Source organism: Mixophyes fleayi, chromosome 2 (genome assembly GCF_038048845.1).
Source record: "Mixophyes fleayi isolate aMixFle1 chromosome 2, aMixFle1.hap1, whole genome shotgun sequence".
Classification (NCBI taxonomy): Eukaryota; Metazoa; Chordata; class Amphibia; order Anura; family Limnodynastidae; genus Mixophyes; species Mixophyes fleayi.
Window position 1 is genome coordinate 319,589,771 of NC_134403.1, and position 144,179 is coordinate 319,733,949.

General features: G+C 40.2%; 1 protein-coding gene across 4 annotated transcripts; it reads left to right on the forward strand.

The window, feature by feature from the left end:
- Positions 1–11,997: 11,997 nt before the first annotated feature.
- Positions 11,998–109,774, forward strand: MYO1C (myosin IC). 4 transcript variants are annotated; one of them, XM_075196722.1, is made up of 32 exons: positions 11,998–12,018; positions 60,318–60,473; positions 68,490–68,605; positions 74,058–74,256; positions 74,551–74,631; positions 75,432–75,611; positions 76,009–76,107; positions 76,254–76,367; positions 76,743–76,814; positions 78,448–78,567; positions 78,851–78,933; positions 80,115–80,220; positions 81,920–82,000; positions 82,137–82,228; positions 83,010–83,104; positions 84,136–84,182; positions 84,328–84,408; positions 86,710–86,815; positions 87,594–87,711; positions 87,819–87,932; positions 88,041–88,117; positions 88,339–88,407; positions 89,316–89,400; positions 91,659–91,818; positions 92,599–92,682; positions 97,343–97,436; positions 98,581–98,636; positions 99,202–99,337; positions 100,952–101,022; positions 102,434–102,531; positions 103,232–103,331; positions 107,562–109,774. In XM_075196722.1, exons 1-32 carry the CDS (start codon positions 11,998–12,000, stop codon positions 107,586–107,588), a joined length of 3,138 nt encoding a protein of 1,045 aa, XP_075052823.1. In that variant the 3' UTR covers positions 107,589–109,774. The 4 variants fall into 4 exon arrangements, with proteins under 4 accessions (XP_075052823.1, XP_075052825.1, XP_075052822.1 ...); XM_075196724.1 differs by lacking the exon at positions 11,998–12,018 and adding an exon at positions 27,022–27,108; XM_075196721.1 differs by lacking the exon at positions 11,998–12,018 and adding an exon at positions 27,058–27,158.
- Positions 109,775–144,179: the final 34,405 nt, after the last annotated feature.

The following is a 144,179-nucleotide window of genomic DNA, read 5'->3' on the forward strand; positions in this document are numbered from 1 at the left end:
GGTCAGGTGAGTATGCAAACCCAGAAGCAGCACATTTTCTCTTTTTTTTCACCATTTCTCATTTTGTTTTTAAGTTCATACTACTGTTAATGATCTATAATTCTGTACAGTGACCTGTGACTTCCATGCAACCACAGTCACATGGCACATGATATAGTAAGCAGACACCTCCTCCTCCTCCTCCCCTCTCTGCCATCACATCACAGAGGGGGGAGAACCTAAGAGCTGTGAGCATGTGGCAGCCATACTTGTCTGCTCTCCAGAAAGACTTCTAAATGGAGATAATGATTTGAGGAAGAACAGATAAGAAAAATGACAGATGCGTGCTTAATAGGTAATTAATTTGCAATTTAAAGAAAAAAATTCTATGTGGGATTGCTGCGATCAATATAATTTCATTGAACCCTAGAGACATACACGTCTAAAAGCTTAAACTCCAAATAAACAAATATGGTATTCCTATCTGATAGATGTGAACAACAGGCATATCATATAGATGTTGTAAAAAGTCCTGGGATAAATGACAGCTAACAATTCCCATCCATGTAGGCTATGCTTCCAACTTTGTTGCAACAGTTTGGGGAAAGGCCTTTTCTATTCCAACATGACTGTGCCCCAGTGCACAAAGCAAGGACTACAAAGACATGGTTTGATGAGTTTGGTGTGGCCCTGACCTCAGCCCCATGGAACACCTTTGGGATGAACTGGAACGGAGATTGCGAACCAAGTCTTCTCGCCCATCATCAGTGCCTGACCTCATAAATCCTCTACAAAATGAATGGGCGCAAGTTCCCACAGAAATACTTGGAAAGCCTTCCAAGAAGAGTGGAAGCTTTCATCACTGCACGGTGTCAGATTATAGAATAGACCTCAAACCCTGCTCAGGTGATGACTGACCTCCAATAGGTGTGGAGTGTAACGGAAAGAGAGACATTCACCAGGGATCCCCGCAAGGGTGTTACGGTGCTGGTAGTTACAGGTCTGATAGTCAGAGCAGGCAGATGAACCACAGGTCTTGATCATGGAACAGGTAACACAAATACAATGGAGAGGTAGAAGCTGCATGAAACTGAAGCCCTGACGTCCTGACAGGCGGTATAGCCTGGAATCAGGATTGATGATGATGTGCAATGTTCTGCAGATGAACCACAGGTCTTGATCATGGAACAGGTAACACAAATACAATGGAGAGGTAGAAGCTGCATGAAACTGAAGCCCTGACGTCCTGACAGGCGGTATAGCCTGGAATCAGGATTGATGATGATGTGCAATGTTCTGCAGATGAACCACAGGTCTTGATCATGGAACAGGTAACATGAATACAATGGAGAGGTGGAAGCTGCAGGAAACTGAAGCCCTGACGTCCTGACAGGCGGTATAGCCTGGAATCAGGATTGATGATGATGTGCAATGTTCTGCAGATGAGTCACAGGTCTTGGTCGAGGAACAGGTAACACAAATACAATGGAGAGGTGGAAGCTGCAGTTAACTGAAGCCCTGACGTCCTGAGAGGCGGTATAGCCTGGAAGCAGGATCGATGATGATGTGCAATGTTCTGCAGATGAACCACAGGTCTTCATTGTGGAACACGTAACTTGAGTACAAACGATACCAATAGAAGATGACGGGAGTCAGAGAGAACGACGTCCTCACAGGAGGTGAGACATAAATATCTGACAACGGAAAGTAGGAGGAGTTGCCTTAAATAGTGAACTGACCTACGGTCAGCCAATATGAATCCAGGAGAAGTTTGAAAGTGCTGGGTTTGCACATGTGCAGCAACCACCGTCCAAATATCCTCAGAAAGGAATGCCGAGTAAGCCAAGCGGTAGCGGGAGTCAAGGTAAACCACAATATCGGTAATCCCCGACAGAATAGCAGATGAGATGTGTAATACAACTCCATATTATAGTATATGTATTTAAATACAATATCATTACAGTCCCTGTTGGTGTAATGGTCAAGGGTACGAATACCTTTGGCCATATAGTATATCTTCTGGTTCCTGTCAGAAACAAAAATGTTATATATAAGACTTCTAGAGATGAATGTGCTTATGGGTGAATGCTATAAAATTTTATTCATGAACACGATTCATACCATGTTTCTGAATTATGTCCCATATGATACTTACCTGTTCTCTGTAATTAATAAAGTATGTCCTAAAAATTATTTGAATATGTCATACCAGGTTCTGGATGGAGTAAGAAAAATGAGTTTTGTGGCTGCAGAGACAGTAAGGTTGTCAGTGATTATGGTGAAATCACCTGCAGTAAAGTTGTCAAAGAATTGGGACACTGGATCTGGTGGAGGATAAATAACAACAACACAAAGGTGGAGCTGAGAGAATAGGCAGATTGTGTGGACTTCTGTGAAGATACTGGGTTTTCTGGCCGAATGCTACCCACTTCACGATGGCTGGCCACCCACGGGTGCCTTCCTATGCCAGGGAAGTCTACCCAGTACCTTCTCGGATTTGTATAGTCCCTCAGGCACATGCAGTTAGAAAAATACATTTATTGTCATACAAACAACACTAGAATATTATGTACACACAGTAAATAAATGCCAGGCAGGTTTACCACATCATCTGTCCCTTACCCCACTGGTTTAAGGAGTTACATTCACCTGGTTGTTCAGACTTCACGACCCATGGATCTCTCTCAGCTGCATATATAGACTCTAGTAGAGAACGACAACTCAAAACCAGATCTTGCACTCTTCATGAATGAAATCCCAGAACGAACCCCCCCTTCCCTGGAGTGGCTCCATATATCTCGGGTCTAATCTCCACAGTCTTTCCTCTCCCTGGGCAAACCCCTGAGTCTATTCTTCTTAACCATTGGTCAGTGCTGGACTAGGGGGGGGGTGGAGAGGGGAGTGAAGATGAGCTGTCCTTCCACAGAACCTCCCCTGTTAGATGGCCTGTCTGGACTAGCCTGGTGAGAACAATGGACACTAATTAGTTTTCCCACTTCATCATGTTGCAACCTGATCCCTACCCATAATCCCCCTGGCTTTACTTTAAATACAATGAATAACCTTACTGCAAGTCATCAATATACAATACACAATATACATATTTACACTGAGCTACAATGTCCCCTTAGCCACATGTAATTAAACAATGCAATTGTAGTCTGGTGAACTGGGGAACAAAAGCAAGGGCTATAAAAAGTACTTGCTGTAATCCACACTATGTGAAAAATGAGAAACAGAATGGTTAGTGTTATCACACTCATTTCGTCACAACTTCAAAGGAAGACAGCTAAGGTAAGGTGAGTGAGGGTCAGGTAGGAAAGGTTTCCCTATCTAGAACCCCGAATGCTGCCAGGATAATACTAGTTGCGCCAAAATTGGGGGGGGGAAATGAGTAGGGTTCCCCTGATTCCACTGCAATCAGCACTAGGTCCACCAGCCGGGATGGGTGACACTATAGAAGGGGGATACACGACAGGGCTCCCTCTGCCATAATGACAAACCAACCTGAGGCTGTTCACCACTGGGCTGAATTTCCTAGGAAGTGGGGTTCACTCAAAAATTGTGTGGATCCCCTATCTAGGAAGAAAGAGCCCAGTGCTAAAAGCACTAGGACCTATCCTACACCCTTGGGGTGGTGGGTGTAGGGTAATAAAATGTGTGAAAAAGTTTAAAACGCCATTTTAGTTTGTGAAAATACTAGTCTCAACCAGTCCAGGATTCCATTAACAGTCCGGGCATGCTGGTGCTTGTAGAACTACAAGCACCAGCATACTCATGGCAGCCAGGTCATGTTGCCAACCGTGCTTGGACTTGATGAGCAATATAGTGCCACAAACTAAAATGTAAATAAATCACAACACCCTCATTATTACCACATTACTTTAATAAAAATTTTAAAAAAACTAAAATAAAACACAACTTGTTCATTATAACAACATCTCTTTATTAAAAATAATAAAACCCCAAATACTTACCATTAGATGTCTTCATCTGCATAATGTTGCATGATCTGCCGGCTCAGCAAGCGCTGACAGGTACATACGTAACTGCAACGTCTGTACAGCAGGGGAGGGACAGAGCAGCCCTGCACCAGAATTCAACAGGCCACAGATCTTGTGATCCGTGGCTTGATGAATTCAGGCGCATGCAAAGTCGAAATACGGGTTACACTCAGAATACGTGCCCTAATGAATCTGGCCAGTATACTGTACTATTGTGATTTTTATACCTGTTTAATTTGGATTTGACTGTCATGGACAAATTTGCATTAACAACTGGACGTTAAACTAAAATATGTTAAACTGTAAAGGGCTGCCTTTTCAAGCTTAAATGGCCACATTCATAGGTTTTTTCATAGTAACTTAAACATTTTTTTCATTCAAACAGCAGAAATTACTGTGTTTTAGTTCGATGTTCACATGGAAAACCGTTAAAAGTACTATACAGTGTAACCATTTAAGCTGGAACATGCTTAAATCAGTTCGGACATGGTTGAATCGGTTCACTTGTTTAAATTTAGCTAATTTTCTTTAGGCGTGTAGAATCTAAAGTTAGAGAATTTATCACATATTTTCAATCCTTGGAACTGATTCGACGAACAAAGTTGGAGAATAAAGTTAAGCTGCCCACTAGTTAACATTTACTGCATAAAATGAATATGGCACATAACTAGCAGCACAATCAACATATATGGGGACACTTTTGAATTTATGCTTCACATTGTATGCTGTAGTGAAACAGAGCACCCTCTTGTGCAATTTACTGGCTGTAGTGAATTTATGTTCCTTTAAGACATGTTAGGGACTATTTATCTTTATTTAAGATTTATGTGGGTTTTTATGGTAAAACTAACAAAGCAAACAGGAAATAAACACTATCATGAACATCTAATGTCACTAGACACTGGAATGCAGCAGCTTATGTATTCTATACCCAAGAAAGATTTAATTACAGCTAAGATAAAGGGTTGCAGATAAATTTCCAGAGCTTCAGAATGGAACAAAAAAAGGTCATTGCTTTAAATATAATTTTTGTTTCATAACCATTTCACAATACTTTATCCCACAGCTATGAATGAGAAGGACATATCTGATTTGGTGAATGTGAGGAAAGGCTTGTACTGGATATGTTAGCAGAGAAAAAATGAACAAGGTTCCAAAGTTCCAAGAAACTCACTGCAACTCCTGGTTAGAGATGTTCAAATAGTTTTTAAACGGTTTGAAATTTGATTGAATTTGGCAAGTTTATAGCTGGTCCCATTTGGTTTTGAAGTTCAATATTGTAGCTTTAAACAAAAGACATTAAAGCAAATGATAAATTGTTAAATAGTATTTTTTAAAGGTTATTTTTTATTTGAACAGCAAGCATTACTGTGTTCATATCCACCATTTGCATGGAAAACTGTTGGATAATGCTATATATTGTAGCTACTTAAGTGATATCATGATGAAACCGACTTGAACATGCTTTAACCCAGTAGTGGTCCACAAGCGCCCCAGCGAAGACATCATCTGCAGCCACCAGAACCAAGCCTAGCTCTGACTTATTCTCTGCTTTCTTATAAAGCAGAGAATGAGACTGGACAGGAGCAGATGGCTTTGTGTCATCTGCTCTGATCATTGCAAGGAAGTCACTTGCACAACCAATTAGAGGAGGAAAAGGGGGTGCAAATTATTCTGCTTCAAACCCTCTCTCTCCTTCCTCTGCGGGCTCCAGCTGTGCAGGTAAGTGATTGTAGATTTTAGATTAGCCAGTGGGTGGGGGCATGTGGAGAGGTCTGAGTGGTATGTGAAGGGGTCTGAGTAGCATGTGGAGAGGTCTGTGGGAAGGTGGAAGTGGCATGTGTGGAGATGTAAGTGTCATGTGGGTAGGACTGAATGTCATGTGGAGATGTCAGTGGTATGTGAGGAGGTGTGAGTGACATGTTGAAAGGCATGTGGGGAGGTGTAAGTGGCATGAGAGTGATGTGAGTGGATTGGGTGGGGCATGTAGGGAGGGCAAATGGGGATCTGTTGGCATCTTTATGAAGCAAGTGGGTGGTCTAAGTCGCATTTGGTCAATTTTGGAGCAAGTGTGGGGCAAGCATTATCTTGAAATATGTCAGGTTGCCCATCGCTGGTCTAATATGTTCATCTTGCTCAAATTTAGATCGAATGCTTTGAGGTTCAAGGACATATTGCAAATTTTCAAACTTTAATTGTAGATTCGACAAACCACTTTGAAACAAATTTAAGGTTTTCCGCTTCTGGAAAGACATTGGGCAAACAAATCCTTCAAGCTGAGTTTGACCCACACAATTTTGGGATTAATACTGTAGAGGCAGTGGATTTATAACATCAAGCAAACAACTTATTTGAGGTGACCTCTCATCTAGGTATGTTTTGATTAAGTGCATTATTGATAGCTATGCTTAGTCTGTAATACCACAAGATCAGATTTATGTCTTTTCTACCCTGTGCCACCATCTATAATATAAATGCTTAGTGGCGTGTGTTAGTCTGTCTGTGTGTGTGTGGAAAAAATAAAACCAAGCTGCAGCGCCACCTGCTGGGCGGAGTTATACACTGACCTACTAAATTCTTAGTGTGTGTGGAAAAAAAAATTCAGAAAGGGCTGAAATTTGGTATACTAAGATGTTTTTAATTTGTTAATTTAATTTGTTAATTGTTAAAAGTGTTTATAAAGATTTAAAATATATATATATATATTTCTTGAAGGAGAAGTGACAGTTGGGAGTGGTTGGTGGTTGCCGGGGGTGACAGTGGGGAGTGGTTGGTGGTTGAGGCCTGGGCTATGGCCCAAATGCATGACAAGAACCTTTTTAACACCTTAAGTAGCTTGATTTGACTAGAATGCATGAGTATCATGCATGGGTTAACTTGTGTACTATATGTGACAAGTGCCTCACCATAACTCTGCCCTCTACTATTTTAAAAACTGAATTTTGTGGAATTGAATAGCGGTGGGCAGGGCTTAATGATGCGGTTGCATCATTAAGCCCCGCCTCCACAAGTGTCCGGTGCCTACTCTTCCGGGAGTCCAGGAGGACTCCCTGAAATTTTAAAAAACCTCCTGGAAATTTTGGGAGTGTAGGCAAGTATGTCCTAATGTACTCTAAAAAATTAATTCAAAAATAAATGTGACATTTTTACTTGTGCACATACGATTAGGGACCCAAAGTGTCTGTGAGGATGAACAAGGGTGTACACCTGTGCCATGGTGGAACTGGGGTTTTAGTGTGCATGCTCAGAAGAGGTCCTTGCTCAGCTCTTCTAAGACAGAAGTGCAGGCTTGAGCAGTGTCGTCGGATCCTCCCCCAAATTGTACTAGTGGGCCTGTCACGAACACCCCAGCCTGTCCCAGATACAGCAATCTGAACAGCTGGCCGTAACTGGCGTCACCTTAGTCACTTACCAATGAATACCACTTTTCTGCCACCACTAAGGATTTATTATGGTGTCCTTACTTTCACCAGAACCACTAATTAATGTTTCACACTTAAATCACATACAGATGTACCATGAGCCTCCCTGGGCTTTGTAATTTCACAAAGAATGACGGAGAATATGCTAGATTAAAATATATTTAAACTGAAAAATATTTCCAAGGTTTTAATTTACAAAAAGGTAATAAACAGACATACAATAAATTGCACAAATTAGTTTCGGAAAATAAAATAGCAAAAATAATGAATAATTTCAGGAATTGGTGTGTGAGGAGTACACATTAAGAAGAATGGCACATTTCAGTCGTGTTAGACCCCCTCAAAGAAATGGACACTGTACTACTGATACAAGGGATTTTTAAACCATTTCTTGTTGGCTCTTCACCCCCCACCTTAGAAATTTAAATTTCACCTAAGTTAGATGGATGCCCAAAATGACACAGGGCTTTAGAAGTTAATTATGGATGTCCTGAGACCTGGCATTTCACAAGACCTGAGTTCTCACCTCTGCTTGTTTGGCCTGGCTAAGTCTAACTCCTCTGTATACACAAACTACTCATAGATTTTATCTGTCTTTGGGCCTGTCTACTTTTACAAGACCATTGACACTTGCCTAGATCAGTTTCAGGTCAGTTAACAAAATAACTTTTAAAGGTTACATGAAATATCATCATCATCACAATTTATTTCTATAGCGCCACTGATTCTGCAGCGCTGTACAGAGAACTCATTCACATCATTACCTGCCCCATTGGAGCTTACAGTCTAAATTCCCATACACACACACAGATACAGACACAGAGAGAGAGAGAAATATTCACAGTGTTATACATAAATCCAACAGAAAATAACAATCAGTCATTAGATATACTACATTTCGGCACAGAGCCTGACAGTGCCGTGTTGGTATTCAAATAGATGCATTTGTGCAAAATAGAAAGTGTCTAAATGCTGCATTGTTTGTTTTTAATAAATTACTTTTGGCCTCTATGTTGTTATGATATTTGCCTGACTGCAGACTACTCATATATACTGTATATCAGTGACTCTCCCTTTCACCTGTTAACGCAGCAGCAGTGCAGCAAACAAGTTTATCTACATCTTATTTTACTGAATCAGCCAGACAGGCTCCTTTCAGCTTCAGAATGCCTCTAATCTCCAGCAGTGCTTAAGAATGACAGCATCACAATCTGATAATGATCTCCTCTCCAATTCTCCTGGTCTGGTAATAAAACCTGGGCTTTATCATTATGTATTGCCAGTCTGTTCCACACACACATTTATAAAGTGCGGAGAGAAACCGAAAAATCACTCTCTAAAGAAATCTGTTGGCAATATTTTTAATTATGTATTTTTATTTCTTCACAATCCTTACACTGAAGTGCTCCTAGTAGTGGGTGTGGCTTTAAATGTGTGCTAAAGCTCATGGCTTCTGCACTTTAAATTTGTTCAGAAAACTCAAACAAAAATACCTTGATGCAGAGACTTGTAGCAGCAAAGGCAGGCTCAGCTGTGATGCAGGGGGGCATCTGCCCCACAGGCCAGTCCCATAGTGGGCTACCTTGGGCTGGGTCACTAGGCCACTTGCATGTGTTTTCCTTTAAAATGTTCCTAATAGGTTGTTGAGTCAAGTCTTGCCCCCCAGGCTAAAATTTGCCAGCCCTCCCTTGTGTAGCAGCTACACAAAGTTCCTGTGGTGTAAAGAAGCCGTTATTGAAAAAATCTAGACGATGGGGGAACAGTGTGAAGAAGAGGCACAGTGTGATTATTGGTGTATTATTTTCTTTAAAAAGGTCATTGAAATGTTAAAATTACTTTATTTTAAGAACATAATTGAATATATTTGGGGCAAGAACAGGGAGTTGGCCATCATAAAAATAAAGGTTAATGCCACTTGACATCCCCTCTCGCCAGTGCTAATGTTGCATGAAATTTAAAGAATCCTGTGTACTAGATATTTTAATATTATACTTTCACAGTTCTTAAATTTTGCAATGTGGGTCCTCTGTGCACAGCTAGATAGATTACCATGTCCCTTAAAGGTGCTACTATTAGTTGTGGTTACCCAGGGACCCAGCCGAGCGGAGGCACCCTGAGCAGTTGCTCAGACCACTGGCCTAAAATTTGCGTGACTTCCTCCACTAACATTTAACCATGTTGTATAGGATGTGCCAGGTTATGCAGAGTAGAAAAAAATCCAAAAAGGACTACATAGAGCAAAGGCTTAGGGGTGGAATTAGGTAGTACAGGGGTTAATAGGATTTATGCTTCCTTTGATGATTGTGCTGGCACTGTGGCCTCATCTTCCTGGCCAGCTAGATTGCCTGGAGCTGCTCACTGCAGAATGCCCACGATTAGCTGAGGACTAGGTGAAGGTTGGGGTTAAGCACCTATGTTAAGCAGGTACCAATCTCGGACAGGAGAGTTATCCTACTGAAGCCACATCATCATGGGAAATTAGCAGGGCATAAAAGACATTATCACATCACCAATGAAGTCTCTTGTTTGGACAGTTCTGACTAAGGGTTACGATTCCTGTTGGACTGGTCAGTGGTTTGTTCAAGTTTTACGCCAGTGGAAGCCGCTGCGGACACTATATCTTTGTGGGCCTGCAAAAAGCGGGGTGACATTGGATTGGGTCTCTACTGAGCTAGTAGATGAGTGGAACATTGTGTCTCAGCACCATCAGTAAGTGGCGATGAGGGAACAGTGTGAAGAAGGGGCACAGTGTGATGCATGAGGAAGAGTATGATGAAGGGACACTGTGTGATGAAGGGACACAGTGTGATGAAGGGGGAACAGTATGATGATGGAGCACAGTGTGATGAAGGGGGAACTGCGTGATGAAGGGGGAACAGTGTGATGATGGAGAACAGTGTGATGAAGGAGGTACTGCATGATGAAGGGGCACAGTGTGATAAATGGGAAACAGTGGGTGAACAGTGTGATGATGTAGCACAGTGTGATGAAGGGGGAACAGTTTGATGAAGAAAGCACAGTGTGATGAAGGGGGAGCAGTGTGATGATGGGACAGACATATCTGTTATTTGTTTGTTGTGATTTTATAGTTATAGAGTGTTTTACTTTAAATAAAGCAAAGAACAAACCGTTGACTGACTTGTTTCCTAAAATACATTAATTTGTGAGACGAATATGATGTAGGGCACAGGGCCTTAAGAAGTCGGGACTGCAGAGGGGGAGGGGTTGGGATTTGAGAGTGGGAGGATTTGGCATTACTAGATAAACCATTCCCTCCCTTCCCTAATAGAAAATTCTAGATCTGCCCCTGTTAGTACTTGGAACACTTGTTATCAAGTTAGTCACATTGGGCCTTTCTCATTTTCTGTGATATCGTTGCAAGCTGCCCTTCCCTCAATAGAACTGCAAGGCCTCAGTCACACATTTGCACCCAAAACTGGGCAAACCGCTTGAGAGCAAATGTGCCGTCACATTTTAGTAATGCGTTTTTCTTTCTTTATGCTTTCACTGGTGCATAGTACTTGTAGCATGTGTTAATGTATGAGAAATTGGACATGATACATTATAAAATTTTAAACGCAGTATTAAAATGTTAGTTAGTGGCTGAGAAACGCATTAACAGCGAATAGGTGTGAACAATCTCTAAAAAATATACAGCCAGACAACTGGTACTGGGATTCACACAATATAACATTGGCATCACAATATTTAAATAACAAATTCATATACATTACTTGGGCCAATAACAGCTTGATTACAGATATTTTTTATTGAATTAGCATTTAGCATAAAAACATTTAGCAAATACTGAAAGTTGCTAAGAGAAGCCACTATACACAGAATATTAACATGAAGGTCATAAAGGGATGTATGCTGTAGGGACTTGTTTATCAGGAAACTCTATCATAATCAAATCACAGTTTTGTACTGCACATCCAATAGAATTGTGTAACTTAAAATAATCTATATATATATATATATATACGTAGCTGGTAAAATCTACAAGCACCTTTTTCCTGGCCTGAAAATCTGAACTTTTCAACTTTATGTTACAAACTATTAATGTGGAATGGATGTGTATTAGGTTTAGTGATTAATATCTATGGACATATGCCAAAAGTCATACTTGTGTCTAATGCTTTTTGACCTCCAGAGCTGCCCCTAAGGAGACTGTTGACCTTTCATTATAGCTTTGGAATAAATTAGTGGCTTCTCAAAGCATTGACACTCTTAGGAACCAACTGTGACCTCCTGGAAGGCGCTCGTGAACTTTCATTGTCAGCATTCTCACCTTGACTTTGTATAAACATATAATTCCGGATTATCCACTTAAAATAACCTTCTCAGAGCAATGAGGTTTCCAGTCCTTCCTTAACTTCCCTACAACCAGTTAGCTGTAGTCTAGACGCCGCAGATGGTTTGTGGATTGACAGGAGTACAGTACATGCTAAAAGTGGTCTTGGTTATTACACAGCAGTCCACTTTCTGGATAGCGCAAAGTTCTCCTCTGTGCTCATGAAAAGATGGAGCTCAAAATTGAATGTATACCCACTGGGGAGATTATCAGATTAGCCAACCATGATGGAGAATTTATGTGCACCAACTGCAAAAACGTAAGCGTGTCTTCCTATATTTCCTAAATTATTTCTAGCCTTGTCTAGCAATGTCAATGCTGGTTTAATGTGATATATTTTGATTAACTGTCTGTTGTTTCACCAGTTTGTAAGATCTTTGGAGAAACTTTACTTTTGCTTCTCTCTCTTACCAGGATTTGTATTATCATATATTTTAAATAAAAATAGGGAGGAATGTTTGGCAATTAGTAATTCTCGCAATCTTTTATATGGCGGGCGTGTCAAGACTTGCTCCGATTCTTGCTTAATGTAACCTTCTGCTTATTGATGCTGTCTGATTATGACGATAATGAAATAACGCTGTAATAGTCAAATATAACAAAGGTCACAACAAAAATAAGAAGTTATGGGATGGGTGAATACAGGGAGCGATAGAGGTTAAAAATATGTACACACTGTAAAAGTTCAACCTCTGTGCCCAATGCCTTTGTCTTGTCTTCACTTCAGTCGTCTCCCTTCTTCCTACATTGACAATTCCCTGGTCTCCCCCCTCCTCGCCCCTGTCCCTCAGATTGAATCTCTCTCCATATTTTCAAAGTTTACTTGTTTATTGATTACGTATGCACTGTAAAGTTTACTTGCTTGTTGATTATTGAAGTACTGTTAAGTTTACTTGCTTGTTGATTATTGAAGTACTGTAAAGTTTACTTGCTTGTTGATTATTGAAGTACTGTTAAGTTTACTTGCTTGTTGATTATTGAAGTACTGTTAAGTTTATTTGCTTGTTGAATATTCATGTACTGTTAAGTTTACTTGCTGTACAGCTTATATCGCCTCAAGTAAAATGTACTTATTGTTCAATTGGAGATGGTATCCCCACCCATTTCTCTTTTGTACCCCTAATCCCCACCAACTTATTATTAGCAAAAAATCGAATAAGATTCAAAAAACAGGGAAAAAAATATGTACACACATACATGCTTTGTTGTAGATAAGTGCATGAAAACTAATAGACAGATGTTACAATATTGATGGACATAATTTAAGGTGCACAGTGAATGCGCTACGCAAAATACAATGTGTTTACACTGGTGCGTCTGCCCAGCACTTATTATGGTGCACGTCTCCTCTTTCATGCGACACGCCACATACTAGTTGTGCTGAGAGGGAGAAAAGATCCGAAGATACGCACTGGGTGAAAGTGTAAACATCACATCAAAAGTTCAACCTCAAAGAAAATTTCTAAGCACCCTTTTCATTAAATAAAACATCTCCATTTTTCTCCTAAAATACTTCTCGGCTCAGCCTTATTTATGGCTTAAATAAATCATAAGAATGTGGAGAGTTCTTTTATTATATGTGGAAATTTTGTGTGGGTTTATTACATTGCTCGGCGTGTGCCTGAAAATGTGCTGCTTCACTCAAGTGCAACTGGCAGAAGCAGAAGGCATCAATTTGAAATTATAGGATGAGACCCGTTTTCTGACAGCTCAGAGATGGTACAAAAAAAGAAGTCTTTTTGCAGAGTGGAAATGGCCATGTGCCGCTCTGCACTGCAAGGAACACCTCTCTAAACCCTTCTATCTCATTTCAAGAATTATTTTGCACTATTCCATGAATCAAGCCATATGTTACAATTCGGAAATTACCTTAGTCGGTATTTGTGCCGGCCTTCCCAGGGACGGAGTCTAACGGCCCTCCCGGTCTTCTCCAAGAACCGCTGCAAGGCAGGTTGGGTTTTGCTGCCGGAGAACCGCAGGTCACGGCCCCCAGGTTAACCTACCAACGTAAGGATAAGGTTCTATGAGATGGACAGCAGGGTAACAGTAGCACACAAGATGTAAATAGTGACACACTAACTGTAGTATCCAGAGAGGTATCACCGGGTTGATATGCAGGGATCTCTCCGCGTCACGGCACCAGGGGTATAACAAGAGAGCAGTCGGGAAACAGGCCGGGTCGGTACACAGTAATCAGTCCAGCAGCGGTACCCGAGGAGACACTTAAGAATAGCCAGGTACACAGTATAATCCAATAGAGGTGCCAGGAGAGAAGCTGCAGAGTAATCAGGAGACAAGCCGGGTCGGTACATAGTAAACCAAACAGTAATGCCAGGGGACAACCAGAAGAGTAGTCAGGAGACAAGCCGGGTCGGTACACTGTAATAAATCCAGGTCCAGGAGACGCTAGGAACTCACAGGGAAAAGCACACGAGAGAGAAAGCCAGGCGCTGAAAACTCACAGATAGTGTGGCAGAGCAGAGGGAAATAGGATTTGAAATCCCCGCCCCTAGGTCAGGTGATCGCCGCCGGGACTACCAGGAAGTGCGGCGCGCCGAGCGGGTGAGTCTAACACCATACAACTCATTCCATCAGGAGGTGCAAACTCACTATCTTGCTCCACAAACAGCAAGATATCTAGGCACACAACACCAAGGCCATTTTGTGCTTCATAGATGAGGCCCACTGTATCTGTACAATTGTGCTGTACAGTTTAAGGGGTAAATGTATGAACTTGCGAGTTTCCGGCGGGTTTGAAAAGTAGTGATGTTGCCTATGGCAACCAATCAGATTATAGCTATCATTTAATTAGTACATTTTACAAAATGATAGTTAGAATTTGATTGGTTGCTATAGGCAACATTTCCACTTTGCAAACCCGCCAGAAACTAGTAGCTTGATAAATTTACCCCTAAGTACACTATATGGACAAAATGCATTTGGCCACACCGGTTAATTAATGAATTGAGGTGTTTCAATCAGACCTGTTGTCAGAGGTGTCTAAAATCAAGCACCTAGCCTTGCAGTCTCCATTTGCAAACATTTGTGATACAAAAAGGGTCATTCTGAAGAGCTCAGTGACTTCAAGTGTGGTACTGTGATATGATGCCACCTTTGCAATAAGACAGTTCGTGGAATTTCATCCCTGCTGGATATTCCACGGTCAACTGTAAGTGATATTATTAGAAAGTGGAAGCGTTTAGGAACAACAGCAACTCAGCCACGAAGCGTAAGACCACATAAAATCACAGAACGGGTTCAATGTCTGCTAAGGCGCATGGTGTGTAAAAGTCGCCAACGCTCTGATGATTCCATAGGTGAAGAGTTCCGAACTTCCACTGGCATTAATGTAAGCACAAAAACTTCAAAGGACCACTAAGCATAAAGTACAAGTTTTTATGCTTCCAATCACATTTACAAATATATATGCAACGTATTTGACTGTATTTATACTTGTTATGCAAATGAGTGCAAACTATAGGGCAGTATGGTGGCGTAGTGGTTAGTTCTTCTGCCTTACAGCACTGGGGTCATGAGTTCGATTCCTGACCATGGTCTTATCTGTGAGGAGTTTGTATGTTCTCCCTGTGTTTGCGTGGGTTTCCTCTGTGTCAGACGCCGTCCCCGCGCCTCCACGCTAAGCAGGGACGGACGTCTGTCTCTCTCTGAGCGCCCTGTTGCTAAGCAACGGAGACGCTTCTTCCGGCGGCGTGGTGCGCATGCGTGCCCGTCGCCATAACAACGGGACGCGCTGCTGAGCTTCCTGACGGCGGTCAGCGTGTCTGACCGCCAAATCACTGTCCACCAATGAGAGATAAGTACTTCCTATATATATCCTGCTCTGACACCACTAGGATGCCAGAGCAACTAGTTATCTAGCCTCCAGCGTCCCTGTGATATATATTACATTCTACCTGTTTGATTCCTGTTACTGACCCGGCTTCCTGACCTCGCCTTTGGATTCTCCTTTTGTCTTGTCTTGTTTACTCCAGTTTGACCTCGGCCTGCTGACTATTCTCTGCCTCCTGATTCGGTACCTTATCTGCCCGCTTGGTTCCTGACTCTGCCTGTACGACTACGGATTTGCCTGTCACCTCGCAAGTAGCTACCTGGGAGGGCCGCGACCTGCACGTCGCTCGCCGCGAAGTCCAAACTTCCTTGTGGGGTCCCTGGTGAATATCGGCGGCGTGTTAGACTCCGCGCCTCCTTACGTAGTAGTGCTAATACTTGCAGGTACCGAAGCCACCTTTGTGACACTCTGGGTGCTCCGGTTTCCTCCCACACTCCAAAAACATACTGGTAGGTTAATTGGCTGCTAACAAATTGACCCTAGTCTGTCTGTCTGTCTCTGTCTGTGTGTGTGTTAGGGAATTTAGACTGTAAGCCCCAATGGGGCAGGACTGATGTGAGTGAGTTCTCTGTACAGCGCTGCGGAATAAGTGGCGCTATATAAATAAATAATGATGTTGATGATGAAACTATGTTTCTCTACCTGCCATTTCAGACAAAAGATTACTGTTTGCAGTGTCCGTCAATAGAATTAAAGACAGGAAGTCTGCTAGGAAAAAGTCTTCCTATTTCATGTTGGGTAGGTTTGTGTAGTGTCCTAAGTATTCACAGAGTTTATCATACCCACCCGGATCCTGCCCAACTTCCTTGCAAAGTGGGCAGGGTCATGAGGGCACAATTTGCTGTATCGAGCCCCACCCTTCGCTGACACAAATCATGGCATTGGACAGTTGGCAGCAGGACAGTGATGATGCAGAATGAATTGTCACACCCCCAGCACTTGCCCTTTGGACCTCTGCTCTGGGATTTCCCAAACGGTAGACATGTATGGTATCATGAACGTGTCCAATGGACAGTGTAGTATCTAATGGACGGTGTAGTATCCTAGCTTTGTATAGTCTACTACAATTTTAGCACAAGTATGTCCAGTGTTCAGGTCATGTTAGCTATGTGTTGCATATTATATTATTGCATTATAATCATGTCATGTTGGGTAGTTGTGTTGTCTTATGCTGGTATTCACATTATGTTATTATAATGTGCAGTTATCATGTAATGTTAGGCAGGGTCCAATGTCTGTCTACTGTCTGACTCCCTTGTACATCCTGTCATGTAATTTGCTGTACTCTGTGTGAGTCCCCATAGCATTACTCACACTCATCTGTGCTATTTATGAGTATTACCTTATCTATTTGTTACTTGCTACTGTATCAGGCGCTACGGAATCTGTGGTGCCTTATAAATAAATAATAATAATACTGAGAATGTGTAGTGTTGTCTGTAAAGAGTGTAACAGAATTATGTTATGATCATGTTCATTGGCTATGTCAGGCTCAATGTGCTAATTTGTTCTTACTATTTTTTTCTCCATCCTCTCTTCAACTGCAGTCATAGAAGAGGCACCAAATATATGTTTAGTCTATATGTAGTGCAAGTGTAATCTGCTGTGCATATCTACTGTCAATATACATATTGACTGCCAAGTATAATACACCAATCCATATGATCCATTTCTGTTACCAAATAAATAATAATAGTAATTATTATTATTATTATCTTAACAATATCTAGTGGCAAACATAGAAATTGAAGCCATATGTGGTGCTATATACAATATCCTTGTCACGGTGTTGGCTGCTCCCAGGAGAGGACCACTTGGCTGAGACAAAACATGACCGGCCAAGTCACTTAGGGCCTGATTCATTAAGGATCTTAAATGAAGAGGATTCTTATTTCAGTCTCCTGGACAAAACCATGTTACAATGCAAGGGGTGCAAATGAGTGTTCTGTTTTGCACATAAGTGAAATACTGACTGTTTTTTCATGTAGCACACAAATACTTGATAGCTTATTTGTACACTGAAATTTAAAGTTAATAGAGTGAGCGTCAGCTCTGCAGGCCACTATGTGGCGGAGAGTTCCGTAGAGTGAGCGTCAGCTCTGCAGGCCACTATGTGGCGGAGAGTTTGGTAGAGCGAGCGTCAGCTCTGCAGACCACTATGTGGTAAAAGTTCAGGAGAATGAGCGTCAGCTCTGAAGACAAATGTAGTGGAGATGTCTGGAGATGAGCGTAAGCTATGCAGGCCACTATGTGGCGGAGAGTCCCGTAGAGTGAGCGTCAGCTCTGCAGGCCACTATGTGGCGGAGAGTTTGGTAGATTGAGCGTCAGCTCTGCAGACCACTATGTGGTAAAAGTTCAGGAGAATGAGCGTCAGCTCTGAAGATAATGTAGTGGAGATGTCCGAAGATGAGCGTCAGCTCTGCAGTCCAGAATGGAGGTGAATCACTGGAAAGTAACAGGAAGCCACTTCAATCACCAGGAGGTAACACGAAGAACAGGCACTGAAGATAGAGAGGAGGTGCCTTTTAAACTTGCCGCCAGGGAGAAGGACCAATCAGCAGAGAGCAGGGAAATTAGAATAATGCGCAGACCCGAATCCAAGATGGCGGCGCCCAGCGGGAAGTGGAGCACCGATGAGAGGTGAGTCTGCCGGGTGTCAGGTGCGCTGCCTGAACACCCGGCGCGTGATAATATCTCACCTTCTGATCCAATCTGCAGCTCCCATGCTACCTTGACCTTAGTGTATACCTGACATAGTATATCTCACCTTCTGATCCAGCCTCCTGCTGCAGCTACCTGGACCCTCGTGTATACCTGCTACAGTATATCTCAGCTTCTGATTCAGTCTCCAGCTCCCATGCTACCTGGAACTTAGTGTATACCTGCCACATAGTATCTACCTGCCAATCTAGCTCCTCCTTCCTAGCCACCAGGATTCCCTGAACTTCTCTTACAGACCATTGTCTCCGCCGTATCCTCCTCCATTCAGCACTAGGGTGTCGCTGGGTGCCTACGTCGAGCACTACGACTGGTGGGGCAGAAGCCACTAAACCCAAACTCCCTTGCAGGGGTTACTGATGAAAACCTTCTGTCCCGTTAGACTCCGCTCCTCCCTGTAGGTGGCGCTAAACCTAGCAGGCTAAGGATCCAAAAGATACCCGTTGAAGGACATTTCCCATAGATTACAAGACGAATTCCCTTGCATTATACATTTTTGCCTTTGGATTACATGAATATCACCTTGGAATACAATAAGGTTTCTTTTTAACTTAATACATTGATGAATAATAAATTTGGGAGTTTTAGTTCAATAAAAGTTATTTCAAAAATGTGTCTGTATTTTATTGACATTTTGTGACTATTTTATTATATTGGTTTGGTATTTTATAGCCGCATGCTTAACATCAATGGAGACATCCAACTATTGTTTAATTTATACTAGACTTTGCTATGTAATAACACATCTACTTTTTTTTAAATAAGATTCTTTTCCTCTGTATATATCTTTGCACATTATTATCATTTAAACATAAGCAGAACATTTATTGCAGTCAGACCCTTAAGGCAGACAAAATCAAGATGAAAAAATCCTGATTTTAAGTTATCCATTTTAGATCAAAATAAACTTTGGAAATGACACAATTAATAGCCTACCAATATTTCACTCTCCGCTGTAAAAATTCCCAATTTTCTGGTCCATACCACTGGCCTGCATATATATTATATAATGAGGGGGGATAAAAATAGCAAGATTATATAGAGATATCAAAGGGGGGACGGGGCCAGCCAGATAATATAGAAGGATCATGAGTAGGGGGGCTGAAAACAGCCAAACACAGACAAGACATAAGGAGGTGGGGATGAAAATAACTAGAAAATACAGAGGAACCATAATTAGCCCCTCACTCGTGCCCTCTTTCACTAGCCACGCCCTTTGCAAACTTTATCCTGCACTTCCTCCCTGGGCTCTTATCCACTGGCTTCCATACATAACATGTCTCCTAACTCCACCAGCAACTCTGTCCCTGTTTGCTATGCCAATGATCCTGGGCACAGGCTCATTGATCTGCTCCATCTCTATCCCCTGCTTGTTTGTTCAAGCTACAGGGAAGCTCAATGCCCTGCCCTCCAACTCATGATGGTTGTTTGGATATCTGTAGCTGTATTGTGATGTGTTCTAAGATGCTCTATAATGTTCTGTCTCAATTTGATGTTTAATGTATTGTACTGTCTTGTTATGTAATGTACTGGACTTGTTAGGTTTTCATCTGCCTTGCATTCTGCTGGTTATTCAAATCTGTCATGCAGTCCAGGTGTGTCATCCTCTGAGTGCTGATTGGAAGACTGCACTTTATAAGCTCTCACCTGGCCTGCACTCATTGCCAGTGATAGCATTACATCCTAGCTTCCTGGTACCTGAATCTGTGTTCTATGTGCTTCTGACATTGCATCACTAGCTCCTAGCTCTCCATGTGTTTGTCTCCTGGTTCCTGATACCTGACTTTGCATCTTTCAAGTCTACAGGTTCCTGGTTCTGATTTAATTTGTCTCCTGATATCTAGCTTTGCATCTGTATACTTTTTATATAGCTCAACACAGTATCCCCAGGCACAGACTGTTGTAATTATCTATTGCGAGCTCTGGGGACTTCACATTGATTGCTGAACTCTGTGTTATATTCTTACAGTACCTTAAAGACAGTGTAAATCTGCACCAGCTGTGCCTAAAATATACTGTTTATATTCTAGCATTGCCTTAAAGATTGTGTATATCTGCAAGAGCATGATCTCAGAGACAGTGTTTAGATATCTGGATTGCAACAAAGACTATGTATATATCTGTTTTGAAGACTGTTATATTCCTGCATTTATTCCTACATTGTCTTTTGACTGATTATTCATGCCTGCATTACCTCGGAGCCTATGTATTTCCTATCTGCTCTTACTGCAATATCCAGAGTGCTTGTATTTGAATAATTATTAAATGAGAACTACAATAAACTCCATGTTGTTTTTAATACAACATCACTTTGTAATTCCTGTGATTTCCTAACAGTACTGTACTGTTTTACGCTCTGTTTATGGCGATGCTGACCCTGTGTGCCACCTATTAGGACCTATTTTGAACTCAAGCAGGATTAGACCCCGTTGCTGATTACCTCTAACTCCACCAGGTAGCACAATACCAAGACAACACAGATTTAGAATGATAAGAGTTCAATCTTTAATTTGAATAGCAATTCATCTCCAATACTACTTTAATAATATAGAACAGGACTTCAAATAGGCCTGAAATGTAGTGGATTCATAATGCATAGATAATAATTTGACACTTAGAAGAAGTCGAAATATACAGAGATATACATACACAGTTAATATTCTTCATAGGCAGCAGATAATTTGCATATTCTGTTACTATCAGCACATAAGAAAGACAAGTTGATGCTGGTCAACACATAAGCTCATGTTAATACTGAATAAAACAGAAGGCACTCACAGACCCTGAATGGTAATCATCAGTCCCAATGCAGATGAAACTGACAGGCTGCCGGAAGGTACAGCACAGTAACTTGCAATAGAAGATATCCATGACCTGAATAAGAAATCACTGACCATGAAATGGACAAGCTGCAACGAAACTCAGCACCATCGCTTGCAGGAAGATATACTCACAATCGGATCAGTAATTAACTGGCAATGAAGTGAACAAGCTGGAAGAAGTTCAGCATTGACACTTGTAGTGAGATGAACTAGTAGCTAGTGACCGACTGCACACAGACAACAGGCAAAGAAATAAAATGTTGTCAAACAATGCATGGCCAGAATGGCAGGCAGCTGGCAGCAATAGTCAGCAGAGAGTAGGATCAGTATACAGGTAACAGGATTGCTGGAAACTAGTCTGAAAGACTCATCTGATAAGAGATCCGTGCATTGACTGGACACCTGTAGTGAGCTGGACTCAAGGACCCGGAATGGTAAACACAAAAGAACAAGGTGATAAGATGATATAGTGTCAGCTATGCAGTACATCGCCAACACAGCCAATGCAGGAATGGAGCACAACAATAGTTCAGTGACAGATAACAGCAGGTGGAACTGATCACAGCCAATGCAGGAACGGAGCACAGTAATAGTTCTGTACTAGATAGCAGCAGATGGAACATGACATAGCCAATGCAGGAACGGAGCACAGTAATAGTTCTGTACTAGATAGCAGCAGATGGAACATGACACAGCCAATGCAGGAACGGAGCACAGTAATAGTTCTGTACTAGATAGCAGCAGGTGGAACCGAACACAGCCAATGCAGGAACGGAGCACAGTAATAGTTCTGTACTAGATAGCAGCAGATGGAACATGACACAGCCAATGCAGGAACAGAGCACAGTAGTAGTTCAGAGATAGATAACAGATGGAACCTGACATAGCCAATGCAGGAACGGAGCACAGTAATAGTTCTGTAATAGATAGCAGCAGATGGAACCTGACACAGCCAATGCAGGAACGGAGCACAGTAATAGTTCAGAGATAGATAACAGATGGAACCAATGGGCTTCAGCCTTAGATAGCACACAGAGGTACAAGGTTGGCTCGGTGGCATGTAGTAATGTAGTAGCAAGATTACAGAGTGCACGCAGACTACAGGCAAAGCTTCAATGTTCATCAATACATAATTAGATTAACCCTTGTGTGTTTAATCAGGCCCAAACCAGCCGCCATTGTGGAAAACGTTTGTGATTCATAAGTCTTTTGTACTGCACTTTCTTTGAAAATACCAAGATGATAATAATAATAATAATAATAATAATAATAATAAGAATAATAATAATTTTATTAATATAGCTCAGACGAAGAGTAAGAAAGGATAATGAAAAGAGTCCACTATTACAGAGGAAACATAGTCTCAGCTTTTACAGTAAAGTGACAGATTAAAGTGGGGTGATTGAAATTAAGCTGGAAAAGCTTCATGCAAAATTTTAAGAAGTAAAGCACACATGTGGCACAGTGCCCCCATGTTTCCCATTGTCCAATCAGAACCACTACTGAAACTGAGGTGAAAATGCAGTCTTCAAAACTGATCCTCTGACATCATCCTAACTGAAACATCAATCTCCTCACATATGACATCATCATGCTGTGACTCTCTCTGTCCACCAAAATTCAGCTCAAGATTCTCTACAGAACTGAACCAATAAACAGATACTTATGCATACTTCCAAACATTTTATTCGAAATATATAGGTGACAAAACTGGCTCCACCTCTGATTCACCTAGACAGCCCCTTTATCTACCAGAGCTTTGCTTTAGTCCAACAAGCCATGTCCCAAATATAGGCTAAACAGCTGGTGACAGCTGAAAATCAGACTGTTCCACCAAAAATGGACTGTGTATATATGTATATGTATATATATATATATATATATATATATGTATATATATATATATATATATATATATATATATATATAAATCCTAACCCCCTAAATGTGCCCTTTAGCCACCTGCATAGTTGATATCACTGATTTGCAATTGCAAGTACAGTCCAGATTTTGAAGACGTGTCCTAGCATTTTTTTTTGTGTCTCTGCTTTTTTTCCTTGCCCAATTTGCACAACGCCTATGTTATTATGTATATTGGATACTCTGTATCTATGCTCATGCTGTATTCTGTATAAATATCCACATTGCCTAGAAACCCATCGTTGGAACAAAAAGGTAGTATTCTGCCATATTGACCCTTTTTTCGCTGCAAGTTAGTTCTCAGACACAGGGGCATGTGATGTATGTATATGGACAGTTAATCTTTGGGGCATTTTTAGTGAATGTGCATGGATTTTGTTGCGTGTGTAAGCATTATTGCTCCCTGTGGAATATTCACGATCCAGTGCATGAAAGCTAATGAGCATAACAGAAAATGGAACAAAATGGAGTGGAATAAAGAAAGTACAATATATTTGCAGTCTGCATTTGGAATAATGAATACAAGCAAATAGAGCATAGATGTTTTTTTATTTTGTTAATGTTGAAAAGGCAGGACAATGCCAAATACATGTTAGAAAGAATTCAGCAAGGGGTGATAGTCTAGCAGGGTAGACTACCCAGCACCAATTTACAAACATGCCCAAAACAGCATTGAAAGTCATCTTCCTCTCTCACTGCTCCACATCTACTGCACCACTTTCATAGCCGGATTAAGGGGGGGGGCACAGGGGGCACGTGCCCCGGGCCCCCCTCTCTCCGAGGGCCCCCCGCCGGCCGCGCTCCTAACCTGATTTTTTTTTTTATTCTTTTTTTTTTCTTTTTCCAATTGCGCCCCCCCCCCCCCCGGCGCCTGGGGGGAGGGGGGCTTGCGGGCTGGCGTGTTCGGGGCTCCCTTCGTTGGTGGGGGGAGCAGGGTAGTAAAAGAAAGAAAAAACAAAAAAAAGATATACTCACCTCACCGCGGCGCTGGCGTCCCTCCTCCTCCCTCTCTGCACTGTTAACACTGAATGACAGGCGTGACGTCATCAAGTCACACCTGTCATTCAGTGAGGAGAAGCGCGGAGAGGACCAGGAAAGAAACAAGAAGACAGAAGAGAAGAAAGAAGCTAAAAGAAAGGTAAGTAAAAAAAAAAAGGGGGAGAAGAGAGGCACAGTATGGAGGAAAAAGGGGGAGAAGAGAGGCACAGTAAGGAAAAAAGAGCGAGAAGAGAGGCACAGTAAGGAAAAAAAAGGGAGAAGAGAGGCACAGTAAGGGAAAAAGGGGGAGAAGAGAGGCACAGTAAGGGAAAAGGAGAAGAGAGGCACAGTAAGGAAAAGGGGAGAAGAGAGGCACAATAAGGAAAAAAGGGGGAGAAGAGAGGCACAGTATGGAGAAAAAAGGGGGAGAAGAGAGGCACAGTATGGAGGAAAAAGGGGGAGAAGAGAGGCACAGTATGGAGGAAAAAGGGGGAGAAGAGAGGCACAGTAAGGAAAAAGGGGGAGAAGAGAGGCACAGTAAGGAAAAAGGGGGAGAAGAGAGGCACAGTAAGGAAAAAGGGGGAGAGACACAGCATGAGGAAAAATGGGGGGGAGAGAGGCACAATAGTGGGGACAATTAATTTAAGATGGGGTGGTTTGGGCGCTACCGAATGTGGGGGTGAGTTTGGGAAGAATGAGGTCCCTTTATTAAATGTGCCTATGAATTATTTAATGGTAGTGACGGTTGCGGGAAATAGGTATATTTCTGATATGTAAATACTATTAATTTATTGCTGGGGCTGTTTGTAGGGAGGGAAATAGGTTTATTTATTAAATGTGAATACTATTATTTTAACGTTGGGGCTGGAGGAAGGCCTAATTATTAATCATGGGTGGTACTGATTTAACGCTGGGGGTGGCTGTAATTTTCTAAATGTACCCATTTTTTTTTTCCAAATAGGGCCCCTAACATTCCAGGATCCAGACAAGTAGCAACTAAAGAAACCTGCAGCACAGGTGGTGAAAGTGAGAAGAACAGGTAGGAGAGAGCAGCAAAGTCTGTGAAATATTGTTATTCTAGTGGGACAATCCCAATTTTGGGTGACCGTTCAATGGTGTACACAACAATGCAGGTTTTTTGTCTGTAGGAGGGTGGCCTGGCCATGCCCAATGATGCATTATCAATGGTATTTTAATTTGCGGTATCATTGCTAGTTTTAGCGTGCGGTATCATTGCTAGTTTTAGTGTACGTTATCAATGGTATTTTTAATGTGTGATATCATTGCTAGTTTTAATGTGTGGTGTCAATACCCATTTTAATGTGGTGTTTTGATGATTGTTTTAATGTACAGTATTTTAGTTTGTGGAAGCAATGATTTTTCTTATGCAGACAGCCTAAGCGAGCCCTCTGGGAGAGCTGTAAGTGTCATACTGTGGTCTGTAGGTGATGTAATGCAGGATGTGTTACTATGCCCTTAATTTTAGATCTTAGGGGCACCCCTGTCTTAAGTGCCCCGGGCCCCCCGAAGCCTTAATCCAGCTCTGACCACTTTGCAAATCCCTACACTGAATCCCTACACTGGCTCCCTGTGTCCTCCAGAATCCAATTCAAATTACTCACCCTTACCTACAAAGCCCTCAACAACACCACCCCTTCATACATCTCAAATCTCATATCAAAATACTCTCCCTTCCACCCTCTTAGATCTACCTCTGACCTGCACCTTGTCTCGTCTCTGGTAACCATTTTTCACTCCCGCCTACAAGACATGTTCCGTGCTGCTCCCCACTTATGGAATTCCCTACCACGCTCAATCAGACTTTCTCACAGTCTTTCCTTAACTGCTCTCTGAAAACCTATCTCTTTTTTAAAGCTTATCTTTATCCCTGATGATACTATTCACACTAACACACCATCACAACTGTCCCATTCTCCACTCTAAGCCACACTTGCTCCTCTTGTTACAGCTGCGCCCTCTTCCACTTAGAATGTAAGCTCTCTAATGAGCAGCCTTCATACCCTGTGTTTTCATGTCTACATTTTGTCTGATTGTATGACCTTGTTTTATGTATGTACTTGTTTTATGTATGTACTGTTTTCCCTACTGTACGGCGCTGCAGAGCACTGTGGCGCCTTACAAATCTACAATAATAATAGTAACGTTTTCCTGATAATTGCAAAGACATACAGTGCCTAGCCAAAACCCATCCCCAAAGATTTTGCCTAAAAAAATAATTTTATTTCCTAATTAAAAACAGGCAACTATCCCTATTAGACAACAGGAAGGCTGATGCAAGACGTGCATGCAGGGAAAAGGACAGTCTGATGGTGTCAAGACCTGAAACCCTGCCAGTGAAACAGCAGGAAAAGATTATTAAATAACAATGGGACGCGGAGGAATCAGCTTTAGAACACATGGTTCAATAATTCTTAATTAAAAATCTATTTCATTTTAACTACTGTTGGTTTCAAGTCAAACTACCTCGTTTAAAAATATATAATTATTAATAAATTAAATAGTTTTTTTTGTCTCCAAAAATGCTTTTGGATAAGCACAATTAAGTCATATTAAATGTATACATAAATTGTTAGGGTGTAAACTGCATTCTACTTTGAAGCTATTATAATTGTTGATTGCTGAACAGTGTATAGGAGAGCATGAGCCTAGTGTTATGAACACCAAGATATTTATCCTGTCAGTACTTTGACATAATAATGAGTTTGTGTGAATGACAACTATTCTCCAGCCTGCAGTATGGTGCAGGAGCAAGGGTGAGATGCAGCATGGGTGAGATGCAGTATGGTGCAGGAGCCAGGGTGAGATCCAGCAATGTATGATGTGCTGGGCATACACACAGACCCGCCCCCCCGGCTTCCCACAGGCAGAGTACTGTCACTGCTTCATACCAGGGTCAAGAAGGGAGGAGCTACACATGTGACCCTGCCCCGTCCACTCCTGGACACGCCCAGAGCGCGCATGCGCGGTTTTGAGAGGCCGGGACTGTCCCAGGGAAAGAGTTTGGAACTCCCGGCGGAGCCACACGCTGACCTGCACTCAGGTGAGATGCCGGGGAACTGGGGGCACAGTGGCCGGGTCCCGGGACCTATGGTGAGCAGCCACCTTTATAACAGCGCTTGTGCTTGAGAGAGTGGGTGAATGAGACGCAGGAGGAGATGGGAATCCTGTGTGACTGCAGAGTCCTGTGTAACAGAATAGGACGCTATAGTCTATTGCAGGAGGTATTAGGACTGATCATACAGCAAGGTTAGGTTGCATGTGGCTGGACATCAGATAAACATCACATACAGTAATGCTGGCTGGGCATGTGCAACGTGTATTTCCACATCTGGAGAGCTACAGGTGACACCTCTAACATAGGGTGTGTATACCTGCAACGAATACATTCCCTTCTTTCAGTGTGGGTGGTTTCCACTCTGCATGTAGTGAGATGACACTTACATACCTACATGTGTTTGACAGGTACAGATAGATAAAGTTACTGGAGTCTGGATATCTCATACTGATACATTATCTGTTGCTGTATTTATAAACTTTTTATGCCAGATTTCTGATCTATATAAATATCTTTCTGTAGCCTGGTAGGTTTGTTTCCCCCCCCCCCCCCCTAAACTTTGAGAAAGGTGTGTCCAACAAGTTTTTATTATACTATATCTAAGAAAGCAGACATTGAAATTGCAGTCAGGTTGAATGTTTACCTTTTGTTTTAAAAACATGCATTTATTACTGGTGGAGTTGGGATAAAGTAATTTTATGTGGAATATAGCTCCAATATAACAATGAATTTTGTAACAAGATACTTATAAAGCAGGTGGTACAGTTTGTAACTACTTTGTTTTTTGCAAGTTGATTGAATGTGGCATTCAGCAAGAAGACTGGCATGCATCTGTGATGCTTTCATTTTGCCCACTTCCTACACTGGTACAGTGTTTGATAGTGGTATGCAGTCAGGCCTGTGTGGGCCCGGCTGTTATTTTGATATCCAGAAATAGTCCTGCAGCTGTGCTTGTCCCCGGCTGTTCTGTCATGAATGGGGGGGCAACCTACGTACAGAGGCTGTACTTAGCAGGTCATCTTGTTTTCGCTTCCCACTGTGTTTGTATATTATGTCCTACTTGCTCTTTTGTCTAACACAGAATGCATTATGTAAGCTCATGCAACGCAATCTCTTGCAGTATATGTCGCACTTAAGGTGAAATAGATTTAGAATTGAAGACACTTTTTCCTTCATTGGCAAATGATGAAGCAGCCTTTTCATTTGCTGACAGAGCTTTTGTGATAGCAGAGTTGTCACACACAGTCAAATGTGCAAATTATGCAACATTTTTGATTCCCCAAAAGCATGCACAAATAACATTTATGTGAACATCATGTGGGAAGAGGAATACTCTTCTGATTAAAACTTCCATCCCCACCAATTCTTCTCTTAGTCTCAATGAAGATATTCCAAAAAGCTTTTGTAATTACCTGTTAATAGTGTTTTGGTATGTAGTGGATATGCTCGCAAATATGCCAACATTTCTCTGTCAGAGCGACATGTCCCATGATTGTTAAACCACTTCAGTAGTGCTGCTAGTAGAAATTAGAATGATCCTGTCTTATGTGACAGGTGCATGTTAAACCACTATTTTGGGCAGTATAGCGTCTTAGTGGAGTTCATAAAAAAGCACAAACAAACCCTGACATTGTTGCTTTCCCATAAATCATTTTAGGACGGTTTCTATTTGGTTTGATATGTGTTTTGGCCTGTTGCTGCAATGCCAAATCATGCAAAATTGTTATTGCGTCAGACCTATTTTCGTATGACAGGCACATCAATATTCTATTCTTCTTAAGCAAATGACTTGGTTTTAAGCTATACACATTTCCCTTAAGTTAATTATTACCTAAAATCAGTTGTACTTAATAATGTGTAATTGATTTGCTTACAACAGGAACCCGTTTTTGTAATCTGCTTATTTTAAGAATTAAATTCTAACTATATTATGTAATCTGTGTCTGTACTGCTTGTCATGCAAAATGATCATTAGCAATAGCTAATATATTAATTATATGCTGCTCATGAGTGTAATTGCAGCATGGAACTCCTTGTTGCTTTTCATCCCAGAGCAAATTATGTGTGTCATCTGTTCTATCAAATGTCATTATAAATGAATGAAATTGTTTGTGTCCTTCAGCCCTTGTATGTGTCCCCTAATCATAGAAGATAGATGAGTCCCATCCAGCAACTTTCTGTTTTACTTAATGATTGAGCAGTAGTTGATTAGATAGTGGGGAACTGCTGCAGCAGAAATAGGTGGTGCCATAGCAGTCAGATCAGTGGCGGAACTGGTTGGAGTGGCAATGCCAATAAACTAAAAATGTTGAGCTGCTGAATAAATGCATGCCCCAATGTTTCACCTGTCGCTTCATTGTTTTAAACATCTGTTTACCTGCTTGTGTGATGAAACAGAAATTAATTGGTGTAATAAAACATCCACACTGTACAGCTTGCAGTGATGGTGGCTATCATTCTTTTACAACTACTAGAATACCTACTGTATTGTATCAAAATAAGCATTTCTGGATGAAACCACATGAGAAATTCAATTGTATTATTTTGTGATAAAACTATCAGTCTGTCAGAAGTCCTATTTGGGTGTTTACCTTTTGTCTTAATCAGCTGATCTATAAGGGGGTCATTGTAAATGGACCATTCTCATACACGGGGTGTAGGTATGGAAAGATTGATTGAATATGTGCATTTGTATGTGTTCTGTTCAGTTAGTGGTATACTTGACATCATAATATTCAGCAAAGTATATAGTATCAGCTTCTAACTAATCAGAGGGTCGGATGTTGGTGTGACAGGGAGATCTGGACTGGAAACAAGTAGTGTGATGGAAGTGGAGAAGTTTGCATAGTTAGGCGGATCAATAGGGTGGATAAGTCTGAATCCATCACCATATGTTGTAGATACGTGCCATGATATCCACTTAACAATAGGGGAGGAAGGTGACATAGAGTATGGAGTGTCCAAAGTCTCCATACGAAAGCTAAAATGGATTTTCGCAATTATCTTATGGAGTGTAGGAGGTGACGATTGTTTCCAAAGTTGTGCTATCTCCGCCTTTGTAGCTTTTAAAATGTGACCCCATACATATCTGTGATGCTTATTCAGTTGATCGGGGTATAGGTGTAAAAGGGCTGAGTGGGGTTGGAGTTAATGATATGGATGTGACTCCCTGGGCTAATAGTATACTCTTTTTGGGCACATTGATAAATTTAGCTTCCAGTGGGATCATTTGATAATTGCACTCTTTAGGCTTGTCACAAAAAGTATCTTTGTGGCAGAGAATAAATAATAGAATGGGGTCTTTGCTGCTTTCATTTACTATTTGTCTCCAAGTGTGATGGTTTTGTAGACTGGACGGAAATGCTTTTAAATCTCCCATCAGAAACTTCTCCCCCATCTTATTTTATTTTCCTAAAAACTATTCAGTTCAAGTAAGATGTTTTTGTGTGTATCCTGTTGCATGTTTATATTGGTTTTGTGGTATGTTAGTTAGTCTGCCAGATTTGTTTAGTATTGATTCTATGCTAAGTTTTTTCATCAGTGACTAAAAAAATACTTTCTAGATTATTTTATGGCCTGTGGTCATAAAGATTCATGATCTACTTTTGATTCCTTGAAAATCCAAATATAATATGTTAACAAGCAGTTGTGTTGTATGGTGAACTGTACACGGTCAAACTTTCACTCTCTGTAATCTCTCCCATTGATCTGGGCTTTCTTCCAGGAAGTGTGGCTACCACTCCTAGATCCTTCCTACCTGAGCACTGAGTCATTATCATCAGCAAACTTCCTTAAAAATACAATAAAAACATGTGGAAAGCCGTTCATGAACAGAGTATTCCACTGAAGAACATATTATACATGTCTGAACCAGACAAATCCCTTGCACCAAGTACCCTAATAATACCACCTAATTGGAACATTAGTGCAAGTTTACATTATGATGGTGGTAAATAATGTTGGTAATTGTATTTATTTTCCTTTGAATATGCTGCAAAATGTGTGCTGTTCTTGAGGTTGCAGGACTCTCCATGTTTGAAAGTGCTGCCCATCTTTAGAGTGATTGTAGGAAATCCTACTCTAAAACACTTCAGAGCAAACACTTGATTGATGCTATGAAAGTGCAGCCACAAATACTGTGCTTACTACTTGGCTGCAATGTTATGCGCGTTTGGTAGTGACATGTTTATTTTTATTATTTTTCAAGGTGAACATGTAAACACAAAGTTATATTTTCTAGTTTATTTCTTATTGCTGAGATTTTCCCTTCCAAGATTATGCTGTTATAGTGATCATATCTGTTCACTCTTAAAAGTTATTTTCTGCTGTCTAATTATGTCACCAGGATGTGGTGTCTGGTCTTTCTCACACAGGATTAACTTAAACAAAATCTTTGAGTTCTTAGAATACCATTTGAACAGTTATACAAACAAATGAGGTAGAGGAGAGCTGTTGGTTAAATGGGGGAATGGTCTGAGGTTGGTGCATACCACGTTTCATCCATACCACGTTTCATCCATGCCACTGACACTTAAGGAAAGAACGTGCATTTTTCCAGTGCACAATGAGCTGCAAATACTGATTATAGTGCCCTGCGTTTCGCTCACCTGATTGGACACTGTCATTGTAATGGTAACCATTCAAATTCTGTCACTTTGCCTATGTCAGGGAAGAACACAAACCAAATATGTTCCTTTTTTTTTTTTTTTTTTTTTTTTTTGTTTACCAACTTGTGACCAAATACACCTTGTGTAGAGCATCCAACCTTTTTTGAACATTGGGACTCATTTACACAAGTAGATTTATTTATTTTTTTATCTGATTTTGTTATGTGTTTTTAAACACTTTCCACTTACCGAAAGTGTGCTTAAAGGCTCGTAGAAGTGTTTAACGCTTTTGACTTCTTATGGAGTTGTCCACATAGGCAGTTCAATAAATGTATAATTTTGTTTCTTATTGATGGTTTTTGTCAAAAGATCCGGTGTCTTATGCTAGGTATTTAAACCTAACGGAGGGGAAAAAAAATAATAATGCGTTTTCAAAGGAGCCTGCCAAGTAGTTCATCTCTGTTGGAAACATTAGAGACACTTTAATATAAAATTACCTATAAAAACACACAAAGATTTGATTAAATGAACCAAAACTTACAGCACAGTACAATTTGCATACAACATACAGGTTACCCTTCTTGATACGATGATATCAAAGTTGCTTTTTGTTTGATCTAGCTATTGTTTGTACTGATAACTTTTAAAAGCCTGTTCCTGGGAGGTGTTATATTTATCATGCAGGGTCTTCTGGAAGATTTTAGTTGCTGGAAGATGAATGGTACCAGGTACATGGGAGCATTGACATGACATGGGGAGTATATGCATGTTGTCCAGAGACATTCGTTCTTTGCTCTAAGGGTTATTTTACTTTGGACTCATTAAGAGACAGGAAAGGAGGTTTGTGGATTGTGCTACTACATTCTGCTCTGTTGGGATAATGAACATGAGATGGTAAATCTGCATTTGGGATGGGGTTGACCTTGTCGTTCTGCTGCCTAAGGTAGTAACTGAAACTGTATCCTGTGCGTACATTATAAAAGGCTGGTTGGTAGAGCTACCAATTAAGCAGAATCTTAGAACTTTACAGCTAGCAATTCAGCATGTTCTTTGTCAACCCATAAATCCCCTTCCCCTTAAAGGCAGTCAGCTCAGTTTGTCTTATTCTATATCCACCCTCTCAACATGGTGGCACAGAAAGCAAGGTAAACTGGGGAATGATTGCATTTATATATGTGTATATTAAATATTTCTTCAGGTGCTTGTAGGTAACTGTATTTTTTTAAAAACAAATTTATTCTAATTTATTTTTCCACTTGGTGCAATTTGCAAATATACCACACATCCCAATCAACATTTGCTCAGATATTTCAAATGTTAACTAGTACGGCTGTAAAATCTGATTGCACTTAATTGTGTCCCCATTCAGCCTGAGTACCGAACAGCTGTATCCTTCAGCCAAATGGCAGCTAGGTCATTCTGTTTATGGGCACTTTAAGTGCTGGAGTGTGAATACAGGCTTACTATTCTATATGGGTGTGGGGAACACTTTAGAGGTGCGCATATAGCATCTGTAAAAACTAATGCAGAGAATATGGCTTTTACTTCCGGTTGTACCCACCAATTTCTATGGCCTGTTAATGGCTATATATTAGGAAATTAAACCCAATGTGGTTTTGGTGGTGGTAACCAAAACAAAAAAAAGTAAATCGTCCTTGGAAGACACGATCATGGCTTCCTGAACATCTACCCATGTCTACGGCAGGGTCCTTTATCTGTTACATGGAACCAGCTAGCGCTGAATCGCTTTCATTTCTTTTCTTTTTTTTTTGTCCATCTTCCCATGGCAAAAAGGTAAGACAAGTGTTTTATACTGTGTCCATGGCTTGACCGTAGAGCTTGTGTGTAAATAGGTGGACTGAGTACACCAGTGCCAAACACCACAGGGCGGTTTCCTTTATTTGCAGTATGTGGGGGTTATATTTGATTAAGAAAAGCATGTAAGAGGTGTTGCACACTTTAGATGAGTGTCCCACAATTAATCATACTTGACCTAAAATGGTTAACATGATGGAAGGTAGTATGAATTGAAATTCTTGAAAGCTGGTTAATGGTAACAAAAATATGGTAGATAATTGGAAAAGGAACTAGAAACAAGTCCTAAAAAAAAAATATCTCTTACCCTAGTACAGTGTTGGCTTACTTGTGACACTCCAGGTGTTGTGAAACTACAAGTCCCAGCATGCTTTGCCAATATATAGCATCTTATTGCTGGAAGGGTATGCTGGGACTTGTAGTTTCACAACACCTGGAGTGTCACAGGTTAGCCATCACTGCCCTAGTATGACAGACATTTATTTTTACATTCCAGTCTTGGTACAAATAATTTAAAGGGGCATTCTGCTGAAACCATTACTTGATTTATATCAGTGTGCACACATCATGTAGATAAAACATTATTAAGAACCAATCTGTGTATTTTAGTACCTTCTATTTGTCCAGTTTGGCTTACCATAGCGGAATGCTAGATGACGTAGGCGCTTTTTTATTTTTTATGAACCTACAGTTTTACTAAATGTAGGAAGATGGCGTGAAAATAAATCTGTATAGATACACTATATATCTCTGTTCAAAATGAAGGGCTAAGAAGAAAGTGTCAGAGTTGTTAACATTTGTGTCTCTCTCATCGCTCCAGGTATCTAGGCAGCGTGTGGAAGGTATATGCAATAATTGCATGGAGCTACTTGATGTAACTAAGGCAGCAGCTGCCCTGGGCTGAACATTGTGTGCCCTGCATGTGACAAAGCCTGTCTTGTGTTGTTTTTTTAAAAATTTAGTTTCTCTTTATTATACTTACTATGCATTATTTATAAGACACCTATAACTGATTTGCTAATTGTTCACATTGTACCAAATATTATTCTTGGTTATTCAATTGTACAGAATATTCAAGCGGTATTTGTATTTTCCACGTCATAATATTTATAAACCTTTCCAGTTTATTGGCTGCATTACCAGAGAGTGAATTTATACTGTTATATGGGGAAAAAAGAGTCAGCGGTTATGTTTTATGTCTGCATGGGCAGATTAATCGTGCTTTAGAGAAGAAGTTACTCTTGCAAAGTACCTGTACTGTACCACTATGTTTTGGAGGCCACTGATCTGCCATAAACATAGTATTTGCACCTGTCTTTGAAACGGTAAGTGCCATTGTTTAAATGTAATAAAAGGTACTCTGCCATTACTCTGCTCCTAGAGCTGGACCTTTATATTTACGGTATCTCAATGCAGTTGATGTAGTTTACAGCCCAGGACTGCACGCCTGTTTTCTCTATAGAGTCACGCAGGGTCCTGCTCTGTCAGCTGCATTTAGGTAAATTACGCTGAATGCGTCCAGTGTTCAAACACACAGCAAACTCCAAAATGGATTAGCTCCAGTTATCTGCATGGCCACAAATAACTCTGCACTGCAGATGTTTAAATGCTATGTCCCTAAACTATAACCTTGTTCTGCTATATATTGCACTTTGTTCTCTGCAAAAGATAACGTAACACTTTCTGTTCTTGACAGAGTAGGACTGCGGGCATTATGTGGAGACAGTAAAATATTATTCAAATGAAAATATACCACTTTACACAAATCTTTTTACATATAAAAGGTACACACACAATGCATATATATATAGTCCTCATAAAAATTCCTATCTTACGCGCCAGTACTATCATCATCGTTTATTTGTAAGGCGCCATAAAACTAAACAGCGGATAGTCTATAGAACACGTAAGAACAAGTGAGTGACTGCGATGGTGCAGACATAGGGTAGAGAGGGTCCTGTGCCTAAACCCATTAGTCACTAATGCATTTTCTAGGGGTGTCGGACTCCTTCAAAAATATGTGAGGGTGACACAGAGAATGTCACCCAAACCCATAAAAAGAGCAAATGTCTCTTCTGTCCACTCACCAACGGTTCAATCCCTGGTCTCATCATAATAACGTTTGTACATAGGTGCTCCGTGCACTCTTGGGCAGTCAAAGCATATCATTATTAAGAGTTCCAAATTAAACCAAGTGTACATATTATGTTTCCCTGTACTGGGCAGAGCATATAAATATAACTAATCTGCTCTTTGCTATACAGGGTGCAATCTAGTGTGATTCATATACAAATATTATATTTTAAAGTTGGAAGAAATGATTAAAGCTTTGCACAAGTGCTGGGCTCCTTGCTGTGGCTTCCTGCTTTGTGCAGGGAAGAGCCACGTTCCAGCATGGCTAGCTTGCACAGTCCTTTTTAATAACCACACAGATGTGTGGTTGGGGAGACTCTGCAGAGGTTGTATTTAATACTATTGTGCTGATGTTAATGGGTATCTGTTGTATGACACAAACACTGACACAGTGAGGTCAGTCGTTACTTGAGATCTTATAGGTGGCATTCTCATGGGTTTTATAGTTCAAAAGAATGCTGGGGCTGTGTATGCACTGGGTACACTCTAAGCAGGTCAGTGTATAGAATTGAAGTTGTAAAGGGATGCAAAATTTTCCAGACAAAGAAGTAGACCTTCTTAATGTGATAGTTTGTACTCTCGCCACCATAAACTATTGGTAGTCTGGGATTCTAGTTTAAGAGAAGGTTTTTTTTTTTTGCATTTGAACATAAGATGTTTCCTCAAGCTGTCTTCCCTGATTACAATCTTTGGGCGTGGGTGCCTGTACAGTATGTGTACTGTGACCACTAGCTGCACCGAGGTCACACAGGTCAGCAGTGCACTGAGGGTGTACGTCAGTGCTGTCCAAGTTCATGAGGTGAGTACTATGTGCTGCTCACATGCTCAATGCTGGGGATGTTCTTGTAGAAAACCATTTAGCAGACTGACGGCTAGATTGTTCCTCTCGTCAGGTGACTTCAGAATGTAGTTACAGCAGTCCACATTCTATATGTAAAGGTCAGTGGAATGTGACAGTTATAACGTATACCCCTCTGATTTATAACTGCATACTTTACTGTCACATCTACGTGTGAATATGATAAAATGTCTACAGACGGTTAATTAATTTCCCTCTAACTGGGTCCTGTTCACACATGGCAGATGTTGTGAATCCCACATTTTTCCCTTATCTATGAGTATAGGGAGGGAGAGATTACGAAGTGGCAGATACTTATGGGTGAATGTTGCCTCTTATCATTGGTTGCAGTGAGTTTGTGGCCTTGTTGTAGGTACAGTGTGGTGGGTTTTCTCCTTTGACCTGTTGACGTTCCTCCGGCTGGAATTTGCATTTTGCTATCTCGCACCCAGGCTCAGTCTGAGGGCTATACGCTACCAGTGTGTCAGGAATGCTTGCAATGCCAAGAGTCCTCTCTGCAGCGTGTCTGTGATTAGCACCCTGATGGTATTTTTGGAGGAGGCTCCCCTGTGAGCAGATGGATTACTCCTTTAATAAAGCATTCTTTTCCATCACAAATATTCAGGGAGTGGAAGTTTCCTAACCCTGCAATAAGTTATTGGGCAACCTTTAGCTCATCTCTGCCCTTCCCCATGTTAGTGGAATTTCTGATGTTTGAAAAAGGGCACAGTCTATCACACACATTTCTGGCACTCATTCCTTCCTAAGGGACTAGAGCTGTCTTGTTTCCAAAATAAAGCTTCTCGGCGGCTACAATTGCCGGGAGATGCCTCATTGTATTGCAATTCTTAAACCGGACAGATGTTAATGTTTATCATAAAATGCATAGTTTAAGTACAATACAAATTAGGCAGTTACAATTAACTATTTATCATACAAATAGAGAGATGTGATTGTGCTCATGGGCTTCTTCTTTCATTTGTATATGGCTTTTTTTTTCCTGAGTGTATATGGACCCCAGCAAAGTCTTATTGTAGGGTGGGTGTTTTTTTTGCACAATATTTAAAGTTGGAAAACCCTGTTTAGTTGACTGTTCTCTACAAAATTAGAACTCGACCGCTCAAGTTTCTCCAGCTACGCTCCAAACAGTCAACGGCTGGACAAATCGAGAGAAATAGAGATGGATGATTAAAAAGCGGTTATATTTGTGGCTTGGAGACGTCCGTGTAATGAACTATCTTGCAATTACCTCCTAGCAACAAGCGTCGCTGTTATCGGTGTGGTCAGTGTGGATAGCAGCGACGCTGCAGCTTAAAGATCAATTCATTCAATTGTAGCGCAACTCAAGATACCGCTTGTGTCAGACCTTAGACATTCCATTATTAATAGCCAGTAAATTGAGGGTCAACTGGATGAAAAAGTGTAAGTAGTGTGAGTATCCTGAGATGGCCCAACATGAATTATTAAATCCTCCTTCTTTGTATAAAAGCTGCAAACTAAAAAGCTAAAACAATTTTTGCTAGTAGGGGAGGTCAAAACTTAGTGTTACGGTGGCAACAGAAGGAAGATTTTAGATGATTTGCAAGATGACACAAACTGGTACTAGCATTGTTATATGAGGAGTAAAACGAGGTCTTGTTTTAAGTATGATGTTTGGTATAGGATGATTTGCTGAAAGCCTTCTAGTACATTTGTTTTGCTGATTTTCACCACACACATTGTGACATGATTGTAACCCCTTGTGTATGTGAAATGTGCATTGCCATGCGAGGGGTGATCTATCTATGTATTTCTTTTATAGCCATATCGGTCAGCCTTTTGGTTTAGTGCAGTTGTGGCAGAGCTGCACTTGGTCCATGGGCCGGGCAGCGGTGTTGAAAGCTTGGGACAAATGTGTCTCCAGAGTGGAGACCTGGGGGTGCCGATAATCACGGGTCATGCACGTTAATAATGTGATTATGTTGGCACCTGGCTCTTTTGACCACTTTCTTTTATGCACCACCCTTATTCTTTGCCCTGGCCTTTTGGCTGCGCGAGAATGTTTATAAGCAGCCCAGCCATTAGGCTGCAGCCGTAGCCACTTGGCACGGTTTAATTTTCTCTGTTTTGTTACGTTTATGGGTTTTTTTTTCTCACAGATTATGGGGGTGTGGGTATGCCCTTACGGGCTCCGTTCCAAAAGATCTATGGGAGGCTGTGTGGCCCTTAGGCTCCGGGCCTCATGAATCCATTGTTTTCCCTCCCTTCTGTGGGTTGGGCTGTTGTCGTTCCTGGGTGAAGCTTCGGCAAAAGGGAACCCCCTAGCCTTGCCCCCTAAGAGACCTTTTGCTTCCGGGGGTTTGAGGATTAGGGCCCTTCCTTTCTAGAGCACTTTTTTGGATCTTGCACCTTTTTTTCACACTATAGGGCACGAAAGCACATCTCCAGGCTATCAATTAAAAACAAAAAACAAAACTCTTATTGTGTCTTCTATTGTGGGCAGTCATGATGTTTTTAGTAGGAGTTACTGTAATCTCTATATAGACCATACACAAAAAAGATAAATCAATATCTCATCTATACGCTTATGCAAGCAAAAACAATTTGATTTGTCAGGGATGTGTGATATACTTTCACAAATATATGGCAGCATGTAGTGAGAATAACTGAGTAAAAGGCATTGATCTGACATATAGTTTACCCTCCTATATAATATACTTTAGGTAATATTTGTTTCCTTTATTTCACTCATTATGTTAACATTTTATTTGGTTTTTTTTTTTACCCTTTTTTAAAAATAGAAAAAAATGTTTATCTGGAGCAATGAGTATTGCACAGACGGCATGCATGTCAGACTATGGCTGGCTGAACAAGCAGCAGGGAGAGAGCCTATTACATAAGTCATTATATACAATTCCCAAGTGTCTCTTTAATAATTAATTTGGTTTTCCCTAAGTATTAATGTTAACTACAAGGTGAGAGGCTCCATTACTTATTCAGAAGCTGTTACTGTTCATGTATATTTATGTATGCTTTCTATTTTTATTTCCGTATGTTGCTAGGTCAGTCTTGATCTAAACCTTAAAATGATTATTGGAAACCACTACGGTAATATAAAAGATTGAAGTGATTTTGAAAGCTGGAGTTGTAAAAATAAATTGGTAAGCCTTGCGGGGACTTGCATATTTTATTTTATATAATTTATTTTTTTTTATATTTTTTTTGGGTGGCATTGATCCACGGGTAAGGATAATCATAATGAAAGATAAAGAAAAAAAATAGTCCTAGGGCTAGATTTACTAAACTGTGGGTTTGAAAAAGTGAAGATGTTGCCTATAGCAACCAATCAGATTCTAGCTTTCATTTATTTAGTGCATGCTACAAAATGACAGCTAGAATCTGATTGGTTGCTATAGGCAACATCTTCACTTTTTCAAACCCACAGTTTAGTACATATACCCCCTAGACTTAAATAAGAACTTTTAAAAACAATGAACAAAATTGCTCAGTCTTTTTATATACTGTTCCTCTGTATTAGATGACACATATTTCAGAAGTTGGGGAAATATTGCCCCTAAAGATAATGCTGGCATTTAAAATTTGGGATGATATCATGTGATTTTTTTATTTTTTTTCTTAATGTGAGTGGCTACAGCATTCTTAGACCACTGTTCATTTTCTACATTGTTTTGTCCACCTCTGCCTTTATGATTAAAAGATCACACATAAGGGATTGTTGAGTTTGACTTGTATTAAACGGTTCCATTTGACTGTCCCCAGAAGGATAAATTGAAAGTTACACAACAATGCTTTTGTTCCATGTAAACTGCCCTCAGACATATTTTGTATGTACTATCCACACATTCTATAAAGCTTTATGTTCCCTATTTAGATCTCATGGTAAGGACCGTGAGCTTCCAGAGATCAGGTCTGAATGAGTGGGTACATAATGGTGGGAATTTATGTAAACTGGTAAGTGTACAAAGGTTCTGTAAGCCACAGCAGCCAATCGGATTACGTCATTTTTGTAGGTTAGAGAAAGCCAGCATATATATAATTTGGTTGGTCTAGGATCTCGTGTACACTGGTATCTCTAAAGCAACAGATTCCTCAAACACGAAATGCCTTGTTAAGGATACCATTCTAGCATTCTAGACCCTTTATCATTCTGCCCTCCAAACTCCTACATATACAACATGTATGTATTTGCAGCACCCGAAATGTCGATGTCCATGGAATTCTGTACACTCTTAAGCTCTTGCCAACTAATGCAAATACCATCATTTTATTCAAGAACTTTTGATATGTTGCCTTTAGATCTCTCATCCGTAACACGTGCACCAATTATCATACTTTCCCCAATGTAGATACTGCTGTAGATTGTACCACTGGGGAGTTCCTTGGCCATGTGTGTTTGGTGTTTCATGACTTGGCCAACATTTGAACAAATGGAAATATTTGCGGTAACAGGTGAAAAATGGCCACATACTGTCAGTGTGAAGACACGTCTAGTACTATATAAATCATTGCATGAAATTAGCACAGATGTCAGTGTGTCCAACGATTACAAGGACGTAGCTGGATAACAGTGTTGAGAAATTGTTCATTCCTGTAATAGTGTAAGAAAATTCATGAAATGGTTTACATTTTTTTTTAGATAAGAATTTCAGGGAGAAGGACAAATGGGAATTGAAAAGTAAACATTTCTAACTGAGATTATATGTAGGTACCGTCGAGTAACAAAGTATTTGCTCGTGAGATTCCATACATGTTGTCACAATCAGTAAATCTGGGGATAGGCAGCCCTTTGGCACTTCATGTTATTTAATCTCTTTATAGTGTCAGTAATAACCCTTAATCTCAGTGATAAATTAAAACAATGCATTTAATCAAAGAAACGCCTATCTGTAATGGCATATCAGCAGGTAATTTAGTGTAAGATAAATAAGTGTTACAAGCCATAAGAAAACAAATCTTACATGGAAGAAAGAAGGTGCTGGGGCCGCAGGTGAAGGCTCGGAGCTAGGGCCACTGCTTACCCATCATTGGTCTAAGTGTTCCGATTGGAAAGAAGGTGTAAGCGTCACTCTTGTCAATATCTTCTGCAGTAATAACACTTATAGAGTCCCCTCCCCCATATTATTTATGGAAGGTTTAAGATCTATGACATTAACATAACATCCCATTAGAGAGTCTCTCTGGACCTCCTACATAACAACTACATGTGGAATGCAGCACGCTGACTTCTGCTGCTGTGGATTGTGCGTTTGTACCAACTTGCCTTTTTATACACAAGGGTCCTCTTATTGGCCTCCTCTCTGTTCATTGTTCGCAATCTGGAGACTGTTGTTTTTCTCAAATTAATTATCTGTCATATTTTAAGAGCCCTAGACGGTATCAGCCTGCAAGATAGCTAGCCAGAAGACGACACTAACTTTGCAACGGTTTGCTGATATTGTATCAATAGATTTTCGGAACTTAGGGGCTAGATCTGTGGTGGAACTTTAATATTAAAATGCGAATGTGCAGTAACAGATCTCCTTTCTCTGTAAAAGTGGACCGGTCACACACAACACCCCCCCCCCCCAAAAGTACTTGAGTTTTGTTACCCATCTGCATAGGCTATGATGAAACTAGGGGGTTGTATCTAGCGCCTCTTTGCAAACAGTCATAATTTCAGTCCTTTTTGAGGATTATCAACTCCCTCCACATAGATCATTGTTGCACATCTCTTGCCACTAGTCCATGACCCCAACATGTTGTATATCAAGAGAAATTATTCAACCTCCATAAGATTGACAGGAGATTTTTGGGAGAAAATAACTGGATTGTAGGGAACTGAACAGAAGGTCTGGGCTTTGTAGCACCATCATCATTGAAAAGTCCTATAACAAGATATTTTATACCGTAACTTTCTACCTTAATATCACAAAAAGACAACCCCAAAGGGCGATTCAGTTCTGTGCGAGTTGCCTCACACATCATTTTTCAGGGTGTAATGTACCAGTGATCAATTCAATTACAAGTTTCTCAGTACTCGCAACTGAAAATATGTCTTGAATTTGCTCCTATTCACCCGTATCTCCTCTTGAGACACTGCACATCTCTCTAACGTAACGCAACACTGCTTGCAAACGGCAGGTACAGTATGTGTTAAGGGAAACACTTTTTTTAGTTTTTGTTAGAAAACACATGTGTATAAAGTCTTTGGTTAATGACTGCATTGTGTGCTTTATTTTAGCCTGTCTAATCATTTCCATTGTTAGCCATATATTTTTTGTGGGAAGTACAAATATTTTCCATATTCTGTGCAGATGAAAGAGTAATGTTACAATCCCAGGGCCCCTTCTCCCCCTTCCCCTTATACCTAGAAGGGAGAAAAGCCTCTTATTCTTAAAGCAAGGTTTTGTTGTTGCAGCTGAGAGCTCTAGAAATTCCAGTTACCCCAGCCAGCCAGGAAAGCAGCAAGTGTATGCCAAACATTTGGAGCTGAGCTGATAGCTCTTAAAGGAAGTACACTGCAAGTTTCCTGTTGGCTTACACATTCTGTGGCATGAAATACGTAATCATGGAATAGTTGAACAGGTTGTAACCCATCTCCACACCCCCCCCCCCCCCCCCCCATTATTGAGTGTTTGTAATTTGTCATAGCAATTTGCAACTAATTAGCATCTATAATTTCATCTTCCTAATCGACACTCTGGGTCTGCAGGTTACCATTAGCTTATGAATAATTATAGAGATAAAATGATATAGTTGATTAACCAGTCTACCTGAGGTTACATATGAAACAATATCTTAAAGGGCAGGAAGGAGGTGTCAGAGGATTTTGAAAATGGAAATAAGGATCTGTAATTTTATATCTCTAGCTATTTTGTTCCTGATCTTATCCCAGTTATACATAACCATTGCACCTCTCCGTAAAAGTGTGTACATAAGTAGGACAACATTAGTTATGGTTGTTTATAAGTTGTGATTTAGTTGACGTGCCCAATCCTATACAATAGGAAATTTGTGATCATGTCAGGGAGTCTGTGTAAATTGAGTACAAACTAAATTGGCCAATAAATTAGTTACACGTGTAAACCACGGGTCTTTTTTTTTTTTTTTTTTTTTTGCCAAACTTTTCCAGACATTGCATAGTGTGTGGAGAACCAAGCGATCCATATCCAGTTGAGCTTGACTGGACAAGACGGAACATCTGTGAGATGATGTGGTCGACCCAGGAAAGAGGCGTAAACGCTATATGATCCAGTCATTGGACTTTCCCCCAGACGGACTAATCTGTCCAATTTGACCCTATGGGGGAGATTCAATTGCTGGCAATTTACGCTAGGACTCTCTGCTCATTTTTCCTCGCACCTCTATGGGGCGCAAGGATTTCAGCCATAACATTGGTGTGAGGTGTCTGGATTTTCCAGAGACGCCTTGTGCCGAATTGTATTTCCCCCTAAATGTTTGGCCAAACTGGCTGAAAATCTGGTCATTTTTGCGTTCAAGGGGAGTGGCAAGTTTGAGTACTGTGGCTAGTATTTTAATATATTTCTATAAAGCAGAATATATTTTGTTATATTCTGTCAATGTTTCGAGCCATGACATGCAATTAAAGCAGCAATCCCACATAGGAGTTTGTCTTCTACAAATCTTTATCTCCTTTTCTAAAGCTTTCTGGTTGGCTGACAAAAATGGTTGTCAGATAGTCTGCGTGCTGCACAGGCTTACAGCTCTCTGCATATCATGTGATGGGAGAAGAGGGATGTCACAGTACAGACAGGCTGTGGTACATCCTGAGCTCTCTGCTCACTACATCATGCGTCATGTAATTGTGGTTGCCATGGTAGTCCAGAATCCTATATCATCTGCAGCTTGAATAAAATAAAAGAGAAAATTATAAATTCCAACATTCTTCTTGTAGCCCCAAGAGTGGTACCCTCTCTCATAGTGTTTTTAATTTTGTGATTTTTGTGGGTTGCAATTATGTAAATTTGTTGTATTTACAGTATTTTGTCACCCTTGTGGCGCCTTAAAAAATATAATTGCAATTGCTTGCCATAGTAATGTATGTATAAAAAAGACTTTTTTTTTTTTTTTTTTTTTTAAATGGGACTGCTGCTTTAAAGTGAAAACCAAAATACTTAATGTGCATGAAGTAATAAATTGAGTGCTTTTACTACTCCTCATTTGTATAGTCTTGGCATTTGCTCACTGGAATTGTAATATTCCATCGGATAGTTTTGTGCTTTCAGGAAACTCCTATGGTAACTACAATTCTTTGCTCCTATTTTATTTATTTTCAATGTAAGATGAGAACAGGTAATTTAACTAAATTCTATTATATCATCGGTGTTCGCATCCAGTATTCTGTGGAGCATATTCAATTGGCCGCGTTACTGTCAAAACTACTTACTACAGCAATAGTGCGCATAATTACTGTTCGTACGGTAATTTCATCGCTGGCTTTTTGCTCACGGCCCCCTGAGCTGCAAGCAGAAATCAGTGTTAACTACCGTATTAATGGTAATATGCCTAATGCTGGGGTGGCAGGGGTAATTGAATTCCCCTGAGAGACAGGCTCGGCGAGGCAGGTTCAATTGGCTGCGTCACTGTAAAAGTAACGCGGGCTGTGCACTATTATTGACGTTACGGTAATAGTACACATAATTACCGTTAATACTGTAATTTCAATGCCGGCTTTTTGCTCGCGCCAGAAAGCTTAAAGTTCCCTATTAACTTTAACGCTGCGTTAGTCGCGGATGAATCAAATCTGCCCCAGCACATTTGTTCTGTTAGAAATTTTTAAAACTGCTTGTAAAAGCTTGCTCTGGTTTCTTGGTATTCATTAGTGTAGTATTGTTAAGCAATATTGTTTTTTTTTGGGGGGGGGGGGTGTTTGTGGGTGACTAAATAAAAATTTAGATTTTAAAGAAATGTATTTTTATTTTTTTTTGGTTATTCAGGACCAGATTGCAAACAGTTTATGCTTGACCTGGCCTTATATAGTAATTTCTCATGATAAGATACCATCCCCTGGAATTGTGTTCATGGAGGAGGGAGGAAATCCTGTTTCCTCCAACTTTGGAGCAGGAACTTAGCAGCATTCACCATAAGGGCATCTGTCGTAACCCTTTTGATGCCAGAAGAGCCTGCCTTGCATTTGGACATGGGCAGTGACATCCTTCAAGGTCACAGTCGGTGTATTCGAGAGCAATGCAAAACTGTAGTGTATATCTCTTCTGCAGCTTCCACTTCCCTAACAACATCCACATAATCTGCATACAAATAGTGTTTACATGTTGTCATATCTGCTGTACTATTTAAAATGTTCGTGCATATTTTTCTTCTCTTTATTCTTCTATATTCTCTATATTTAGGCATTGTGAGCATTACACCGTGCAATAGGGCACTCTCACTGGCAGCAAGCTGTAGTTGAACTATAATTTCCCTGCCCCTCTGTAGATGCTTTGGACTTGACTGCTGCCAGGGGTGTATAAAAGGGGTACTTGTTACTATATGGGTGCTATTTGTAAAGGAGCATGCAAGCAATGCAATCCACCTGTCTTTCCAAGAAAGATTTATACCATATGCTTAAGACGATAACTGCCATTTAATTCCCCTAAAAGCATGAAGTCCACCAACCTGAGAAACTAAGAGCCCCTGGCAGTGAATCGTAGCTACACAGGGATGTGTTACCTGCAGGCCCCAGTGATCCAGCGACACCCTTACCCACAGCTAGGGCATAGGCCCCAATGAGAGTCCCCTCTCTCAGCCAGCAATGACATATCAAAGATGTAGTAAATGCATCTTGAATCAAGATAACCGTATAATAGAAATCCTACCCTGGAATTATGGGTATGCAGAATCCACATAAAATGTACCCATAAAAGTGCTGATTTACTCTGGCTTTTTGGGTACGGGATGCAGGTCCTCCTTTTTCACTGTATACTGTAATTGTGAATATAGAGAAACATTTTTGTTAAAGTTTCTATGGAGTAACACTGAAATGTCACCATTGTTTTAGGAGTTTGGTTCTCTTTAAGATATGTATCTGTCACTTCTACGTGTTTCAAATCCACCATAAGGATAGTGCAGAAATGATCCTATTAAAAGAATCAATGCAGACTGTTGGACTCTGACATTTCCATCTGGTCTGCCATTGGGGTCCTTGGTCATGTCTGTGGCCTGCAGATAATCAGATCTGTTTGAAAAAATTGTCATAACTTGACAATCAAATTTTATGTTGAGCTGATGAGTGTTTGTCTGGCCTCTTTATGACCTAATACGCAACATCTTTGATTTGCTGTTTGTGATCAATTCATTCTAAAAAAATTCCCCAAATACAAACATAAGTGACCAAATTGGATGTGATCCGACCTGTGAGCTCTTGGACGAGTACGTAGATTCATTTCGGCTTCACTGGGGCCTGTTGGTGAGGTTCCAAGAGGTCTGTGTAGCGCCTGTGACCCTAGCAGGCCACACATGCGCTTTAGGTAGGTCCCCTGCTGGCAGAGAACTACATCTCCCAGCATGCAGTGGGGACGGGGAGCGTGGGAAGGAGCAATTTCAAACAGCAGTTGGGGATTCCGAGAGGCACTCGGGGAGGCAGACATCCTGAGGGAGTCCTCTGCAGCCTGTTAGATGTGACAGCACGCCTGGCAATCTAATTTTATTGGATTATTATTGTGCATTCTGCTATTATTGGTGTCACAATCTCTGCCGTATTAACTGCCTGACATTGGTGAAGATTTCTGCGTATAGAACCAGTTTTAACCACTATTTGGATTGTTCATTGTATTGAAAAAAAAAATAGAAAATATTATTGATAGGTTGCCATAATGCTCTGCTGTGCTGGACATTGAGGAAAACAGGATATACATAAACCAGGGACATACAAGGTAGGCAAAATAAATGCAGACATGAAAACAAAGGATAGGGAGGACCCTGCTCATAAGAGCCTACACTCTAAGTGGAAGGTGGCACAGCTGGAAGAAGGAGGAAGTGTGTAGAGTAGAGATGGAGACGGTAGTGAGGGTGTATTGGTGTGTGTAGTATGGGGTGGGGGGGTAGGGTAAGCGCTAATAAAGAGGTGGGCTTTCAGAGAGCGTATAAAGATTAAAAGCTGGTTGGAGAGTTTGAGGCATGGTAGGTAATCCCATAAGTGGGTAGCGGCGTGTGAGACGTCTTGTAGTAGATGCTGAGTGGTGGTTACCAGCGGAGATCAGAGGTAGGTCTAGAGTGATATGAGATGTATGAAGGGTCGTGTTATTGAGGGCTTTGTATGTAAGGATGAGGAATTGGATTCTGGAGAACACATGAAGCCAGGGTAGGGATTAGCAAAGTGCAGTGGCAGATGTAGACTGGCATGGGAGGAGATCAGTCTTGCTGCTGCATTTAAAATTAATTGAATTTGTTATATTCTGTCAATGTTTTCAAGCCAATGACATGCATTTGAAGCAGCAATCCCACATAGAAGTTTGTTTTTTCTACAAATCCTTATCTCCTTATCTCTGGTTGGCTGACAAAAATGGTTGTCAGATACTGTCTGCCTGCTACATTTAAGATGAATTGAAGCGGGGATAGATGGGTGAAGGGAATGTCCAATAGGAGGTGGTTGCAGTAGTCATGGCGGGAGATGATGAGAGTCGAAAACATGGTAGCATCTTGGGTAAGAAAAGGCCACATTGTTGCAATATTTCTAAAGTGGTGACGGAGAGACTGAATGAGGAATACAGATACTGTGCAGTCAGCTTGTTAGGGTGTGAAATGATTGGTAAAAGCTGCATAGCAAGTGAAACATTTTGCATATATATGTGGGTTATTACAGAATGTCTTTCATATTGGCTCAACCTGTAGTTTGAGTTTAGTTATACATTTTATGTCTTACACTCATCTTAAAGGTTAGTAATATATTTTCTCGGGTGGGTGCATTGAGTTCCACAAGAAAACTCAGGATCTATGTGAACTTATAGACAGTTTAGATGAATTTATAGATCTTGAAGCAGATCTCTCCACGCCTGGCTCTCTGATATAGCCACAGACTCGTTTGCATTCACTTTTTCCAGTGCAAACATATTTTCCCCATAAAAGGAAGTGAAGGTGCCGAGGAGAGCTAGGCACTGAGAGGGAGAAAGTTACTGCTTCCAGAGTGACTGTTCAGCTGGGTTTGTACTGCTAGCCTGCATGAATATTCATGAACATAAACGCTCTTCCCTCAGTGTTATCAAACATCTATGATGGAATATGATAAAGTTCCATATGTCCGGATGTAGCACACCCTATCAGTGCGGATTGCAGTTCCTACTGTGCTTGCCAATAGGATTTTATTTTATTCTGTCAGCTAGTAGCATGTTTAAAATGTCCCTGTAGCATTTGGCTACTGCTGTACCACATAAAGTCAGTCTGCCTAGCTTGTATATAATATAGTAAACGCATGACAACATGGTGTGACTTTGATCAGTCCTATATGTACATTGAGTGGGCACTTTATTAGATGCATCTGTCGGCTGTTCACGGACTGTAACCTGTCTGTTCCTACTTAGCAGTCGTGCATCACCTTCTGCTAGACCAGTGTTGGCTAACCTGTGACCCTTCAGGTGTTGTAGTTTCACAAGTCCCAGCATACCCTTCCTGTAATAAGCTGCTATATATTGGCAAAGCATGCTGGGACTAGTAGTTTCGCAACACCTGGAGTGTCACAGGTTAGCCAACACTGTGCTAGACCCATGAATCAATGATTTGTTTTTTATGCGCTCGTATTTACACTGTATTTATTACTAAATAAAAGGTATTGGGCACAATGTTATTGGAGCATGTAATACAGTCCATGTTTTGAATGTGTTCTGGACTCTAAAAACCCTCAATTTGCACAGTAAGGATTGCAGTAATGAAGTATATTACATGATTGCTTGGTGCCACGTAGTGATAGGTGAGTATTGAATATTGGCATGGTATCATAATATAACTGTGTAATGTTGATTGCATACTATAACGAGTAAAAGAGATGTGCTGAAAACTAGTGAAATGATACAATGTCTCCCTCCTTGTTGTGTAAACAGGTACACTTTAATAATATTATATCACTAATTTATCAGTCTTGTATAGTATTGTCATAGTTTTGCAAAATATCATAGGGGCCCACCATGCTTCCCTTGTCTCCTAGAGTAAATACTGCAGTCTCCTGCTCTTTGTCATACGCTTTCTGGGCAGGTACCAACTGTAGGGTGTATCCTGGTTGGACCTGTTATCACTGCCTTAATATTGTTTAACCCTTAAGACACCAAGACATTGGTTTATTTTAAGGGTTAAAATACGATTTGTCTAATTCTCTTTAAAGTAAACAATTTATTTGTTTTCTAGGCCACAATGGTTTGTTTTCAAACCAATTGCCTGAAAACTAGATCTCATTCACCCTCATTCTCATGGAATGCCACTATTTTTTTTATTTTATTTTTGTCAGGGGTTCCCTACATTGGAGTGGTTTTTCAGATAAAGAATAATTACACTGAATTCTTTTGAAGGTAATGACCATGATATTATTTGTGCAATTAGCCCTATTTTTTGCAGTCATTATATGGACATATCTAATTGCTGCCTACTGCAAGTATTTGCTGTCCAGCACAAGAGATCCTTGTAAATCATTCAAAATTATAATGCGCTTCTTTAATAATATGTCCAAACAAGGAAATATTTTCCAATGAGATGCCTTTGGTAGTGGAGCCCCCCTCTGACACCCTGACTACTACTTCTAGTCATTGCAGCTGATAACTCTCTGGATAATGGCTCCCATCTAATCCTTTTAACACATAGATATGACACCTGACTCAGAGAAATGTATACAAAAGCTAAAAGCCAGCAATTTTATTACCCAGGTAATGTCCATCAAAATAATGCAAGAAAAGTTAACTGTATCGCATCTAGGATTGCTCAACCGCCGATCACTAAAATTGCTATAATGTGGTATATTGTGCGTGTGTGAAATTTTCATATATATATATATATATATATATATATATATATATATATATATATATATATATATATATATATATATATATATATATATGTGTATATATATATATGTGTGTATATATATATATGTGTGTATATATATATATATGTGTATATATATATGTGTGTGTGTGTATATATATATATATATATATATATATATATATATATATATATATCAGTATACTATGTTTAATTAAACAAACCATAACAATTTTAAAAACTGCTTAATGAATGCTAGTGTATTTAATACTGGCTGACACCACACAGTGGCTTCCTGCACTATAAGTATGCTTCAAGTTCTGAAGGAATAAGTGGTTTTGAATTATCTGCGTTAGTGACATGACATAAGCAGCTTGTGTTTTCCATTATTTGAATGATTTCCCGATATACGTGTTCAAACTAGGGGGCTGTAGTAGTTTAACAATTTAGGAATATGTGAGCAAAAAAATGTGTTGGCTGCTTTCTCTCTGACTTCTTCACCTGCAGGAATCTTTTGGGATGTGGGTTAGCTCAGGCGATTTACAGCAAAGAGAAATGTGCAGCAACTTGCAGGAACTGGAGGAGTGTGGGGCCGGCCAATCACAAGCTCCAATTCCCCGTCTTGTGTGTTTATTAGGTTTGGGCTCCAGCCCAAGATTCCCAGCCCTTTTTTATTCCTTCTTTTCATTCCTGTCTTTCTCTGCCAGTGACGCCTGAAGTCGGTCTGGAAGCAGATTTTAGTTATTTTTTTTTTCCACTCTGGGAATGAGCCTGTAATGCTGCTCCTTTCTGCTAAGTTCATATTCACATAAGCTCCAGGCAGGTCTGCAGTGCTACTGGAGCTGTTTCTACTGTGGATATGCATTACACTTTTTCCCCCCTTCCCATGAAGCTGGATTAATACAAGATGTGCTTCTACCTGGCTCTTTAAGTCTGGACCTTTTTCTACTGGTTTTACAAATGCTGTCTCTCAGGATTTGACAAAGGGGAAGTTTACCTGGAAACGAGCTGCTAGCTACAGTCGCTCACAAAGTCTTTCAATTTAGATTCGTGTCATTTGACAGTGGGAATGAAGTACAGAGCAGCGGTGAGCTTTAACTAGCTGGTTTCAGGGGTGTCTGCTGGGGTTTGGGACGATCATTGTAGAACATTGTGTGGATGTGGCCTTCAACATATTGTAGAGGAGAACATTTGTTCCGCTCTCTGTATAAGAAAAGCGGTGATGTATTCTGATGTGTATGAAGTTTGGAAAACTGATCAGCCTAAATAATTTGTAGCTGCTGTTTCTATAAGGGGGAGCTTGTATGTAACAGCAGAAGGAACAAAACTGGTGCAGTGGAAAAAATGTCAGAGCTGCTTTCTCCTGTCCATAATAGATGTGGAAATATTGTACATGTATCACAAGATACGCTGCACAAAAGAAGTGTTCAATTCATTATATGTTGCCCTCTTTCTGTTATCCTTCCTATACACACACATATACTGTATGTATAAATTCCAGTAGAAACTATATATGCATAAACCGTGAGCGTTCATGTCATCACTTAACGTGGTTTCCCATGTGTGCTTATTACTGCTCTATATAGCATCCTGTGATCTCTTTAGTATTTAGTCATCTGTATGCTGTGTGGGTGTGTTTTTATGTTGTCTCGCTCTGCCTGTGTCTTTGTCCTAATCAGTACTTTCCCCTATAATGCATTTTGCAAACTTCTTTGGACTTGTTCCTATTATTTTATGCAGCTTTCTTCAGGGGCTTTTTTGTCCCATAAAACTGTGGACATCTTTCTGACCTAGTCCTGTTTTACACTCCTGTTTCTTGCCATCTTTCATTGACAGTCTTCCTAGATTAACCTTGTGTGCCATTCTCTCTCTATCTAATGTGCATTCCAGCCATCTCCTCTTATTTCAGCCTATGAATGTTTGGAGTTGGGAGTTTTGTCCAGGCTTCTTGATTATGGTGCCAAATTTTAAGTTTCTTTTCTAAGTATACCATACTCCGACAATAGGCTGGTACTCTGATAAATAGGATATGGCTGCTGGGTAATCTGGCTATGTGGATTTTGGACAAGGTACATTTGATTGTTTTACCACCTGGTACTTTTGGCTATATGACCGATTCAAGGCCTGATTCTGAAACTGCATCTGTCTTTTTTTCCATGGTTGAGTCCCTTAGGTTTTTTTTAAAAAAAATATTTGTGGTGCATGTTACATATGAAAGAGCTGCTTCTGTGTTCTCATAAATTGCATGGTTTGTTGCAGGAGTGTTTTCAGGTTATGTGTAAGATTCACGAGAAGAGGGGTAGTTGGACAAACCACTGCATATTGATCTCTGTACTTAAAAATACAAAACAAAAAAAAAAAAATACTCATTCTCATTTCATTATCACCCCCCCCAAGAAAATACTGCATTTGTTAAACCAGGATATACTGTGTGTTTGTAGATTTTACTTTTGAAAGTGGGTGTGTCATCTCCTCATAGAGCTGAATGGGTCTTCAACAACTCAAATAAGGATCCTGGCATAAGAGAATACATTGTTCAAAATACAGATTAAAACAATAAACAGTTTTGTGGGAACAATAACCAGCACAACCTAGGTACCTTGAAAAAATATACTTGACATGTGGTTTGGCAAAAAAGAATGTGTGTAGTTTGACTTGTAAACGTGAATACTAGTGCTATGGTGTGCGGCTACGCTTGGCGTGTAAACAGTGTTCATATTTAACGTGCGTGGTATGACAGAGTAAATACAATATAACCTAATATCCAGCACGTAATGCCCATACTGTAAACAAACTCTCAATGCCCACCATCTAAAGTTATATAGTCAGTATAGGAGCCACATCGCACCACTCTACATAAACCTCCTAATAGCAACACAGCCTCTCTCCAGGACTGTAATTACCCCACTCAATGCTGCCGTTATTCTCAGATGCTGTTCCTAATTTCTACGCTGCGATTGGCTTCATCATTAAGGCAGCATTTCTTGTGGCAAATTCCAACCAATCCTACGCTCGATTGCAGCTTCTTTTGTGATTACCCATAGTGAGTGCAGCTTTATTGCTAAAACCAATTGCAATGCCAGGGCTGTATTTCCTATTACCAGCAGTGCCACACCCCCTCACTTTAATACATCCTGTTAGGTGATGCGTTCCACAGAACATCATGTAAAAATGGAGGACGTACAGTGTGGTCCGAGAAAGCTGCTGGAGCTAGATGTCACTTCTGTGGTCCAGGAGATCAGATCTGCATTGAGGTTGCATAAAGAAGGCCTGGCCTTGCTGCTCGCTATGGGTGTTACCCCAGGCCATCAAAACATTCGCTGTTCTCAACTGACTTATTTGTTGTCCACCCCTAATCCTATCTAAAGTGAGTACTTTGTTATTGTGCCCCATAGCTTAGTCAGACATGACAGTGTTTTTTTTTTTTATTATTGTTTTTGTTATTTATACTAACCTTCCCTCGGTAATGCTCAGAAAATAATAGATTTGTTCAAATTTACTACAAAAATAAAAGACCCATTTGTCCAAGAAAAGCCCCCAAAATAATATAGAGCTTATCTGTGTAGACTAAGAAATATGTTCTTTCCATTTAAAATGACTCATACCAGAAAGTGAAATTTTGGTAAGGTCAATAAGGGGTGAAAACTGTTCAAAGGAAAGTTTGAAATCACTTATTTTAAAAACTGAATGTATGACTCCTCAATTTCTGTGCTTAAAGCTATACTGCCACTGAACCCATCAATGCTCTAACCTGGCGAGTCCCAACCCACAATGTCTGTATACAAGCAATACAGAGCTATTATTTTTTTTGCCACTTCATAGTGGCTGCAGAGGGGTGATATGAGTGGGAGCACCAGTCGGAAGCCTCTGTTGATTTGTGAATTCTATAAAAATCTAGAGGGATAACCAGGTACCGTCTATTGCAGATCTTATGAGTTATCAAAGAGTTGAATCTGAGAATTAAGCTATATTTTCCCTGATTAGTCTAGTAGGCTCCCCAGGTTGGTCTAACAGTTGTGTGCTAATTATGCATCAGATATATATATTTTTTTTTTTACCTGCTGTAAGTAGAAGGTTGAAAATTGTGGCTACCGTAACTTTGCTTTAAGGCTCTGTGGTAGCAGATCTGCGTATTCTTGGCACAAATTCAATGCCGGTGGGCAACTGCCTCTATACTGACTTGTAGTAGTTTCAGAACTCAGCCTTTGTTAAAGATGAAATGTATGTAAATGTTCTTTCTAAAGACTGGTTTACCTACTCTACAAGGATCTTTGTAGTGTATATGACTTTTGACAGGGCAGTTATTTATTGATGCAGCCAATATGGTATTTTGGTGCCATCTTGAAGTCTTCGAAATTAACATATGAACAGCAAGCAGTGTTTCTGTTGTCTGATGAAAGAGCCCTGTGTCCTTGGGGATGGTGGCGATCACACTTGTTGGGTATAATGGTCTCCTGGGGCAACATAACCAGCTTTTTGGAAGTGTTGCTCTGCTTATTGTGTTATAGACTACATAAGGCACAGAAGGAAAGGTTAGTTTCTAAGGTATGGATACCAAAGGATTTTGGTCACTGGTGCAGGAAAAACGAGCTTCCTTGATTCCAAAAGGTTACCATCTATCTCAGCATGAAGATGTGTCCTCCTCACCTGCTTCTGAAGAGGAGAATGAAACTGCAGGTTCCTCATCTGTGACCAAGATAGAAGTGATTGTCACTATGGAGCCAGAGGTAAAAGCCTAACATTTCAGATGGTTCCAGCCTCGACGATTGAGCAGATATTAGATATATTTATATTGTTTAGCCAGGTCCTATTTAATTATGAAAATGTGACCCAAAGTTACACGTTGCAGCAAATCTATCTAGGTTTGACTTTGGATAGAAGCAGGGATTGCCCCTTCCCTGCATCTTTCTTGTAGTAATCCATTACATGTATGCAGTGTGATGTACTTGCTGTTTTTCTTGCTGCTCTAAACATTGTAACCTTCGGTGATGTTGACATCACCTGCCTGGTTTAATTAACTGGGGTCTTGAAAATATGTTTAGGTAACAGCTGCTTCTCCTGACATAAAAGCAAACTGGGAATAGAATGTTTAAGTCACTACTTACCATGCAGCAGATAAATATTATTTGGTCCCAGCAAGGAAAAGACTGTCTTGATATAGTTACATAGTCTGATGTGTCTTTCAACTTTACCAACTAAGCTCAACCTTTCAAAAATACTTGTGTTTGTACTATAGTTTCTTCCCAAAAATATGTTAGTAATAAACTAAAGTAAAAGCAATTTAGATGTTGCCTTTTAATACCTTTTTATGATCAAGTGTATCGATCGTATGTAGTGCTGTAGTTCTCTCAGAGCATGGTAGCTGGGTATGGACATTATCTGGTTTATACATGGCAGGACAGCCAGATGAGGCTTTCTATAATGTGTAGTTTTAGGGGGCGGGGGTGATAAACCATGGTGTCTAAGGCTGGCCAGCCAATTAGACGATAAATGTCTGACTGGGCCGATATCACAGTAGTGAGTACCCTGTAGCGATTATCGCTCCAAAGCCCATATCTTTGTACTAGATTGTTTAACTGACCTAACTATCTAGTTCAACAATGGCAAGATATCGTTCCAGTTCTGAAGTGTGTATGCGCGCTAAGGGATTTGCTTTCTTGTAATTACCTGAGCAGCGAGATGTCATCGTATAGCACTCCTAAATCACACCATAAAACGCTGCCCCTCAGCGCCATCACTCTTCAACTTAGTGACAATCTGTCTAACTTCACATCCAAACTATAATTCTTCCTCTCGTCGGTAAGACTGCTGCAGCCCTTACTCATGACTGCACTTACCTGTAACTATTTAAAAGCCGATCACTTAAGCCTTCACTTGTTTCTTGCTCTTTGATTCTTCGCCTATTTAGATTGTAAACTCTTTGGATCAGGGTCCTCTTTCTTATTTTATTTAATCTCCTTGTACTTGTGACTGAAGATCCCCATGAATGGAACATTAGTGGAAAGTGATGAGAGGAGAAACTGCATTTGTTGCAGCACGACATGGCCAGCATGTAGCATGTCCTATGATCTGTAAGAGCCGCCATGAAGGTTTACTTGTTGAATGAGCCAGGTATAAAGCTGGGTACACTACACAGGTTTTTCAACCAATTATGCCAATCAAACGATAATAAACTGTGTGGTCAGATTATCACATTAGTGTGTACACTTCCACGATCATGTTTTATCGTACCAAAGCGCATCATATTGTTTCATTTTATAAACTGACTAAAAATGTCTATCGATGATAGAACGTTGTCTGACAAATGTGATAGTCTATACGCACTCACGACTAGCAGTGTAGACAGATCTCTAGAGTTTTTAGAGTCAAACATTTCAGCTGATGGCTATGAGAGATGCGTAGTACAGATCTAAAGATAAATTGTGTAGGTGTGTACACATAAATCTGCATGACCATCAGCACTTACAGACCTTGATAAATTAGTTACAGAAAGTGCATCTGTAGTAATGTTATGTGGTTTGTACCCAGCTTAAGGCATTGTATACCCAGGTTGCTTTCTTCAACCAAATGTCTTTCTGAGCTATTGTTTGAGTCTTGTGCCTTTTCCCCGGGATGTCTTAATGTGCCAGATCTTTAGACATTTAGATGGTTATGAGATATTGGAACAAGATATTGGCACCAGTTGGATATCATTTGTTGTGTTTCTGTGGACCAAGTAGAAGGGAACAAAATGAATACATAGAATTTCCAAAGCAAGAGCTAAAGGTTTTGCAAGTCAAATATTTGAGCTAAAATAGTATGTTACCACATCCCCCATTTGTTGGTCTTTTTTTCTCTCCTTAAATAATATTGTATTATGATTTGATTAATCTTCGTTACTTTCTCCAGATATTAAACAATCACATAGCTTTCATCACGTTTATGCTGCTGCTGTTGTGTTTTGTATTTATTGTAAGCAATGTATTGTTTTACATGAGCTTTTTTTTTTTTTTTTCATGTGAGGCTGTCCTCGTCTTTGTTTTGTCTCCAAATATATTTGCTTTGAGCTTAGAAATTATGTAAGCGCTATCACTTACAGAATTGTTTTTACAGGTTAGCATAATGGACAAAGTAACTTGACGAGCATTTATAAAAGACCTTTCCCTAATTATTTTTGTGGCAACTAAATTTTAAACCACTTGTTTTTTGGAAGGAATAGTCAGTCTACTGTCACAAATGTAATGACCTGTAATTAAGAACCATGCCATCAGCTGCAGGAGACATAATTGAACCAAAGTGATTACTAGGCAATGGAGGTTCGTGGTCACAATGTGATTGTGTTCACAGCAAAAATATAGCATGCAGCTATTTTACCTACAGAATATCCCTTTTAAACTAGTATTAAAAAGTGTGCAGCAATGTTTCTAAATGAAGCTGTGCATATATATCCAAATGAGACTCTCAGGCAACAGATTCGATGGTGGCACAATGTGAAATAAGTACCAAATGTAAAAATTTTAATTTATTTTACACTATTCCATAGTCTGTATTCCATGACTTCTATAGCGGTCTATGACATCTGTATGAGATTGTTGTTCATGCAAGCCAGATCTCTGTATATTCATGTACTTTTAAGGGAAACGTATTCTGGTTGGTGATCTCCCATCTTAATACAGTTTTGGATTTGTTTATTTTTAACTGCTTTCTGAACAGGCCTCCGATGTATTTAAGCATGCATTGTTCATTCTCAAAGCCGTTTAAACGTCAATGCTGAGAGTGCAAAAAAAAAAAAAAAAAATGTGAGCGAATGTACCTTTTGTATACACATGCGCTCACACACTAGCTAGCAATCATTTTGGTTCATACCAAAGTTCCCTACAATATTCAGAAGCATGAACGCTAGATAAAAATACAGTGGAAGTTCTATGAGGATGGTCAGTAATTACATAGAACACTGTTCTGCACAGAAGCTTTGAGACATGTTAATGAACACACTTCTAGCAGGATAATTAACAGCGTTTTGCTTTAAGCTGTTTTCTAATTTATTGCATCATCACCATTTATTTATATAGCGCCACTAATTCCGCAGCGCTGTACAGAGAACTCATTCACATCAGTCCCTGCCCCATTGGAGCTTACAGACAGACAGACAGACAGCCACAAGTATGTTTTTGGAGTGTGGGAGGAAACCGGAGCACCCGGAGGAAACCCACGCAAACACGGGGAGAACATACAAACTCCTCACAGATAAGGCCATGGTCGGGAATTGAACTCATGACCCCAGTGCTGTAAGGCAGAAGTGCTAACCACTTAGCCACCGTGCTGCCCTCCATGTATGTCAAAAGGGAAGGGAGAACCTTTAATACTAGAAATACTAGCCTTTAAAGGGGTTTGCGCACATTAGCTACTCTCGCTCCAGTGATGATATCTGTATTTCAGGTCTCAAAGGTGTTCTTTGTTTTTCATTGAAGTTCACTGCAGATGTATGCTTTGTTATATATATTAGGCATTCAGTCTCTTCCAGCTTTTATTTAACATTGGGGAGGAGTGAATTGTGCTTGTGAACATCTGAGTTTATCTACATTCCGGAGTGTTAACACTTCCGTTTCTTCCGTACTGAAAGAGTTACATGCTGCACCTTCACTGTGCATGGCTGTGTTATGTCATCTGCTTTACATACAATAATCTTGGTCACTGACAAATTTTTTTTGTCTCTATTTGCTAGTTAATTTGGATGACTTTGCTGTTGCTTCAGGCACGTAGGTTGTGTACTGAAATAATTGAGCAATCTGAAAGAAACCGCAATTCATGTTCAATCATGTTAATTGTCCTCGCTGCCATGAAAGGATCACATGAGCTGTAACATTTACAAGCAGTTGTGTTGCTGTGACACTATGCAAGTAAACAAACTAAACACACTTGATTCTTTCTGAATCTGTGTAGAGCAGTGGTGGGCAATAAGCAGCCCTAGGACAGCATGTGTCCATCTGAGCCATCGCCTGCGGCCCCAGCTACTTCCTGTTTTGTTATGAGATGTCTGTTATAGCTTGTCACATTGGTTCTAAATGCATCATCATCTAGCGCCACTAATTCTGAAGTGCTGTACAGAGAACTCGATCACATCAGTCCCTGCCCCATTGGAGCTTACAATCTAAATCCCCTAACGTGTGCACACACACACGCTGAGAGAGACTAAGGGCAATTTAATAGCAGCCAATTAACCTACCAGTATGTTTTTGGAGTGTGGGAGGAAACTGGAGCACCCGGAGGAAACCCACGCAAACACAGGGAGAACATACAAACTCCTCACAGATAAGGCCATGGTTGGGAATCAAACTCATGACTCCAGTGCTGTGAGGTAGAAGTGCTAACCACTAGGCCACCGTGTTGATCTGTTTTCACAGATGGGTGTCTCTTGATTATATGCATTATTTGTACTTCTTGCGGAGATTAAGGGTAATGTGAATCCCTTTTGAAGATTGGATGGCTGCACCATAAGGTCCCTGAAGTGCATCAAGTTGTCCATCACTGGTGTAGAAGATTACTATTGATTAAACAATATGGGGCCTGCATGAACATAGCCTCCTGCTGACCAACACTTACAATATATACCATGTGAAATGTAATCCTATTACTTTGGTTATGATCATGTTTGTTTTTTTTTTTTTTGGGGGGGGGGGGAATTAATTTCAGGTCAAATGATGGTACCACGTATTTGGATGTGGTGGGTTGCTATAAAATGAATTACAACATGTGTAGCTACCACTAGAACCAATTTATTCAGAGTGAAACAGTATTTGCATCAACACTGTGTTCTTTGGTCTTGTTTTAAAAGCTATTCTATGTGTATTTTTTAGGCTCCGGCAATCGACGGGATCCGGATAACCATGGAGAGTGCCTTAACAGCTCGAGATCGGGTTGGTGTCCAGGACTTTGTCCTATTGGAGAACTATACAAGTGAAGCGGCCTTCATTGAAAACCTGCGGAAGCGGTTTAAAGAGAATCTTATTTATGTAAGTTAACTTTATGGATGAGGATCAGGCATGAATTAATCTGGAACATGCCAACTTTCCCTGTTACAGTGAAGGCCTTGAAGATATTTACTTGTAATTAAACTGCACAGTGACACCCAGACTAAAACAGTCATTAGGGACTGATGGCTGCGTAATTATATTAAGACTATGTTTCGGAAAGGGTGTAACTAGGCTTTAAACACACTAATCACTTGCATTTTAATATGGCATTTACTATAAAATGCTAATAAAAACTACAATCTAAGTTAGAATGTTGAATGTCTTCTATAGAGAAATGTTTATAGTAGGACATATTGCACTGGATTACCATATGAAGGATATGCAAAATTGAAACTTGTGGGCACTTGAGGGTCAGAAAATATTATATCAATGATGCGTATGAATTTTTACCTTGTAAATATCAGAAATATTGTGTTGTACATGAAAATGGTGGTTTAGTTTCAATTTTACAGTGATGCAAAGAATCCCCACTCCAGACATGACTCTTGACTCCATGTCAGACATACATTATGCAGCACGCCATGCATTTCAAGTATGTGGTGTGCCGCTTAATCTACGCTGTACGTGTAGTAAAGACTTGTGTGGTCCTGCCACATGCACCTCTTGGTCCTGAGTCACATAATGCCCCATTTTCTCATCACCCCCCACATTCCCTCCCATTGTCTCAAAATCAGGACAGTTTTACCAGACGTCGGCAGACTGCTGCTCTCTCCTAGCTGCTGTTGCAGATTTGACCACCTGCTGCTGATGGTATCATAAGCTCCATTGCAGCTTGTTTAGAACCTGGAATGTTAGGGCCCTGTTTGGAAAAGGGATAGCCTCTGTTCACCTCCTGGAAAGCTGAGCAACGTATGAACACGCCCCCATATTAAAATAACATCCACATCTAATAGGCTACAACCTTTTCTGGTATTAAATTGTTAACATGTAATACAGAGACCCCACATTACATTATCAGCACCTACAATATATTAATAGCTTCCACCAACCTCACATTACATTAATAGCTTTGACATTTAATAGAGACCCAATATTAAGTAATAGCCCCCATGAGTCACATTAATACCCCCACAAGCCCTCTCATTACATTAATAATAGCCAACACCACCATACCTGTCTGCATGTTTTGAGAGACAGACTTCACTTTCTGCCAGCTACACTGCCTCTGTACACACGAGAAGCTGACACCAGCCCCATTGATGCGGAGTAGGTCAATGTAGAGGGAATGGGAGGAACAGAGGGGAAAAGTAGTGTTGTGATGGGCAGAAAATGACAGGTGTGAGTCAGCTGTACAATGAGGGAGTAGGAACAGATGAGCTCCCTACCCTGACCCTGTCTGTCAGCTTAGGTAGACATATTGCCCCCCTTCTATCTGTAGAAGGTGGCAATATCATTTGGGATGAATTGGAATTTTGACTGTGAGCCAGGCCTCATCTCCCAACATCCGTCCCCACCTTCACTAATGTTCTAGTGGCTCAATGGATGCGAATCCCTGCAGCCATCTTCCACAATGTAGTGGAAAGCCTTCCCAGAAGAGTGGGGGCTTTTGTAACAGCAAAGGGGGAACCAACTCCATATTAATGCCCATGGTTTTGGAATGAGATGTTCAACGAGCACATAAAGTTGTGATGTTCGGCTGTCCACTTACTTTTGGCCATGTGCTATGCTTTTGAAAATTCAACTAAGGTTATGTCTGAGGGTCCATTTCAGGCTCCTAAATTCAACATCCTAAACTAATTGTATTGCTTTGCACTATTTGTCTGGATAAGTAAAGTGTATTTTATGTTGATTTTTGGCTTAACATTTCAGTAGGTATGTGATTGTGTATGTTTATACACCTAGATTGCTGTGTGCCGTGATATGAGCAGTTTCATTTGGTATGTCGGGAGGGGGGGTTATAACAATAGGAATTGTGCACCTGTAGACAATTTAGATAAAATATCAGATGTTAAGCTTCGGTATCTCGTACATTTCCCTGCAAATGTCGCTGCAGTGTGTACGAAATTGAAATTATTGCTCACGATAACATGGCTGTAAAAAGTCGCTTAAGGAACGTCCGCTCTTCCCTTTATCTTCCTAAACAAGGCTAGTGTGTATGCAGTCCATGGACCGAGCGAACGGACCATCGATCGCATGTAAAATCGCTCGGCATAAAAAGTTGGTCGAAATTTCTGTAGTGTGTACCCAGCTTTAGACTGAAAGGAAAAGTGTATGTGTTACAATTCATTTTGTTTAAAATTGTATTTAAAGCTCTGACACCTCCTAGTTTTCTCCCTCTCCCCACTTAGCTACCATACCCTTGCATATATATCACCATAGTTATTGAAAGCAGCAGTTTTACTCTTCATTTGGGAGAGCATCTGTACGCTTCATGTTTTCCATTAGCATGGGTGCGTCCTCTGCCAGCAAGTTGCTTGGGAGGAGCAGGGCAAGCAGGATGCAGACTAGGCTGAAAATTGGAGCAGGCAGTTGCAAAAAATAAAGTTATGCAGAAGACCCTAGTACATGATGTCAGTGTAGTGCCTTGCCAAATAGAAAAAACATGGGGAATGTTTCACACAGGCTCTAAGAAGCACCATTTAATAAACAGTGCATTAAACCTCCTCCATTTATCTTGCTTAGTTCTGACTTGACTCTCTTCTGTTGAAACAAGGAATCTGTGCTGGTATAGTGGCTGTATGGCTAATGTGTTCTGCTTTAAACTTAAGTAGTGATTCAAGGTTAGTGAATGGTTTCAAGTCTAGCCAGAGTGTATTTATTTTTAGACATACTAGAATCATTTTATACATTATTTAATGTCAATTGCATGTTTATATAGAACATAGATATAAAACTGGGTAATTTGTCTTTCTGACCAAGTAAATTGAAAAATAAGAATTAATGTGTGCATGTAGCAATCAACCCATTTCATTCTGAGTGCCTGATTCATTGAGGAACGTAAATCCTGATATGTGCCATATTTTGTGTAAAATTGCTCTGCTTGTGCTCAGAAACTGACTATACGCGAGTTAACTTAGTGCATGAAACTGCTCTTTAAAGCTAAGGCTATCTGAAGTGTCCTTTGCATTCGAAGGACTGAAAGGGGGAGCGAAGTGACGTATACATATAGGTAATGACCAGTAAGGAGGTGTCAAAGTCGAGCACATGTACAATCGTTCGATTCCAGCTCTGGGCATCCTTTAGGTACATGATTTGACCTATCTCTCTTGCACCAATTACAGGTCAGGTGCCAAGCGATGGTATGCATGCTACAACATGCACTCAAGCAGTTGTAAAAAATGCATTTTATGTACAAGAAGTGTTAATAACTTCCTGATGTATTTCATGGAAGTGCCATATAGGCAGACCGTGCTTAGACGTGCTTTCAACTATAGGTGTTTTTGCAGTTCCTCTTATTGTTGAATACGGGGGTACCTGCCTGCATTTTATGTCCGTTTAAAAAAAAAATAAAAAAAAAAAATTGCATTTTTAACTTCACTTTTTTATTATTTTTGTAGATTTGTAAGGCGGCGCAGTGCAGTGGGAAAAAACAGTACATACACAGAACAGGGTAGACAAAATAAACTCGGACATGAAAACAAAGGCTATGGAGGACCCTGCTCATGAGAGCTTACATTCTAAGTGGAAGAGCTGAAGCAGGAGGAGCATATGTGGTTCAGATTGGAGATTGGGACAGCTGTGAGGGTGTATCAGTGTAAATAGTGTTATCGGTAATAAGGTCACCTCTATTTTTTTATCTTCATTTTTTTTTTTTTTTTTTAAATAAAAAATTTAATATTAAATTAGAATAAAAATTTTATTTTTCACATTTATTTTCTATTTATAATTTGAGTTTCTTAATGTATCAGGCCCTGGATGTCACCAGTAGTTGATATAGTCTTGTGTGGGTAGTTTCAGAGGACAGTGGCTTTTACTTATCTAGCGAACAGGAGTTCATACAGGTCCACATATGTATACCATCATAGTAGTAGATTTTACATCTGTTCATGACAGATGCATTGTTACTTTTTGTATTCCGTATTAGGTTTATTGATATTTTTAAGGAACTTGACACTTAAAATCAGGACTGTCCCAACCTGTCATTGTAGTACAGAGACGCACAGTGTCAGACTGGGGCATGAAGGGCCCAGAGGGGGAATACAATGGTTGGGGCCCACCAGAGGGGGTGTGGTAAGCCCACAAAGGACAGCTAGTACCATAGTGTAATATATAATGAATGCAGTGTGTATATAAAGAGTACACAGTCTTGACCTGCCCCTTAGATTGGACAGAACAGTCACCAAAAATTGTCCTATTAGAATCCGAATATTTGACAATGTCCTGCTCTCTCCTACCTGTTCTTGTCACTTTCACCACCTGTGGCTGCTGGCTTTTTAGTTGCTGCTTGTCTGGATCCTGTAATGTTGGGGGCCCTATTTGGAAATAAAAAAAATAGGTACATTTAGAAAACTCCAACTAGCCTTAGTGTTAAAAGCGATAAATTAATAGCACCCATGATTAGGCCTTCCTCCAGCCCTAACATTAAAATAATAGTACTCACATTTAATAAATAGATCTATATCCAAACAGCCCCAGCAATAAATTAATAGTATTTACATTTAATAAATATACCTATTTTCTGCAACCATCATTGCCATTAAAAGATTCATATTCACATTTAATAAATACCTCATTCTCCCCAAACTCACCCCCACATTCAAGTTGATAGCCCCCAAACCACTGAATCTAAAATTAATAGTCCCCGCTATTAAATACAATTGCACCACCTTCACCCCACAAACAAAATAGCACCTATTAAATTAGCCACCACCTACCTCACACACATTACATTACCACAAACCCCCTGTGCCATGACACACACACTACATTGCCACTAGCCTCCTGTGGCATCGTGTACACACAAACGTCCCTACTGCATTTTAACCATTTATAGATACACACACACACCAGTCTCTACAGCAACAAACACACACACACACCAGTCTCTACAGCAACAAACACACACACACACACACACACACTTGTGAAACTCACCTCATCTCCAGCAGCTGTAGCAGAAAGAGGGTCGTGTAGCTCCGCCCCCTCCTACAGTAACCAGGAAATTAATGGAGTTCCTTCTTCTTTCAGGCCTGCCCAGCCAGTCCATTATAGGACCAGCCTGGGAAGGCATACAGCTGACCCCCCTGGTGCACGGTAGTGACCCCGCCCCCTACAGGAAGGGGGTGGGTCCTTCGGACAGTGGGGCCCACCGGGGATTTCCCAGGATTCCTGGTGGGCCAGTCCGACACTGGAGACGCACACAGACACACACTTTCTGTAGTTTGGTATTGACACCCCCGCTCGAAATACAATGGGGGACCGTACAAAAATAAGATATTTAATTATGTTGCCATTAATCACTTACTTTGAAGGATGTGTGTATTTCTGAATGCAGTATACTCAATTGTTGTCCGCTTTCCTATACACAGTTCACATATTAGCTGTTACATGTGAGGTCATTGGCAGACTCTAATGTACCTTACCCTTAGGTGTTTGATGCATTGCTGCCTCAAACTCTCTTTCTGTTGTCCATTTTTATTGGGAAGCTGCTGTTTTGCATTAACAGTGACTGACAGACATTACTAGGGGAATGCTATGAGTCAGGTTGTGTTCTCAACTCATAATAGGTCAGATTAGTAAACGTTGCCTTGAAGTAACAGACCTGTCCTCTCACTCTGTGGTTCATTTAAGAGAGTTTAACTAGTAGATTAATATCCATAATCCTCTCAGTCAAATTGTATTAAGTCCACTAATTAACAATCTGGTCTGTAATTAGAAAATAATTGCTCTTCAGATGTGCAAACTCAGTACCACCCATGTGCTATATAGGGTGGGGCAGCCAATTGTGTGTACAATGAGATCACACATCTAAATGTAGACATTGCTCTTATAGAAATCCAACATCATTTTTTTTCTTGTTTTAATTTCTCATAACTCTTTTTTTTCTTCTTTTTTTTTGGTCAGAAAGCCAAAGATACAAACAGATTTTCTTTTTGTGACACCCCCCCCCCCCCCATCCCTTTTCTAATGTTCTCTTGAATTTATGATGTAACTCTTAAGAAAGGGGGAGAAAGATCAGCTGGTGCTGATAGAATGGAGAATGTACCTAATGCTGATTTATCAGGCTGTTTTTAGAATGAACATATGACTGTCATATTGGTAAATCCTCTTGCACTGACATTTGATCTGCAACTCTTCATATTTTAGTGCATTTCTTGACTGTATGTGTGTATGTATGTGTATGTATTAAAGATATGGAATTTTAAAGGATTACTGTACAGATTTAGGAAATATAGGGATTTTCTGTGAGGATGTAGTTCTAAAACTAGATACCGATTACATATAGATTTTTTTTTTTTTTTTTTTTTTTTTTAAATAAATAAAAAGCTTCTAACAGCAAAAATAGATAAAGCCATCACAAAACAGGGTTTCTAAGATTAAATATGCGCATTATCAAAGTACAGCCAACGGATAGCGGGGTTCAGGTGGGCCCAATGCGGATTCAGCAGAGGTCCTCCGACGGCTGCTCCTGATCTCACTTGTTCTCTGCAAAGAATGAGACTAAACGGGAGCAGCAACGTGTGTGACACTTGGCCTCCTATGCACAGTGTATGACGGTCCCACAGCATTAAAGATGATGAGAAGGGAGAGCAGTGTGTGTGTTCCCTCTTTAAAAGTAAGAGTATGAGGTGTGAACTGAGAAGGGATGTGATGGAAGTGGAAGGCATGTGGGCAAGGTCTGAGGGGCGTGTGGGGTACATTTGGGAAGGTTTGTGAGGCATGTAGGGGAATTAAGTACATGTGGTTGTGATGGCTTCTGGGGATCTGAATGCATGTGGATGCATTTTGTGGAAGATCTGAGTGTTGTGGTGAAATTTTGGAGAGAAAGGGCGGTGTTTTTTAGCTTTCTTTTTTTTTTTTCATTCTTGATTTTAAGGCAATATGCGTTTCTTTGTTTGGAAGATTGGAGAACCCCACATGTGGCCCTTGAAGTATATCTGGTTGCCTTTTACTGCTGTAAAGCCATGAGAGCCAGATGCTGCAGCATTTTTTTAACAACTTAACTCTTTGCGTCAGTTCTTCAGCAGTAATTTCTTTATTGAGCAAACACGCCTGTGGAGAGACTTGTCTTTAAGAAACTTTGATCTTATCATTAGGTGTTCCCATGTGAGAGGACCCCAGAATGTAAATCATACAATTTTCGCACTCATGCTAATCAATCTAACAGTTCTTCAGAATGCAGCGACCTCTTATTATTATGAGCCTGTTTGCTTGACGCCTAACTAAATTACTTTGCCTTTGACTCACCTGCATGCTCTCTAGATTCTCCCCTCCTCTCCTCACCAACCTCATCTCACCCATACTAACTGGTCCTTATTTTCCTTTTACCGGATCAGCAACGGGGAGCTAAGATGTCTTTGAAAATTGATGACTACAGGGATTACAAAGTCAGATAGCAGATAGCTCTTATACAGCATTTATAAAACATATACAATGTGGTGTCTGTATGGTTTCACAAAACCTGTACCTCCCCCACCCTTCTCTTTTCTGTACCCTCACCTGTCTACAGTACAGTAGTTTCCATGCATATACCACATTTCACACTGTGCAAGGACCAAATCAGAAATGCTAATTTCTGTATACGTAAAAATACTTCTTGTTTTTGACCTTTTGGTTTATGTTCACTGAATAAGGCCTAACTTTCACCTTAATCACAATGTACCGTTAGTGAAGCCTGAGTTTAGTTATAGAATGAAATGTCTGTTTCTGTGTTCTCAAGCAGGATTTTCTCCAATTTAACTTGGACTCCTGTCTGTATTCTATGATTAAATGACATGTACATGAACATTAAAATATGTATTTTTTTTGCTTTGTTTGTATTTTACTTAAGGTGTTTTTGTTTATTTCTCATGTGCGAGTATTTTGGCATTTATCATGATCATGTTCTCTCCACAGACGTACATTGGATCCGTACTGGTGTCGGTCAACCCGTACAAAGAGCTGGAGATATACAGCAAGCAGCACATGGAGCGATATCGTGGGGTTAGTTTCTATGAAGTCTCTCCTCACATGTAAGTAAAACGGTCTCAAAGTCTTGGCTAGACATTGGATATAACATTCCAGTCATGATGTAGCTTTGTTTAGGAGCTAGTCATGCAAATGTGGATTCCCCTGTGAACCGTTGAGGTCTATATAACAAAATTAAATAATATAAATGCTTATTCAGCCTTTAGTTTTTATGCTTTATCCTGGTCATGGGAAATGCTGTTCTATTTTAGCTGGTTATGAGTGACTAGTACGTCTCTCATATTGGTAACTTAATCTTTTTGGTCTGTTACAGTGAATTTAAAATCAAGTGAACTACCTAGGCCTAAAAATATATCACCTGGTACATAGTGACATGAAATGGAGTTTCTCGTTAAATGTGTATTTTAATGCTGGCAGTCTCACCTACCCGAGTAGTTTAACTTTCTTCAGTCTTCTAAAATCCATGATAAATCATACTCCAAATTCTGCTCCTAGCTGCAGATGTTATAGATCAGTTAACGGTATCCTTACTAGTGTATGGTCACACTACACACAGCCGGAGGTTACACCAAATTGTATTGTAGTGCACCTTCCTATGTGCTATGCAGTGCTTTGCAGAATGTGAAGGGCACGTTATTCATGGCAGTAGTTTTAGCTTTCCGAGCAAAGAACAGTCAAATTATTCAGTGGAAAAAATTCCAATTTGGTTAGTCGCTCTGGAATTTTTCCTCCCTGTAACAGGCTAGTTTTTGCTATTCCATCCTGAAAATCTGGAAAGTATGTTTTTCTTTTTTCAGTTGGCCTATTCTTTTCCTACCACAACGCTTCATGTGTTATTTTTGACCAGTGTTTTCTCTGTTGTTTTGCTTGTTGCTAGGTTACACTGGACCTAAAGCACAAAGAATGTGTGTTTGTGTGACATGGAGCTTTCTCCCACCAGTTCCAGCAGATATTTGTTGTTGTTGTTGTTGTATGCGTGGTATAGTTAACTAACTGTCCTATAACAATTCTTTAAATGTAGAGCAGCCGTTGCTCCCTAATTTTAAAGGGGTCAGAGGGGGGAGGCTGTGGATTTTCAGGCATGATTTTTCAGGCTGTAAAGATATGTTGCAGTATATATTCCAACTGTCTATCTAAGTCTGGAGGGAAAGCATGGAGTAGGGCTACAGCAGGCCCTGGGTGTTTCTCCACATCTGTGTGGGCTGAAATACAGTAGTGGAAATAAAAAAATAAAACGCCCCACTGCATAATTTTGTGAGATTTATTAGTATTTTTTTTAATAAGAAAGTTAATAGGAACAACCCCAGGTATAGTGTAGATTAAATGGAGGATCTTATGGAGACCATCTTTTTGATTGCGGCTTGGCTCTCTTGCCACGCTATCACGTGATATCGCCATGTGTCAAACTCAGAATGAGGCTTGGCGATTAGAGGAACAGAATTAAGCTTGTACAAGACTTGTGGATTAGAGGGAAAATGAATCTCTAACTATTTCAGGTCTCTCCTGCCAGGCATATAAGGTTAAGTGTTTGTTTGTCTTTTTAGTTGTTGAGAAAAGTATTAAAGTAAAGAACCATTTTTTGTTTTTGTTTTATTTTGGTGCAGTTTAGTGTGTAGTAGGTTACTGAGCTAAAATTAAGTTTGTTTGTTTTTTTTTTTTTATATATTTTATCATCTTAAGCTGTAAAGCATAAATGTTTTAACAAGAGGAAACAAGGTAGTTGTTCCTAATTGCTAATAGACACTATTGTTTAGATAAATACATTATTGTAAGATACAAGAAGGCAATGGATAGCTACTTTGCTTTCCCATGTTTCTGCCCAATCTAATTTCGGAGTGGTGCATCCCCAGAAACACACCAGAGAATTTGAGTAGCTGCCCTACGTGAATATTGTACATTAAACAAGGTTTAACAGTCGCCAGGCCCCTAAACAGATGTGTATATTTCTGGGTTTCATGTGTGACTCTGGACCTATCATATTGGCAGCACTAATAGATTCAGTGTAACCTGTGGAATTGCTAATGCTCTAGATGTACTAGCTTGAGTTATCTGGTAAAAGTTGAACGCCTACATTATGCATACTTTGTTTCATGCACTTCTGCCATGTTTCATAGCATTTCGTTGCAGATCTGTACCTGCTGGATTACTTTTTTTTTTGTTCTCCCATCTTTGTTCTTCTGATTAGTATTTTCTTTTTAAAGCAACAAACCTGCATAGTCTGTTTTTTCTTTAAGTCACAACTTAAGTAACTTTCATCTGATTAATTTGTTATCTGTACTCCTTTAAATCATTATCTCCTTTTTAAAATATCTCTGGAGGGCAGACAAGTGTGACTACCAGTCAAGCTCTCAGCATGTCATGTGATGACAGAGGAAGGAGGAGGTTTTTGCAGAGCAGATTGAGCTCAGATGTTCCAAGGCCTCTCTTCTCACTGTCATGTGACTAGTTTCCAGCATGTAAATGTATGCTGGTACTCTGCCAAGATGGCTTTGTTTATGTTCACTAGACATCTTTACTAAAAGAATATTACTTTTGCATATTGTTGGGGTTTGTGACTCAAGGAAATTTTTCGTCTAGGCCAGTGATGGGCAACAGACGTTCCTCAAAACCTTCATTTGCGGCCCCAGCTCTTAATTTATTTGACTTTTTCTCTGTTTTATGCAGTGCTGACCTCAGCTTCTCTTTGTGTTTTATACCACACCCTGAACTTCACCTGTGATCCTAGCTTTTATTGGTTGAGTTTTGGCAGTGGGTGAAGTTCCAACGGGTCTTGAAACACTGAATAAGACTGAAGTTGACCTTTTATAGTTTGCAAACAATTCCCATCACGTAACCACCTCTGCAGAAAGCAGGGAGATCATTCAGTTGTACATCTGGGGTCAGAGGAGGAGGGTCGTATAATCTGTACCACAGTCTCCCACAAGCAAAGGTAAAGCATTTCTAGTAGGCCCTGTTGTGCATCAGAGTGTTGCAAAGTTGTCTTATTTTTGGTTCCACTTACACATGTGAGCAGAAATTCTCTGTCACGGGGGACAATAAAAACAAGAAGTGCCACACATTGGATTTGTTTAACTTGTGTTAAAATATCTGCTGACTGCTGTCTTTAATTAAATGTTCTAACTTATTGCTGAGATTACTGGTAGGGTGTGTCCCTTTTGAAGTTTGGAGGGCCACATATGCAGCGCTTGAAGCGGTCAATGCTTGTGTTCTCGGTGTGACATCGGCAGGAACGTGCAGCACAGACACTTCCAATGGACCAATGTTTCAGCACTGCCAATTAATCCTGTAGTGACTGCTCATTGTATTAAGGTCATATCTGAGTTTTCTTTGTATCTGGGCGATGAATTACAGAATATATTGCTAGGTAAATAGGCATATGTAATTTGTACAGCAGCTTGTAAAATGGCAAGCATCTGTAAACTGAAAACGTACTGAAAAAGTTCCTAGTGTGGCCTTCAAGGATCAGACGCTGAAGAGGGCTAATTACAACATATATTGTTAATACATATATCATAAACTTATATATGAATCTCTTTCTAGAGGGAGATAGAAGTAGCAGCTTCTTAGAGGATTAGTCTTGTAATCTAAACCATTACATAAAACTTTTTATAGAAAAAAAAGAGGCGCATACTCTGCCCAAATGTTTAAACATGCCAGCCAAATGATGCTAAACAATTCAATATACAATTGTTTCTTAATATATAAAACCAAACGTATATAAATAAATCTTGAGCATAGAAAAGCAATCCACCTTACTCATATATTGAAAAGTCATCTGTTCAGATAGTACGGACTGTCTTGATTTCAAATCCGATGGTGCACACAACGGAATTTATATCTAGGCAAATATTTACAGGATATATTGCTGTAGTACAGTGTCCAAATCATAGATTTTACTGCAGCTTATAAAATGGCAACCATCTGCTACCTGTGTCAATGTATAGGCAAGCTGAAAATGTTTACAGTGTCACAAGACTTGCGTGCATAAAATGCTGACTTTGTTTTTTGTTTTGTTTTTTTGTTTGTGTTATTTTATTACAAGTGGCATCTGTTTACAAACCCAGTATTGTATTGTATTTCTAGAGAAATAACACATGGGGCATATAAATAGGGACAAATGAAATAATACAGATTAACACTTTTCAATGACTTCCCTTAAATTCTGTTCCTGGGACATAGATGGCATCAAGTCCCCTGTAAAGCGAAGAAAAATTACATATTTGAACAAAATCAAAGCTGATGTGACCTTCCTACAGGAGACATATATAACAGACATAGAGCATGAGAAACATAGTATGTTACATCAGACAGTGCTTGCTTAGAACAGTAAATATAGAGGTGTAGCAATTCTGGTTAATAAGAAAATAAACAAATTTAGACTGAAATTCATCAGAAACAGATAGGGAAGGTATATTCGTAATTTTAGAAATTACCATAGAAGAAATGAAATATACATTGTGTAATATTTATGCCCCAAACATTACTCTAAATATAATCAACAAATTATAGCTATGTTTGGACTCTCATCAGATTATAAGCGGAGGCTTTATCATGGTAGCCTCTCTCCATTTAGATAAGAGGCCCTTCTCCAACATAAGGTAGACATTGTGTACAGCAATATCCAAACATGGTTGGTAGATGTCTGGAGGTCCAGACACCCAACAGAACTAGAATACATATTCGAGGACCCGGAAGAGTTGTACACCCAGCACCAGGTCCTCGCATTGCCCCTTAATAGCAGCAATGTAACTGTGGCTGTTCGAAGTGACGTCAATCTCGGTGTCTGTATGTTGCTTTGTCGGAATTCTTCTATGTCCGTTTTCCTGGAAGTCTGATTTACGCCATGGCTGTAATGACAGCAGTCGGAATTCTTTCTATGTCACTGTTTGAATAAGTTTGAATTCCTCCATGTCGGTAATTACAGCAGTCGGCATTTTCCTGTCCATCTCCCTGTTGTCGGAATGTAGTTTGTAGGAATGAATACCAACGTCGTGGACAACGAACAACCATGTCAACCAGTCAGATGACACGTGATGTATTGAGTAGAGGCTTTTTGGTACACCCCTCTGAGCTTAGTGTGTAGGTACAGAAGATGTGTTTACCATAGCAGAAAAGATTTATGCATTGTATATGGTATGTTAAGAGTAATACAATTCAGAAACTGACTGTTTGGGTCCGATTTCTGTGCCTCTTGGGATTCATTCATACGAGCACTATTGTACTCTTCTGTAACAAACCCTATATTTCGATTGAGGTCTTTGACTTTTTGGGCTGTTTTTGCTATCTGGTAACCTGCTTCATGATCGCTTTGCCTGATGGAAGATGGTCCAGAACTGCGCTGGCCTGTACCTATTTTCCGCAAGGTTAAGGCAATGGATCAATGCCAGACTGTAAAAGAGCGCGAGAGCACTCCAGTGTGTATGGCTTACAAATTAGGACTATTATTGTAAATTCCTTTTTGTGATTTAACTTTTTTATTTATTTTTTCAAATAAAGCTATGCTACTGCAGACAATTCTTACCGTTCCCTGCGAACAGAGAGGAAAGATCAGTGTATACTGATATCTGGAGAGAGTGGAGCAGGGAAGACTGAAGCCAGTAAGAAGATCCTTCAGTACTATGCTGTGACGTGTCCTGCCAGCGATCAGGTGGAAACTGTGAAAGATCGGCTTCTGCAGTCCAACCCTGTTCTAGAGGTGAGCATCTGTGATAAGCTGAGCAAACTTCCTATGTACTGATAAAGAGCAAACCACTTTATTTTCTGCTGTCGCTGTACAGTGTGTTTCTCTAAATATATTCTAGATGCCATGGAAACCCTAGCAGGGAGTAATTGTTTTTATTCCTGGGAGAACATCATAGGTGTTGCTAAACGATTGCATCAGAGCCAAACCGTGGCTTTATTTTCAGTGTCTGATGCTGATGATGTAATATATTTGTATCCTGTGGTAGGTAATAAAATATCTCAAGGTTCTTTTATGATTTGTTTTCAGGCATTTGGCAATGCGAAAACCCTACGAAATGATAATTCCAGTCGCTTTGGGAAATACATGGATGTGCAGTTTGATTATAAGGTTCGTTTTAAACTGTGTTTATAATGGCGTTATTTACCTTTTTGTATGGTGGTTTTTTGTTTTTTTTAAATCCATAGTTTGTTTAAAACCAGTCTCTGTGGCTGTTTTTCTGAAGTTTATAAACAATCTTAATGAAATTCTTTGTAAATACACTTTATTACTCAATTGTTCTCTGCAAAGTTAATAAAGAGGCAGTAAAACATGACTAGGGTCTGAGCACAGTTAAGTTCTTAATCTTCAAAACTGAAAAGGATGAACAGGATATGAAGTTCTTGTGGAAGAGACTTGTAGTCAAGCAGATCAGAATGCTCACAGTAGCACAGATTATTTAACGAGAGGAGTTTGCTTTTCTTGTACGTGGGAATGACTCTCCCAGTCATGTGACATGAGTGTTCGATAGGTGCAGTGTCATGATGGAAGTTAGAGGCAGATGGGAGGGCACCAACTGGGTTAGGTAGTGGAAGAGCAGGGCCCCCCAGCAAAACAAAGTTAAGCCTGCTGTCATATTGATGCAGGAAAATTGTGTGTGAGATACAAGAAAGATCACATATCCAACTCGTGTTGACATAATGGAAGACCTTCAACACAATTTCCCAAACAAATTAATTGCTTTAGGTGTAAAAATGGTGTATAGTTATGTTCGCTCAAATCTAACTACTTAATAACGTTTGTCTCTGGACTATATTAACTGTTTGTTGAACTGTACATTTTTGTGTGTGCCTTAACAGTGTCTCATCTGTGTGTATATATGCTTGCCAGCAGTAATTAATATGGTAACCTCACTTTGGTTTGGTTTGAAGGGAGCTCCTGTGGGGGGGCACATCCTGAACTATCTCCTAGAAAAGTCCCGTGTGGTGCATCAAAATCATGGAGAGAGGAACTTCCACATATTCTACCAGCTACTTGAGGGTGGAGAGGAGGAACTTCTACGCAGGCTGGGGTTAGACAAAAATGCCCAAAACTACCAATACCTGGTCAAGGTGAGTTTCCCACTGGTACAAATACAGCATACGGGGTGGGAGGGTGGACATACAATAGTATATTCTGGGGATAATCATTGAGAATGTAACATGAAAAGGGAGATTACATGTGCTGACCAGGTTATTTGCACACACATTAGAGACCATTTCAGGGACTTGTTACAAAATGAAATCGGAGTATGCTTTGTATCATACATCATCTCGATTGTAGAAATCTCCATGTGAGCAATGTAATAAAATATACTGTCCAACAGGTGGAAAGTAATCCTCCTATTGGCTGTAGTTTTCCTTATTTACTCTTCTGGTTACCCCTAGTCTGATTGCTGATGATCTCCAGTCAGGTGATACTGGAAGAGTTTAATACCAACTCGTAACTGTGGCATATTTCTTTCTATAGGGTCAGTGTGCCAGAGTTAGCTCAATCAATGATAAAAGTGAATGGAAAGTTGTTCGACGGGCCTTGTCAGTCATTAACTTTAATGACGATGATGTTGAGGTGAGTTTAAATCCGTCCAATAAACATCATCCTTGCTGACCCCTTGTTGTTTTTTCTCCATGATTTTTAAAGTTTTAAATGAGATAAAAGATGTGTGTGTATTCTCCTTTTGTTGTATAATTTATTGTGGACTTGCTGTGTTTCAGGAATTGTTGAGCATTGTAGCCAGTGTCCTGCATCTAGGAAATGTGCAGTTTGCCACAGACGAGCAAGGACATGCTCAGGTCACAACCGAAAACCAGATTAAATACCTCGCCAGGGTAAGGGTCGTTCCTCATCTAGTGAAGCCAGTGGCATGTTTTTAGAGGAAAAGTCTGATAGAACTTGAACACCTTTCCAATACCAAGACCTTGACTAGATCTAGGTGAAATTGATTTCATATATAATTTGCAAATTGTGGCTCCTGTGTTCTATCCAATCTATAAATCAGAACTTGGAGATCCGCAGCGTCCCACAGGCCTGTTCTGCACTGGTGACATTATGATGCAAACATTTTTTAAATTGCTGTTTTTCTATTAGCCAGTTCCAAAACAATTCTAGTAGAGAAGTATGGGGGAAGGGGGGATTTTGTGCCTCTAAACGCAGGAGATATAGTGAATGCTAAACTTCTGATGAGAATCTGTCTTGTTTTGCAGCTTCTGTCGGTAGACGCTACTGTCTTAAAGGAATCGCTCATTCACAAAAAGATCATTGCTAAAGGAGAAGAGGTAAATGCTGTCAATGCTAACATTGTATTTTTATAGCTGCTTTAAGAGGTTCTAGTTTTTAAGTTAAGGTTTTGTTGTTTTTTTTCAATGGAGGATAGAAGTGAAAGCTGTGGAAAAATGTGGTGGAACATTAATTTTTACAAAGTATTTTTCTTTGCTTTATGAAACGTTCAAAGTCAGTAAGTTAGGTGGCTGCTGAGATGGACCATAAGATTTAGTTCACATACCTGTGTCGTTTAAACCAGCAACTGTACAGAGAATTTGTTACCTAGGGAAATGCAAGAAAACCTCCTGGATCTATGAGGCTTTACACACTTGTGTACTGTCCTCCTGCATTCCAGTCATGCAGGATTGGGGGGTGATACTGGGACCAGACAGATGACTGGTTCTAGCAGTAATGTACTACACAGCGGCGCACGGAGGATTGTCGGGGGGGGGGGGGGGGGGGGGAGGGGGTTTCCCCCCGCCGACCCAAAAAAAAAAAACCAACAAAACCCGAGAGAGAGCTGCTGCGCATACTCCGTTTCGCCAGCGCTGTCCTATACAGCAGCCACGGCGCTGTCTAAGAAGCGTCTGCGGCGGTGCTGTGTACAATACAGCACCGCCACGGATGCTTCTTTGACAGTGCCGTGGCTGCTGTATAGGACAGTGGCCACTTAGTTAGCGCAGGGGGGGTTTCTAGAGACTCAGAAACCCCCCCTGCGTGCGCCACTGCTACAGACACCCATCTAATCAGTAACCTTTCATGTAATTCCTTGTAGTCCACCTAGTGCTGTGGCTGTTACCTGCAGTGGAACATAATTTAATATTGCACAGCCATTAAAGATCTACAGTAGTTATTGTTAAACCCTGCACTTCACAGTGGCGCTCTATCATAGAATGAAGCCTGGGAGCTTGGAGGAAGTAAACATTGTAATAGTCATTCATCAGCACAGTCTACATTTTGCATGTTCCATTTCAACCTGCTTTCTACAGTCATTTTCAGGTGCTGTGTACTTGAGCATAGCTAATAAAACTGAAGAGCGCTTCAGCTCTTTTATTTACAAATAATGTAATAACCTTTGAGTATGACTGATGCATCGAGAATAGCAAAACCAAATATTGCATTGTCCTGTCAATATATCCTTGAGAAATAACCACCTGTGTTTTTGACGGATGCATTGCCGTTAGTGGTGACACAAAACCCTTTGCTGTAAGAGATTTCAGAATTTGAAACCAAATTTATAAGATCTTTGTATTTGGCAAATGTGATCTTGGGCCTGATTCATTAAGGATCTTAAATTATGAAGTTTCTTATTTAAGTCTCCTGGACAGAACCATGTTACAATGCAAGAGATGCAAATTAGTTTTCTGTTTTGCACATAAGTTAAATACTGTTTTTTTCATGTAGCACACAAATACTTGATAGCTTATTTGTACACTGACATTTAAAGTTGATATTTGTGTGCTACATGAAAAAACTGTCCGTATTTAACTTATATGCAAAACAGAAAACTAATTTGCACCCCTTGCATTGTAACATGGTTTTGTCCAGGAGACTTAAATAAGAAACTTCTTAATTTAAGATCCTTAATGAAACAAGCCCCTTGTCTTTAAGTGGTCTTTATTTTTTTTTATTTTTTTTTCCCATTAGTTGAACAGTCCTCTGAATCTAGAGCAAGCTGCTTATGCTCGGGATGCCCTGTCTAAAGCAATTTATGGCCGCACCTTCTCTTGGCTTGTCAGCAAGATTAACAAATCATTGGCATACAAGGTAAAAAAAAAAAAATGTTTTAATAAATTGACTGCAATAGTATAAATGATGTCTGTTTTGTTAATACCAGCATACTCTTTATTAAACTACTATTGTACCTGCTTTATGATATTGTGGCAAGGTTCATAACATTTTAGATGGTCTCCACTGGAAGTGCTGGCTGTTGAGTTCCACGCCTATAATAGGACACTGTGGAACGTTGAGATCTCTAGTTAGAAATGTAAACAGGATAAAAAGGATTACTCTGGTAACGTTCATTCATCTGACTCTGGGCCTCTTGCAGGGTGGAGAGATGCACAGTCTGGGGAACGCATCTGTCATAGGACTCCTGGATATATATGGCTTTGAAGTATTTCAACATAACAGGTGATCTTTCTTTCTCTTCGTTATTTTGACTTGAGTTAAAGGGCCAACCAAGTTTTTAGAAAACAATCGTTGGCTGTTAGATTTTGTGTGTCAATGTAGGCATCTTTCATCCAAGGGACATACTCTGTACAGGTCAGAGTTTAAAATAATAAATTGCTGTCCTCTGGCACTGAGAAAATGTGAATTTAGTGTGTCAGGCTATGCATAACATCATATTATTTACACTTGCTGTATTCATGAAAACAATCAGTACTCCTATCCATAGAATGTAGATGTATGGAGTATATCATAGATTGTAAGCTTTCGAGCAGGGCCCTCTTACCTCTATCTGTATGTATTACTCAGTATTGTTTAATGTTTGTTCCCATTTTTTAACCGCTACGGAATTTGCTGGCGCCATGTAAATAGATGTTGATGATGGGTATTTCATCTGTGGTCTCTGGCAGCCCCCTCCTGCCACCATTCCCAAACATTTACACTTGTACAAAAATTGGCATGTCCATCTGCTCTGTATTTGCCTTACAGGGCATAATCTGTTGCAGACTGTACTGCAGTACATGTGGCCTGCAGGTGCACTGGTATTTTCCCTGGTGACAGAGCTTGTTTAACATCCGCTATTATATGTAGGCTTTAATAATAGGCTGTACTTTGTGTTATTGGGCTTTGTAACTGGAGCCTGTTGAGACCTGTGGTCAAATTCCGCTTGCTGTGTTGAGGCTGTCTTGTGTCATTGAGTCTCCTTCTAAAGCTCCTCAACAATACTGCATGGTGGCAGTCCTTCCTTCCTCATTACTCCATATCACGCTGTCCGTCTATCAGTGTTCTTATATCGTTTATGAGCGGTTTGTTTGTCCCAAGTGACAGAGCTGATGAGATGAGCATTGTTCACCAGAAACCAGTTTTACGCAGACCTGCCAGGATGTTCACTCCAGAAAATATTAACAGATATATTCAAAGGAAGTGGCAGATTTTTAATTATTTATTTTTTATTTAATCCTTTCCATGAAATAACAGACAAATCCTAAAACACAAAATATGTTTTACATTGTATTCCTGGGATATATCATTCTTATCATTCTCAATCGAAAATAAACAGATTTATTTTACATTTTGTTTTTTGTTTTTCTTTACTGTTGTCATTTCCTGTAATTTATTTATTACTGTTTTTTTCTTTATTGCAGCTTTGAACAGTTTTGCATTAATTATTGCAATGAGAAGCTGCAGCAATTGTTTATTGAGCTGACACTGAAGTCAGAGCAGGAAGAGTATGAATCTGAAGGAATTGCGGTAAATAGCAGTTTGTCTTTATATATCGAAGTCTTGGGAAAACACTTTAGTACCAAAACACTCAAAATATTGAAATACATATTTTTGCAGTTTTAACACACGACAAAGTATGTCGTATAAATCTTTGCTGAGGAAACATGAATTCTTACATGTCATTTGAGCATGGTTTAGTGATGTCATCTCGGAAATGTATTCATTATTACTATCCAGCCATTTACCAGTATGTGGCATTATTCTACTGCAACTATGGGTAGTTTTTTTTTTTTTTTTTGTTTTTGTTTGGTCTTGAACATCTCACTTGTATACGCTACTAAAGAACAGAGGTCCTTGTGCATATTTTTTTTCTAAATATATGTAAGACATATAGGGAGTTGGGAGCAAGTAATAAGTGAGTAAGGAAGAGGTGCGTTTCTTGGGCAGAATGGAGGCATAGTGTTAAGAGATAGTTAGAGGATGCGAAGACTTGTATGTTGGTTTAGTCTTGTTAATGGCTTTTTATCTTGGATTCTGTAAATTACAGGCAGCCAATGTAGAAACTGCATAGCAGCAGTAGAATGAGGAAAATTAGTCTAGCCACTGTGTTCAGAATAGATTGTAGGGTGAAACCTTGTTGTAGGAAGGAAATTGCAGTAGTCGATGTGGCATGTTATTTCGAGCGATATCCTGTGTGAGATACATGCTGGGGATTTTTCTTGGATGTATGTAACAGGATTTCAGAGATCGATCGTATGCAGGGACAACGGACAGTAAGGATGACACCTAGGCAGTGAGCTTGCGGAGTAGGGTTTATTGAAGTCTTGTCATCAGAAAGATGTCGGGTAAGTAGCTTCTGTTGGCTTGTGCATTAATAACCATCTTTTTTTAAAGATTGAATTTGAAGTGGTAAAATGAAATGGCAGACAATGGTCACCAACATAGATGGTGAAGATGGGATATATACATTTGGGTGTCATCTGCATAGAGTTAATGCTGAAATTCAAAGGAGCTTATTAGTTTTCCCAAGAGAAGTGATATAGATAGAGAAGAGCAGAGGGCCTAGGACTGCACCCTACGGTACTGCCAGCTCAGACAAATCGGAGAGTAGGGTGGAACTAGAAACAAAACTGAAGGACTGGTTTGTTTGGATGAGAACCAAGAGAAGTGTCCTAAGGGCAGGGTTTTTGGTTGATTGTGTCAAAACCATGCACAGTTAGTGGTCCCCAATGAGACTATTTCAGAAACACTGGTCTACAGGTGATATTCCATTTTACTTCAAAGTACTGTGCCGATTATTATAGAATAGAATCTCGTTATAGAATTCTAGATTGCCTTTACCAAGTGAATATCTTTTGACCATAAGATCTTCTAGGTATGGCAGGAGTCTTGTTTGTTCAGTAACAAATGATCCACAGAATGTACATTACTTTCGGAAATTTTCACTGTAATGTCTAACAGACCAGGGGCTAGATTTACTAAGCTGCGGGTTTGAAAAAGTGGGGATGTTGCTTATAGCAACCAATCAGAATCTAGCTATCATTTTGTAGAAGGTACTAAATAAATGAAAGCTAGAATCTGATTGGTTGCTATAGGCAACATCCCCACTTTTTCAAACCCGCAGCTTAGTAAATCTAGCCCTAGGTCTTTCTAAATTCTAATTTGAGTGGTTTTGTTTTGTTTTTTTTAATTTTGATTCTTATTTCTTTTCTCTGTACATTTACAGTGGGAGCCTGTCCAGTACTTTAACAACAAAATAATCTGCGATCTGGTTGAAGAAAAGTTCAAAGGCATAATTTCAATTCTAGTAAGTTTTAATTTCTTCCTCTCTATTTTTTTTTATTTTTTTTATAATTCTTAGCAAACAGGATGCTCTCTAGGCGGATACACTCGGTTACTAGTGGCAATTTTCTTGATAATGTCTTCTACTTTCCTCTCATTAGGATGAGGAATGTTTGCGCCCGGGAGAAGCCACAGATATGACATTCCTTGAAAAGTTGGAAGACACTGTGAAAAACCACCCACACTTTGTTACGTGAGTGTAGAAAATACTTTTGTAGACCTTTTTCAGTTAAGTTAAAATGAAGTATGTTTTTTGTTTTTTTTCTATCAAAGTTGTGCTTTCATCCCCACGTAAGGTTTGGTATTTGTAGTGTTTAGATGACTGTTAAATGTGAGAGAATTAGTAGGTGGAGCATATACTATTGACCATATAATAAACTCTCCACTAATAATTCAGTGGAGAACCTGTTTCTACAAAGATGATGAATAGGTCAGAATGTTGTAGAGATACAGGAGGATGCACAGCGGTGCTCCAAGTAAGTGAGAAGAGTATCAAACTGTCCTGTGTCAGTAACAAAGGTGAGCTGTATTGTGCAAGGACAACTTATACAGAGGTGTTGCCATGTTTTCTGGGGAACCAGTTCCTGTTTTGTTTGTGGGATTTTGTTTTTGCATGCAAAAAAATGTTTTCCATCATTAGTAATATATACCCTAAAAGAATGAATCTTTGTAATTTGATTATCTTGTTGAAATAATTCACTTCTATAATTGAAGCAAAAGGTGCTTCCACAAACCATTAGTTTAGGGGTGTACAAGCTTCTGCAACCAGGGTGTTTGTAGGTTTTTATTTTCACTTCTTGTTCCTAAAAATGATCAATTTGGTTTTTCCTTCGAATATTATTGGTTTCAAGCTGACATTAAAGGTAGAAAAGGTCTAACTTGAGTTATCTTGCAATTTCAATAAAGGTGTGTAGACTTTTTACAGCCACTGTATGTGACCTGACATTTTAATCTACTCTACATTTGTTTTTTAGACATAAACTTGGAGACCAGAAAACCCGAAAGTCTCTTGGGAGGGACGAATTTCGCCTGCAGCACTTTGCTGGAGAAGTGAACTACAGCGTAGTAGGTAATTTGCACTAAGCGTGTCAATTGGATGACTTGGACTTCTGGAGTCAGATTTGAATGTATGGTAGTAATGATGGCATATATGTTGCAAGTTTCCAATGTGATGGGGTCTACATTGTCATTGGGGTTACAGGTATCATGTACCTATGGGGAATTTAAGCACATGGTTTTTAGATGCAACTTATTTTGAGTTACCTGGGTCTTGATATACATTAACTGTGGCATATAAATTTTTGCATCTAGATAAACGGGTGCAAGTTTTGGAGTAGATGATGATTTCCACATCTTTTATTTCGGACACATTTATGTGCTACAATTAAGAATGCACATGCCTTAAATGTGTGCAATTAAAATAGACATGAAAACACAGGTGTGTAGACTCATATTTTGCTTCTATGACAACAGGATCTTTACATTGAACTCTAAATCAGGCCTATTGTCTGGTTATTTTTAGAGCACTGTTATACTTTTATAGAAAAGAACAAAGAAAATGAATATAATCATGTACACAGTTTTTTCACTACGCAGTTATCGCAGCTTTCTGTGTGTGTTACAAATTTCTGGAGTCGCCTTTTGCTAGTATCCATTTGACTAAATGATTGCTCGTGTCTACCATGCGCCACCTAGCAATTTACTATATTTAATTGTATTGTATGTATTGTATATACGGCGTTATTGTGGTGGCGTATTATAACTATGTGCAACTGTCTGGGTGACATGGGGTGTATCATCCCATAAAATATTTGAAGAACCTCAAATTGTCTGATGTGCAGACGTGAGTCCATTGTTGGTTAGAAATGGCAAAAAAAAATTGGAAAGGTGGCTGATTATGTATCAGAAGTGAGGTGTCCAGCACTTTGTGTGTCACCATTTGCCATTGCCAGTAATGAGCACTACTAGAAGAAACAGTGATGTTGCTGTTTTATTTGTTCCAGACTATAATCTTGCAATAACCCGTTTATCACTAATGTGTTGTACATTTCATTGGATAAAATATTTCTGTAATAATAATTTCTTTTTTTTTTTAAATAGGATTTTTGGATAAAAATAATGATCTTCTCTTTCGCAATCTGAAAGAAGTGAGTAAAGTGCTGGGACTGTGTCTAAAGTAAATGACTTGCATTGATGTTCTGGGGGTTTTCTTACAATGGAAATAGAGGTTCTGGAATGTTGGACCTCTTGGTAAGCCATTGTTTTATCACCTGTTCTCTACTTTGTCCATAGGTTATGTGCGACTCTGGAAATCCAATTGTTCATCAGTGCTTTGACAGATCAGAATTGACAGACAAGAAAAGGCCAGAGACGGTATGACCAATTGTGTGAGTGTGTGACAGGGATTCTCAGAAAGAAGATTGGGTCATTCAGAAATTCAGTAAACATTTACAAACACAGTAGATGGTTCACTGACCCCATGAGTATTTTCTAAACACTCTGGGAAAACTGAAATATGGGTTGCAGCAACTTTTTTTTTTTTTCCTGTGCATCAGTATCCAAAAAATATTCCCCATCAACGCCAGTAGTGAACATTTTGGAACTCTGACTCTTGCAGTAAACCTTAATATACCCTAAGCATTCAGTTCTTGATAGTGCAGCAATATACAACTTGTTTTTCTTAATCGCTGCATTTATTGTATGCCCCACCGGTCAATGATCCATTTGAAGTATGTGGGCACATACAATTTGTCTGGCTTACTGCACTCCAATCCAAAAGATCTGGCCACTATGGTGACAGCAGAGGTAACAAGCGCACTTGCTGTATCCTCCGCGTTCAACGCTCTGTCATTCATGCAGTTCTATAGCTGAATGACAACAGGAACTTCTTTCTGATGTGCCCACTCCACATAAGTTTGATATTGTGCAGTGTTGTGGGGAGGCTCCTAGGTCATTCAATTCTATGCAAAGTAATAAAAATAGTGCTCTCACCCTGGAAGCACCCTTATAAACAGGTTGTCTCTAACAGTGCCAACAGCCATTGATTGTTTCAACACAAAACCATTGTTGAAGCAGCTTTAGAGTTCTGAAGCAGAGTGATTACGACAGCCACTCGGGACAATCTGGAAGCTGATCAGTTTCAGTGAGAAACTAACTGCACCTTTTCACTGCATGAGTATGTGGAGAGACCACTGACCGCTAATGAATGAATACTTTTTTATTTGTGAAGGATGGCAAAAGCTGACTGAATGTCTTTGGAAGGTAGTAGATATAAGAGGGTGCCCACTGACCACTAAGAAAGGTGGCAAAAAAAATTGTATGTTCTATATATAAAAATGATGTGAGTTTGGCTGACAATGGAGTGGGGTTATCATTCTATGCATCTATAGAGATATGACAAAGGGTAAATCATTGTTTACTGGAGATGAAATTGACACATTTCATAAAGGTGAATGGGTTTTTATATTTTTGTGCATTGATACTTTGCCTGGATATAATTATCTGTATTTGGTCTTATTTTGTTTTACTGTTGTCATACTATTGTTTAGAATACAGATGTGGTTCTCTTTATCTGGTCTTATGTATACATCTGCACAGTACCACCCGTGCCATTCAGTTTCCTGAAAGTCATTATTACTGTATGTCCTGTGTATATGGACAACTGCACAGTGCCTCTACTCTTGCATATATGCTATTTTTAGTGGTTCATCATCCTCACCATTTATTTATATAGTGCCACTAATTCCGCAGCGCTGTACAGAGAACTCACTCACATCAGTCCCTGCCCCATTGCGGCTTAGTCTAAATTCTCACACACACTCACTCACTCACTAGGGTCAATTTGTTAGCAGCCAATTAACCTAGCAGTATGTTTTTGGAGTGTGGAAGGAAACCGGAGGAATCCCACGCAAATACGGGGAGAACATACAAACTCCTCACAGATAAGGACATGGTTGATAAATGTGGCGCTCCAGGTGCTGTGAAACTACAAGTCCCAGCATGCCCTGCCATGTGTGATGCATCCCATACTATCTACTGGGGCTTGTAGTTTCAAGACACCTGGAGAGCCACGGGTTGGTCAGACCTGCATTACTGGGAGTGAACCTAGTCCCCATGGCTGTGCCTTTGTGCTGTCCCACATGTCCCTCAGACCTCCCCACATGCCTCTCAGACCTCCCCAAATGCCCCTCACATGCCTCTCCATCTTGCCCACTTACCTGTCACACCCCGCCCCCACTTGCCTGCACAGCAGGAGGCCAGAAGGGAAGGAGGGGAGAGTATGCAGTAAATTCTGCATCACTTACTCCTCCTTTGATTGGTTGTGCAGTGACCTCCTCTGCTGTATGCAGAGATGATCACATGACATGGAATACAGTAGCTCCCATTTAGTCTTATTCTTTGCTTTATAACAAGACAGAGAATGAAACCGGTGAGGGCCCAGTACTGCACTATATGTTTGATATGATTTTCAGTATCCTTATAAGTAGTAATTTGCATCTATCTGATGTTGGTTTTATTTTTTTTATAACTTTAGTTGTGTAAATCATGCTTTAACAAATAATAATCTGTTTGGTTTTTTTTTGTTAAGTTTTATGCCGTTTTGTACCTCATTTTATACCATGCCTAGTGCTGATCCACTCTTATAACTTAAGTGTTTTTTATTACTTTTTTTAGGCAGCAACTCAGTTTAAAAATAGTTTATTCAAGCTGATGGAAATTCTTATGTCCAAGGAGCCTTCCTATGTACGTTGCATGAAGCCTAATGATGCTAAACAGGCAGGTAAGCTTCATACATGTGTTATGTCTTGTAAGCTCAGGGTTCACCTTCCAAACATGTCCTTACATGCTGCATGTGCTGTTAGAGAACCTTGCGCTATTTTTGCCTTGGTAACCTAATGGTGTTTTTCACTCAATACATGTATTCATGCAACCAGGGTTACAACCATTTTCTAGTAAGCAATATTGTGTGTATATAAAGTGACAGTGTCTTAGGAAAACAGTGCAGCACATCTATATGTTTAACCCATTTGCTCCGCTTACAAATGAGCAAAATCTTAAAATATTTACATTTGAAAAGTTATGTTTTTAGTCCTGTGTTTCTGATTATTTTGGTCCTAATGAATTGTTCAGAAAATAATTTTGTATGAAGTGCTCTTATGATCTATCTGTGAAAAAGGAATATAATGGTTATTAAGCTGACCTGGGTTTGGTTGTCAGTCTAGCAGTTACACTTCAGTTTTAAAGCTAGAACCCAAAACATAGATAATTAGAGAAGAGAGCATGACTGTTTGATTTAAGTGGAATGTAGAGACTGTCCCACCAGTCAAGAGGCAGGATGTTTTAATTGAACCTAATGACTGCACACCATGAAGTGTGGATAACTTGTGTTCAGTGTCAGCTGTATATTAGCTTGTGTTGGCGTGCCACAGTCTGATACCTAAGGTCTGCTCCATGCACACTAGTATGCTGCAGTACACTGGTTGAGGAACACTGACAGACTATCATGCTAAGTTTCTAGTTGGTGATTAGGATTTTCAGTTTCTGTATTAATCTTTTAGCTCGTTTTGATGAGGTCCTAATCAGGCACCAGGTGAAATATTTGGGGCTTATTGAGAATGTGCGAGTGCGTCGTGCTGGATTTGCTTACCGGCGAAAATATGAGATCTTCTTACAAAGGTAATAAAAAATGTTTTTAAAATGTAAATGTACGTTAAATGTGCAAGACACGCACTACTTTGTTCTGATTCGTTGTGCACAGATTCAGGTTCTTGTTTAATCTCCAGGTACAAATCCCTCTGTCCTGACACCTGGCCTAATTGGGATGGACGAGTAATGGATGGAGTGGCTGTCCTAGTCAAGAGCCTGGGATATAAACCGGAGGAATATAAAATGGGCAGGTAAGCTGCGTTACTACAGCTTATGACAAGCGTCATATTTAAATGGTGATCTAAGCAGGCTATAATACACTCTATGTATACAGACTTAAAATATCTTTTCTATTTTAGGACAAAAATATTTATTCGTTTCCCCAAAACACTCTTTGCAACAGAGGATGCCTTGGAAGTGAGGAAGCAGAGCATAGGTTTGTTCGATTATCATATTCCGTTTTCTGTTCCGTTACTTTCATCTGTGTGCTGTGTGCACTTAATATTGTGAGGATAGCCAATATGTATTATGTTAGTGGTTCAAATGCTTTGTAGTGTTGGAACATAACATCTTCATCTTCATCTTCATTACGGTTTGTTCTGTCTTGACCACAAGATAACAATTGTTGTTTATTTGGGGTTTTTTCTTTTCTTTTAGCAACCTTTCTCCAGGCAAAATGGAAAGGATACCACCAGCGTCAGAAATTCCTACACTTAAAACATTCCGGTGAGTGGCACATGTGACCTACCTTTCTGCTTTTCATCTGGAATTGTTGAAATTTGTTGAGTTTTGGACCACCCCTACCTGAGCAAAGTCGATGGCAAATTTAACACCCTCTGAAACCAGGAACGTCCTGCAGGTTTAAAGCTTGTAGTTTCTCTTCCAACTAATCCCACTCTCTGTTTTTGAAATTGATGTTTCATGTCTGTGCATAAAACTCTTGTATATATCTTTCCATTCTAATTCATTATTATTATTTGGGCATGGAGCTAGATCAGCCACAATAGAGATTGGTATTGCAGAGTTGGTCCCCATCAATTATCATCATCATCATTTATTTATATAGCACCACTGATTCCACAGCGTTGTACAGAGAACTCATTCACACCAGTCCCTGCCCCATTGGGCTTACAGTCTAAATTCCCTAACATGCACACACAGACAGACAGAGACTAGGGTCAATTTTGATAGCAGTCAATTAAGCTACTAGTATGTTTTTGGAGTGTGGGAGGAAACCAGAGCATGAGGTTTTATCTTTCTGTGGCATTACTTTATAGTATTACTAGAGATCTGGTGAACTGGCATGATTAATTCTACTGAATAGACTCTATTTAAAGTAGTGTAAAAGGGGTTCTTCTATAATCATGGAGAATTACACCTGTGGAGTAACCTCATGATTGTGTTCATCAGAAATACAATGAAGGTTAAAGATTTTTGCCTCAATTACTGTTTAAACCCTTATTAGTTTAAAAAAAAGAAAAGAAAAAAGTCAACTCCACCTTCTACGTTTATAGAATGAAATTGACAAATATGTTGGAAGATGTAACTTAGTTTAAAATGCATTAATTGTTGTCGCTTTGTTTTGTGCTTTCCTCCTCCAACCTCCACTTTCATGTTATGTTTATTTTTTATAGCCGTAGAAATCCAGTCTTGGTGGCGTGGAACAGTGGGCCGCCGAAAAGCTGCCAAAAGGAAGTGGGCAGTGGATGTCATTCGACGGTTAGTAGTTCATGCATTTTGATATTATATATAGAGTGCACACTAAAACATGTACGTTACAATAGTCATATTCCATGTATTTATATTTGTAATTGTGACCATTGGCCATGGTCCCCAGTAGTCCGAGTTGAGTTGTAACCAAATCTGTGCCGATTTTCCTGTTGGCAATGTTTAAGTATATATTCCCATCTCCAGCATTAAAACCTAGATCTGGTCACTTTAACACTAAGATGATATTTGGCGTTAACTAGAGAGGCGATACATTCACATATTGGGCATCAACGGTAGATACTTGTTCCAGTAGAAGTGCTATCTATCTTATAGTGCATGTACATTTACTGCTCATATAGGGTCCTTCTGCATCCACTGGAAATCCTGAGGTTGAAACAACTCCTATGGTTAGACAGAAATATATAAATCCTATAAATGCACCTCCAGTGATTTTGTGTATCTGATAAATATAACAAATGCAGTAGTACATGTTGTAATGGCAAAACTGTCCAAAACTTACACTAGAATCACGAAACACAAACACATACACACACAGCATAAAAAAGTCTTTAAAAAAGACTCCATCCCGTGGCTTGTCCTCTCTTTAGAACAAGGGAATGCCATTCAATATCTGGGAATCGGGAGCCTAAACGAGCCTTCAAAAAAAAAAAAAAAAAAAAATTTTAACTTTTTTTTTTTTTTTTTTTTTAGATATTGGTTAACACAAAAAATTTGTTTGGGGTGTTTTTTACTCTTTGTCTATTTTCCTAACATTTACTGACATCACCTATTAAATAATTCTTGACATGTACCAGAAACATTCACGACTTTACCTACAAGAATATTATCACCCAATGTTTGCCCTTTAAATTATATTGTTTCCAAGACCGTCTTGAAGAATTTACTGTTATTAAATTATTATTTTTAATAAAAAAATCACCAAAAAATACAGAACTCTGCTTTTTATATGGTTTCTAAGAAACTCTAATGGTTCAGTTCTTTACTGAATAACCATGGGCACAGATGGGTCTCTTTCAGGTTATTGGATTCTGCACATGTATGATGTTGAGTTAGATTATCTCTGGGATCTGATCTGGACACACAATATTGGGTTATTAGGCACTGATCTGTGTGAGCTAATCTCGGGACATCACATCAATTCTAGACATCATGTGAACATGAGAGCTCTATCTATTGTAGTTCTGATTTCTTTGTACTGTATGTTGGGAACATTAAGACAGGACATGTGCAGGGCTTGAATATGAGTTTTTTAATGCATCAGAATCCTTATCCAGTAATAGAGGACACTGCACATTCCCACGTACTAGGATATGAAGAGAACTAAAGAGGGAAAGTAAAATGTGTGATAGTTTGCGTGCAGAAATGAGGCTGCATAGTTCCAGGACCACGGTCACATCAAGTTCTTGAATTTTTCCAATTAAACAACAACGTAGCCGCAAAATTAACTTGGTCGCTGATGGACTGAACTGTGTCCAAAAAACCTGGCTCACTTTCAACCATTGAGGTCTAAATTTGTGCAATGTGGAACTTCCTCTCCAAAAACATCTAGTTCTTCATCTCGACCTAGTGTAAGACAAACTCCCTTTCATACATTCTTTCCAAATTATTGTGCCCTGTGTTGTTTTGATATCCAGTGGCTGCAGTGTTTTGTGCACAGCATCTCGAGACAGGAAATCACAATGGTGAACTAAACATTTGCAAGATCTTTGTTTATAGTTAGAAATGGTAAAAATGTTTTTGCATAACTTCAACTTCCTATGAAAGGAAGTGACTCCTGTTTTATGCACTCCAAAAATTCTCAATTTCACCTAGTAATGGAATGTTGGAGGAAAACATGGAAAGGAATTAATCCCTGCACATAAGGTTTCTGTAAATAATGCTCTGCTTGATGTTTAGATGTTTTTTTTCTCACATCCATTGTGTATGGACAGTTTTGTTATTTTTGGGGGGTTTTTTGTTTGTTTTTTAAATACACATGCAATAAGAACATAATATATTCACTACAAGTGGTAACTATAAAGTTCACACCACACAGGAAGCATTTACTGATGGAACTTTAACTGTAAACGGAATTAATATGGCTAGAAAGGTCTAAAGATGTGGGATATTAATTGGGGGCAATTTTTAACGTTTCGCCTTTTTGTTTCTGGAATAACATTTTTGGTAGAATATGTGGGTCGGTAAGTATATGGAGAAATGGAAGTCTCTGAATTGAATTTTTTTTTTATTTTCTCTCGTTTTGTTAGATTCGTCAAAGGCTTCATTTACCGCAATTATCCTCGGTGTCCGGAGAATGAGTACTTCCTGGACTACATCCGCTACTCATTCCTGATGACCCTCCATCGCAATATACCAAAGAATGTGTTGGACAAGTCTTGGCCTGTGCCACCTCCGTCCCTTAGAGAGGTGAGCATAAGGGCCTGGTGTGGTGGATTAATGAATTGCATAATAAGCTGTAGGCTTTATTCTCATCTAACTATGTATATTGATAGAAATTGTATGAATGGCTTCATAACTATATTCACAATAGGAATTTTAAAGGAATGCCTAAGATAAAGGAGCCCTTCACCTTCAGATAGTTCTGTTGTCTGGCAAATATCCTTTGCCCTTGGCTACTTCAATAGATAAGCTATGGTGTGCGCATTGGTTAAAATTGTATGTTCACAGCTGATCTAATGTCTTATCTATAGACCGTAATCATAAACAAATCTGCCTTAAGGTGGACCTTTCCCTTTAACTTCTCAAACAGGAAGGTGTTGTGCAGACTATGTCAAAAGTAAATATATATTTAGTGCAGTAGTAATGTTTTGTTATATTTAAAAACTATTTTTTGAAAAAAAAAAACCTTTTTATCATGGTTTCATATCAAGCTAAAAACAAATGTTACAGTATATTCTGAAGTTGCTTACAGGACACTTTAGATGATAACTCACAAGACAGGCTTTCTTATCAAGGCAGTAGTATCCAGCAAGCAGGAAGGGCAAAGTTATAAACTCTTGTGAGCAAGCTGTTCTGTATGTTTGTGTTTCATTCTCTGGAATTTTAATTTGATTACATGACACTGCTAGTAGTCTTTCTGTAAATGTCCCAGAGCACCTTTTATCATTTGACAAATAAGACTTTGCATAAAGGCATTTTGGCTGTAAATGTTACACAAGTGGTCATTGTGCTCTCCGCTGTCTTCAGGCCTCGGAGCTCTTGAGAGAGATGTGCATGAACAACATGGTGTGGAAGTATTGCAGGAGGATCAGCCCTGAATGGAAACAACAGGTAACATGATAGTGTTACTACTTTTAAAGTACAGCTAATATGGAATTTATCAATTAATTCACAATGTTCAGCCTCAGAAACAACTAAATTGACATGCTTCAGTCTATAGACAGTGACTAAAAGTGTCTTATATAGGGATATAGGAGAAAAAAGGTAAAATGTCTAGGCAGTGTGTGTCAGTTATGCTTGCTTTCAAGTACTAGACATATCCTGTGTGCTCTAAATTTCCAATCTGCATACAGAATTTATTAACTATGAGTCTGAGACCTGTCACTGTCTTTACAGCTTTCCTTCCTTATAACAATGCATTATTGCAAAGCTCCACCTCATTGGACAGGCTGGCGAGACAACTCCCACTGATGTAACAAGCATTATTTAGCTCAATAATGCACATCTTTCATGTTCCGGTCCAGTGATTGTTTCATATAATAACTATAGTCAATAGGGAGATTTTTTTGGAAACTGAAAATCATTTTTTGCTTCCCCATTATACTCTGGGGAGCTTTGCCGTTTTGAACTACACTCAATAATCGAGTGTAACAAGTGATATCAACAGGCACTTGTAGTAATAAATAGGGAAACACACAGTACTACCTACACTCAGAAATCTATTAACAATTTTCACTTTCAGCCTTAATAGTCTCTTTAACTATGCCTAATGCATCGTATAAGCAAGTACAAGACAGGGAGAAATATAAACTTATATCTGATTTTGTCATGAACGGTGACTGTATTAACCTCCATTCAGTTTTAGTTAGGCTGTACGTTCTTTAACATTGCATGACTGGTAACTTTCCCTAAAAAAAAAACTTGTGTGTTAGTGTTTGTAAACGTTGGTTCTACATATGTTGCAGAGGTACAAATTACAAGAGTTAGCAGAGTATGGAGTGATCAGCTCCGAAACGGTTGGCTGAGGCAGCACTGTTTTATTCTCTAAAAAATAAACTTAATGTTATTTTTCCATCATCCATTTTGGGGGACACTGCTACCATGGGGTTGTCTGAAGGAACTTGGAGTTGGCACTTAAATAGTTAATAACTAAACTTGCTGCTGACTCCTCCCCTCTGCAGCCCCATATTCATCAGTTTTGTTTAAGTGCCCAAGGGCTGTGTTTAGTACTGCTTGGCAGTACTTGCTGCTTAGTTTAGATTTTATTCTTTTTTTTGTTTCATATTTTAGTAGTGTTAGGTGGGGATAAGTGTTAACATTTTTCCTCCAAGGTCTTTAATGGAACAATATTCCATTTTTGTATTTAAATAAAGAATAGGACAAAGAATCTTCAGTATCGTGGGCAATGACAGCACTATGTGACTGTCACTGCAGTGTCCCGAGGGGTCCAGTGCTGCCACGGGCAGAGAGCGCCGCACTCCGTTTGAGGACCCGACATATGGAAGATACCAAGTCTCCTGCTGAGGCGGAGGGGGACTTTGATCTCGCAGAGCCTGAGTAGAAGGTGTAGGAGCAGTGGGAGATATTCCCGAGTGGGCAGTGATGCAGAACTCAACGCATTGTGGCAGCCTATCATCATCATCATTTATTTTTATAGCGCCACTAATTATAGCCTATGTTGATGAAGGGTCTTCCCTGGGCGTGAGATCCATCAGACAGTGGAGAGTGAGTGTGAGACTCTCCAGCTGTCAGTGGTATGCTCCGAAGCGGGAGATATTCGCGCCTTCTCCTCTCAATTCCTCCTAGTTTCGGCTAAGTGCCCCATATAGGATATATTGACATTACTTTGTCTGTCAAGAGCTTACTGTTAAGTCCTCTCTGCATTGAGGGTATTTGTACCAGACTCTGTAATACCAGTCCTAACTACAGTGTTATTTCCATTGATGTTTTGGGGGTGGTTTAAAAGAACTAGTATTTAAGTCTAATATCACTGTGCATTTGACTGAAATAGCAGAGTTTGTTTTTACACTGTATTTTCATTTCTTTAAAAAAAAAAAAAAAAAAAGAGGTGGTATTGGAGGAATTTGTTTTTACAATGTCTGATAGGGGGAAGAGTGTCAGCGCTAAATTTTATTCCTGCTCTAACTGTTCAGCGAAGCTACTGGTGGGACAGCTGGACCAGGGAGCTGTATGAAGTGGGGGACCAGGACGCGCAAACGCAGGGTGGCCCTTCTGCCGTGGTGGAGGAGCTGGTGTGGATTTTCTCTTTGGCGCAGTCTGTCTCTATGTTCACCCAGCTTATCAATCAACAGGCAGAAGCTACTAGGAGTGTAAATACAGGCACTTCTTTGGCTGCTTCTGTGGAGGTCGTCAATTCGGGCATTGCAGATGGTTTGAGAGGTGACGTACCACAGGCCCTACCATCTCCATCTCAAGTTTCTCAGCCTGAACCTGTGTGGTCATCTGCTTTGGGAAAGTGTTTGGACCGTCTGAATAGGTATTTAGACTCCTCGGCACATTTGGCGCCGCTTCACAAACGTTCCCGCTTTTCTCAGCCTCTGTTACTTTCAGACTCTGAAGGCTCATCTGGAGAGGAAGGCGAATCAGGGGAGGATTCGGATTCTATGCATTTTGGTGACTGGGACAATTCCAGGAACCAGGGAATTCAGGATTTGGTGATGGCGGTGCATCAGACTCTTGACCGGGCGGAAGAAGATCAGGTCCTTCCTGCTCAGGGTTTGTTTAAACGCAGTAGACCTAGAACTATGTGTGTTTCAGCATCTGCAGAGCTTACAGAGATTGCCGAATCTGCCTGGAAGCAGCTGGATAAAACGTTTCCGGTTCCTCGCAGGTATGCAACGCTTTATCCTCTGTTACAAACGAGTTATGTCCTGTTCTTGCAGTTACCCAGAGTGGATACTCTGGGTGCCAGGTTGGCCTGGCATACTACTCTGCAGGTTCCAAGTTCAGCGGTACTTCAGGAATTTACGGATCACAGGATGGAGGGGTTTCTGAAGAACATTTTCCTTGCTGCCGACACAGCTTTTAGACCCTTGTTCTCATCCGCATGGGTGGCCAGAGCAATGGAGTCTTGGGCCGACCAATTAGCGGTGGGTCTGCAGGATTTGGAGTTTCCTCCCTTAGCTCTAAACTTAAAGGAAGCTTCCGGCTATCTTTATGAGGCGGCCCAGAATGCAGCTTCCATTTCTTCTCCAGTGTCTGCCTCGGCAGTGGCAGCTAGGAGAACGCTTTGTCTTCGTTCCTGGGATGCCGACAGGGGATCCAAAAGATCCTTCAATGAGTCACCTCCCTTATTTCCGCTGGTGTCATTTGCCGGGTTCTGGACGATCAGAAAGGCCTGGATTTTTACTCAAACCTGTTTTTAGTTCCCAAACAAGACTGTTCGTTTTGGTCGATTCTGAACCTCAAAAGTCTCAACCTTCATCTTCGGGTGAACAAATTTAATATGGAATTACTCATTGATCAACGGATTGGAACCCCTGGAGTTTCTGGCGTCTATAGACACCCGGGACGCTTACCTACACGTCCCTATATTTGGGAGGGACATTAGTCCCTGCTTCGATTCACAGTATAGAGTTCTCATTTTCAATTTCGGGCACTTCCCTTGAGTCCTCCCACTGCGCCCAGAGTATTTGCGAAGATTATGGCAGTTATGGCGGCAGGTTTACAGGCCCAGGGAGTAAATGTAATTCCATACCTGGACGATTTACACATCAAGGCTTCTTCAGGCCCGCTTCTGTCTCAACATCGTGTTCTATCTCTTCGGTTTCTAGAACAGTACGGGTGGATAATCAATTATCCGAAATCTCATCTTTAACCCTCCCAGCCTCGCAGACTGGCATTTATAGTCACTAGGACCCAGTTCCACAGGGAAAATGACCTGCCTATCATTAGATGGTCCTGTGCAAGCCAGGGACTTGCGAGTCCTTCTGGAGAGGTGAATCCGTTGGGACTCCAGATGGAGAGGAGATTCCAACCACTGACTCAAAAGATTCCACTGGAAAACGTGCGAGTGGAATCGACCGTAGCGAAGGGTCTCGAATGCAGACACCATCAACCACGGAACCCGCATGCCCAACCTCATGAAAGGACGAGGATGATCCAGAAGTATCGGAACAGAATTCTGAACCGAGAGAACTTTCTGCTCCGGAAGAAAAACTTTTTGAAGAACCGTGTCCATCAAAAGTCCCAAGAACACCCTCCCTTAAAGGGAATTGTAAAGCATTGTGGCCAGTTTTGGCCAGTGTTTTACGGGCTAGTAGCCCAGGGCATACCCTCCCTAAGGGGGGCTACTTTAGTAGGCCCCCATGGTAGCAGTGTCCCCCTAGAGTGGATAGTGGAGAAAAGAGGATTTTTGCGTTAAATCTTTCTCCGATTCCATCTGGGGGACACTGCGTTTCGACCCCCCTTTTGCTGTTCTACTGTTGATTTGTGCCCGTTTTCTTGGGACTTTAACATTACTGAGGGATATGGGTTTGCAGAGGGGAGGAGTCAGCAGTAAGTTTAGTTATTAACTATTTAAGTGCCAACTCCAAGTGCCCTCGGACAACCCCATGGTAGCAGTGTCCCCCAGATGGAATTGGAGAAAGATTTAACGCAAGTTCAAAAATCCTCTGATTTATGATTATACACTTTTTGTATGTTTGTTATATTTTGTTCAATTATAATTTTTTAAATGTTTTCATGAATACCTGATTTTATAAATACATATCTGATTTTCTATGCACTTTTTTTTTTTTCCCTCATACAGCTTGAACAAAAAGTTGTTGCAAGTGAAATATTCAAGGACAAGAAAGACAATTATCCACAGAGTGTTCCAAGACTTTTCATAAACACTCGTCTTGGTGAGTGATGTGTGTGCAGATAAAGGTTTCGGGTGGAAAGCCAGCGCCTGCCTTTCTCTGTCCAAACACTTTCTTTCACATGCCATAGAGACGTTTTGAAGGCTTTTCACGCACCACTCTTTCAGTGGTACAGATAACAGACTGATTCTTAAGTTAAATGACCTTGTTGGAGTGTAAATAAATCTAGTAGTAGTACAGATGTAGCACACTTCAAGTTATCTTCCAACACCAGGTGATTGGGATTCTGATGAATGCTGCCATTGTAGGGAACTCGCCACAGTGCATGGTTTCCCAAGGCATAGCAATAAAATTCTCTACAGTACCTTTTACATTACTTTGAAAGATTCCTACTATAGCTGTCTGATTAATGAATGGTATGCAGCACAGGCAACCTGTGCTTTGTGAATTAAATTTCTTTGTTTCCATTCCAGCTTTAATAAATGAATCTGCAGCATCTGTGGTGAGAACTGAGGTTAATCTTAACATTTTATGTAGCTGAACAGAGAATAGAGATTTGCAAGTGATTGACAGTTACCTCTGCTCAAATCACAGATGCTGCTGGTAATTAAAAAGCCCCAGTGTCTTCCTCACCCACCCCCAAGTTCTCAGACAGCCCTATCATACCAACCTGGGCTGGTTTTCAATATAACAAGTAGATCATGAGCCCAAACTGGTCAGTGCAGAGTTGGTGCCTTTATGGGTAACTAACCCTGGGACCCCTGGAGTTGCAGCTTCAGTTATCGGATCTAGCATAATGGAGTAGGGGCTAATTTATAGGATGGGGTCTTCTGGAGTGGCAAATTTATCACTCTAGTGGTCCCAGTATAATGGAAAAGGGTCCAGAAGACTCCTGCCAATTATAACAAAACAGTGTAAAAAAAAAAAATATATAAAACCACACAGTTTTCAAATAAACCTTAATTAAAATAAAATCCCAGGGGTAAGTAGCTTTGTCAAACACCAACATCATACTGACCATATCAGCGTTGTCAGTCGATCAGTATGACGTTGGGGGGGGGGGGGGGGGGAGGAGCCGTCAGAGCTCACATTTTTTTGCCTAATCCGGTGAGTTGCACCACTTATTAAAATGATCTTTACAGCATGCTTCATTTTATATTTAGTTCTGTTTTCCTTTTGTTTACAGGCAATGATGAGATCAACACGAAGATACTTCAACATTTGGAGAACCAGACTTTAACGGTATTGCATTTCACATTTATTTTTGTTGCTATATTGTAACGTATCAAATTATTTTTATTGTATATTAATAATTGTACTTATTTATACATTTAGAGACTAGTCTCTTTTTGTAGCTCCCTAGCAAATGAGCATATTAGTGTATATTACTGCACAGTATCATTGTACATGAAAGTTGAGCAGAAATTAAACATGTGACTTGGCTGCTTCTCTGCGCAAACGTCATACAAGTCCACATGAGTATACATTGAATTAATCTTTTTCCTCGCTGTGAGGCACATGTTGAGTTCAGCACAAAACACTAGTTTCGGAACCAGTACTCTCTGCGCCCATGCGTAAGTACACAAGAGTATTATACAGCAAAAACGCAAATTGTGCTAAACTCCACGTGAGCCCCTGTGTGTTAATAAAAGAAATGAGTGGGTTTCCTGGAAGTAATGAATAGAAAAAGCTTAGTAATATCCTTATGATTTGAGGGATGGATAAATTGTTTGCCACGTTGACCCAGTGTGCATCTGATGCAGCGTTTGTCTCTTACAATGACCAAATGAAGTGTACATTTTTGCAGTATGCAGTGCCTGTAGTCAAGTATGACCGAAAGGGATACAAGCCGCGGAGGAGACAACTTTTGCTTGGCCAGAATGCAGCCTATGTTGTGGAGGAAGCCAAAATGAAGCAGAGAATTGATTATGGCAATATGACTGGTGAGAATCTTGTAGATTTCTTCTAATCACCTATTGCGCTTTTTTTTTATTTTATTTTTTAAACTTTGTGTATGGCTCTTTATACTTTTTTTTTGTTTGTTTTCTAAGATATTCTGGCTATTTAAACTTCGGCGTGCTACTATTTAATTTGATAGGTGGCTCTATTGTAATCCGTAAACCACAGCAAAGTAAAAGTTGTGTATGCTAAACAACTTATGTCCATATATTAACTACAGCACAGTAGTTAGTATTGTCAACTCGCAGCGCTGGGGTCTTGGGTTGAATTCCAACCAGGGTCCGACCTGTGGGGAGTTTGGGAGGAAACACTAGCAAACACGGGGAGAACAGAGTCCGAAAACATACTGGTAGTTTAATTGACTTCTGACAAAGATGGACCGGTGTGTGTGGATTGTAAGCTCCTATGGCACTGGAACTGATGTGTACGACATCAACTGAGCATGTCCAAGATGACTGCCTGCACAATGTAAAGTGCTTTAAGGCTTATTGGGGATTCAAATACTATATAAATAAAAAAAAAATATTAACTAATTGTAATAAATGCTCTTATTTGCAGTTCCTACTTAACATCTGGAAATGCTGTCTTACTTTACCCCAACCCGGGAGACCAGTGCAATTCAGGTTGCTTATACGATCATTAGTAACATTTCTGTTTACCAATTAATTGGTGAGCCAATTAATTAGTTTAATTGGATTTGGCCCACCACCATAATATTTGAGAGGTTTGAATCCCACGTTGACAGTGTTAGTACCAAGGCTTTGGATCTTTTATGCAAGTCTGTTCTCTGCAAAACTGGGGCAGTATTGTGCTGTGGTCATTATCTATTCTCTGTGAGCGGTGTTCATAGCCAGTCATCTTGTCATTGTGCCCAATCACAAAAAAAACTGTGTTTGCCTTCTAAGGTGAAGGGATTATATGAGAATTTCTGTTCCATCCTGTTCTGTAGCCCTTGTGATCTTCGCACAGTTCCCATCTAACAAGGGTTTATCCATTCGCTAGGAACTAGTGATGTTAGCGAGGCATGAGGCACAAAGTTTCATGACTCTGTATCATCACTATCTGTTAGTAAACACGTTCTGCAGAACATTGGTTCACGGCACAAAATGTCCGCCTGTACTGTGTGCTGGAAGCTTGTACATTTCAAAAAGCCTGGCAGCTTACACTCCTCAATATTATACGTTTTCTACGGAAGGAACCCAGCATCACTAATTAGCTGGTCATCCATGCCTAGAAAGCTTGGGCCATGCTAATTGAGTGAGTGAATAGGTACAGAATCATAGCCGGCATACAGTTATTCCATTGCAATATTTGTAACACTGATTACAGGACATGTCTCTGATATTTACAAGTACAGTGTACATTTTGTGAGTGGTCTAGTGACTCCTTCAGAATAACTGTAACCTGTCACTAAGTTCACCAAACCCCTGTTCAACTTAATACTGAACAATACTGTCCTATAGATATAAACAATCTATTCAGTGCTATTTATATTTAGAATCTGGCATTCTCTCTACGTTCAATTTACAAATGTTATGAAAGTATGAATAGATTGATCATTCCTGCAAGATGGTTATTTCAATGTCCATGTGTTCCAGGTATCTCTGTCAGCAGTTTGAGTGACAACCTGTTCGTCCTTCATGTTAAAAGTGAAGACAACAAGCAAAAGGTAGACTGTCAGGGCTCTCTTTTCTCTAAGGGTAGGGTAAAGCTGCCCTTACCATGCATTAAGCCTGCATATTTTTATAAATGATTAACCAGTGTTTTCTGCACACTGGTCGTGGTGTGGACAGCTGTAGAGGTAATGTATTGCTATAGAAAATCAGTACACAATGATTCTCTAGATGCCCGACGCATCCAAAGGTGAAGCAAGGAGCATTCATGGTGCATCAAGCTTCTAGAAAACTAGCGGGGTCTACGGTTGTAGCTTTTATTAGAGATCAGTAATATCTGTATTTACAGCCATCTTATGGGGAAATATCTGTCAAGATAAACTTCAATGCATTATTTGCTGAATAGTACATTTTATTTAATTTGTAAACTTTTTTGTTCACTCTTTTATATACAATAGGATGTCAGCATTTTATTAGTAGTCCTTTATGAAAATAGAGATATCCATGTGTAATTGCTTTTGACGTGAGCAGGCACACACACTGTTTATGCATTGACTTCTTGCAGTTAAGTGCACGGAGTTCAGTTCAACTTGTACGTTTTTCATGGCCTTGCGATGTAAGAGTTACAGGGAAGGGAAGAGAGTCTGATGAGATCTCCTAGAGCAGGGGTAGGCAACCTGCGGCTCTCCAGGTGTTGTGAAACTACAAATCCCAGCATGCCTTGCCACCTATCTGCTGGTTATCTACTGGCAAAGCATCATGGGACTTGTAGTTTCACAACACCTGGAGAGCCGCAGGTTGCCTACCCCTGCCCTAGAGACTAGGGATGTGCACCGGCCACTTTTGGTGTCTCGTGTTTTGTGTTTTGGATTCGGATTTGCTTCGCAAAACACCTGACGAAAGGTTTTGGTTCGGATTTAAGGTTTTGGATTCGGATTTATTTTGAAAAAACATAAAAAGTGCTAAAAACCAGTTTTGTGGCTTTTTTTTTCACTCCTACGCTATTATTAACCTCAATAACATTCAATAACAATCATTTCCACTAATTTCCAGTCTATTCTGAACACCTCACAATATTGTTTTTAGGCCAAAAGGTTGCACCGAGGTAGCTTGAGCACATAATGCCAAAAAAAGAGGTACAAGATGGAATTGTTCTGGGCCCTCCCTCCCCTCGCGAGATTCGACGCGAGACTTGGACGACAGAGCCTCGTTTTCATTTTTTGCCCGCCGGAAATATCCGAACAGTGCTCGGATCCCGTTCGGATCCGCACTGTTCGGGTGGGCTCGGATTAGCGGAATCCGAGCCCGCTCATCTTTACTAGAGACTGATAAGAGAGAACCTGATGGATACCTGAAGACACAGAATGAGATCTTCATGCCTCTTGTCCCCCATTCCAATACTACTAGGGCATTATGGATGGAAGTTGTGGGAGAAGGATGGTTTATAATTGATATTTTTGTCCCCAGGGAGACGTGGTGCTGCAGAGTGATCATGTGATTGAAACACTGACAAAAATTGCCATAACTGCTGAGAAAATCAACAATGTCAACATTAATCAGGGCAGGTATGTGTAAACGGATCAGTGGACATGGGGAGGGTCGCTGTTTCCTCTCTGTTCCCGAATAAACTACTCTTTTTAACATGGTGACCTGAGGGACACTAAGTGGTGGTTCAGCCTCTCTAACTGGCACCAGGAAATACTGTGTTTGTTCATGTATCTAGGGTGTGCACTGTGCATGTGTGTTACAGCAGATGTGTGTTCCTACTTAATGTTTAACCTCTTGACTATTTTAATACATGGATCTACGTCCTGATTGTTTGCACCTCAGTCTATACAAAAAGTAGGTATGCCCTGAAAAAAATGACTGAGCTACTATATAGTATCCACTGCGGCATCCCAGTTGCCCCCCTTTGGTTTCAGCAACATGTTCATGAAACACTTACTTCAGCTCACAGAAGCTGATCAGTTAAACCTTTGTACAGTAATATCATTCCAAATCTGTTTGACAGAAATGAAGTATGACACTAGTTCTATTCAATGCAGCTGGCTTTAAGTCATAGACTAGCTGTTCCTTAGTTGCAATCAAAGCTCATCTGTATACAGCAATTTAAAAATCATTTCACAGATTTTCAGTGGGATTAAGGTCTGGGCTTTCACTGAGCCACTCCAGGACATTGATTTTGTATTTTATATTCATTTTAATTAAGCCAAAATAGCCAATGTGATGTGGCCTGTTCTAAATTATTTATTTTCTCCCACTCAGCATCAAGTTTACTGTGGGTCAAGGTAAAGAAGGCATCATTGATTTTACACCGGGCTCCGAATTACTGATAGCCAAAGCCAAAAATGGACACTTGTCTGTGGTAAGGATTCTTCTCACTCTGCCTTGTTAAGTGTACTTCAGGACAGTTAGACTTGAAATACCCCCAATGGCTAATCTGTATTTCAGGGTTGTCAAAGGGGATTTTCATTGCATGCTTTCCCTTCCCTATAAAGTTCTAGTTGTCAGGGCCCTTGTATAGCTTGGAACCTCTGCCTCTCACCTTTTGTCTCTGCTTGGCTCATACTGTAGCCCGAGAGTTTCAATGTAGTCTATTTAAATGAAAGGCAGATGCTGATTGGTGGAGCCCCTGATTCTCAAGTCAGGAACAGTCTGTCATTACCAGGCTCTGCAAAAATGTAATATATATATTAACTATGTCCCTGCGCCTGATGTTTGCAACCAATAAATAGATCATTTATGCTTAGGGCAGCACAGTGACCTAGTGGTTAGCACTTCTGCCTCACAGCACTGGGGTCATGAGTTCGATTCCCAACTATGGCCTTATCTGTGTGGAGTTTGTATGTTCTCCCTGTGTTTGCGTGGGTTTCCTCCGGGTGCTCCGGTTTCCTCCCACACTCCAAAAAAAACATACTGGTAGGTTATTTGGCTGCTATCAAAATTGACCCTAGTGTCTCCCTTTCTGTCTGTCTGTGTGTGAGTGTGTATATATTAGGGAATTTAGACTGTAAGCTCCAATGGGGCAGGGACTGATGTGAATGAGTTCTCTGTACAGCGCTGCGGAATTAGTGGCGCTATATAAATAAATGATGATGCTATGCAATGGAGCAGCGCTATTAGAAAATATGTATGTCCCAATTTTATAATTTTGATGGGACAACAGTGTGAGTTTCTGAAGTTATACATATGTGTATACATATTGGTTCAGAACATTAAAGTACTTTTTTTACATTTTTTATTTGAAAATATGGTCCATAAAATTCTGGTTATTGTAAGGAACAAACTATAAAACAAAATAAAAAATGCCTTTGCATTGCCAATGTTTTTATGGCATTTCTCCACCAATATTGTATTTATTTTTAAATATTTAAATCTTGCCACACTGAAAAGAAGGTTATGCTTTGCTATATCCACCTATGTTTATATTGTCACTAGCTGCATTTATTTTACATTTCAGTTTTCTTTTCATGCTGCTACATTTAACACCCTCCCCCTCCCACCCCTGGTTACAAGTAGCAATGTTTAGCGGCTCTAAAGGTAAAGAGGGGACAGCTCTGAAAGTACAGAGATTATTCAGAGAGTAGATTATGAAGATAAGACCATGTTGCACACAGCCTGTTCCTGTTTGTGATCTGCAAACACGGAATGTTGGGGAATATTGGAATTTTATGTTTTTTTCCCCTTTACTGCACGTATTACTGCCAGCTGTATTTACTGCATATGGCTGAAACCTATACTGTACACTTACAGATAATTCCTTCATACCATTTTTAAGTGGTGCAATTAAATTTTATTGTAGTGTTCATCGGCTCAGAAGGTAAAGCGAGGGAAGCTTTGTTAAATGTAGATTATTTACAGAGTAGATTATACAGATAACGACTGTCGCCAGCAGCCAATCCTTGTTAATGAGCTGTAACGTGGTGGAACATATGTGGGGAGCTGCACTGGCCTTTCAGGGAAATTGTGACCACTTAAATATAAAAGTGCGGGGCTACCCTTGGGTCCGTTATCTATTCTTGCTGTGTAACCTGTTGGGCATATTATGCAGTACACTGCCCATCTATTGGATGACATTGTCATCTTGTGACTGGCAATATAATACAGATTTAATAACTTTGATTCTTGCCAGTATAACACAGCACAATGAACACCCACCTTTTAACTTATTTTAACTGTATGTTTAACCCGTGAACGTCATGGTTTATACTAGATTCAAATAAGTGAATTATTCTGTAATAAGTGAATTATTCTGTAATATTAGGAGTTTTCTCTAGCTGCAAGCAGGGACTAGTGATGGATCCTGCCATCATGGGACTATATATTTCCAGATGCTGCTAATAGCAATGAAGCACCAACACTGGTATATTGGCTGGTATTTATTGCAGCCTACACACGCAGACTTATGAGGCCTTGTCCTAAAGGGCACTGGGAAAGGGTGTTTATTTCCTCCAGGTTTGTCGCCTCTGAGAGGTTACATGTTACTGCCTCATGTTTTCCTGAAGTGAACCTGTCACTTGCAACCAGTGGAGGCATCCATTCTGTCTCACTTATACATGATGTACTGGTACTATCTTCTCAGCCCTTTGGCTAAAATTAGGTGTAGATGCCCGTGTACGCAGCAAGGCTTAGAGGCGCCCCCTGTAGGCGATGGGCCGTCACCTGGTCCTCAGCACCTCGGACTTCAAGCAGCTGGCTCCTTGGCCTATGTGCCCCTAGTCCTGCCCTAGCCTGGGGGTGCCTGAAAATGTGCTTGGTGACTGGAAACACCTGTGCACAGAGTAAAGCACTTGGCTCTAAAGCACTTTCCTTTGCCTTTTGGCTGGGTGCAAGGATAAATCTTGCCACGCATTTATTTGACACCAGCGGTTATAAACACTAAGCACTTTTATTTCACATTTCAGTTTTTGATTTGTGCTGCATGAATGGGGTTTGGGGATAGACCCTTATGACTACACACTTCCCTTTTTGTCTGAGGTTCCCTCCTTATGGGGGACCTGAAGAGCCAGTCCCTCAGGGGAAGGGACTCCGAGCCTTGCGGTGGAGGAGGTCCCAAAGACCTTTGCCCCCTAAGGGGCCTTTTGGCTTTGGGGAATGGGATCCAGACTTTTTGCACTGCACTGGGTGATCTGGAGCACTGCACCTCTGTCTTCAATAAAAATGAGGTACTGATTACATGCTCATGAACATTGATTGTTCACTCTACAAAATGGCTGCAAGTGACACTTATGTGCTTGTATTCCAGGTCCTAGAGCAAATTAAAATATGTTTTGTAGTAATTTAGGTGGAGATGAGCAAGTTTAATATAATACAGATTAATTTTTTTGGGTGTTAACCTCAACAAGGACGGTGTCAACAACTAATAAGTGCTATTAGTCACCCTATTAAAAATGAACACCCTTTTGTTATCCGTTATAAAGTGTAGACATATTCCACAGTGCTTTTTACATTACTGGACACACATATTGAAATAGAAATGTTGACACCCTCACTCATAAGATTATATCCCAGGTTGGTCAGGGTGGGATACGTTTTAGCGATTGCCATAATTTCAACAATTGCAATCCTGACCAAAGAATGCCGATTACAATAATTCTGACAGCCTGAAAGTCTAGACTTACTGTCAAAAAGTCACAGAACATCCCCGACAAGTCTGCTATAGTTTCCGAATGCAGAAAATCCTGGCTCTTGCAAATGACCCTCTATCCTAATTGTAACACTTACCATAAACCTAACCCTTACATTAGATTATAGAGGCGACGACGGGTCCTGGCATTGCCGCTTTAAATCCAGAAATGTCACTATCGTCATTTTAATCGACGTCCTTTGCAAGTGCCGGGATCTTCTGCTTCCAGAAACTATATCAGGAATGTCTGGTATGTTCTGTGTCCTTTTTTTTTATTTTTTTTTACATAAGTCTAGATTTCCTGGCTGTCGGGATTATTGTAATCGGTATTCCTTTGTTGCGATTGTCGGATTTGTGGCAATCGCAATCAGGACTACCACCGTTTGGTCTTATAGACAAATACAGCGTGCGGTGGAGAATGCAGTCTCCATTGTTGCATGAATGCTTAATTTTTATAGGTAACTGACCATGCTGGGATTTTATTTGCTTATTTAACACATGTGCCACACCCATATTAAAGCCCTTGCTTTCAATATGCTTGGTGTCTTTTTACCCTATCAGTAGTATGTATATTGTGAAACACACAACCTGATCATAATTTAATTCCTAAGATCTAAGTGTTCTCTGAAAATATCCCACTCCTGGGAAGTTTATCAAATTCTCTAAATAGCCTGGATGCGTATTCACAAATCTACACTGCACTTCTATTCCTTCCTGCTGTTTTTATATTCTTCATCAATATGTGCACCTCAATGCAGATATCAGAGTGCTCAGTCGTCCCCTGTGGACAGGTGACAATGCAGGGACAGAGCTCAAGGTCATTCAGATAACTGGTCCACTGGACAAAATATACCTATTTTCATTTACCATAAGTCTGTAAACATGCATGTGTGGCCTTATGTGTCACTTTGTTTTTGTATTGTATTTACGGTGTGTTGAATTACTCTGCTGCTCTTGTTTTATCTAAAGGTGGCTCCACGGTTGAATTCACGATGATGAAAAGTGCAACATAATAGGAATCTGGTCTACAACCAAACTGACGGCTTCACGTGCTTCTTGTCTCCCACCTGTTGAATAATACCTCCTTACCCGACTCTGCTTTTATATTTTATAGTTACCAAAGACCTGTGCTGCTTAAGAAGAAAAAAAAAAAGGAAAAAAAAAAAAAGGAAAGATCATTTTATATATTTGTGAAAGTCAATTATTTTATTTTTTAACTTGCTTTTACACAGGCTCCCCCACTAGTAACTTCATGCATTACATTCTCCTTGCACAAGGCATAACGGGGTTGACCTACAAACATAAAGAAGGATGACATAATAGGAATCCTTTACCCTATTATTTTATTTTTTGTTATTGCTGCAAGAGATGCCTTTACCACATTGCAGACGTATCTGGCTATGAAAGTGTTGCAATCACAGATTTAAGAGCAGCAAGTTTTACGTCGGCACTAATAAAAAAAAATATATATAGATATATTTATGCATTCTTATTTCCATATAATAATATTGAGAAATAGTAGGCATATTTTATAGCTTTTATTCTACTAAAATGTACTGTACAAAATTCTTTAAAAAAAAAGGAAAAGCCTTACAACGTCATTGTATTGTTGTGTAACCCAGATGAAATCAAGCCATATGTAAATGAGTGGAGGTAAAGAAATTTGTAGTACAAAAACCTGATGTGTCCTTTGCAGAGTTCATGTTTTGTAAATGTAAGAAATTCTAAGATGTGCAATATATATATTGTGCAGGGCACCTTAACCAACTAACCTTTTTATTTTTTTGTGTCTTCTACAAATAAAGAACCCTAATCTGCACTCATACATACACTCATATTTTCCTTTTCACAGCTAGGTTCACCTACTCTGCATAGTAACGTTTTACTCCAGTAAGAGGCTGATGTGTCAACGTGGTGCGATTTTGTTAGAACTGGCAGTTTTCCAGTAACCATTTGGTACACTTTAAAAGGGACAATTGTTACAGTCACCTACAGACAGTGGAGTGAGTCATTCCATATGAACCATGAGAATACAGCCTTAAACACAATAGTATCAAGTCACATCACATTGGCATCTCTTCAAATGAAAATGAGGAAAGGGGAAGTGAGATTTAATGTTGGGCACAAAGGCATACAGTAATGGTGGAAGAGAAAACATTTACTTCTCAATTATTTTCATGAAGACCCTATAAACTACAAAATATTGGACCACTTCCATCCATAGACCCATTCATGTTCAGTACTAGCAGGTGCTAATGGCACTCAAGGTCTTAAGTTTCTTATGTTTCAGTGACTTATGTGTGTAATTGGTCTCTCTTTAAATCTGTGACCCTATTAATAGACCAAATTGTAACATTTGTATAAATGTAGTTTGTACAAAAGCTTTTGAAGCCATCCATGTTTCATTTTGTGACGCATTGACCAACAGCATTTATATTTTTCATACATAGACTGTGTGTGCTTTGACATTCAATGTTTTATTTCATTTTTGACTCCTGACAACTTGTTGTATAAACTTTGGTTTACAAACTTCATAATACACTGCCATGTCCTTTAAAATGAGAACCACAAATTCAAACCATTGTAATGTTAAGTCATTGCTTTCTCAGAATGCTTTATTTTATCAAGCTTGTTAACCAGTCTAAACGCAATTTACTGTTAAATTGGACACTACAAAAGGTGGGGCACGGTTCTGTTGTCTATGAAACATTTTAAGCCAAAATATTTGACATGTAAAAGTGTACCCTTCACCTGTGCACAGTGGAAGCAGATAGTTTCTGTGCTGAACCAATGTTCTGTTGTTCATTCACTGGGAACTAGTGACATTCAAGGCAGATCACTGATTAATGGCTGCATTCTCATGCATTTGATCTGGCCCAACATAATGTCTGCTGCCTCTGTGTGGGTGTGTAGGTGACTGGTACTCTGTAAGTAGTGTAAATACCACCTTGCTCTTATGTCTGCCACAGTGTACGGAGTAAGCGGAAATGCTATAACCAGTGTTTCATTTGTGCCTTTCCACCAATAAATCTGCTGTTCATTAACGACGTGTCCTCTTCTATATTGCTACCTACCTTCACCGACTGCCAGATATGTTTTTATATGGCTGTACTCTTCTGTGTTTTGTTTTTTTATTTTTTATGTATCACAGCCATGCAAACAGTAAATCATTGAAAAATCAAGCACATTTGTTACCATTATTTAGTAAAGTGATGACAACTCAACATTTTAGCCAAACTATGTATTTTATCAAAGATTAAAGTCTACAAGTTTTATTTTAAAATGCAAATAGCCTACTGTTAATGCTGAGTAACAATATCCATTTTTTAGCATCTGTGGCTATACACATGTGAAGATATCCACAGTGGGAAATGGAAAAGGTACCCCCTCCCCTCTATTACTATATCCAACAAAAATGTTTCCTATATGAATTTTATCAGCAAACTTCCTTTCACTGAAAATTGGGCAGAACAAACTCTATATCGTGATGTAATTAATGCAGCACCAATAGACCAGATCTTTTCTGATGTGTCTATATGTGTCATTTGTATATGCATGGCCCAATCTGACAGTTATCTGCCATCTGGCATTTGAGTCGAACCACCATATTCGCCAGTGTCCATGAAAGTAAGCATTTGCCTGGACAATAGAATTCTTTGACGGTGAATTTCTCCTTCTAAATGCCAATACTTACTAGTTAATAATGACTACTCTATATCATCACTTTGTTCTTTGGATTACCCGTTATTGTGTGACGCAGAGAATGTCTCCTAGCAAGTAAAGGAAACTGTTGGGAAATTGATTGACACCACCTCTTTATAAGAGAACACAAAGATTGAGAAATTCTTTGCTATAGACCAGGCGTGACTAACCACTGGTACTCCAGGTCTTGTGAGACTACAAGCCCCAGCATGCTTTGCCAAAATATATAGCGGCTTATTGCTGGAAGGGTATGTTGGGACTTCTAGTTTCACAACACCCGGAGTGCCATAGGTTAGCCAAGCCTGGTATAGACATTATTCTTGCCAATTGTTAGTAATGGTCATCATTGGCTATTTATATAGTGCCACTTATTCCGCAGTGTTCTACCACGAACTCGCTCACATCGGAATTCTAGGTCTACCCCATAGTGCTAATTTTCCACTGGGAAGATAATGAAATTATCTTGGAACCCCTTCTGACTTGTAAACTGTGTCTTTATGAAATTAAGAAATGAGCCACCAAAGTATGTATTGAACATACTTTTCCGAACACTGAAAACAAGTGATCGGTCTACAAAGATTATCAGGGATGTTTTGTTATGTTCTGTTACACAATATTACACAGCAGTTGTAGTGATGGAAGTATGCTGGGTAGTGACCTGGTATGCTTAAGCAATTGTTACCTTCCCAGCTCTGATAAACTGATACCAGCCACACAGAGGAAGGGGTAAATGCTCTCTATGGAGGAATCTCCAATTACAACCAATGAAGTGGGATGCTGCTAATGTACAGATCTAGATATTAAGTGGCAATTCTATAAAAATATTAGAGTACTGCTCTATTGATGGCACAACACCCAACAATCTTGTTTCACCAATGTCCTTTTTGTATGTATTGCCCAGATAATAAGACATTTTTAAAATGCAAAAGAGCCCAATCTGTTCTGAAAAAAGGATATTGAAATGACGTTGGACATGCTAATAAGTTTCTGGTTTAAAAAGAAAAAAAAAGACCAGGTACAGTTAAGAAGTCAATACTGTCCTCTAGTGACCTATTGAGAGTGCTTCTTTATGAAATGCAGAGCAACAAAACAAACCACAATAAATGAGGATCACTTGTTTGCGGTTATAAGGGTTAGTAAAGAAGAATTATTTTATCCTCAATTTAAATGTTCCATCATAATTGAATTGAATGTGCCCATCATGTTTGCTGCAAAATATGATCTGCAGTGCACAGCCTCTATTTTGGTAATTCCATATTACAAGTAAAATAAATTCAGGACAAGCAGTGAAAAACTTTGTTTACGACATCTGAGAGGTTACGTTAAAATTTTGTCCTAAGAGCAGCCAAATAGGTCCATCAAAATCTGTGTCCAGGCACCTTAAAAATCTATAATGGAATTCTTGTTACCATGGTGTTTGTTAAAACTATTTCCTCTTCCATCCTCCAACAGGTTGGTCCTCTTTTAGTCTTAGGTGCTGGGGAGAACACTGCTGTCCCTACCTATTTCCTGGGTGTTACACCTGGCTCTTGGAGCCCAACAGGCACTATGTGAGCACTACAGCCAGCAGTGTGTGTTAGACCACTGACCACCAGTCTGACCAGCCCTGGTAGGTGTGGGCAATAACCTCCAACATTTTTTATTATTGCGAAGTATTACACTGCCCCCACCTGGCTGACAAAATTGTTTGGGGAGAACAGTGGACAATAAATTAGAAACGCTTCCAGGTAGCATATAGGGCAGCTCCTCCTCTTCTATATTATCCTGTATTTTTTTGTTTATTTGCGTTTTTTAGCTGACTGTTGAGGGGACAGGTGGTAGTTTGTTGTTTTCTTTCTGTAGGGTTTACCTACTTTAATGGTCCCAGCAACACACTGCTGGTGGTGCAAGCGGAGGAGGAGGGCCGACTGCTACTGAAGGTAGCAACTATCTGTCTGCAAGCAAACACTGTGCAGTGAATTAGGACTTTTTTTTCATTTCAATTTAAACATTGAGACTACACTGACACAGGTGCTTTGTGCATATGTGTCTCACATCCAGCGTTGGAGGATGCTGGTATGGGTAGACCAACTAGGGAGCACCCTAGAACCACTAGTGTAAGCATTCACTGTTTCATAGAAACCACCACTGGCCACAGCAAATGGATTATATTAGTAACAGGACATTGTCAGCAGGATGGAGCCGGAGTCCAGCCCCAACAAGAGATTCTATGGATAGGAGGATGGAAAGTGGTTTTCATTTCTTCTGGAATTAACCTGAAAGATTAGCTACAGCACTCAGACTCTGGAGTGAGACTCTTCATACAGATGTCCAGGAAAATATTAGTAGAAGCTTCAATGCTTTTTAACAGATATTAATGCAGAGGAAAAGATTTCCTTTACAAGGCTTCATTGGACACCATTACCTTTTCAGCCAGCACTATGGCTTCAATGTCTAAGTAGAAGAGCTCTCTAGCTATTCATAGCTAGAATTCTCCTTTGGGTATGGTGGCACATACACAATTTCCAAGTAGACTCACCCAGTAGAATCACAGACAAATACCTCTGGATCATGCCTTTTGATTAACAAAGACCAACAGGAAGTCTCTCAACTGGTTGCAGAATCCAAAACTAAGAACAGGAAATGTATTATCCAGTCTGGTTCTGAAATGGACAACAGACTCCAGTAACACAGGCTAGGGGGCTCATCTCCTGTAGTAAGTAGCACAGGGTGAATGGTCACAGAACGAAAAGAAATGTGGGCAGTCTGGAATGCAATACAGTCATTTCATCCTCTTACAGGAAAAGTGTCTGAAGGTATTCTCAAACAGGACTGTAGTCGCCTTCATAAATTACCTAGGAGGTACCCAGAGCAGGACCATGGTAACAGAGGCAGCAAAAGTTTTTCTCAGCACTTTGTGTCAGACAGACAGAATGTTATAGCTGATTACCTCCGATTAAAACAGGCTAATCTAGGAAACTAGGTTAGCCTGCACTAGGAAATATTCCAGTTGCTAACAAGAAAGTGCCGATGCCCTCAAGTAGACTTAATGGTGACCAATCAGAATATCGAAGTGCTCAGGTTTTTCTCTTACCACAAAGTTCCAGGAGCAGAGGAGATGGAAGCTTTGTCGATACCATTGACCATTCAACTAGGGTATGTCTTCTCTCAGTTTTCTGTCATTGCTCGCATCCTAAATAAAAAAAAAAAAAAAAGGCAGAAGTTATAGAAATCCTTCCATACTGGCCACAACCTCCTTGCTTTGCATTAACTTGAGAAATGCTTTTTTTGAATTAGTTTGAGGAGCAATTCTAGCCTCTACCTCTTCGGCCAGACCTCCTAAACTAAGGCCTAATTCTTCATCCAAATCCAAAAGGACTACCTGTGATGGCATGGAGATGTAGCAGTTACTGCTCCGAAATAAAGGAATCTCAGAGAAGGTGACTGACACACCTCTACGTGCAACAACAAACAAAAAAACTTCAATAATCTATTATAAAATTTGGAAGAAGTTCAGGATACAGCCTGGGCTACCATTGTACATATTCTTGATTTTGTTCAGGATGGCTTTATAGCAAAGGTTTTACCCTCTCAACTCAAAAAATATAGGTACTAAGTGTCTTACTAGATGCAAAGTGAGCTTTAAAAGACCTTCCTATCTGTCGTATTTTCATGTAGTGAAGAGAAGTCCTTTGTGTCACCATGGGATCTCAATTTAGCACTCTGAATGGGCAGCACAATGGTTTAGTGGTTAGCCCTTCTGCCTCATTGTCAGGGGTGGTGCTAGACCTTATTTTTAGGGGGGGGAGGCTATTTAGTCACGCCCCTCCTTCATTCTGATTGGCTGGCCCCAGTTGGCCTCTCCCCTTCCCCGTTTTGATCGGCGTCTTGGACGCAATTTAAAGATAGGCTTTTGGTGCTAGGGAGACGACTGCCCCGATTGCCCCCGTCTGGATCTGCCACTGCACTCATCACTGGGGTCATGAGTTTGAATCCCGACCATGGCCTTATCTGTATGGAGTTTGTATGTTCTCCTTGTGTTTGCCTTGGTTTCCTCCGGGTGCTCCGGTTTCCTCCCACATTCCAAAAACATACTGGTAGGTTAATTGGCTGCTATTAAATTGACCTTAGTCTCTATTGTTCTGTGTTTGTGTATGTTAGGGAATTTAGACTATAAGCTCCAATGGTGCAGAGAGTGATGTGAGTTCTCTATATAGCGCCACTAATTCCGCAGCGCTGTGCAAACAGCTGATGATGATCCCTTTGAGCCTTTACAAGAGGTTTCCCTAAGATGGCTTACACTAAAGGTGTTATGGCCCACGACCACCAAGATGAGCTTTTAGAACAGTTAGAGTAGAGATCTTCACCTTTAGCAGTCGCCTTTCCCGTAGAGCTTTATGTGCTCACAGGTACTCAGATGCCCCCAGGTCTTAAGCTCAGAGTAGTAAAATCTCATCAAATATGGCCGTAGAGCAGATGGAATCGGGAGCGCTACCCCAGACTGGATTGGGTGGTCAGTGGCAGGCTAAGGTCAGAGGTCCGTAGCAAAACAGCGAAGTCCAGAATACAAGCCAAAGGGTCAGGGTCATAGGCAAAAAAGGCAAAGTCCAAGGTACAGACAAAGGTCACAACAGAAGATCAGGTAGACAGGAATCCAACAGCAGGTCCGCAACAGTACAGGGGAGGGGCATGGCACATGTAACATACAGAGCATGTGACATGGCCACACCCACTCCACTATCCTAGTCCTGTGGTGACTTTCTAACAATGTTCATAGTTGTGGCCGGACTACATTGAGGTTCCCTTTTCTTTTAAGTACATTTAATATATATTTAATTTTTATGTAAATTAAGTTTTTTTTGGAGGCCCCCTGAAATATGTACTATCCACCAATGTGCACCCGTAGGATAAACCATTCAATATAACAATTAAACCACACATTTTATAGTCCGCAATAAAGAATATTGCACTGAGGGAAATTAGAAACATTAACTGATGTACAGTATATTACACTGGCCTGGCTCCTGATAAATGAACTAGACGTAGGATACCCCATTGAACATGATTTAACAGGAGAATTTGGCTGGCCAGTGTGTCCATATTTTGTAACAAGGGTTGCAATACTACAATAAACCTTCTGTAACTATGCAAAGCACAGCTCTGGAAACTTAAATGCAACAATAACAAAAGTGCTGGTACTGTAAACAGACACACAAAACACATCCTGTCTTATTGCTACTTATAAGTGGCTGGAGCACTCTTTTATTATGAAAACAACAACAAAAAATATTCTACAGCTAAGTCAACCATATGATATCACTCCACTCGCCTATCCCCGTTGTTAAGGTAACATAGTGTTTATAGTAGACGTGAGCCACCTAGTGGTGGTATTAGGCTTTAGTGAGCTGTAGACCAAGCACAGATTACTGGTAAACGCTGTTGCTCAAACTTGATCGTGACAATGGTCAATATTTTATAATATTACCAAGAAGTATCCAAATGTATGTTTGCTGAAAGAATTAGACAGGTAAGAGTACGAAAATAATCCTGAGTGATTAAATTAACAAATCTTTTTTTTTTCTATTACTAATTATTTCTCTCCAATAGAGGTAAGAAACGTGGCTCTTCGTCTGCTGTGGAACTACAAATCTCAGCACGGACATACACACACACAACAGCCGGAGAGCTGCAGGTTGCTTACCTATTGGGCAATATATTTATAATTATTTTTATATATTTTTACGGTTCCGTATGTGAAATTGCAGCAACAGAAAATGTTATTGCTACTTTGTCTAAAGTAAAATAATTTCTTAGAAAGTGTATATAAAATATGTTTTATGGAAAATTAATGAACACATATTGTTCTTATCCTCTGGTGCTAAACATTATATTTATGGGTGCAAACACATTGTGCCTCATGGAAAGAGCCTTTATTGAATTGAACTTGAAAAGTTCCGAGGGGATCTTGAACTCAGTGGGTCTGATGCAGTGATAGCCACAAAACGGGAATAGAAATTGCATATTTACTCCGATACACTGAGCCGTATGGTCAATGCTGCTAGGCACCGGTAGCACACACTCCATTTTAATACCAGGCACACATCACACACACTCACAGGGCCATATTAACCCGAGGTCTAACTGGACTACAGCCCAGGGACCTCGGGCATCTAGGGGGCCCTTGACAGTGCTCAGCGGCATTATTGATCGGGGCGGGGGCGCCCCCGGCCCGATCAATGCTGTTGAGCCTGTCACTGTAGTTCTTCTGCGGTGCTCACTAATCTCCTTACTCACGAGATATCCTCAGTAAGGAGCATATAGCGCGCCGCTCAAAGACTACAGTGACAGGAGAACAGAAAGAGGTAAGTGCTTGGGGGGGGGGGGCTCACGGGGGAATGGAGAATGAAGGCCCCCTTTGCCTAGGGACCTCCATACCCTTAATCTGGCCCTGACACTCACGTCCCACTCGTGCCCATGCTTTTATCCTATTCGGTTTTAGGCATCAATGAAAATTCTCTCTAATACAGCATAAACAACTCCCCTTTTTGAGTATAAAAACAGAGCAAAAGCATAATGTTTGCCTAAGCAACAATGAAAGCACCAATCAGCTTCTGCAGTGCAATTGCAAGCTGCCATTTACAAGCAGTTCACTATTAGGCTACATGTGTGTAGTTTTGCACAAATACACCTATTCCCTTGCCTGGTGCATAGCGACCCTGCAAATGCTGCCATCTTGCTGTGGAAATCACAAATACCACAAAGGTACATTATTATTATTTATTATTATTATTATTATTATTATTATTATTATTATTATTATTATTATTATTATTTATATAGTGTCATTATATTTTGTTGGGTTTATACATCATTGTCTCATTTGAGCTTGCAACCTAATTTCTCTACAATATTCATAGTAGACCTCTCTATATGTTGAGGATAATAGTTTGCAGATTATCAGTTTACTCTCCTCTCTTTCTGGTGAATTGCAAATCATTGTCATGTGTTCTACTAATCTGTGATAATTACATAAAAATATATTATGCAGAGCATCATGTCGAAGGGATGTTTAATGCCACGATCAGACAAAAGGACGACCATATTTGGACACTGTTTGCAGGGGGGGGGAACTCTACTATTGTACGTGATATTTGATTACTGCCTGCTTCCACATATTCTAATCCATCTCTTCTCACTTTTCCATTAATATCTACATCAATCATTTTACAAAGGTTTAAATGCTTCACAGCACTAGGCAGCCCCCTGGGGGTATGACTGCAACCCCATTATGAGGTGACCATGCCCCCTGTCCCATTCCTGATGACTGACATGTTGGGGGTGAAGGCTCCCATACATGCTATGAGTCATATTTTACTTGCTGAGCATTCACTCTGCAGCGAGAACACCAATAGATTGTAAGCTTGCGAGCAGGGCCCTCTTACCTCTCTGGCTGTCTGTATTACCAAGTATTGTTTTATTACTGTCTGTTCCCAATTGTAAAGCGCTACAGAATCTGCTGGCGCTATATAATTAAATGATGATGATGAATATCACCTGCCTACTATCAGGTGGAATAGGGTTCACTGACCCTTATGGCCACCACACCCATTTGCATGACACCTCTCATTAAAATACAATTTCCATTTGAACAGAGAAACATGGGGGCCACATAATAGAGATGTTAGGAATGCAGGGAGGCCAAAGGGATTACTGATCTACATTATACCAAGCAGGACTAGCACAGACACAGAGACCTATTTTAAACTCGCCACCACAGGAGTGGCAAGATGAAATCAGCCAGCTATCTATAGTGATAGGTACAGCGCTACATATCGGACATATATTTTCAAATATTACAGGGGTACTTTGGAATTTGGAGTTCTGCAATATCCGAAACTACCAGTATCCTATGTCCCGATCTATGTACAAAATATATTATTCCTAATGTATAATTATACAGTATGTATTATATATATAATACATAATCATCATAAGAACTGGTTGTATTTCTGACCTTCAAAAACTTGCTATAAATGCAGTAACGATATGCACTAGAGATTAGCAAATAGTTGCAAAGATAATTATGTAGGTTAGCTTGAATAGTAAATCAATTGACATAACTGTGGATACTTCTGTAGATTGGTAATTTTCAGATGAGATACTGACGTGTTACATACTATGAGATCTATGGTGGGACTCCTTCCTTACACATCTCTGATTTCTATAATACTCTGCTCTCTTTGATATATGTATTTATCTGTAGCTCTGTGTTCACTATTTTAAATTGAATGTAGTTTTAGAATGTGATCAATCATCAGTATGTGTGTTTTCACCTTTTTTGTCAGCATTCCACTGTGGAACTCTTTCAATATGAGTCATGTAACAAACAACTTGGTGCTGGGGAACCTTATGTTAAATGCTAACAGAATTGTGAATAGGTGCTTCCTGCTCTTGCCAGAACACACATAATATGATGTTTCACTTTTCATTTTCTACCCCAAAGATTATTTTTTTAAAAAGTGAGGCCAATGCTTACAAGCTAGTGTCAGATACAATCAATGCCAAGTATGGGCCAAAGTACCATTGCTAGAGCAGGCAGTGTCTGAGACTCGTTCTTCTGGAGGTTAATACCGCAACCTAGTGTCAGATACATTGAAGTGACCAAGTTCTACTGTTGACCCTGCCTACTCTTACTTTACTCTAAATTTTCAATAAGACCAGCGTTGGATTGGGCCCACCGGGAAATGTCATTGTAGGGGCCAACCAGAAGGGCTGTGGCCAACCACCTGAGTGTATGACTAGAGGGGGCATGGTCAGCACACTGAGGACATAGCTAGTGCCATATTGTAGCATATAAAAATGCAGTATATGCAAAATGTGCACAGTCTGAGCCCCAGCCTCAGACTGTGATCGGTACAAAGCGGAACAGTCACCCAAAATAAAGACTGTCCCATCAGAACAGTTGGCAGCTATCCTGCTCTCTACCTATTCTTTCAGCTTTCACTTCCTGGTGTCTTAGGCTCAGTAGTTGCTTGTCTCGATCCTGGAATGTTGGGTTCCTGTTTGGGAAAAAAGGATAGGTACAAGAAATATAAAGAGACAAGCCATGAGTTAACACTCTAACCCCCCTTCCCAACCAGCCCAGATGTTAAATCAATAGCAACACACGGACACTCACTAATGTGGATAATTATAATATTGTCATGAAAATCTCTGAACATAATGAAAGAAGTGATCCTAACGTGGTAATATGTTTGACGTTGTGGTGACATTTTTACACCTCCAACTATGCATATTTACAGTCACACCCGCAAATAATCAGAAAAATAGACACGTGCATAAAGAGAAAGTTTCCGCATGTCTGCACTATCACAAAAATCACAAAAAAGTGATAAACAGTGCTTTGTTTTAATGTATAACTTCACACTAATCCTTGAAAATTTTGTTTACTGTTAAGTTAATGTAAACTTTACTGACACAACATTTTTGTATGTAAAAAGAAAAAGCTGAAATTAGACAACCCTGGCATAAAAGCCAGGTTGTGTGGTGCACACTGAAGGAGTTCCTGACTGTCCTTAGTTTCAAAGGAGTTTAATGATTGGTCCCTGGAAATGTATAGTCCCTCCAAGTATCCCTGTTTTTTTTTAAATTTACTAAGTCAGCAGTATGATCCCTCTTTTTCTATATACTGAGTGCACGGACACACACTAATGCAATTCTCATACACACTGACTCGCACCCCTTCTCTTATACACACATTTGTCATACACACTGACTCACATCATCATTATCAATTTATATAGCTCCACCAATTCTGCAGGCTGACTGGCAAGATAACAATAGATCCCTAGTTAAGATATTACACTAGAAGAAACTCAAGCAATTAAATGCTTGAAAACATCCTCAACTCCTGGTCAAGATGGTCTTACCCTTCACTATTACAGAAAAATTTCTGACATCCTCGGACCAAAATTATCTGACTTCTTCAGTAATATCATAGATAGGGCAACCTTTGACCTGGCAACCACCTGGGCCAACATCATTGACATCCACAAACCTGGAAGAGGTTCAGCCTATTACTTCAACTGTAGGCCCATTTCCCTTTTTAACGTAGATCTCAAAACTTTTTGGAAGATCAGTGCCAATCGGTTGAATTGTCTTCTCCCATCCTTAGTTCACCTCAACCGATTTTCGTCCCTTTTTTTTATCATGCATCAGACAATATCAGGTGTTTAGTTCATTTAATTCAAGCTTTAATTCATTGTATAATCAAAAGCAAACCTCCCTTCTTTTATTAGCTCTGGACACCAAGAAGGCTTTCAACCAGATCTCCTGGTACAAGTAGAAATAACAGCTGTTTTGATAGTTAAACCTTCCAAGAGCTCAGATATAGTTAATAAGACATTTTAAGAACAATGTGTGTAATAACCTAGTAATATTTAAATTACAGAAAAATACAGTACAATGTGGAAACTAATTGCAATTAATATTAAATGGACTCGAACCTAATTTCTTGTAATTGTCTTGTATATAATTGTCCTGTGCAAATAATAAGGGATAAGGTGGCATAATCATTTTACAATACAATAGTTTGGGCCCAGACAAGGATAGGTCTGAAGATATTGCAGAGAGGAGCCCCTTAATTGCCTATTGAAGGATAACATACAACTTTGTCTACCACATACACATTTCCTGTTCTAGACATAATTAATAAAGAAATCAAAGCATTATATGCAGGGGTGTGGCGCTGGATCAAGGGGCCCATAGCAAACATTTGAGGGCAAAGCAGGAGTCAAATACTCTCCTGATCTGAGCATAAGCGTCTGCCAGACCATGCTCATTAATGCCCTATGTGGGCTTTCAGTTCTCAGAAGAGCAGAGCAGGGGATGATTGACCACCAAGTCCCACTAACCTCCAGGTTCAGTAGCCACTGCAGTGCCTGCCACGTCAGTAGTCCCACCACTGGCTGCATGTTGCAAATAAAAATTACATACTATATGTGTGAAACCTGCAACTCCTTTATAAACTCATAGGATGATAAACACAGCCATCAACACTCAACATCAGTCCACACATTACACACGTCGGCAAGTTGACCGGTCAGCAGAATTGGATTTGCGTCAGGATACCCAATAATACTTCCTCACAATGGCTGCTTCCATTTAAAACATGTTCACTTGTGGCTATTTGTAATGTGTGGGTTGACTAGGCTCCATTAAGCAAATATATTTTTGAGGTTATAGTCCAGGACCATCACCGTTCTTCCTATTAGAAATTTTTATCTCACAGAGCTTCTTTTTCTCAAATACTCCCAAGTACTAACACTAGATCAACAGGTCTTGAGGGAACAAACACACATAACTGTTTAGTACACTAGACAACAGCTGACAGTGAAATGTGACCCCAGCATTGGTGTCATTATTGTACATCAGCCTGGAATGTGATTTTTTTTCAGCACCCCCTTAGCGTAGATAAAAACAACAAATCTAGAAATCAGTGACAGGACAATTTGTAGCCAAGGAACGACAGTTTATACTAATTTATAGCAACTTTATTTGTTCCAGGAAATAAAATGGCTCCAGGAAATAAAGCCAAGATCTTCACAAGCAGCGCTTTGTCTAAAAGGTACAGTGAATTTTTTTAAGCAAAGTTTGAGTATGTTCAACAATAGCGCAAAATTGGGTCAAATAAGTATCCTATGAGAAATGGCAACCTACAATTTAAAATTAAAAACACATTTATATGTAGCAGAGCTGGTTTTTATTTTTGTTTTTTTAAAAAAGTTCTTATAATGAGCATTTGGGTGGAGTTCATTATGTTAAACTATAGTACTGAATATAATTCCTTCCAATCTGGTGGGTCCCCCAATGTCCACAACGGTCCAGTGATTCTATCCTCGCTGCTACCCGTCTGCCTGTTTTGAATTGGTCCTTGATGCACTGATAATATACTTGGTTGAAGAAGGCCCTGATTTACCCGGAGAGAGAACAGCATAGCTGGTTTGTTACAGATATCAGGGGGACCTGCTGGGTCTGGAGGAACAATGAACCCCAGATATGTAATATTTAATATTGTTTTAGTTTAGTTAGGTTACTGATAACCACCCAAAACTGACTCTTCGTTTAATGTTAGCAGGTTCAAGTGAATCTGTTCCTTAAACACTGTGGATGCATGAAAGTTAAGCCAATAGATACCATTAGCATCACCAAACACGGTACAAACACTGATTAATGTCACTAGTTTTTAATGAAGTCACCATGATCATATGAATTGATTGGCTGTATTCTCATAATTAATGGATCAGATCACAAAGTGTTTAGGTGACAGGTGAGTTCTGGCAGCCCTATAAAAAGATACTCACAACGAAGCTCCACTTCTCCCTTCAAAATCTATTAGGAATTGTCATAGTTACAGCTTTCTGTTGTAGTTTAGAACGTGCTCAAACACATAGTGACCTTACGCCAGTGTGCGCAGTTGTAAGCAATTAATGTCTGAACGCAAATAACAGTTACACCTGCCTACTACTTGAGAGGCAGAAAGAGGGAGGGAAGGGGTGGACTAATGAAGGCAAGGTACCGTAGGAGCGTGCTCATGCAGTTTCTCGTAAGTGCCTATCGAGTGCCGACTGATAGTGATGACTAACATGACACGTGTTTTAAAAACTACACGTATGTGTGTCACTGGCTATCACAGAACATCTGTATGCAAGTATGATAGACTATAAAAATGCATTGTATGTACAGTATGCTATAGAAGCATCTTTATGTATTTAATGTAAAAAAATAAAATATAAACATTTCTTTTTCAAATAAATATTTTTATCAGTGATACTATTAATAGTTTTTAATTTATTTTATAATATAATTTTGTTTATACGTTCTGATGTGACCTTATATTGCACATACGCTTGTTCTTTCTGTCTACATTCGGCAAGTACTATGTAGGCAGAGCGTAAATAGAAACATATCTTAAGATCCGCTTGGAGATGAATGCGGTTGGAATTACATTCAAGTTCCATGCTCTGTTTTAAAACACAAGTTGGGTGCTAGTTGCATTCTGATTTGAATCAGGCTCAGTATATCTACTATGACCAGTGTCGGACTGGGGCATGAAGGGCCCACAGGGGGAATACACCCCCTCTGGTATAGGCCTACCAGAGGGGGTGTGGCCAGCCACTAGAGAGGCGTAACCAAACCACTAATGGGGGAGTGGCAAGCCCACAAAGGACAGCTAGCACCATAGTGTGTATATAAAGACACAGTCTTGACCTGCCTCTTAGATTGGGCAGAACAGTCATCAAAAGTCGGGATTGTCCCACTAGAATCAGAACATTTAACAGACTATCCTGCTCTCTCCTATGTGTTCTTGTCACTTTCACCACCTGTGGCTGCTGGTTTCTTTAGCTGCGGATCCTGGAATGTTGGGGGCCCTATTTGGAAAATAAAAATAGGTACATTTAGAAAATTCCAACCAGCCCCGGCATTAAATCAATAGTATTCCCATGAAATAAATAAACCTATTTCCCTCCCTCCAAACAGCCCCAGCAATAAATTAATAGTATTTACATTTAATAAATATACCTATTTCCCGCAACCATCGCTGTCATTAAATAATTTATATTCACATTTAATAAATAGACCTCATTCTCCCCAAACACAGCCCCACATTCAATTAATAACTCCCCCAAACCACTCCATCTTAAGTTAATAGTCCCTTCTATTACATTAAATTACCCCACCATCACCCCACAAACAAAATAGCACCCATTAATTAGCTACCACCTACCTCACACACACACATACATTACATTTCCATAAGCCCCCTGTGCCAACACACACACACACACACACACACACACACACACACACACACACATTTCATTGCCAGAAGCCCCCTGTGCCATTACACAGACAGAATGGCTCTGGAGAAAGTCACGCACTCATGCTGACTTCCTCCACTTAAAGTTCATACTTGCCTCTTACTGTTCGGCCCTTTTGCTCTCTAAACAATCTTTTTTTAAAGCTATCATTTCTTCCCAATCCTCCAATCCCCGTCGGCTTTTCGCCACCCTCAACTCCCTCCTCTTCCCTCATCCTCTCCCACTCCCCCCCACGCTCTCTGCTGTCGAATTTGCTACCCACTTCACTTCCAAGATTGAGTCTATACGTCATGACATCTCCCAGCAGTCCCTTCTTTCCCCACCCCTCCATGCCCACTCTGTCCCCCTTCTCACTCTCCTCCCCTCCTGCTTGCTCACCCTCCTTCTCTTCCTTCACTCCAGTATCTGCAGATTAAGTCCATACCCTTCTCTCTTCCTCTCCCCCCTCCACTTGTCCACAGGACCCAATCCCCTCCCACCTCCTCTGCTCCCTCTCTCTTGAGGCCTGCTCCCACCTTGCCCACCTCCTCAACCTATCCCTCTCCTCTGAAATCTTCCCCTCCTCTTTTAAACATGCTCTTGTCTCCCCCATACTCAAGAAACCATCCCTTGATCCAGCCTATCTCTCTAATTACCACCCTATTTTGCTTCTTCCTTTTGCCTCCAAACTCCTTGAATGGGTTGTCTACAACCGTCTCACCTCCTTTCTCTCCTCTCACTCACTACTTGACCCGCTCCAATCTGGTTTTTACCCCTTCCACTCCACTGAAACTGCCCTCACTAAGGTCACTAATGACCTCCTCGCTAAATCCAAAAGACACTACTCCCTTTTTATCCTTCTTGACCTTTCTGCTGCCTTTGATACCATTGACCACGCACTCCTTTTGCAAACTCTCAAATCTATAGGCCTATGTGACACTGTCCTCTCCTGGTTTTCCTCTTACCTCACCAACCACTCCTTCTCAGTCTCTACTCATGATTCTACATCACCACCTCTTCCCCTACCTGTTGACGTTCCTCAAGGCTCCGTTCTTGGCCCCCTGATTTTCTCCCTCTACACCTCCTTCCTTGGTGTCCTCATCCGCTCCTTTGGCCTCCAGTACCACCTCTATGCTGATGATACCCAAATTTATCTTTCATCCCCTGACCTCTCCCCTTCCCTTCTGTCTCGTGTCTCCTGCTGTCTTTCGGCCATATCATCTTGGACGTTTCCTTAAACTCAATATTTCCAAGACTGAGCTTATAGTATTCCCCCCTTCCAGGACTCCCCCACCTCCCCCCTCTCTATTTCTGTTAATAACACTACCCTCGTTTCTGTCCCCCAAGTCCGATGCCTTGGGGTCATCCTTGATTCCTCCCTCTCATTCCAGGCTCACATTCTATCCCTCTCTAAATCCTGCTTCTTCCACCTTCGGAATATATCCAAGATACGCCCCTTTCTCATGGCGGAAGCTACAAAGACCCTTCTTCACTCACTTGTAATCTCTCGCCTTGACTACTGCAACCTCCTTCTCTCTGGCCTACCTGATTCTCACCTTGACCCTCTTAAGTCGATCCTCAATGCTGCTGCCCGCCTCATTTTTCTCTCCCGCCGCTCTGTCTCTGCAGTCTCCCTCCAACAGTCACTACATTGGCTCCCCATGCCCTACATAATTAAATTTAAACTCTTCACCCTCACCTTTAAAGCTCTTAAGCAATCCTCCCCTCCCTACATCTCTAATCTCATCTTTACCTACACTCCTACCCGCCCCCTCCGCTCTGCCTGTGACCGCCGCCTCACTATTTCACTGATCGCCTCTTCTCACTCCCGTCATCAGGACTTTGCCAGGGCTGCTCCCCTGCTGTGGAATGATCTTCCACGTCCATCAGGTTAGCATCTTCTCTCAAATGCTTCAAGCGTGACCTTAAGACTCATTTCTTTATTCAAGTCTATCAGTTCTCCTCCTAACCTTGTCCTGGCTCTCTTCCCCAGTTAGTACCACCCTATTTGTGTCTCCTCCTTCCCTTTAGAATGTAAGCTCTCAGGAGCAGGGCCCTTTTTCCTGGTGTGCTTTTTCTACTATTCCATTACCCTCTGTACCTCTTGCTTCGCTAGCACTGTTTTCTTAAGCTTCGGCCTACTTCTCTGATTTCCACTATCCCTTTCACTATCTGTCCCAGAAATAATCTGATTTGCTTTACCTCGTTACCGTGTTTGTATATATTTTTGTTCATTCTGTATCATGTTCTGTCTTGGGTCTCTGTTTTCTGAATATGTAAAGTACGGCGCTGCAGACCCTTTGTGGCGCCTTATAAGTTAAAGATAATAATAATAATTACATTGCCAAAAGCCCCCTGTGCCATCACACACATTACATTGCCACAAGCCCCCTGTGCCATCACACACACATTACTGTGCCCCTTCATCACCATGCTGTGCCCCCTTATGATCACACTGCACCCTCCTTTATCACCCCCCTTCATCATTCTCTGCCATCCTGCTTCCCTCCTTCATCACTCTGTGCCATTCTGCTCCCCCCATTTATCACTCTGTGCCATACTGCCCCCCTTCATTACTCTGCCATTCTGCTCCCCCTTCATCACTCTGTGCCATCCTGCTCCCCCCTTTATCACTCTGTGCCATCCTGCTTTCCCCCCCTTCATCACTCTGTGCCATCCTGCTCCCCCCTTTATCACTCTGTGCCATTCTGCCCCCCTTCATCACTCTGCCATCCTGCTCCCCCTTTATCACTCTGTACCATTCTGATTCCCCCCTTCATCACTCTGTGCCATCCTGCTCCACCCCTTCATCACTCTGTGCCATTCTGCTTTCCCCTCCTTGCCTCCGCTCCTTTACCTACCTTTATTGGCTTCTTTTTTCACTTTTCTTCTCTCTTTCTCTTCTGACTTCTTCCTTGTTTGCTGGCTCCTCTCTGTGCCGCTCCTCACTGAATGTCAGGAGTGATGACGCCACACCCAACATTCAGTGCAAATAGAGCAAGGAAGAGGGGCGCCAGCGCTACAATCTGGTTCGTTTTTTTTGTTTGTGTACCCTGCTTCGTCCCACCAACGTCAGGCTACAGGGCCCACTAGGGAATAATCCAGCTTCCTGGCAGGCTAATCCGACCCTGGCTATGACTTAATTCAGGAGCATTACCTTTGCTTAGGGCCCTATTGCAAATTTAGTAAGGGCCCCCATTTATCACCCAATGATGGAAAACTCACATATACACATCGGTCTTTGCCAGGGAGGCTTGGCCCCCCTCAGCGGTTGGCCTCCTGCACCTTTGGTTGCTATGCTCTTGACTTAACTTCTTGTATCTTTGGAGCCTAGTATTGTCAGTCTTTGTTTCTTTTTTTACAGCCGCCCTGCAAGCCAACAGTCGGGATCTGGGAAGAAAAAGAAAAAGAGAGGGAAAAAAAGTGCCCAACGTAGACAAATCACAGAGCCAGAAACATCTCCATTCTACAGCCCTTTAATCTACGATCCAGAGGTAATTTTTCAATGATAAACTGAAATAACACCTATGTATCAAGGCCAAAATAGAACAGTTGTGATGTTACCAACAAAAAGGTTTTTAGAATAGTGCACACACAAGAAAAGTAGGGGTTATGTGTGCTGTATGTGTAATTTGTGTAAGATAGTAGTGATTGAGGATGACAACCTGCCATTAGGACCATGGTTTTGTGGATCCCTATGTGACGGGAATCAGATCGGTGGTAGTCATTTAATCGGCTATCACAATGCTGACAAACTTTACAGCTACATTAAAATACAGATGACTATAACAGCGACAATCACAAAATGTAGACTTATCATCTAGCAGACAGCACAAGACCTAGACTTACCATGTAACTGACATCAACTTTTTCCCCCACACTTAATGCCCAGCACATCTAAAAGGCGACTATCACAAATCTCTGCAGTAAGAAATTACGTCACTTGTAATGGCCAGAATGAAAACACTGGTTTTAAAGCGCCAATAGCTGGACCTGCTGTCTGTATAATGTAATCCAGGCGGCAGGTTACAATCAAAACATGATGATATATGATGAAACTGTACCTGTGTATCACAAAGATCTGCTGTACACTTTAAGTTCAAATTATTTTATTTTTGTTACTTCTATAAAATGCACCAGACTGGCAGTGCTTCCCTTCTAAATAAAAAACACATTGTAAATATAGCATTCCCAGAGCACTAGACTTGCTTCAAAAGAGCTGTCTGCATTCCAAATAAATTGGTTTTCCCAGTAAGCCATAATGATATTGGTATAAGAGAAAATTTAATGTTATTAACAGTCCCAGGTATTTGTGTAAAAAAAAGAAAAGTTGGTATTTATAATAGCTGTGTGTAAGGATATATCGTATATAGGATTTGTTTACATAGCGTAAAATTGATTTGTGTCAGAGGTAGTGAATTACCAGCAATTAAAATCAGATCTTACAGCAGAATATAGAAAAGGCGCATTATCCGTTATATAGTTGTCCTGCGATTGCATATCTTCTGATCATTTAGGATATGACTTCCAGATGCAATAGCAATCTTTTAACTACACGTTTTCAAAGCAAAGCTTTGTACTGCTGACCATTAAGTGCTCTGAGACAGGAACCAAGAAATAGTCAATAGATAAATGAATAACTCTGGATTGTTAAAGCTTATTTTTCGGCTGAAAATTAAGCTCTTAGAGAAAGAAATCAGTGGGATTCCGAAATGTGTGAGAAGAAATGAGAAATAATTGTAAACACCAAAGCATTCAATGTACCAAACTGCTACTATTTGTTGTCTGTCAGGTTGTAAGGGGTGATCCCAAAACCTCTACCAGCCAAAGACTGCCCACAGTATCCATTTACCTACATTGATGACTGCATGCGCACATGCAGCTTTTACTTTCGCATTTGTACCTTTTTTTGGCTGTATATACTACCATAAAAACTTGTATTATATTCATCTTATTAATGTTCTTCTCAATGATATAGTCATTGGGGCTCATGCAGGGTTGAATGCAACTTGTATGTGCTTTACGGCCCACAAATGTACACGCAAAAATCGCATATTTCTGTAGCATAAGCGCCAGGTTTATGGCAGAAGCAGGTCGTAAGCGCAATAAAACTTTGGACACATTTGATTTCATAGGGAAAAGCACACTTGTTATTATGCCTCATATAATACAGTAGATATAACCTTCCTTCACACTGTCATGAGCCGCGGCGATTCCCCTAGCCTCTGTGAGTCACTTTCCCAGGCTGCATGTGTCCTGGTCATCTCCATGACGACCGGGACGTCACTTCCAGTTTTGGGCCAGCCGTCTCCAGGGCAACAGCTGGACGCTAGCTGTCAAAATAGCCTCATCCCAGCAGTAATATATCAAATTTCCAGCTCTTTGCTGAGAGCTGGAAATGACAGCTATGGAGCCCGGAGTATGGTGAAAGCATAATATTTATTGAGCAGTTATGATGCAGATAGTGCAAAAAATGGTACAAACTAAATATTGCAGACACTGAACAATGGACCTCTGAGTGAGACTGAAAGCAGGTTACAACAAGAATATGGCTGGTGCAGGTGAACAGGCTGAGTGGAAAGAAACCAAGATTTTGCCTTGCAGCTTGCAGTAGTCCCAGGAAAAAGGAGAAGTCACAGGAGTAACAACTGAGAACAACAACATGAGGGACAGCAAAGGTGACATGAGGGAGGCAGGCATAAATAGGCAGATAATAGGTGCAGTAATTAATGGGAGCAGCAGGTTAACCCCTGCTACAGAGGGTAGAGACAAGGTTTCAGTATCAGCACCTCTGGTGAGACAGAAGTACTGCAAGGCACATATAAATAACACCAAGTCCAATGTAATCCAGGAGACAGGAGGTGCCAAGACAAAGCAGCATGCGGATGCAGTACAGGCAAAGGCAAATCCTGACAGAAGAAAGCACCTATCAGCTTCAGAGGTGAAATTACAATCAACCAATCAGAAGTAGCTAGTGCTGACGATCCTCATTATCATCAGCAGCGCGTATTTGCACCAGCCCCTAGACTTCTGCAAGTAATACATCTGTAAAAGATGTACCTGCGCCCGCGTTGAAGTCTGCATCGGCTCACAATTCCACCCCCTCCCTCCTCTGCCCTGCTTCTCCAGGCGCAGACAGGTATAAGTGCTGTAAATCTTGTCAGATGCATCCATTTTAGTAACACCTTCCTTTATTGGTTGGGATGTGATACAATGATACACTGTTACTATTGGATACATCGGATCTTACTATATCTTCATCATATTTATATTTTTGTTAAACACAGCTGTTGTTAATTATTTATAATACATTTTATATTTACATTTAATATAGGGCTTATCTTTTTTTTGCGAGGGGGGGGGGGGGTACCAACAACCCTTTTGCCCCCTTGTACTATCTTTTTAACGTTCCCATTAGTTGGGATTCCTATATACTGTATATTTTACTATTCATTCATTTACATTTGCAAGTGTCAGTCATCTTGTAGCTGCAAAGAAAATAAATGTGCAGAATCTGTTAAATCCCCCTCTTCATTGTTTCTCCCTACTCTTATCTGCCATCCCTCTGTGGAAATGGATTGATTTGCTTGTGTGTCCTTTTGTCAACACATAGAATGGGTAGAATGAAGCGTGGGAGAGGAAATTACAAAAGGAAAAAAGGGAAAAAAAAACACAAACATACACAAACATGTAATGTCTTTCCGTGGACAAATAGAGAAAAAAATCAAAAGGAGGAGAAAAATAGAAAACAGTAAGCTTTGGATATGTATACTACCTTGGCCTTCATAACCATATGTATACTATTTGATTTAGTTAATGCATTTTAGATAATTACAGTTTTATATAGTCATGTGAGGTAGTGACTATATATTTCACATATAGTTTTCACAAAGTACATCACAGGGGCAAAATAGATGCAAAAGATGGCACCAAGTTGAGTACATTGGGAAAAACTATAACATGTTCAAACACAACCTGTAGATGTAAAATCATTTGATATATTCAAATACAACTTGAGACAATTTAAGAACATATTAGGATGAATCATATTGAGAAATTGGAGTAAGATAACATGATTTATTTCATACAGGATATCAGACACATTACACTTCGTTTTATCTTTTGCACTAGAGTGAGGAAAATGATATGTAATTGTAATAAGTATATTTAAGACCAAGTAAAACTCTGTGGCCACAGTTCACTAATCTGTTTTTTTGGATGGTTATTCGGAATAGTTTGATTGTAATGCAAATGTAGGAGCCTATAGTTCTGGATTGACAATGACCCAAAAATGCATTGAAGGGGTGAAAGCCTGTTAAGGGTAAGACCAGAAAGAGGGAATTGCTTTAGACAACAGGGGAGATAAGTGCATGAATGAAGTTTTTGTAGTGTATTGTTTGAGACAAGTGCATATATTGACAATGTCTCGCAGGCTAGGAACACACTGGAGAATTTTCCGACCAATCTGTTATCTACAACAATTGTACCAACAACTGAAGGTCCGACCAGTCAGGCAACTCATGTATACACACTACACACAATTTACCTTCAAATCTGTGCTCTTCATCTGGTCCTCTAGTCGTTTGGAGAATGACAGCACAATAGTCACTCATTCATTCATTCCTGTCACACCGATTAACCGCCTTGTTATAGCTATCCACATGTCATAATGAATTTCGTTAGCTTCTGTGACTCTGAAGCAAAGTATTCAGTCTCAGAATGAACAAACTAATTATTCCATCCACAGCACTCTCTACGTTTAGTCACTGGGACATGTTCATTGCCGGCATCGGCTGAAAAGACCATGACTCTGTAAACTCTATGGAGATAGAGATCATGAGGGCATACACACTACATGATTGGAAGGTGATTGGTACGAGATTCTTAGACCAACCAAATGAAACAACATTCAGCTATTTGGAAAGATTGTCATTCATCGTATGATTATACACACTAATGCGATATGTGGGCGAGCGGTCTTTTATCGGGTGATTGGTCCAATAGTCGGGTGAAAAACCTCCAGTGTGTACCTAGCCTTAGATCTATGTAACCAGATTTGGATATAGATTGGATGTGGGGACAAAAGACACTTCTGTGTGGATGACACCTAGGCAGTGAGATTGAGAGATACTTTTATTGTCTTGTAGTCAAGAAAAATAGCCATGTCAGGTAGGTAGCTACTGTTTGCTCGTGGAAAGATTAGTATGTGAGTTTTTAAAAGATTAAGTCAGAAATGTGAAGAAGATATCCAAAATGTAATGGCAGATATCCAGTAACACAGCCAACACAGATGGTGAAATATCTTGTTGGGTACATATGCTTGTCTTCTGCATAGAGATGATACTGAAACCCACCAAAGAGCTTCTTAGTTTTCCAAGAGAATGCAGAGAGGAGGTAGATCTAGAGATACAGACACTGAACGGAGCAGTTTGATAGGTAAGGTGGTTTATGTGATCAGGCTTTTGTACCTTGATTAAGTTAAGGTTAAATTACTGGTAAGTTCCTAACTATAAGCTTTATGTTTACCTGAGTGTTCCAGGAGGAAACCTTCAATTTAAGTCCGAACACAGAATCTGATTATCCAATAGGCTGACTAGGCTGCAGCCTAAAGGGCGCAAGGCTTTTTGGGAGCACAATTGTGACATGGAGAGGTATAAAGTGAAATTCATTATATCAATATAAGAGAATAGTAAAAAGAAAATATAAAAGAAAAATAAAGTAAGGTTTAAAACTTGATGTATTCCAAAGGTAACATCTGAAGTCAATGGGCCTGATTCATTAAGGAAATTAAAGCAAAAAAAAGGAGTAACTTTGCATCTTGGCAAAAACTTGTTGTGTAAGAGGGACAGGTAACTTTAAAATGTGGGGTCAGCTTTTTAGTTGGGGGTAAGGCATATCCTAGGTTAACTTTAAATTTCAGTGTCAAATTAAAGATATAAAGTAATTGTTTGTTGCATGAAAAAAACAGCCAGTATTTAACTTATGTGTAAAATAATAAACTAATTTGCACCCCTTGCATTGTAACATGGTTTGTCCAGGAGAAAATGTACTCCTTTTGTCCATTACTTTCCTTAATGAATCAGACCCAATGAGTCATCCTAGGGCTGGTGCTTGGGGACAAGTGATTAGGAGAGACAAGGATGGCGACAGCTACAGGCGTGACAGCACCCTCCCCCTTCACATCTTCACCCTCAGTAGAGCTCGTTCATGCCTCCGTTCTGCTACATAGTTCTAATTTTAATGAAAACTAAATGACCCCCATAAAAGCCAAGTGGGGTTGAGTAATTATTATTATTATTATTATTAATAACATTTATTTATAGGGCGCCACATGCGGCCCGCAGCGTCGTACAGAGGACAAATAACAAGACAGTGCATGATATAACAGTACAATACAGTAAACAAATAAAACTACAATTCTCAACACAGGTACTGGGGTATATTCAGCACAGGCTGAAACCTGTGCCTAACAGGTTTAGAGCCACTGAAAGAAATGCAAAGACATTGGAGGAGTGGAGGATATGGGCAGAGAGCCCAAGGAGGCGCTGCACAGTGTAACTGGTGAGAAAAGTTATAGGCAATAAGAACAGGAGGGAAGAAGACCCTGCTCACTAGAACTTACAATCTAAAGGGAAAGGGGCAGACAAACGGTTGACATATGGGGGTGAGCCAATGTAAGGGAATCTGAGGGCAAGAAGCAAGAGTGGGGGAGATGGAGGATGAAAGAGGGTGAGGGATTCTACAAGGTAAAAGGTTAAGTGGGTGGGTTTTCAATGACCTTTTTGAAGCTATAAAGGCTAGGGATAGTCTTATAGAATGAGGGAGATCATTCCAGTAGTCGGGGGCAGCACAGGAGAAACCTTGGATAAAGGTGTGCGATGTGGTTACCATAGGGGAAAGGGAGCTGGGGAGTCCAGAAGGAGAAGGTTGCAGTAGTCGAGATAAGAAATGTTCAGTGAGTGGATAAGAGATTTGGAGGCATCCTGGGAAAGGAAGGGTCTGATACGGCTGTTGTTGCAGAGCTGGAAGCCACAGTATTGAGCAAGACATTATCTGTGAGTTGAGAAAGAGGAGTCAAAAATGACACCCAGGCAACGTAGGGGAACAGAGGAGATAGTGGTGTTGTCAACAGCGATATAGAGGTTGGGAGGGGAGGAGACTCTTCATGGACGGAATACAATTAGTTTAGATTTGGCCATGTTAAGTTTGAGAAAGCGTGAATACATCCAGTAGGAGATGGTGAATAGGTGGGGTCAAGATTGTTTTTTTTAAGAATGGGTGAGACAAAAGCATGTATAAAGAATGGGGGAAGATTCCAGTGGAGAGGGCAAATTGAAAAAGTAGCAAGGTGAGAGCAGGCAATGGGGAAATGGAGCGAAGAAGGGGGGAGAGGATGAGATCAAGAAGGCAAGTTGAGGGTGGAGAGGATAATATAAGAGAATGGACTTTGCCATCCGTATTGGGGCAGAAGGATCTCAAGAGGTGGTAGCAGGAGGGATAGAATGGTGAAGTGGTAGGGGTAGCAAAAGAGTGATGGAAGGAGGAGATTTCATCTCTGATAGCCTACATTTTGGAAGTGAAAAGGGCAAAGTCAGTGGCAGTAAGGGAGGATGGGAGGAGAGGGGGAGCAAAGGAGTGCATTGAACTTGGCAAAAAGGTGGGGGGGATTGGAGGACTGTTAAGAGATGAGAGACTTTAAGAAGGATTGTTCAGCGAGGGAGAAGGCGAAACAGTAGGATGAGAGGATGAACTTAAAATTAAGGAAATTTGGCAAGCAATGAGATTTTCGCCAGTGGTGTTAGGCATGTGCATTTTTGAAGGAGCCAGGAAAATTTGGGGTGCCAAGGTTGAGGTTTAGAGCGGCAAAGGTGGACAGAAGAAGCAGGGGCAGCAGAGTCCAGAGCGATGGTGAGTGTGTGGTTGTAGAGGGAGGCCACCTGGTTGGGGCAGGCCAGAGTGGAAAGAGGGAAGACGAGAATTTCAAACGAAGAGGCGAAAATATCAGGATCAAGTGCATCAAGATTGCGTCCTGTCCAGGACTACTCAGAAGAATCCTTGAGCGTTAGGCCCAATGCTGCTGCTCCTGCTGCTGGGGGTGGATCTTCAACCTAGAAGCAGACCAAGAAGAATGCTACTAGTAGTTTGCAACAATTGGCTGTGAAACAATCCTTTGCAAGAGAAAGCAAGTATGGCAACTGTCAACCAGTCGCACAGCGAATCATAGGCGCCATGGCGACTTTGCTAGTATGAGATCTGTGTCCAATATCCACCATTAATGCAGCAGTAATAAGGCAGTTAATCAAGGTCCTGTGTCCCCATTGCCAAATTTCATCTCAAAACTATTTTACTAGACAAACAATTCCTCACCTGTACCAGGAGGTTATAAAAAAGAAAATTATTGGGCTGTAAAATGCCATTCTACCCACTGTACAATTAACCACAGATGTGGGAACAAGTGGAACTGAGAAAACTAAAGATTACACTAAGAGGCATATTATTATTTTCATAGATTTGTAAGGCTCCACAGTGCCGTACAGTAGGGAAGACAAGGACATACATAAAACAGGACATACGTAAAACAAGAACAGACAAGGCAGACAAAATTAATGGAGACATGAAAACAAAGGGTATGGAGGACCCTGCTCATTAGACAGCTTACATTCTAAAGAGAAGAGGGCACAGCTGAAACAAGAAGAGCGAGTGTGGCTCAGAGTGGAGATTGGGATAGTTGTGAGGGTGCATTATTGTGAATAGTGTTATTGAGGATAAGGTCACCTCTAAAAAAGAGATGGGTTTTCAAAGAGCATCTAAAGATTTGAAGGCTGTGGGAAAGTCTGAATGAGCATGGTAGGGAATTTCATAAGTGGGGAGCAGCACGGGAGAAGCCTTGTAGGCGAGAGTGAGACGTGTTTATCAGAGACGAGACAAGGCACAGGTCAGAGGTAATACCGCTGACAACCTGTTTGAAAAACGAAGGGATGCCATTGCAACATGGCTTATATTGCTTCGACTCTCCTGAGGATATGTGATTTCTGGTAACGCCACCAATATTGTTAGAGCATTGCAGCGGCGGGAATTCCATCACATTCTCTGTTTTGCTCACACAATCAACTTGGTGGTACAGAACTTTTTTAAAAATGACAATCATTGCAGGAGATGCTGTCTGTGTCCCAAAATATTTAGGGTTATTTTCGTCATTCTGCAACAGCATGTAGGAGAATGCAGCAGCTGCAAAAAGAGTTGAATTTAGCGGAAATGTACTTTAGTCCAATATTTTCCGTGTTGTGCAAGGTGCTAAAACCACTCGAAGTAGTCACCCGTGAAGAGAGTGCACACACTGTTAGCTTGAGTCAAATAATTCCCCTAATTAGACTTTTTGAAAATCAGCTAGAGAAATTAAAGGAGGAAATTAAACAAAGAAATTCCGCTAATTATTTTAGACTTGTAGATTAAGTACTTTATTAGCTTCGAAAGGATCCAAGAGTTATCAACATCTTGAAATCGGATCATTACATTTTGGCAACTGTGCTTGATCCTAGGTTTAAGAGCTATGTCTTCTCTTTCTTTCCAACTGACCCAGATCTCAAGAGATGCAATGAGCTCCTGGTCAGCAAACTGACAGCTCAAGTGGTACATGACACAATGACGTCTCCTCCTTCAGTTTCTCTCGAAATTGCTGCTAGGAAAAAACTTAGCTATCCCAAGACACCCAGTGGTGATGCAGATGAGTCTGCACAAGATTTCGACATTTGGTCTGGTGTAAAAGAAATGCCCAAAAATCATGACAGCTCTGCTGTAAAATGAACTACAAATTCCATGAGGAAGGCCATTACCGGAAATTACATCAAAATACACAGACTTCTGTGATAGTGGATTCCAGCGGGGATGAATTAGTATTGTTTGAGGATGATGTACACACTGATGAGGGTGAATACGACGACAGTGTAGATTTCAGGTGCTGAGATTTAGCTGAGAGAAGGGAGCTAGCTGATGCTGGTATGCTTGGTAATATGTTGGGTAGAATGGCATGTTGGCAATTTTATGTTTTTCTATAGTAAACTTTCACCTTTATTAGAGAGGTGTTTTTTTCTTTAAAAAGTACAAGCTTTTTATTTACATTTTTGTTTCCCTGACTTAAACCACTATGCATTTGAACATAGGCTTTAGCAAATGATGTAGAGCGATTAGTATCATCATGACTGAGACTGGAGAGTGACAAGGACACTGCCACCCCTCCTGTTTCTGTATGAGCTATGCCACAGTAGAATGTCACTGGCAGCCCTATTATTACAATTTCTGTTTCCGCACTGAACCCTGCCACCTCTCCTGTTTCTGAGTGAGCTATGGCACAGTAAAATGTGACTAGAGACTTTTTAATAACACTGCCATCCCTTTTATTTGAATTTCTGTTTCAGCACAAAACACTGCCACCTCTCCTATTTCTGGGTGAGCTATGGCACAGTACAATGTAACTGCAGATTTTGAAGAACACTGCCAACCCTATTATTTCTATTTCAGCAATGACAATTAGCAATAAAGCAATGGAACTCTCCTGGTTGTGTGTTAGCTATATAACACAGTACAATGTGACTGCAGGTTTAGACCAAGACTACCAGTCCTATTATTTCTATTTCAGGAATGACAATTAGCAATGGAGCTGTCCTATTTGTGTATTAGCTATATAACATAGTACAATGTGGCTGCAGATTTAGCACAAGACTGCCAAGTGCCAACCCTATTATTTCTATTTCAGGAATGACAATTAGCAATGGAGCTGTCCTGTTGGTGTGTTAGCTAGATAATACAGTACAATGTGACTGCAGATTTAGACCAAGACTGCCAGTCCTATTATTTCTATTTCAGCAATGACAATTAGCAATGGAGCTATGGAGCTGTCCTGTTTGTGTTTTAGCTATATAACACAGTACAATGTGAGATTTAGAACAAGACTATCAGTCTTATTATTTCTATTTCAGCAATGACAATTAGCAATGGAGCTGTCCTGCTGGTGTGTTAGCTAGATAATACAGTAAAATGTGACTGCAGATTTAGAACAAGACTGCCAGCCCTATTATTTCTATTTCAGCAATGCAAATTAGCAATGGAGAAATGGAGCTCTCCTGTTTCTGTGTGAGCTATAACTCAGTAGAATGTCACTGGAGACTTTAGAGAACACTGCTACCCCTCCTCTTACTTTTATAGCTATGACGCTGCTCAACTGCACTAGAGACAACCAAGAACTGTGCTACCCCTTCTGTGTCTCTCTGTGAAATGGCGCTGGCGCTTTACCCAATTTGTTTATTAGTTTACTGTGTTTGTCCCCAATTGTAAAGCACTATGGAATATGTTGGCGCTATATAAATAAATGATGATGATGATGAAGATGGATCGCCGTGGAGGGCGATACTTATAGAATCCAAAACTCGGTAGATCCAACAACATAACAATGACGTTTTGCTTTGTTTTCAATTCTGAGGGTGCACGAAAAACTCGGATCTGCTAAGTTCGGGTGGGTGCAGTTCTTGGAGAACCGAGCCTGAGCATCTCTAATATATATATGCATATGAGTTTCTTCCACATCAGTTGCAATTGCTCATTGGACAGCACAGTGGCTCAGTGGTTAGCACTTCTGCCTCACAGCGTTGGGGTCATGAGTTTTATTCCTATCCAGGGCAACACAATTTGTATCACAATGCCTTGCTGAGCATCGTGATGTGCCGCACTGCATAGTATAGGTAAATAGCGGGTATTGCGCACTGGGCGAATGCACCACTTACATTAACTTAACAGACATTATTAATGTGTTTTTTTAGCCACAGCCCCCCAACCCAGAGCCCAGCTCCCTAGACAGCTGCCTGGCACAGGGGGGAGGTCTAAGGAACAAGTGCAGGGAGGTTTGGTGACACAATTTGCATCATCGTGCCCTTTCTGAACATCGTGACATGAGGGACCATGATGACTTAATTTCCATCGAATCACTTTATCAAGGCCCCATCCACTGCATAAGAAAATGAAGCACGATCAGGTTGGCCTATTCTGCCAAGAATGCAGGAAGGCTCCCCAGAATTCTGGAGTCTCCCAGACATTCCGAGAGAGTAGACCAGTATGGTTAAAAGACCATTACCATGTGGAAGTTGCCCAATGATACCATGGACACCTTTAAGTTTTTGTAATTTTAATTTCACACCAAAGCCACAGACAGCCTATCACAATATTAAGACATGAAGAAATTATAGCTCATTATCAGGAATGATTTCCTTATCATGTGTCATATATTAATGATTAAATGTAACAACATGACATGTAAGAGGCGTAGAGAAAGTAGAGCACTAACAGTATTTAAATTTCGGTCCCTAATACGTGGCCCTGCTTCATCCTTAGGCCAGCTTGCGAGACCTAATGCAAAAATATGAAAAACATCCAGAGGCCTTTGGGATAAATGAACTTCATGAATATGAATCTGATGTAAGTAAAATACAGGTACAGCTAGGTATGTTTAGGAATATTTTTATGATGTGAAAGAAATAACAGATCATTTATCATTTCATAGTAAATTAGGAGAAAGGATCAGTTTATTCCAAAACCATATATGAGCCCAGGCCTGTGTAATAACCAAATGACTTTGTGAGATATGAAAACCAATTATTGACTAACGGTAATTTATAAAAGTGCAGAAATGTACCCCTACAATTCATTTGCATTTCTGCAAAGGATCATAGATTGTTGAACACCCACATTCTGGTTATTGGAACTGCCCATGTAAAATGGCTCTGCCCCTACTTATGAGAGATTGCTGGACTGACTGTAAATGCACAAGGTAGAAAGTGTAAAAATATCACTTCAAAGTCCAGCCTTCTGACACTTTATGACTGTCCCCTTAATAATCTATAAAAATTATCCTAAAATACTGCTAATTCCGGCCTCATTTATAAGAGTGAGGGAAATAATTACTTTATGCATTTCTTTAGTCTTAATTTGTGAGGTTATGGCAATAGTGCTTTTTGCTCATTGATAATAATAATAATCTACAATAAAAATTGATAAATCATCAGAGTGTTTACAGCTTGGTTTGCATGATGTTCTAGATAGTAATACAGGAGTGGTAGAGTAGGCTGAGCTCACACTAGTTCCAGTGTCAGCAGGGCTGGCAAGAGGAATTCAGGGCCCCGATACAACAAATTAATGGGGCCCCCCTTATAGTTGAGTATGGTAAAAAAAAATCAGATGTGTGGTCATGCATTTGGGGGCGTGGCAAATGCGCCATTGGGGCGTGACTAACACATCAAAATCAATAGGCTCTTTTTAACCCCCTATGACAGGCCCCCCTCGTTTTTTTAACCCCTCTATGACAGGCCCCCCCCCTCGTTTTTTTAACCCCTCTATGACAGGCCCCCCCTCATTTTTTAACCCCTCTATGACAGCCCCCCCCCCCTCATTTTCCTCCCTTTACTTACCTTTTCCTTTTCTTCTCTCTTGGTCCTCTCTGCTGCTCTGTGCTCCATTGCTCCAGACTGACTGAATGCTGGGCGTGACATGATGACGTCACACGCGGCATTCAGACAGTCTGAATGGAGCACAGAGCAGCAGAGAGGAGGGACGCCGGCGCCGCAATCACGAGAGTATGAATATTTTTTTTTTTACTACCCTGCTCCCCCCACCAACAACCCTGCCGCAAAAAAAAACAACAAAAAAAATTAGTTTTGAAAAAAAAAACCAATAAAAAAAAAACAAAACGACGGCGCGAGGGCACGGGCCGGGCCCCCTGGCATGCCCGGGCCTGGGTAATTAGTACCCGCTCTCCCCCCTCTCTGCGGCCCTGGGTGTCAGTAACATCATATGTACCAGTGGTTCCCAAACTGTGCGCCTAGGCTCCCTGGGTGCCTTGGAGATCTCACAGGGGTGCCTCGGCCAGGGCCAGTGGTAAGCAAGGCGGGGGGCTACTTGGTAATTAGTTTGGCTTAGGGGTGCCTTGAAAAAATTTTGGAGACCCTAAGGGTGCCTTGAACTGAAAAAGTTTGGAATCCACTGATATGTACCATATATATCCCTTCTTCTCCTGCATAGTACAACCGCCAGCTTCAGTTTCTCTCTAGTCTCCCTAATAGGACTTCAGAAAACCGCAAATAATAAAAAGCTACTTTTACTTTCCGATAATAAATTATTTAATTACAGTTATTCCCCCCCCTCCTATAGTATTAGTGACATAAAGCCCGATTCTACAAAAAACATCAGAATATAACTATAAGCCTAAAGGGCACTACTTGGTTATTATTGTAGTGTATCCATAAGTTGTAGCCCCCAAACTAGTCCCACTGGGAAGCATCTTACTACAGGACAGATATAAATGAGGTCAGGGACTGGTAGAGTACAGTAAGTGGTACAGGTTTGTAATCTGAAAAGAATGAGGACAGGACATAAAGCATTCAAGTGTCGTCACAGGGATAGCTGAATAAAATACCAATAGGCCAGCAACAATAATTACTTTAGACAAGTAGCTCAAAGGGCTGTAGAATAATGGTAGTTTGTATAGTGAATGCTGGTGACATCGCTGAGCAGTCGTCCAATCACATTTTAGTTTAACATAATGAATGACTACAGGTAATTGTAAATGAGTCACAAACTCTTCCTCACCACTGTGCAACAAGTGGCTGGAAAACATCTTCTTAAAACATAACTGCTTGTTAATCCCAAAAAGCCCAATCCCTTACCAGCTCACCATCTTTTGAGTTTGTTATGTATATCTTTATGGATGCACCTCTTTGCTGCTCCCTAAAGTATTTGTTTAATTCCTGAATTCATAATTTACCGCTGCCAAAATTCCAGTTTGACATGTCTGTTTTGGTGCATTATGTTACATTTATATTACATTTATTTGTGCTAAGTGCTCCTGTGTCTTTTGTTGATAATTTTGCACTGTACCTTTTGTGATTTTTAAATGATTACCAGCAGAATTGTGGCTTGAAAATCACTATGTTGGAGTAAGTGATAACATGTTCTGTGACTAAACCAAACCGCATCTCACCCTAAACAGAGGCAGATTAACCCTGAATTCAGGATGGGAGTTTCTAATCACATCAGCCGCTTTGAAATTCCAATGGATGTAAAATTGCTGGAGAGTGAGTTGAACGTACTTCTTTTCAAGTATTTAACTACAAAAAGCTGGGCCTGCAATGCAAATTACTTTTTGTGATGTGTGTCTGGTTTTTATTTTTAGCCAGTGCACCTCTTTATGAGGGTAAGCACATGGATTAGCAAGTCGAGAATAGTGAGAACTGCAGGGTGTGCAAAATGTTGCACTTTTAGATAAAAGGAGCTGGGTGGCTTGGAGAGTTCCTTTCTGAATGCAAACGTGTCACACTCCTATGACGCTTTATGCACTTTATATGATGTCCATATGTAAAAACAATATTACATTTTATGGTAACAAGTTGCTTGAATAAGCTTCAAGGCACAGAGAAAACACATTTACAGGGGGATTTTAAGTTTGTGCCCTTCCCACTTGAATTACAATTAAATATCTCGTCCTGTATAACAAATCCTTTTTTTTGCATACGGACAAGGAGTATGATTGCTAGTTAGCTGGGGATGCCCCAATTTTACAATTATAGAAATATTGGAGGTTAAACTCATTATAATCCCTTATTACTGGGGTTGGAATGGACTGAATATATTATTAACCACAGTTTACTCACATACTTTAAGATTAGAATATTTCACTTTTGATTGCATTTTATTGATATGTAGTAAATGTTATGTTTTGTTTGTGTCTGTTCTTTATTTACTATTCAAGAAGATGATACACATTGGGCCTGATTCATTAAGGAAAGTAAAAAAAATTAGTAACTTTGAGTCTTGGCAAAACCATGTTGCATTGGAGGGGGGGTAAATTTAAAATGTGAGGTCAAATTTATAATTGGGGTAGAGCATGTCCTTGATCAACTTTTAATGTCAGTGTAAAATTAAAGCTATCAAGTATTTGCGTCCTACATAAAAAAAAACAGCCAATATGGTTTTGCCTATGTTAAAAGTTACTCATTTTTTTCTTAACTTTCCTTAATGAATTAGGCCCAGAGTGTATTGAGGCTTCCTCAAGATAATGCATACCGGGAATTTCAAAATATCTGATTAATAGATCAATCCCCCGATTACTAGGAGTGCCTCTCGCATGTAGTGTCCTTTTCTCACTAGGCAATCCAAGTATATAATATACTGCTGAGGGAGCACCCTATAGGACTTAAGAATGTGACATAACAAATAAAAGTAATAATTATAGAATTCATATTTTCAATTGGTTACAATCTTTTCTTTAGTATTATTATTTGGTGTGGAGAGTTCTCGCTGCGTATAAAACTACTCTGTATCGCAGCGGTCTAAATCCAGCTCACATCCCCTAGTAGTGGGTGACCAATCCAACGCTTGGTGAATTCTGCTTTACAATAATAAGAAGAGCTCACATTGAAGGATCAAAAAGCGACATCGCTGTGAACGTTTGCCCACCACAAGCCAGTTATCTCAGTGGAAACTATTGTGACGACTCCTGTTTAAAAGTCAAACGTCAGAAGGATCATAAGGCCCCACTTTCACAGTCTGTGCTCATACTGAGAATCAAGATCAAGCAAACTTTTGCCCTTCTGCAACATGGGAGGTATACCTTCCCTATGCATTTGTATAATGTAAATATTACGGGATGAATTTATATATAAACTTTTTCCTTATTTTCTAAGATTACATAACTTACAACATTGCTTATTGAATCCCGATCAGCACACACCATGCACAAGTCCACCTATGCCCTGCCCATTTCCAATTAGCCTACACCCTTTTTCACCGTACCCATACCCATTTTAGCCTATGAAAACTATGACTGTCCCTCAGGTTGTTGAGAAGTGATGTATTACTATGGAGCCTATCAATAAACCCTTATTCCAACAGAAAGTAGAAATTTTTTATCAGCACTTATCACAGGGCTTTTTATCTGCATTCTATTAGAAAGGCTGCTCAGTGATACAGTCCCGGATGGGTAAGGGTTAATGTGCCACTTTGATGC

Bases quoted from the DNA above. Each gene is read 5' to 3' on its own strand.
- MYO1C (XM_075196721.1), top strand. From the start codon at position 27,114: ATGCCGGGGAACTGGGGGCACAGTGGCCGGGTCCCGGGACCTATG. The intron at 88,118-88,338 runs GTTTGTTCGATT...CTTTTCTTTTAG, and splicing joins AGTGAGGAAGCAGAGCATAG to CAACCTTTCTCCAGGCAAAA. The intron at 102,532-103,231 runs GTATGTGTAAAC...TCTCCCACTCAG, and splicing joins GTCAACATTAATCAGGGCAG to CATCAAGTTTACTGTGGGTC.